The 123,588-nt window shown below is 39.9% G+C and overlaps 2 protein-coding genes and 1 non-coding gene across 4 annotated transcripts in view; 2 read left to right on the top strand and 1 right to left on the bottom strand.

Moving 5' to 3' along the window:
* Positions 1-3,112: 3,112 nt before the first annotated feature.
* cad (carbamoyl-phosphate synthetase 2, aspartate transcarbamylase, and dihydroorotase) lies at positions 3,113-85,910 on the bottom strand. 2 transcript variants are annotated; one of them, XM_052024727.1, is made up of 44 exons: positions 85,545-85,910; positions 77,242-77,381; positions 76,511-76,640; positions 74,335-74,477; positions 72,836-72,977; positions 71,907-72,078; positions 68,620-68,805; positions 65,012-65,124; positions 62,079-62,233; positions 61,621-61,752; positions 60,756-60,989; positions 60,223-60,444; positions 59,919-60,107; positions 58,982-59,106; positions 58,313-58,446; positions 57,197-57,309; positions 52,984-53,228; positions 52,162-52,408; positions 51,446-51,544; positions 49,433-49,657; positions 49,087-49,269; positions 47,898-48,116; positions 45,118-45,285; positions 44,074-44,256; positions 42,718-42,822; positions 41,358-41,603; positions 41,150-41,231; positions 40,784-40,950; positions 40,226-40,390; positions 39,349-39,480; positions 32,061-32,262; positions 31,196-31,386; positions 29,662-29,802; positions 24,411-24,506; positions 22,432-22,585; positions 19,558-19,605; positions 18,653-18,813; positions 17,895-17,969; positions 15,443-15,655; positions 11,388-11,513; positions 9,091-9,246; positions 8,787-8,888; positions 7,366-7,460; positions 3,113-4,855 (listed from the first exon to the last, which is right to left on the bottom strand). In XM_052024727.1, the coding sequence occupies exons 1-44, from the start codon at positions 85,651-85,653 to the stop codon at positions 4,753-4,755; spliced, it is 6,768 nt and encodes a 2,255-aa protein (XP_051880687.1). In that variant the 5' UTR covers positions 85,654-85,910; the 3' UTR covers positions 3,113-4,752. The 2 variants fall into 2 exon arrangements, with proteins under 2 accessions (XP_051880687.1, XP_051880688.1); XM_052024728.1 differs by lacking the exon at positions 19,558-19,605.
* A 21,306-nt stretch (positions 85,911-107,216) lies between these two features.
* trnaa-ugc (transfer RNA alanine (anticodon UGC)) lies at positions 107,217-107,288 on the top strand. Its single transcript has one exon. It is a non-coding gene; the product is annotated as a tRNA-Ala (tRNA).
* A 315-nt stretch (positions 107,289-107,603) lies between these two features.
* Positions 107,604-123,588, top strand: part of ift172 (intraflagellar transport 172) — a 138,614-nt gene continuing 122,629 nt past the window's right edge. The window contains 4 exon segments of the mRNA XM_052024729.1: positions 107,604-107,737; positions 108,532-108,675; positions 121,772-121,864; positions 121,866-121,885. Coding sequence (XP_051880689.1) covers positions 107,699-107,737; positions 108,532-108,675; positions 121,772-121,864; positions 121,866-121,885 — 296 coding nt within the window. The 5' untranslated portion in view covers positions 107,604-107,698.

The following is a 123,588-nucleotide window of genomic DNA, read 5'->3' as shown; positions in this document are numbered from 1 at the left end:
GGCCCGTTCTCAGCTGCTTCGACGAAAGAATAGATGGCTTAGAGTGAAGGTTTCTGACAATTCCTGTAAACTCATGCGTTGAGGTAGATTTCAATTAATTTTAAGGTAATGAGTCAACGGTGCCTTCTGCTGATGGCGATATCCTAGGTACTTGTATCTGTCAGGTGCCTCCAGATACCCAAGTCACAGGAACATCAGAAATGTAAACAGGAATAGGCCATTTGGCCCCTTGCACCAGTTTAATCATTCACTAAACTAGCAGATGGAATTTAATGCCAATAACTTCATTTTGGGAGGACTATTAAAAATAGAACATCTACAATCAATGGTAGGGCATGAGGGAATATTGAGGAACGAGGGAACCTCGGTGTCTGTCCAATAATATCTGAAGGTGGTAGCACAGATGGGAAGAAGGCATAGGGGATACTTGCCTTCCTTAGCAAGGGAATAGAATATGAGAACAGGGAGGTTTTGGTACAATTTTATGAAACATTACTATGGCCACAGCTGGAGTACTGTGTACAGTTTTGGTCACTACATAATAGAAAGATGTTATTAAACTAGGAAGAGTGCAGAAAAGATTCACCAGGATGTTGCCTGAACTTGGGGGCTTGAATTACAAGGGGAGGTTGCATCGACTGGGATTTTATTCCCTGGAAATGTAGGAGATTGAGGGGTGACCTGATAGAGGTATATAAGATCATGAGGGGCATAGACAGGGTGAAAGCACATAGTCTCTTTCCCAGGGAAGCCATAGGTTTAAGATCAGAGGCAAGAGATTTAAAAGGGACATCGGGGCAGCTTCTTCACACAAAGGCTGGTGCGTATTTGGAATGAGCAGCCAAAATAGTGGTTGAGATGGGCACATCTGCAACATTTAAAAGCCATCTGGATAAGTACACGGATAGGAGAGGTTTAGAGGGCTATGGGCCAAATGCAGGCAGATGGGATGAGCTTGCGGGGCAATACAGTCGGCATGGACTGGTTGGGCTGAAGGGCCTGCTTCCATGCCGTACGACTCTATGACATGATTGCACTGCTGAGGGCGCAGTGGAGATTCACCAGGATGATGCCTTTCAATTATGAGGAGAGACAAGAAAGGCTGGGTTTGTTTTACTTAGGAGGCACCTTATGAAGGGCATATTTTCCCCCCATACAGCAAAGGTATCTAAATCTGGAGGGCATAGCTTTAAGGAATAAAAAGTTTAGAGGATCTGAGGAAGATCTTTTGCACCCAAAGGGTGGTTGGAATCTGAAATATATTACTTGAGTGGTGATGGAGGCTGATACTGTCACATTTGAGTATCTAGATGAGCATTTGAATCACCAAGGCATAGAAGGCTACAGACCAAGTGCTGGTAAATGGGATTTGTATAGATTGGTACTTGATGGTCAGTATGACCGTGGTGAACAAAGGACCTGTTTCTGTGCTCTGACTTTGATTATTCTGATCTTTTTCACCTCAGCCCCACTTTCCTGAGCTAACTGCATGCCCCTTGATTCCCCAAACATACAAAAATCTATTGATCTTGGTCATGTATACACTCTATGATCATGATTTGTCTCACCCCCATCCCAGGAATCAATCTGGTGAACTTTCATTGCTTTTCCTCCATTCCAAGTACAGTATATCCTTCCTTAGATAGGGAAGTCAAACCCTTTACACAATATTCCAGGTCTGGTATCATAAGGCCCTTTATTTTAGTGAAGCCTCCTGCAATAAAGATCAACATACTCTTGTCCTTTTAGGTGGTAGAGATCATATTTAGGTTGGGGGAAATTAAATGGGTTGCCTTGTCCTGGTGTTGAGATTCTTGAGTTGTTGGGAGTTGCAGTCATAACAACTAGACTATATTCCTTTGCACTCCTGACTTGTGCTTTGTACATGGAGTGGCCTTGGGATACGAGGTGGGTAGGTTGACACAGGATACACAGCCCGACTTGATCTTGGAGCCAAGATAATTATGCCTTTGGTGCAGCTGAGTTTCTGGTCACTGTGACCCTCCCCAGGCCATTAATGGTGGGGCTCAACAATGGTAGTACTACTGAACATCAAGGGTAGGTGGTCAGTTGTTGTCCTGTTGGAGATGGTCATTGCTTGGCACTCTTATGGCATGAATGTCACTTGCCACTTTATCAGCCCATGTCTGAACATTGCCCCAGTCTTGCTGCATCTGGTTATGGACTAATTCATTTGCTGAGGAGAAATGAAAGGCCTGTAGCCATCAGCAAACATCACTACTACTGAACTTACAAATGGAAGGAAAGTTATTGATTAAGCAGCTTAAGATGGTAGAGCCTAGGCACTATCCAAACTATCTCTTGTAGTCCTAGGCTCAGATGATTGCTTTCTGACAAGCACAACCATCCTCCTTTATGCAAGTACAACTCAAAAATGGAGCACCTCAGTGCCACATTTGATCAAGCATTGCCTTGATATCAAAAGCAGTCACTCTCAGCTCGCTTCTGGAATTCAGCTCTAGCCAATGTTTGGACCAAGACTGATGAAGGTTGAAGCTAAGTGAATCCTGAAAACCCAAAGTGAGCAAAGGCAGTGTGGTTAATGATAGACAAGTGCTATCTGATGAGACAAAGTAGAAAAAACAGATGCTAATTTCTTCCAGGTCCTCATTCTCTCTTTACTCAGCCCCTTGTCTTAAAAGCCAAACTGTGGCTGAAACTGAAAATCCAATGGAATCATTTGGTCAATCTGTTACAGCAGTGGGACCAATTAAGAATTTAAGTCAGTAGCAGAACAAACACACCTTCACTGGAATTGGTTTCTCTTTTCACAGATACTGTTCATCCTGCTGAATGTTTGTAGCATTTTTTTAAAATTACAAAACTGGCTCAACCAGACTCTGGAGTGTGAAGCATCCCCAAAAGCCATACAGTACTTCGTTTCATTTCAAAAAGGTTGAAAACAATCAGTTTATTGAATAATTCTGCACTATCATCCAATAAACTGTAACAAACCAATCTGACTGATACAGATGCAAAACCAGTATTAAATCCAAGACAGGTTCCTCTAGTTTCTTTATAAATTAATTGTTATTGTTCTCCCCTCATCCCCCCCCCCCCCCCCCTTTATTCCTCAGGTTTAAGTCCCAGCTTTCTGAATGTTGGAAAAGTTGTCAACTATTTCTTACTCAGAACAAAGCCTTTAGTTGGAGAAGATTTCTGGAAAACTTAAATCAAATTGAACACCAGATTTAGCATAATAAGAAATTTTATTGAACTGGAGTCTATTCAGTTAGAAAAATAAGCTGTGAACATTCACAGAAAACTTTCTGAAAATAAGTCATGTTCACAACCATTTTCACAGACAGCAAAAACAAATGTCACAGGTTACTTCTACTGAAAAATGTTTTTAAAAAAAGTGGAACAGAATAGCAGTTGTTTTTAAAAAGTAGCTTATTGGGGCAAGTCCTGCAATCAGTAACAATTTGCCAGGTAATGTTTTAGCAGGTTAACATTTTAAATATCCAGATAGTCTTTTCAGATGGAATAGCTTCAAATGCATCACCTTTTTTTCCAATAAATCTTCCACCTGTAGACTTGCAGCAGCCTGATTTACCCGAATCAGATAAATCTTACTCTTGGTCGAACAGCCTCATTATTATAATAAGATGTTGTACCCGAAGGTTATCCAGGGATGCTTTCGGACACAGTCAGCTGCCCAAACTGTCATCTTTCCAGTTAATAGAGAATAGTAGTAATCGGATTTAGAAGTTCCCAGCTTGTTAATAAACAAAAATGGTTGTTATATAGTTGTATGAGAAGGGTTATAAGATTTTATCAGTTTCTTGGGCTACTTTGCAGTACATTAAAACAGTCAAAAACAAATCTGAAGTTTGAAGCTAAAGTTGCAGTGTCACAAGGTAAAGCAACTATGCTTTGTAACTATGCTGTTAACATAGGTATTTTTATGGGTTGTCAATTGAGTATTCTCAAATAGTCAGAAGTTAATGCATCAAAGACAAAAAGGGAGATCTTCATAAAGGAGACTTCTGCTTGGTTTGGACAGATTTAAACTCAGTGGCCTTAAAAGTATAGTGCAACACGATGTGTACATACCATGTACCAATTTCTACTATCTTTACCGGTACAACCAGGTACTTGCCCCCATTAAAATAACAGAAAAAAGGTGATATGAGCACAAGTTTACAGTCTTGTATGTTGTTTACAAACAAATAGCAATTTAAGTATATTATCTTTACTGTCAAACAGTTTCATTTTAATTTTAAACAGCTGCAATTTTAAGGACTTATGTGAACTGTTAAGATCAAATTGCTTTGATAGATGAAGAATGCTCTGAAAACCAAAGACCCAAGTATCCACTATTTTAGAGACTGCAGCACTTGTGCCTCTGCAAGCCACATACCTTTATGTATTTGGAAGAGTCAAGATAGCCCTGGCCCAGTAAAACATAGCAGCAGTAAAAAAAAAAAAAAAAAAAAAAATTTGAAACTGCACAAAACTGTCTTTTGTTCTTAGTGGACAGATGATCAGGGACTGTTTTTCCAAGAAGTCAGATACTAAGTAAAAGCACTAAGCTAATTTAAGGCAGCAAATCCTTGGTATGAAATTTCTTGTACATTTTGACATTTTCAGTTGATAGCCCAGAAGGCCAAATATCACTACTACATTTGACCCATAGTCACCAAGAAAACATCGTTTTATAATCAATATATTTTTGAATCTTCTCTTAAATGCAATCCTTTATCTTCCTATCTCAGTTGGTCTGTCGTTTCAAAATTTGCCAAGAACTGTCGCTAGTAGAGCCATCCTTACGTACATGCCATTTTCAGCCTGGCGGAAGTAAGCTGCCCGTGGGTCAGAATCAACTTCCACACTGAAGAGAGAGAGCAGTATTATTTCAATTCTTCAAACAAATTATAAACAAATATATACACATGTTTGTGTATTGTGTCCTTACAAGAAAAGGACAATCAAAGCTTGAATCCCACTGTTCTCACACGCGGGTCAATCTGACCAAGAGGGAGCAAAGAGGTGCTGCGGAGAAATTCCTTCCACTGCTCTTCAAATGCAATAGTGGTAGTTACCAAGTTATCCACTAGTCCAATCTTTTAACTTTTATGAAAAGAAATGAAAACAATTATAAATGGAATTGTTTTAACTTAAATAGCTGGTGTTTCCAATGTACAATACCATATTCTTGAATTTAACGTAATCAAATGTAATTGATTATTTCTAGATCATTTCTGTTGAAAAAAAACAGACTACCTTGAAATTTGGATGCCAAAATAAAGGATGTTTGCATAAGTTTGGAGGTATAAGGAGGTCAAACAATAATATGCTAAAAGAAAACTGCAGATACTAGAAATCTGAAACAAAGGAAAAACAGTGCTGAAAACACTCAGCAGATCAGACAGAATCTTTGGAAAGAAAAATTAATGTTTCAGGTTGAAGATACTTCAGAACTGGGAAAGAGGAGAGTGAAATAAAGTGTGGGGAGGGATGGATCAGACAAAGGGTTAGTCTGAGGAAAAAGTTGAGCTAACAAGCAAAACTTCAATTTTGTTTCTCCAAGACAGTAAATGCTAAGCAATTTGTTAGCCTGCCTCAGTAATTATTAGATAGAAAACATTTCACATTTCTTGTGCTGGAAAGATTATGAACCTAGTCCATCAGTAGGGTGATCAGTTTGCATAACCATGTATCATCTTCCACTTTTGATGTTGTACATCTCAGAACATTTACTCTCACGTTTCTGCTATTCTGTCAGTTTTGTGGTAGTCAAATCCATTCTCCTCCCAGCTTCATTTGGTCAAGGGCAGGAAAATGGATTTGAATATCGCAAAACTGGTTTAGTTCCAGGTTTAATCCCAGAAACAATTTCAGCCTTGTCAACTACCCAGAACCCAGAAACTTCTGAAATCCATTTTCTTTGCTATTTCTGTCTTCACATTCAATCAGCGATAGGAGCACATGCACTTCAAGGCTTCAGACAATCTTTTAATTTTCTCTGTTGCTTCTCTGCTCCACTTACCCAATGTGCTGAGCCTCTCTACACCCACACTTAATCACGAACCCATGGTTCTAGTTTCTTTCCAATCTCCAGCTTCCTTGATCTAATTTCCATTATAGCTTTGCCCCTCCTTTCCCCCCCTCCTCCATAATCCTCATGTTTGACCTCATTCTGTCTTATTCAAAACAGTCACATTATTCATGTCCTTAAAGCCCTGCCACAACCTTTTTGTGTGACAACCGTATCCAACCTTCTCTCCAAATCACTCAAAATGCATTTCTCAAATCCATGTCCATACTCAATGGGTACATGCCCAATCAAGTTTTTGGCCTTGTCACGGGACAGAAACAACCACAAATCAAATGACATCAGACTACAGTGCATTATCCTTACTCATAGCCCCTGCAGCTATTGGCATTTCACATCACCCTCCTCAAATGCCTTTCATTCACTGTTTCATCCAAACGTGCTCTGACATGGACAGAATAAATCCAGCAATGGTTTCTCTTACTGCCCCACACACAGTAAAATTATGGCAGAATCTATTGTCTGTTCTCAATGTAACTAATAAATATATCGTGGAGCAGGACATAAAGGCTTTTCATTCAGGGACAAAGTCCATCACCCAGTCCACTTGGACTGTTCTTTCACATGCTGTGTTTTGCTTCAGAGCAGTGCAAGATGATATTCACTACTTTGTCACAGTAATCTATTTGTTTGATGATAAATGTATACCTTCTTCCATTTAAATTGAATTTATTCTATTTATTGGGGGGGGGGGGGGGGGGAGGGGATGAGAAAGATTCTTCTCCTTAAAATGCATCATTCTCTCATTGAATGTCTTCCTGCAGTCCTAATACAACATCTAATGTGATGTCAGCTCCCACATATGCACCAAAGGCATGCTTTTTTATAGCCTAATATTTCCACCATCCAATCCTGCTCTTGTTCAAGGACTAAGATGCTGGACAACAAATGTAATTCAAGGGTGGAGAGAAATAATGAAAGAGGTTCTGCCCTATGTTAATAAGCATATGTTGCTTCTGACTCCACATCAGAAGATGATGTGGACAGAAAGTAGTGTGGGGAAGAGTTAGAAAGGATAGATCTTGGGTGACTGTGTAGGATGTCCTACTCCATGATATATGTATCAATTACATTAAGAACAGACAAATAGATTATGCCAGCTCTCAATTATTTTAACATGTAAATATTAACAAGTAAATTCCAATATGATTCAACATTGCCATAAATTATATTATAATTCTAATTTCTAACAACAGATGATGGCCAAAATGGCAGTTAAAACACTTTAGTATAGCCATGCACATGCATACACACACCCAAACAAACTTATTAGGGTAAGGTCTTACCTAACTTCATTCACTCGTGGCAAAGGATGCATAACAACCATCTTCTTCTTGCCTCTGGTCATAATATGAGGAGTGAGAATAAATTGTCCAAAACACTAGAAAAAAGTTAATTCATGAATTACTAAGATTGTTTAGAGGTAAAAGAAATAATCCAAGTACATTTAATTTTACAAAGTCTTGTTTTCTTAAGATTGCTTGGATAGTCATAGCAATTTAGCACTAGAGAAAAAACATTATTGACTCCTGCTGAAAAATGTGATACTGCTTTTTTTTAAAATAAATGCTCAAAAAATTTGATTCCATGTGTTAAAAAATCCCTTAATGAAGTATTAGAAATAAAGGATTCTAAGTTGCAAAATATCAAACATTTAAAATAATCACCAAGCGTCAAGTTAATGAATATCACTTGTTTAGTATCAAAATCAACAGAATCCAAAGAGGTTGAGAGTTCAAGATATATTGAATTTATTTTTAAATCTTAGGTAATGCAAGGGACAGTATTATTGACTTATTAGCTAGGAATGCCAGTTGATGTGGATTAAATAAAAAGTCAAAACTTAACCCATTTATGTGCCTTTACTTAAATGCAGCAAATGAAGACCCTGGGTGAGTAAAAAGAATAAATGCACTTAAGTAAAGTAACAATACAATATCTTCAGTAGTATAAGAGAAATTGGGAAAAAATCTACAGCTGTTTAAGGATCGCCGATTTCCATATTGCAGACAGTTAATCAAATCTTACAAATGGATTTAATTAACCGTCTGCACTGAAGTGCAAAAAAATCCCTTTTTATTTTAAATACCAAATTTTCAAACTGAAACAGTAAATCTTTTAATCTGTTCTCCCATCATTCAGAAATCCCGATGGTTTGGCATCTAGTTCAGTTTGCCCACACTCCTTAAGCTCCTTTTTTGTGCTCCCTTTAAACTCACAGGGGCCCCTTTCCCACTTCTGGGAAAGAAGATTATCACTATTGAAAATATCAAGAATTGCTTTCAGGCCTGGAAGGGCAGGAAAGCTGGGTAAATGGTTCACTGCCCAGTTTATCATCCCTACCCAGACATCCCACAAAATGACTTTGGGATTCCCATGTGTACTCATATAGCGATGATTACTGAAGTTAGTTCCCCAGGAATGAAGTACTGTACCATGTAGCTAAAACCAAAAAAAAAACAGAAGTCAAATCAATAGAATTATAGAACAGGGAGCAAATCAAAATAAAAGCCTTAAATCTATCAAGAAATATTGCTAAGGGAAGGCTATTATCTTCCTAAAAAAGGAATTTCAAATATCTGTAAATCATTTTGTAAATCAAATAGATAAATAAGCCAAAAATGTAAACTTAAGTCTTAGAATTTTAAACAAAGTGGCATTGCTGGAGAAGTGCCTATGATTTCACTTAGTATACATTTTCCATTACCGCTTTATATTCTTCTTCTGAGGCAAATCTTTCTTTCTGAATCCTAGTCATGTATAATACATCTGTGTCTGGTAGGGCCTCTTCCAAACTGTCAAATTCCTCCTATACATACAAATAGAAGTTATGAAAACAAAAGGAAACTGTCGAGCAGTACAAGAATTTAAGAATGCCAGGGAATTTTATTTCTGTAAACTATCAGCATAATAAGTCAATTTGCCCAAACATGTTTACAACACAAATTTGGCAGCTTTTATAATGCTTATAGTAATCATCTTCGAATTAAATACCAATCAATTGTGCTCACCTGCTTAATTCCTCTGGATTCAAGAAAATGAATGATATTTTGGGGCATCCGAAGATTTCTGGGAGTAACATATCGGAGATTAACACGATATAATGTGAGAAGACAGGCTAGGGAATGTACTGTTCGTCCATGTTTCAGGTCTCCAACCATTGTAATCTATAAATATATTACAATGACAATTGGTGAAAAATTAGTTTAACTTTTGGCACAAATCTTTAGAGTGCTTTGACAGATATTCCAAAAGCACAAGATAAATTCTATTGCTCAATCTGTGATCTATCATGATCCAAAGAGAAAATAAATGCAGAATTATAGATAAAACAAACATGCGTGAGATATTGTATGGAACTAGGAGATTCTTGGAGCAGCATGTGTATTATACATTGAAAACAACTCAATGCCAATAACTGTTTGTAACAATGAATCGGGTTGTGAAGAGCCAAAGATGCTTCAAGGTTAAAGAGACAGGCTGAGAGAGACAAGTATATGGCAGATGGAATATAATGTGGGAAAAATGTGAAAGTCATCCACTTTGGTACAAATCAAGAGAAAAACAGTATTTTGTTTGGTATTCAGAGGGATCAGGATATCCTTGTACACGAATCACCAGAAGTTATGCAGTTACAGCATGCAATTAGGAAGACAAACGGTACGCTGGCCATTTTGCAAAAGTAATCCAGTGCAATAAGTAAATGCATCCTAAAATAATTATCCACAACCCAAGTGACAATGCAGCTGGAATTCTACATACAGGTCTGATCTCCACACCAAGGAAGGATATAAAAGGCAATGGTTCACCAGATTGATTCCTAGGATAGGAGGGAATTTTTCAAATAAGGAGAAATTAAACAGAACGATCCGAGAGTCAGTGTTTAAACCTTACAGGATTTCATAGGGTAGATGAAAGGACAATGGTTTTCTTGGCTCGTCAAGAACCAGGGATCAGGTGTTCATAAGGAGTTGGCATTCAGGAGAGAGATGAGAAGAAATTTCTTCACTCAAAGGGCATGAATCATTAGAATCCCCTACCCAAAAAGGCTGTGGAGTCTCTGTCAGTGAGCAGTGGCACGACAAGAGATCATCAGTTTTTGGATATTAAGGGAGTTGCACTGAAGTAAAAGATCAGCCACAATCTTTCCATTGGCAGAGCAGGTATGAGGATCTAATTGCTGTAGCCCTGCTTCTATTTATGTTCAAATTTGAGATAATAATGGTAATACACTATATTAAAACCTCTACTTAGTCTTTATAAATTGTATTGAATTTTGATTCAAAGTAATGGCCTTTTTGAATTATTGCATTCAGTGCTGACTGAATTCAAGGTGGCCCAAGTTTGTAAATATAGTGAAATCACTGGTGTTTACTATTATTATACCATAATACCAACAACACCTGAAGGATTTATGTGCAGTGAGGGTTTGACACTAAATTCCCAAATCTGCTCTCAATAATTCTGCTCTAATCTACATGTTCTGCTGTTTGCAACCTTTGCAAATGGAATACAGGGAAATCAGTTGAACTGTCATGAACTTGAAGTCATTTGTAAACATTTTGCTGGAAAACATCAAAAATGTCTTGCATTACTCCACAAGATCTAAATGGGTTTCATGATGTAATGTAATTAATGTTTAGCAGACTCTCTGGCTTCTAAAAACTGTAGTTTTATATATATCGTGCTTTTTATGCAATTCTCCACAATAAATATTTTAAATGAATTTTAAAATGTCTATATTATGTTACAAAGATAATTAAAATTAAGCTTCTTCCTTCCCGGTGTTGCTCCTTATGAGCAGTCTTTAATGAGATTGGCTGCTCAGACAGCTTAATGATAATAATAGCTGATGAGTGCCAGGGATCCCATTTCAACTGATACACACTGCTGCAATCACCATTGAACTGCTTTGCAACATAAAAATAACTGCTTTGAAGGTAGTTTTCACTAAAGTCAGTGGTGAACACAAACTGCAGGGTAACAGCTTAGATGGGTATCAAATCAATAAAAAGACAATATTTTTGTTATCAAAAACATATGGTTGTTGCCTGACCTGTGGAATATTTCCATAGAGTTCAAATCATCTGTAAAACTAGTTAATGCTTAATACAGATTTATCAATATTGATAAAATTTTATTTTCTTGATTAGGGTGGAAATAGTACAAACTGAAGTAGTGCTACCCACAACCCATATGTTAAATGGATCAAAAGGGATAGAAATTAACTTAAATTGCTCAGAGCAGTACATGCAAACCATGCTGGAAAATTATTAAAGACAACCAAATAAAAGAAAATCTATCTTACCGTCATTCCATTGACTGTCCCCAGCTCCTCACGAATAGTGAAAATATCAAGCAGGGCCTGAGTTGGATGCTCACCTACACCATCTCCAGCATTAATGATAGGCTTTCGGCAATTTTTAGCAGCAAGCTGAAAAAAAAGTAATTGGATGCTAGTTCTCCTGTATTGGACTCAACTTGAAGCTAAAAGCATGTACAATCACAATCACAAAAAACAGAAAATGGATGTTACGTTAAATCAACACATTCTATATACAATCCAGGCCAGCCTACTACAACCAAGAATTTTGTTTAAAGTTTCTTCAAATGAAAATTAAAGAAACCTCATTCAAACCTTTACATTTGAAAATTTCTTAATTTGCAGAGAAGTCCAGAACGCAATTTTTTTTTGCAGAATAGAAATTAAAATCTTAAACAACCCCTTCTGTTTTCCTCATTTAACAATCACAATCGTAAGAAGTTTTCACTTAAACTACTGGCAATTAGCTACTAACATAGCTTTTCAATGGTTCAGATCCCATTATATAAATACAGTGGCATAAACTTAGTTGTTCAAAATTTAATATCTTTCTAAGTTTTCTGCTTTCTACTAGGATGTCTATGATATTGCAAGAGATGCTGTAGAATATTGATAAATTGGTTTATTATTGTCACATGTACTGAGGTACAGTGAAAAACTGTTTCACAATGCCATCCATACAGATTATTTCATCACATCAGTACATTAAGGTAGTACAAGGAAAAGATAATAACAGAATGCAGAATATAGTGTTACAGTTACAAAGAAAATGCAGTGCAGACATACAATAAGGTGCAAGGCCATGACGAGGTAGGCTGTGAAGTCAACAGTCCATGTTATTGTACAAGAGGTCCATTCAATTGTTTCGTAACAGCAGGATAGAAGCTGTCCTTGAACCTGGTGGTACGTGCTTTCAGGCTTTTGTATCTTCTGCTCATTTGGGGAGGGGGGGGGGGGGGCGAGAAGAGAAAATGTTTGGAGTGGGAGGGGTCTTTCATTACGATGGCTGCTTTACCCAGACAGCGAGAAGTGTAGCCAGAGTCCATGGAGGGGAGGCTGGTTTCAGTAACGTGCTGAGCTGTGTCCATAACTCTGCAGTTTCTTGCAGTCTTGGGTAGAGCAGTTGCCATATCAAGCCATGATGCACCCAGATAGGATGCATTCTATGGTGCATCTATAAAAATAAGCGAGGGTCAATGGGGACATGCCAAATTTCTTCAGCCTCCTGAGGAAGTATGAACACTGGTGCACTTTCTTGGCCATGGCATCTGCGTAGTTGGACCAGGAGAGGCTATTGATGACGTTTACACCTAGGAGTTTGAAGCTCTCAGCCAATTCCACCTCAGCACCATTGATGTAAACAGAAATGTGTGCACCGGCCCTCTTCCTGAAGTCAATGACCAGCTCTTTTGTTATGCTGACATTGAGGGAAAGGTTGTTGTCATGACACCATGCCACTAGGCTCTTGATCACCTTCCTGTACTCTACCTCATCATTATTTGAGATTCGGCCCACTATGGTGGTGTCATCTGCAGATGGAGTTAGAGCAGAATCTGGCCACACATTCATTAGTGTATAGGGAATAAAGTAGGGGGCTGAGGAAAATTAACCTGTGATGCAACAACAATACCAGTTTACATTGTTCTCTTTCAAGACTCAGTTGAGTGACCAACTGGGAAAGAACATTCTCTTATGCTAAAAGCCTGATAGTTTACCTTAAAAGTTTATAAGTGTGCAGCAATCTACAAAAATAAAATCAGGTTTGGAAATTTTCCTCAATGCACGGAAAGCAGGATTTCCAAATTAAGGCATTGTTCTGCTGTGCATACAAACAAGTAGGCAACTACACTGAAAGGTAATGACAGCAAAAAAGTAAAAAGCCTAACATTTAAAAATTTAATACCCTGTTTGCAAGCAAAGTATATTGCTTTAAGACAGAAAAAATGAGAAGAGTGGTCCAGCTTTGGTTGTCAAGTTAAAACTGGTTTTAGATCAAAGGAAACAAAAAGCTTTCAAAAAGAGCAACACTGGGAAAAATTCAGTCATGAAAGACCAAGACGTTGGTCTAGAAAACTAAAATATGAGAGCAGGTCAAAGGGAGACACAAAACTGTAAAAGCTTTGCCGATTCCTCAGCCAATGAAAGTGCATAATGTTAGCAGCATTCCAGTTACCAGTGTAGAAGGACTGGGTGGGGTGAACATTGATTCTGTAAGGGCAATCATATTTGACAAAACTATTGGGATTTCTTGAGGGTAATAAGCAAGGGTAAACTGGATGTGGTGTATTTCGGAAGACAACGCACAAGATTATTAAACAAAATCAGGGCACAGGTTACTGGCGCATAATGTACTGGTGTTTGATGATAATTAAGAATTGGTTAATTGGTCATTATCGAGGTGGGAGACTGACCATGGAGTGCTGCAGGGATCTCACTGGTCACAATCTACATCAATGATTTGGATGAACAAATCAAGTGAGATATACAAGTTTGCCTATGGTACAAGTCTCAGTAACGCAAAAAGGCGCATTTCACTGTACGTTTCAATGTATATGTGACTAATAAATAAATATCTTACCTGCTGAATGTGAAAAGTGGCTCCTTATGAACTTCAACACCCAAGGAGCTTTGCACTTTGACACATAGCTAACCAACCTACATCAACTCAGATCTAACAACACCCCCCCCTTTGGCAGGGGAAACCGCACCAACTTTGTCAGACAGCGGTAGTACAAAAAGAAACAGGGAAGACTGTAATAGCAGTATACGCAGAGGAGACAATGGTGGAGGGGAAATCCACTCAGACCAGTCATATAGCAAATGCCTCACCTACTCTAGACTAGCAGAGTACTCACATCAACCCCACCAGCAATGAACAACATTGATACTGGAGTCTGTAGATACTAATTTGTAAAAATAAATTGGTACTTAGTAGAACTTGCGATTAGCAACTGGTTGGAATGCTCATGGCTAACCTCTGCAGTCTCCATAAGAGTAGAAAATGTAGGTATTTATTACTGGGCCAGACTTTGTTCAATGTGTTGCTCTTGTGCTACTACCATGAACTCCACCCCTCAACCCCCTACCCCAAACCCAATGGCTGTTCTGACGTTTCACAGTTCCCTCAGGTGAGATGTCCTGGCCTTGCTGCCACAGCCATCTAAATGTAGCAGTCTATGAACCTTAAGGTGTGCTTTCAAAAGGATTTTTGAACTGTTTTTAATTGTCACTGATGATCAGAGACATTTTTAAACAATTGAAAGATTTAAATAATTTTTAAAATTAAAATATGAAAACTGTAACAAGATGTAAACAATACAATTGTCTTAACGTTCTCAATTATTTTTATAAGTTCAGAGTAAAATTAAGAAAAAAAGGATACCCTTTCAATCCAGGCTGGTGAACCTATTCAAGCAAATGGGATCTCAATACCAAGTACCAGCCATGAGTGGCATAAAGCTAACAAGCCAAGTATGAAGTTTATCCAAGCCCTTAGCTCATCATGAGCTTGTCCCCAGACATTGCACCAGCATTTGACCCTTAGTGCCTTTCTGGCTTCTGTTTGGCAATATGCAGGTACAGAAGTCAGTATCATGCTGTCCAGAGTACTGTAGCTAATCAACAATTCACTATATGATGCAGCCCATATGAAATTACAAATACAATTACATCCATTATTAAATTCACAATTAGCTGCAAGTATTTTTCTAATGACATCACAGCTCTAAGTTGTAAGTAGGTTCAAAATGGCTACAATGGACAAACTTATCTTTGTTACAATATTTATTGCTGCCAAATGCAAATGCAATAAACATACATTTCCAAAACAATTTTGTATTAAAGCATTTGAAGCATCAAAAGTGATAAAGATGCATCAGTTCTAGGGTTCACTGTGTTGTATGCTAAAAACAAAGCAATTGTATGAACGGTTAACAAAAGGACAACTTGAGTATTTTAAATGCCACCAATTCTCTGATAGTGAAACCCAGAAAATTAAACCATGGAGTAATATTCTGTACCCAGATGACTCAAATACATACCTCAACTGCACCTGGCTCAGGATGGCGAAGAACCACTACATCCACATAACAACTCATTGTCTGTACAGTGTCTAAGAGAGACTCCCCTTTCTGCACAGATGAAGTCGCTTCAGAAAAATGAATCACAGAACCACCAAGCCGTTGCATAGCAGCTGCAAATGAGCTACTGGTTCTTGTGCTGACCTCATAAAACATGGAAGCCATAACTTTACCCTGTTGGGAGAAAAAGGGTAGACAATCACCGACTCCAGAAGACATACCAGTATCCTGCAGTATCGTCATCACACTAAAATACAGTCTGGGTGAAATGCATGAACAGAACCAAGATACAAGTCTTAATTTCCTTTCCTCACAAATTTCTGAATTTGAGGTGCCCCACCCACTTTTGTCAACATATTTACATTAACTGCAGGTTCATTTTCTCCACCCACTGTGATCTTATTTATTGAGAGGTCTGGAAATGGCTGGCAAGCATAACCCTGGGAATTACAGACCAGTGAGTCTTACTTCAGTAGTGGGCAAATTACTGGAGAAGATTCTTAGAGACAGGATTTATGGTCATTTAGAGAAGCATAGGCTGATTAGGGACAGTCAACATGGCTTTGTGAGGGGCAGGTCGTGCCTCATGAGCCTGACTGAATTCTTTGAGAATGTGACAAAGCACATCAATGAAGGTAGAGCAGTGGATGTGGTGTACGTGGATTTTAGTAACGCATTTGATAAAGTTCCTCATGGAAGGCTTGTACAGAAAGTCAGGAGGCATGGCATCCAGGGAAACTTGGCTGTGTGAATCCAGAATTGGCTCACCCACAGAAGACAGAGGGTGGTGGTAGATGGAGCATATTCTGCCTGGAGGTCAGTAACCAGTGATGTTCCACAGGGATCTGTTCTGGGATCCCTGCTTTTTGTGATTTTTATAAATGACTTCAATGAGGATGTGGAAGGGTGGGTTAGTAAGTTTACTGATGATACAAAGGTTGGTGGTGTTGTGGATAGTGTACAAGGTTGCTGCAGATTACAACAGATGCAGAATGCAGAGCTGGGCTGAGAAGTGGCAGATGGAGTACAACCTGGAGAAGTGTGATGTGATACACTTAAGGAGATCAAATTCGAAGGCAGAATACAAGGTTAATGGCAGGACTCTTAGCAGTGTGGAGGAACAGATGGATCTTGCAGTCCACGTCCATAGATCCCTCAAGGTTGCCGCGCAGGTCGATAGGGTTGTTTAGAAGGCATATGGAGTGTTGGCCTTCATTAGTCAGGGTATTGAATTCAAGAACCACAAGGTGATGTTGCAACTCTATAGAACTCTGGTTAGACCACACTTGGAGTATTGTGTTCAGTTCTGGTCGCCTCATTATAGAAAGGATGTGGAAGCTTTAGAGAGGGCGCAGAGGAGATTTACCAGGATGTTGCCTGGATTGGAGAGCATGTCTTATGAGGATAGGTTGAGCGAGCTAGGGCTTTTCTCTTTGGAGAGGAGAAGGATGAGAGGTGACTTGATAGAGGTGTACAAGATGGTAAGAGGCATAGATCGAGTGGACAGTCAGATAATTTTTCCCCAGTGCGACAAAGGCTAACATGAGGGGACATAATTTTAAGGTGATTGGAGGAAGGTATAAGGGGAATGTCAGGGTATGTTTTTTTTTTATACACAGAGAGTGGCGGGTGCGTGGAACGCACTGCCGGCAGAGGCTGTGGGAGCAGACACATTAGGGACATTTAAGAGACTCTTAGACACATGAATGATAGAAAAATAGGGGGCTATGTGGGAGGGAAGGGTTAGATAGATCTTAGAGCAGGATAAAATGTCGGCACAACATTGTGGGCTGAAGGACCTGTACTGTGCTGCAATGTTCTATGAAACATATGAGAGCTTCTTAGGATCGGTGGGATGAGGAAGTTTTCCTTGGTAGGGGAACCTCGAATGAGGGGGCAGAGTCTCAGGCTAAGGGCTCAACCACTGAAGACCAAGATGAGATGTAATTTTGTGTATGTCATAAGTTTTCTATGAAAGTCATCAAGCCATTAAGAATACATGAGGCTGGGATAGAAAGATTTCTAGAATATAGGGAAATCAAGGACTATGATCTGACTGGAGGGGGGTCACATGGCCTGTTCCTGACACTCCGTGAGTTCTTAAATACTGGGCTATTTAGAACAGATGTTTGCACTTCAGTTCTGCATAGACCAGAAATAAAGATGTGTAGTGGTTTGTTTAATAAATTAACCAATGTTAAATTACAAGTCATCCAATGCAAATGTGACATTTTTGGGGAGTTAAATTCTCCCCAAAAAACATATCTTTTCCTTCAGGTTATTTTCTGGACACTTGAGATACATCAATACTTTGAGCAATATCACAATTAGTGAAGTTGGATGACTTAAGCACATCAACTGAAAACACCCAGCTTCTAGGATAATTATAACTCAAATAAAGTATTAGACAAACCTTTAGAATATCCAAGCTACGATCTTTCTGTACCGTTAAACGCAGGTTATGAGCAACATTGAACAAATGCGACAACTACAAAAAAAAAATCAGGAATTCAATGTCTCTAAGTAAATCCAGACATATACATACAAAAAAATTTAACAGTGGCACTTTTATCAGGACTCCTATTGCAACTTCCCATACAGTTGAAACATTACAGCAATCAAGTACCTTTACATGTCTTTATAATGAGATCAAAATGTAGCTTCTTCTTACTGGCCTCAGAGATAACAATTTTAGCCTCTTTTGGAGATTTCCAGCTCACTTAGTAACTTCAAAGTCATGATATTCTGTCTATATTCCAGTGCTCAGTCTTTGAATACAGAGTCTCAGTGTTAAATCCAGTATCATTTTTCGTCTGCATTCTTGAAATTTCCCCTTGGAAAACTTATTGTGATTTCTTTTTTATTTAAGTATTTGACAAAGTTTTCCAAATTACCTACAAATTGACAGTATATAGAATTTTCCTACTCATGAGAGAGATCAATGTCCCAGTTTTTTTTTAAGAAAATCAGATCCAAACCAGAATTTGTTCAAGTACTGTGATATTACACATGACAGCCATATCAGTCAGCTATCAAGGCTTTCATCCCATTTTAAACTGGTGCATATCACCATCCATTTCACGACACAACCAAGATTAGCACCAGAATAGAAACTGCACATCATCAAAACTACAAATTAAAGCAAATAGAACTCAAAAAGATAATGATCACCTGGTCTTTCGTAAACTGTCTAACTGACAGAACGTGCTGTCCAACAAAAGAATGTAAAAGAGGAGAATATGGATGAGGGACAGCTTGTGCTGCAAGATTCTGTGGTGATAGAAGCCTCGAGACTGGAGGAGGATAAACATAACCATCCTGGCTCATGGTATCTTTTGACAAAAGGAAAACAAATAAATGTTCAGAATTATTTGAAATGAAAGGCTCTTTCCTGTTATGCAAATATTCAGCATGTCATGCAAAATTTTCATAGTTTCATGAATTTTATTTTGAACTTATCCACAGAAAACTGATTAAGCTTCACCATTTTAAAATGCAAGCTGTTCACTAAACCATGAAAGGCCTAAATTTCAATTGAAAAATGACATGTTCGTTCAAACCAATCAGCAAATTTGTACTGTTAGGTTCATAATCAACTGCTCAACAGCCCCCTAACTATATATTCAAAGCCTTATGCTATTATGAATGCCACTGTACGATCCACCACTTGAATTGCACTGTAATGACATGCCTCTACATTAAATCTCATTTTGCAAACTAAAGCAAAAAAAAAGCAGCCCAAATCCTTAATCAGTATTAATAAATCAAGATGATACAAATTTAGTAACATTAAATACACAGAACTATCTAAATCCTAGTAAGCATGTTTCTATAAGGTTTCAATAATATGCAGTGCGGTAACATGCAAACATTTATGAGCATCAAAACTGGCACACAAACAGTGGATTCAATACTACTCCACAAAATGCTTGCAAATCTGCAATATCAGGAAAGCAGCAAAGCGTTCTTTTCAGAGCAAAAAAGATGGGATTATCTGTAGCCAGAATAATCAATTTTTAAGCAATTGTGAACATTGCAGAGTACTGAAATTTTACACCTGAAGCTGCAATTCACACCTTGTTCGATGAATTTCTTGACTGTTTTTTCCTTGTATTCTCCTTCAGCTGTTTAAATCAGAGCAAGCAGAATCAGCAAGACGTCAATAATTGAATCAAGAAATCCTGATTAGAAAATAAGCATGCTTTGCAATTTACAAAAACATTTCTTCATTTGACAATCAGAGGAACCTGCAGATCACTACAAGCATCTACGTGATCCATGATTGATATTAGATGTGTTTTTCTTAAATAATCAATACTTTCTTGATGAAAGGCATTATATGAGACTATTAATATGACAAAGCTTAAAGAGATTCACAGCTAAGTGATTTTACCAAAAGCACTGAAAACAAAGGTGTTAAATGTTGTTAGTGTGCATATTGCAATCAAGCCATAAGTTTTCATCCTAAAGTAATACAAAACTCAGCTTGTTCATTTCAGACTCCTTCCAATTAACCCATTCAAAAAGAGTTAATGTTACTGATTTCCACAGATTTGTGTTTGAAGTACAGTGCCTTCAAATCTGTTCCCTGCCCTTCACGATGGCAAACAAAACCTTGTTAAATTACAAGTTACATAAAATAAAACTGTTTTACTGTGGCAAAATTTCATTAAGTGATTGCTCACCAACCAGGAGAGAGACCTTAACTCTCATTGCAGACTGAACAATGAATATTCCAAGCTGAAAACTGAGAGCAATGGTTTAAGTTTTGGTTGAACAGTGACGTCTCTGTTCTATTAATTGGATTTCACACTAATTCATTATTGTGGAAAATGGAAACAACTGAGAACATTAGATTTTGTTTAAATTCTACTACCCACAAGTTCTGATAACTTTAACAAAAAGTAGTTTAAACAGTGCTGAACAGTATTCTGAGAGCATAATGTTTGTGGATACTGCTACAGTACTAACGACAATACTTGTACAATTAAGTTAGAAAAAATTGAATTATCTATCATATCCAAATTTTCTGGGTGCTTAGACAAAGTACCAAAGTAGTCAATGCCAGAATATAATAACGTAACAATATAACTGATGACTTGATCTGTAAATAAAAGTTCAGATAAATCAAAATGACTCAATCTTACCCTTAACAGAAGTCAGCATATGATAATGCCCAAAGCTGCTAGGACTTGAAAGATTTTATCTGGTGCTAACACTGACGCAACCAATTTACAAAACGCCCGCTTAGATTTTGCAGTGATAATGACAATGAAAGTCTGTATTCACTACGATTATACCATGAAGCCAACAACAACTGCTGATCTGCAGTTATACGACTGATTCCCTGTAAAACAGTATTTTCCAACACTCCCCAATGTCAGAAATCTGGTGAGAACATCAGGCATTTGTAAATTCTCACTGTAAAGAAAATCACCTCAAAACTTTTAGCCAAGCATAGGCTTGCTGCTGACCAGTACACCACACAAATTTTCTTGGTGCTGATAAGAAGAGCCTATCATGCTGACTTCAAACTCTGGGGACTCCAGCACTATGACAGGGTGCAGACCGGGAATGGGAAAATGATGGTGGTGCTGGCTGAAAGGGGGGGTGGTAAAGATATGTCTGGAAATGATGTAAATAGAAGGACACAAATGAAATCTGCAATATCAGGAGAGCAATGGTAGAAATGTAGAGTGGGCATTCATGCTGGGAAATCTCAGGAAGATGTGAGCACCGCTGCTCTAGGTCCAGCTGACGAGCTTGTTAAAACATAAGACACCAACTAATACTAAGTTCAGGATTTCTATGTTGACCATTTTTGCAGAAGTCCCAGGCTTAGTTGAATTTATCTGGGGCATTAATACTCTGCCATGAGGTATAAGCATGCTTTAAAAAGGTGCCTATTAAGCCATTCCAATCTCTTGGAGTAGACAATTATTTTTCCTATGCATTGCCACTCCATACTTAAAATAGTGAAAATATATTTTTATGATATTTTACCTCCCATCTTAATTTCATGTCAACAGTTCAATTACATTTTTGTAATATCTTAATTTACAAATTGCTTCCTGATTTGCTGAATGCAAGGATACTTTAATGTAATTGATAATAGGCTAGCTAAGTAACATCACTATTGCTGGATTCCAAACATCTCATTGAAAAATTGCATTTCACTACCTGATGTCAGTAAAGAGATAATCTATGACACATTTGGTTATTCATTTATACCAGGCTAACCACATGATTCAAAACATAGGTGGATGCACACAAACCAGGAAAAACAACTTTTGACTCAAAAATCTTCTGGTAAATATTGAAGTGATCTATTATAATATAACTTAATTTTATTTCTATCACAGAACAAAAATAAAATGACTACTAGTGCATAGCTCATCAAAAGCAGCGTCACAGGTAGACAGGGTGGTGAAAAAGGCATTTAGCACGCTGACCTTCATCAGTCAGGGCACTGAGTATAGGAGCTGAGATATTATGTTGCAGTTGTATAAATCATTGTGAGGCCATACTTGGAGTACTGTGTACAGTTTTGGTCACCCTGTTACAGAAAACTTTTAAGGCGAAGGGGGAGATTTAAATGGAACTTGAAGGGTAACTTTTTCCACAGAGGGTGGTGAATATATGGAATGAGCTGCCAGAGGAACTGGTTGAGGAAGGTACAATAGTATCATTAAAGAAGCACTTGGCTAGGGCCATGGAGGGGCAGGGGTCAGAGGGATATGGGCCAACGCAGGAAATTTAGACTAGCTAGGTGGGCATCATGGTCGGCATGGACTTGTTGGGCCGAAGCGTCTGTATCCAAGCTGTATTGTTCTATGACTCTAAAAATCTCTGGGTCATCTAATGATCTTACAGGTTAATCCATCTGCAAATTATACTACACAAGACCACATTAAATCACAAATGAAGGAAGAAATTAAAAAACAAACTACCATTTAGCAGTCCAGGGTCAGAAGAGCGATGGATTCTTGGAGGTAGATGGAATCTGGCATCCACAGCAGGGCCACTACTTGCCAATCTGCGAGGGCTTGCTGGCCTGGTTCGGATCGTTTCAGTCTGAGTAGAATGTTTTGAATGCTCTGGAGTCTTAAAAGAAAATTAATTTGAGCAGATACATCACAGGTAATAAACTAGTTGTTTTGTGCGATAAGGTAAATGAAAAATCTTAAATGCCAATTATGGAAACCTTTGGGAAACTATTTGTATGCCTGCTACATAAAAACTACAAAATGTCACATTTAAGACTTCAGTGTAATATTGAGGGGATGCTGCTTTGACATAATTTACTTCCAAAGGAGATATTTAAAAAGTTTCAAATTACTAAATTATGACACAAGAGATTATCATTCATACCATTGGACTATGCCCACACCCAGCAGAACAACTCCATTAGTCCCATTCTTTTTGCCCTGTAGTCCTGCAACTTATTCCTTTTCTCATGCCCATCAACTCCCCATCGATTCTTTTGCCACCTGCCTACACAAGGGGTAATTAAGAGCAGCCAATTCACCTACAAGCACATCTTTAGGATACAGAAGGAAACCAGTGCACCAGTGGAAATGGTAAGAACATGCAAACTCCTCAGAGGCTTGTGCTTGAAAAACTTCCCAATCCTGTATAGCATCTTTAACACAAGGAAGTTCTGGTATTCTATCACACCAAAGTCTGCTCCAAATTTCAAATCGAGAGATTGCCTCTTCTTTCCTTCTCTAGCACAGAATGCCTCTTTAGCCTCAAGTGATGCAATCTCAATTTACCTAGCTCACAGCCATTCATCTGACTGCATTAACCTCATGTGGCACCTCCATGACGACAAAAATCAAAAGTTTTGACAACGTCAAAGCCATCTTTAACTAGTTCCTACATCCCTACTCCAATCCATTTCCACTTCCTTTGTTGCCTCAAGGAAGAAAATCAAAACCCAACCTATTCACATTTGGCAGATGCTATTTTGAATACATTGTCCTGCTTATGGATAGAATTTAAATCCTCTAAATAACAAAGAATCTAATACTGTACAGAATCAGTGCTACAAAATTATTGCAAAGGTAATTAGAGTACTTGCATGAATAGAGAAAATAATTCAATGTAAAATATCCCTTGTACAAGACCTAGACATTGTGTTCATTGGTGGACATGTCACACTTCAGTTGATTTGAAGCTTCCGGAAAGATTAAAAGGAAGATCACTTTAGTTCCCTCTTGGTTCAAAGCCCTTAATTATAACAATAGACTGAGAAAACTAGATCTACTAATTCTCAAAACTCATTATCCTGATAGTTATATCCGTGCTTAAGATGATGAAGCAGGCAGACTGCATTTGTGGATAGACTGCAAAGACTAGAAAAATTTAAAAACACGAACGTGAACTGTGCAAGGACAAGGTCCGCTGTCACCAAGTTTCCCTTACTGGCCTATATAAAGAGTATTGAGTTACTGCAGCTGTTGAAGCAGCACATCACTTCCTCACTAGGTACTAACAATGGCAAGCACCTTAATAGTTACCCTCAAGTATTCTTTGACTTCCCACAGTCATTGGAAAGGTATTTCCCAGATCTTGCTGCCCCGCACACTCAAACAATAGAATATTTTTAATTCTGGATAATCTCAGGCAGATTGGGAGGCATAATGTTCATCACCACTGACTTTGACTCAAGGGAACTATTTGTTTTTTCCTCAATGTGTTCTCATGACTAATCAGCTGACATACCACCAAGAAATTAATTCAAAGCACTAGGGTAACTTAACACTTCCATCTTATGGTTTTAATTCTGATCATTAATTGTATTGACTGATACCTGTTAGCTGAAAAAGGCCTAACACAAGAGATCAGAAGAGGCTGCATTGTTGGATTAAAAACACTGCATTTTTAAAAAAAATCAGAGTAGTCTGTGGCAGAATGGAAGCCTTACCTTTACTGAAGTAGGTGGTGGTGGTGGCGGTGGTGGCAATGAGACGCCCAAAGGCCAGGTCCTCACATCTTGTCCATAGCCTGGGGGAACCAGCACCTGTAATCACAATTTACAACTGAGCACATTTCCATGTTGTGGATCTTTTGTTTCATAGCTACGTAAAGCTAACCACAAAAATTAAGGCAGAACAGTGATAGTGTCTCCAAACAAGTATTTGAAGGGAAAACATAGAAACATTACAGCAATCAGGAATATTTCTTCATTTATGTTTTTAATGCTATTTAATTTTGATTCAATGCAAGTGGAGGGAAAGCTTCAAAGCATCCTTGTACTTGTGAAATATCTTGCATATGCCATCTTCTGCAGATTACACTAATGTCCAGGACTGGGGAACTTTAGGAAGAGAAAGCAATTATGTAGGGTAGCAAAATAGGCAACAATAATCAGAGTCAATCAGAAAAGAACAGTTTGAATATACCACCACTTCAGAGAAGGGGACAGAGTAATTTCAACACAATAGGGGCATAAATGGCACACAAAAAAAAAGTACAATCTAACAGCCACTACAGAAGCATGGTTGTAAGATGACCAAGGCTAGGAAATAAATATTCCAGGATACGTAACTTTTAAAAGTGAAATAGAAAAGGAGGTGAATACCTCTGGTATTTCAAATATGGATGAAGGCAGTAGATAGAAAGGATCTTGGTTCAAAAAAATCAAATAGTATTATCAGATTTGGGTGAAGCTTGGAAACAGCATGGGGTGGAAAACATTAATGGGAGTTGTACACAGGGCCACAAGGAATTTTGGTAAAATGGAACACTGTATATTCAGGAAATAAGAGGCGCATTAAAGAAGGGTAATATAATAAACATGGGGCACTATAGTGTGAAGGATGAATTCATGGAGTGCATACAATATTGTTTTTACAGATCATTTGGTTGAGATGTTAATGAAGGAACAGACTATTTGATTTCTCGTACTGTGTAACAAGGGTAAATTGATGACCTGGTAGGTATGGAACCTTTAGGGAACAGTGATCATTAGATGAAATTTTTCTATAAAAACATGATTTATTTCAATCTGAACCAGGTCTTAAATCAGAATGAAACAAACCACAAGGGCATGAGGTTTCAGCTGGCTATATTAGACTGGGAAATTACACTGAAAAGGTAATGATAACAACAAAGTAAAAAGCCTAACATTTAAAAATTTAACACCCTGTTTGCAAGCAAAATATATTTGCTTTAAGGCAAAAATAAAAGAGAAAGTGGTCCAGCTTTCACTATCAAGTTAAAACTGGTTTTAGATCGAAGGAAAAAAGCTTTCAAAAAGAGCAATACTGAAGATTGGGAAAAATTCAGTCATGAAGGACCAAGACGTTGATCTAGAAAAGTAAAATATGAGAGCAGGTCAAAGGGAGACACAAAACTGTAAAAGCTTTGCCGATTCCTCAGCCAGTGAAAGTGCGTAATGTTAGCGGCATTCCAGTTACCAGTGTAGAAGGACTGGGTGGGGTCAACATTGACTATGTAAGGGCAATCATGTTTGACAAAACTATTGGGATTTCTTTAGGTTACTAAGCAAGGGTAAACTGGATGTGGTGTATTTCAGAAGATAACACACAAGATTATTAAACAAAATCAGAGCACAGGGTATTGGGGAGTAATATACTGGTGTGTTTGAGGATAGTTCGGGATTGGTTAATTGGTCATTATCGAGGTGGGAGACGGTGACCATAGAGTGCCGTAGGGATCTCACTGGTCACAATCTACATCAATGATTTAGGTGAATAGATCAAGTGCAATATACAAGTTTGCCTCTGGTACAAGTCTGGGTAACAATATGGGCTGCAAGGAGCAAAGAGGCTTCGAGGGAGTATATACAGGGTAAGTGAACGGGAAAGGAAATGGCAGATGGAATACCAATAAAGAAAAAAAATGAGAAGTCACGCACTTTGGCCAAAATATAATGGCAATGCATTATTAAAAGGTGTGAGTTTGAAAGGTTTGGTGTTCCGAGGGACCTGGTGTCGTCGTACACAAATCACTGAAGATTAATATGCAGGTTCAGCAACTGATTAGAAAGGCAAATGGTAGGCAGGCCTCTTCCCCCCACCTTCCCCCCCCCCCCCCAAGAGGATTTGAGTACAAGAGTAGAGGCATCATTTTCCAATTATACAGAATGGCAACTAGAGTGTTGTGTACAGGTCTGGCCTCTCTAAAAGAAGGGTCAACTACAATATGGAGTATAATCAAGATCCAAATTCCTGAAAAGGGTGTTTGAAGAAATTTAGCAGATTGAGCCAACACTTTCAAGTTTAGAAGAATGAGATCTGATCTCATTTAAACATGCAAAATTGTTAGAGACTTGACAGGGTAAATGCAGAGATGTTTCCTCCTAGTGGGTTGTCTGGAACAATGACTCTCAGTCTCAAAGAGTCAGCTATTCAGGACAGAGATGAAAAGAAAAAATTTCTTCACCAGATGGTCGTGAATCTTCGGAATTATCTACCTAACACAGCTGGTCCAAATGAATTGTAAGCTTGTTTATTCCAGCAGTACAATGATCCAGTTTTGAATCTTTTTCGACAAGCCATCAAATCATTCATGACTAACTTGTATATTAGTGAAGAGTTTGACTGATTTTTCATCCTAAGTTTAGCAATGTGAGGCTCTTGATAAAATGCAGCAATTCTTCACTAAATCTAATGAAGGCATTTCTAAATGATGCAAATGTAGACACTCATGGCTTGAGCAAAGCTTGGCTTTGGGGAATTTCTGGGCGGAGAAAAGACAGATGGAATTCAATCTCGATAAGTGATACATTTTTTAAAAAAATTATTTAGACAGCATAGTAACAGGCCCTTCCAGTTCAACGAGTCTGCGCCGCCCATTTAAACCCATGTTAAGCTACCCGTACGTCTTTGGAATGTGGGAGGGAACCAGAGCACTCAGAGGAACCCCAATCGCTGGCACTGTAATAGCGTCACACAAACTGCTACACTACTGTGCCACCACATTTTTGTAGGGCTATCAGGATAGGACATACACCATAAACATTGGGGCCCAAGAGAATAGAGGAACAGAGGGATTCGGTGTACAAGTCCATGGATCCCTACAGGTGATTAGACTAGTAGACAAGGCAGCGAAGATATACAGGATGCTGGCCATCATCTGCTGGGGTGTAGAACATAAGAGCATGGGGATCATGGTACAACTTTATAAAATATTGAATATGCCACAGCTGGATGTATTGGGTGTAGCTCCGGTCACCACACTGTAGGAAGGACATAATTGCACTGGAGAGGGTGCAGAGGAAATTCACCAGGATGTTGCTTGGAAAGGAATGTTTCAATAGTGAGGGGAGATTGGATAGATTGGAGGAAGCCAAGGGACACCCAATGGAGGTATACAAAATTATGAGGGGGACATAACAGGGTGGATTGTGAGAAACCTGACTCCCCCCTAAAGGAGATACCTAAAACCAGAAGGCAATAGTTTACATTGAACTGTAAGAAAGTTAGAGGGCAAGAGGATCTAAAGCAGTCTCCCCACCTCCAGTGAAGGGTAGTTGCAATCTGGAACACACTGCCTGACAAGGTAGTGAAGAGAAAGGAAGGTACTCTCACAACAGTTAAAAGTATCTTGACGAGCATTTGAATCAACAAATCATGGAAGGCTATGGACCAAGTGCTGGCAAATGGGATTAATATGGATGGATACATGATGGTTGGCATGGACTGAGTGGGTTGAAGAGCCCATTTCTGTGCTGTATGATTTCTGGTTCCTCAATCAAATCAGGTTAAATTCTTCTCATAGCAATTCATCTGCCAAAAATGGCTGATTGAACTAGCACAAAAACTGGCTGCTAGGATGAGATATTGCACAGTGACCAGTGTTATTGAAAAAGCATCCCAGCATCAATCACATCTCTGGAGCTGTATTGAGGAAGAGCGTAGATTGATGACAGGAAAATGCAATGGAATGGGCAAAATGATATTTCTAAAACAAATAATTCAACCACAGCAGAAGTCAAATGATGACAATCAAGGTTAGTGGATTCCATGTATTTATGCATTTCAACCAGCTGACGTTCAGTGAGCTCATATTTGAAGCAGGCCAATCAGTGGAATATGCACCTCAGTGACAAGAAAAATGGCATTTCATTGTTTGCTGTAACACTGGATCTGAATAGTTTGACAGAGTTTGTGAAAGAAGCCAAGCAGCTGTTGTGTACATTTCCTATCAGTTATAAATGAAGTGAATACCATCTAAGTATTTATCTTATGATTTACTTTTGATACATATTTCAGTTTTGCTCAAGGTCAATATGTGTGATAATGAGGTATCAAGATCACTGTCATAGAAAAAGCAATGTACTAGCACTGACAAAGACCCAACTATAATTTTACATCTCAAAAGGTTGGAAAAGACAGCAATTGCTCTTCATGTCTGCACTCAATTCAAAGCAGCATGAAAGAAGACATGAAATCCTATTTACAAAAACATGAAAACATTTGAACTGGAATCCATAAATCAAAGCATGTACAAACAGAAGCAGTATGAGGAAGTTCAGTAGTACATCAATCTTGTCATAGATCAACTGAAAGCTTCCAAAAATAAAAGCCTGGAAATGAACAAAATGAGATACATTGCCAATTTAAATGAATTTTCAATCTCTTGTACTGAAGAGAAATAAAAGACCAAACTTATTCTAGCAGCATTTTCACAGAAAACATAATTCTGCACATCAAAATAAAGCTGACCACAAAGACAAATTCTTGCAGCAACACACAAGGTCCTCCCTAAATTGCAAGATGAAACTTAAAAACAAATTGTAACCTGGTTGCAAACGAGAAAAGGTATTTACTAAAAAGTAAAATTTACATTATTAAATGTTAGCAAGTGAAAACATATTAGGGAGAATGGGAAGAGGACAAACACCAATTTTTTAAAATCTTTCTATTAAATTGCTCTAATAACTTTTCTCCCCTTGTTGCAGTGAAATTCACTGCTTCAATTCAGAAACCTGAATTGTTTAGTTTGCAGAGTCTGCTGAAAGAACCAAGTTTGAGATTTGGGGATTGGATAGGTACATGGAAATCCCTTGGAGTAGCCCAGATGGTAGCCAGAGACAATCCAGCCCGCCATGGTAGAGGCCTGATATTATGGAATTTGCTTTTTCAACAATCCTGCAATTTAGGTAGGACCTTAATAAAATTGTAAACACTGCAGAGTCCAGACATTACCTGTCCATCAATGTAGGCCACTTCACCTCTCAATACAACTCGCCTGACTCTTCCCTTCACTTTCTTTCCTTCAAATGGTGTCCATTTGGACTTTGTGAACTGCATGTGTACTGGAATAACCCATTCTTGCTCCAAATCAACCTAGAAGTACCCGAAACATTGACTCAGTTTTGTTTCAATATGACATTAGAACTCCAACATATGGTTAGAAACACATTTTGGATAGGAAGAAAATCACATGCAATAAAATATTGCTCTTTAGTGAACAGTTCTTAGCAATATTAGATCTGCTATTCAGTAAGTAATTTTTTTTTTAAACAGCTGACTACAGCGTTAAGAATTCTTACTCGCTTGGTTTTCCCTCTTAACAATCTGCAATCTTTCCAATGTTATCCACATTCTCTTGCAGAAACATTATGCTCCACTTTCCCAGACACACTGCCCACCTGCACATGACTTCTGCCTCTCTCCCTTTAATTACCTGCTGAAGCTCTGGCATGCTCTCATCCTAACCAGTGTCTGGACAGCACAGTGACACAGCTGGTGGTGCTGCTGCCTCAATCCCAGTTTCAATCCTGACCTCCAGTGCCATCTATGGGGACTTTGTATGGTCTCCCTGTGATTGCACAGGTCTCCTCCGGGTATTCTGGCTTCTCCCACATCCCATTAACATGCTGGTTATTGGGTTAATTGGTTATTGCAAATTACCACTGGTGTAGGTGGGTGAACGAATCAGGGGAGTCGACGAGCATCTCAGAGAGAATAGGTTGGTGGGAGTTACGCAATGGGACAGATGGGAATGCTCTGGAAAGCAAAACAGATATGAAAATATGGAGTCTGCACTGTGCTTGGAGCCAGAATTTCAGTGGGGGTTTCCCACTTATCCATCATAACCTTGGTTTGAAAAAAGAGTAAACTGTTTCCATGACAGCCTTCAGCGGGATAGTCCATCTACATGTTTTTCCTGACAGTGACAGGAAGGTGAAGGCGAGATGGTGCTATGTGGAACTGGGAAGCTTATTGAAAACACTGTGTTGATCTCAACCCTGCTTTGTGATATCTGAGCTACTCAGGCTGCTTTGCTTTATGTCTGTTTTTAAATCTCCAGCCCCTCCACTGAAATCAACTGTTCACACATTCTCAGCATCCAACTGTTTCTATGTATACTGTTGTTCCTATGCCTTCTATTTATGCCATGGTATTAACATTATTCCACTTAACCAATAGTCACTGACCAGTACATGGGGGCTGGTGTGGGCATATCAAGCTGTGTTAGAATGCATGTGTTTCAGGGGAAGTGCATCAATTAATTTATTTGACAAGATACAAACCTTTCTCATAGAGCCATGCAATCAGACATTTCACTTCAAATATGCTTTGAAGATCAGATAAATAGGACACTTTCTAAAATTAAGATCTTTCCAATATTCATAAAGAAAGATAAAAGATTGAGTGGCTTGAATGAACATGTCATAAATACAAAAAAATGTTTATTCTCCAATATTCAGACAAAAATTTCTCAAAACTCCTCTACCTCCACGTAAGTGTTTTCCTGAACTGGCAACGAAAAGATCTTCCGGGGATTTTCATACAGCCTTTTAATTAGACCATCAATGGTGAGTCTTCCCTCACTGACGGCTGTGAGGAGTAGCGGCAGCATGGTCTCTAAACCAGGGTAACCTGGTGGTGGTGTATCACTAATCTTCTCTTCAACAGAATGTGGAGCTGAAGAACAGAAGATGAAACCATTGGTGTACATTTACCCAAAACACAATTACTCTGCCCTGTACTGCCACAGGATCTAGATCAAAACTTTGTTTATAAAGATCATGCCTATGGCAACCCTCCACTCAAAAGTCTGTACAGCAAATTTATTTAATCAAATACATATGATCACAGCACCACAGTCAATTAATTAAAGAACTATACACAAAAGAATACTAAGTTTAACAACATAAAATAATTTTAAGCTTTTGCTGTAATTAAATAACCAATTGTTAGTGAGGATGTTTTAGTCCTTTAACATAAAAACAAAAGTAAATTACTAATGCAATTTTGTTATGCTCTGGGGAAAAGCAGCTTCATGCAAAAAACAGATCTGGCAGCAAAAACACTTTTCATCTCATTTACTACATACTGCCATTTGCGTGGTTACTTGCTTTAAGCTTGAACCCATTCTGCACAGCTACACCCACAGGAATCTCCCGAGACTGGAAACTGCAAAGATTACAGCAAATAAAACTGTCGGTCGCAGTTTAGAAAGATGTATCACATCACATCACTAAGATGTATAAAGATTTAAGATTTTTCTGAAGGAATTCCTTACTGCTTCTCCCCATGACCCAAAATTTAAAAGTAACTTAAAAAAAAATCAAGAGTTTGCTGATTCAATTACTTACCATGATCAGTCGCAAAACAGTCAATGACATCCATATTTTCCCACAGAGCTTTGACGTCCTCTTTAGTACCAAGCATTGGTCTAACTTGGCCTTTGCCATGACCTATACTTTCAAGGTCTTCTTCACTCAAGAAAAGATGGTGAGGAGCCACTTCACAGGTTACCTGTACACCTTTCTGTTTCGCAGCTCGAATAATCTGGATCTGATGGACATAACAAATAAAATGTCACTAACTATATCCAATAAAAGCATTCCCGTCGCTTCAGTCATTTTCAGATTTGAATTTAATCCAAGTCTTTTTGTCGTGAATAAAAACAAATTCAATGAAAAAACCGTGTTTAACATTAAATCCCAGGGTTCATCTTTTCACGAGTTATGTGTTATCCCACAGCAGAATAGCTAAATGAATGGATTAAGGACTGAATGGCCGACTGCTGTACTCACGCTCTCAATCCTAAAAATCAGCAGTGCATTGTCAAATATCCAATAAGAGCATTTTTTAAATACTATGTTACAGAATTCTGTATGATAGTTTTATTGAATTTAGTCTCAGTCAGGGAGAGATTACGCCATGGCAAGAATTTGATTTGGTTTTAACTGCACAATTTCCCATACACAAAATAGTTCTTAAATTAGCAGTGTGAAGTAGTTAAGCTTTTGCTGTAATTAAATACCTGATTAGTGAGCATGTTTTAGTCCTTTAACAGGAAAGCAAAAGTAAATTATGAATGCAAAACCAGGAGAAGATCTAGAAATTTGTAAGGTCCTATTGAAAGCAAATGAAGTTTCCTTTATCTTTAACATTACTTTAAAAGCATGGTGGTAGCACTTGGCACCACCCACAAACATTTCCAGGCCACAGAGCACAATAATTACCACGAGGAAATTTCCGCAATTATGACTAAGGTGGTTTCAACTTTTTTTTAAATGAGCACAATGAGGTACTAGTGGACGCATTAAGTTTGCAACTGTTGAAAAAAAAGTATTTTACCATTACCAAGAACACCAATAAAAAGTATACATGGTCAGTACAGTTTATTTTCAAAGTTATTTTAAGTGATTCAATAACACGGGTCACTGACACCTTCAGTTTGCAATCAGGATGCATTCCCAACAAGAGAGCTAATGTAATCAGTGCTTAAAGGGGTCACTGTAGCACTTAATATATACATATTTGTGATGTGTTACCCATAGCACTGCTGTACTAGGAACCTAATGTGAACCCTGCCCTCCCACTGCTGTTAAATCTCAGTGCCGCGTGGCTTAGTGTGGCTGAGCTACTGAGGAAACCACCATCGAACTTATTGCCTTAAAGACATGGCAGGGCTGGGGACAGCTGTGCACCCAAACAGAGAGGAGACTACAGCTGTCATCAAATCCAACAGCAGGTGACAAGAGAAACATTTATGTCACAAATTTACAAAATTCTGGTTAGGCCACACAAAAGGTATTGTGCACAGTTCTGGTCACCACACTGTAGGAAGGATGTGATTATGCTGGAGAGAGTACAGAGGAGATTCGCAGGATGTTGCCTGGATTAGAGGACTTTAGTTATGGGGAGAGATTGAATAGGCTGGGCTTGTTTTCCCTGGAGTGAAGGAGGCCAAGGAGTGAGGGGGTTTTTACATAGCATAGTACAGGCCCTTTGGCCCATGTTGTGCTGACCGATATAAACCTACCCCACCATCAATCTAACCCTTCCCTCCTACACAGCCCATAACCCTCCATTGTTCTTACATCCACTTAAAGTCGCTCTTAAATGTCCCACGATGGCACGGTAGCATAGTGGTTAGTGCGATGCTGTTACAGCACCAGCAATCGGGGTTCAATTCCCGCTGCTGTCTATAAGGAGTTTGTACATTCTCCCAGTGTCTGTGTGGGTTTCCTCCGGGTGCTCCGGTTTCCTCCCACATTCTAGAGACGTAAGTTAACATGGGTTTAAATGGGCGGCGCAGACTCAATGGGCCGTAAGGGCCTGTTACCGTGCTGTAAGTAAAGCTTTTAAAAGTTTTTTTCTGTGGTAGGGGTATCAAAAACAAAAGGGCATGGATTTAGGGTGAAAGGAAGGAGATTTGAAGGGGTTTTTACATAGCATAGTACAGGCCCTTTGGCCCATGTTGTGCTGACCGATATAAACCTACCCCACCATCAATCTAACCCTTCCCTCCTACACAGCCCATAACCCTCCATTGTTCTTACATCCACTTAAAGTCTCTCTTAAATGTCCCTATTGTATCAGCCTCTACTACCACCCCCGTCAGTGCGTTCTAAGCACCCACCGCTCTGTAATAAAAAAAACTTTTTCCTCCTCTGACCTTAAACTGATCTCCTCTGGTATTGGCCATTGCCGCCCAGTGGAGAAGAGTGGACAGCCGGAACCTATCTATGCCCCTCAATCTTGTACATCTCTATCAAATCACCTCTCACCCTGCATCACACCAAAGAGAACACCCCTACCACGCTCAACCTTTCCTCATGAGACATGTTCTCTAATCCAGACAGCATCCTGGGAAATCCGCTTTGCGCCCTCTCTAAAGCTTCCACATCCTTCCTTTAATGAGACAACCAGAACTGAACACAATACTCCAAGTGTGGTCTAACCAGAGTTTTATAGACCTGCAACAGTCAGTACCTGATAGCTCTTGAACTCAACCTCCCCCCCCCCCCACCCGACTAATGAAGGCCAGCACAACATAAGCCTTCTTAACCACCCCATCAACTTGTGCAGCAACTTTGAGAGATCTATGGATTTGGACCCCAAGTTCCTCCACACTACTAAGAATCCTGCCACCAACCTTGTACTCAGCCTTCAAGTTCAATCTTCCAAAGTATATCGCTTCACACTTTTCTGGATTGAACATCTGCCACTTCTCCACCCAACTCTGCATCCTGTATACACATCCTGTTGTAGACTACGGCAACCTTCTACACTATCCACAACACCTCCAATCTTTGTGTCATCAGCAAACTTATTAACCCATCCCTCCACTTCCACAACAAATCCCTGCAGAACACCACTAGTCATCGACCTCCAGGCAGAATACTCTCCATCTACTACCACCTTCTGCCTTCTGTGGGCAAGCTAATTCAGAATCCACGCAGCCAAGTCTCCATAGGTCCCATGCCTCATGACTTTCTAGATGAGCCTACCATGGGGAACCTTGTCAAAACACCTCCATATACACCACATCCATCACTCTAACTTCATCAATTTGTTTTCTCACCTCCTCAAAAAACTCAGTTAGGCTTGTATGGCATGACCTGCCCCTCACAAAGCCATGCTGACCATCCCTAATAAGACTATGCTTCTCCAAATGCTCGTAAATCCTGTCCCTAAGAATCCTCTTCAACAGCTTGCCCACCACTGACTTACGACTCATTGGTCTATGATTCCCAGGATTATCCCTATTACCTTTCTTGAACAAGGGAACAACATTTGCCATTCTCCAATCTTCCAGCACCATTCCCATGGCCAGGGAGAACACAAATATCATTGTCAACGCCCCAGCAATCTCTTCTCTCACTTCCCGTACTAACCTGGGGTACATCCTGTCCAGCCCCAGGGACTTATCTATTCTAATGTTTTTCAGAAGCTCCAACACTACCTCATTCTCAACCTCATCATTAGCCTGCTCTACACTGACCTCACATTCATCAAAGTCCCTCTCCCTAGTCAATACTGAAGTATCAAGGCCCTCCCCTACCTCCAGGCACGTTTCCCCCTTTATCACCGAGCAATCTTACCCTCACTCTAGTCATCCTCCTGTTCTTTGCGTACATGTAGAATGCCTTGGGGCTTTCCTTAACTCTACTCACCAAGGCCTTCTCATGTCCCCTTCTAGTTCTCCCAAGTCCCTTCTTAAGCTCCTTCCTAGCTACCTTATTATTCTCAAGAGCCCTGACTGATTTTTGCTGACTAAAAATTTCACTTCTCTTGTCAACCATGGTTCCTTTACCTTACGATCCTTTCCCTATCTCAGTGGGACAAACCTATCCAGAACCCCATGCAAGTGGTCTGCAAACAGCCTCCACGTTTCTGCTGTGCATTTCCCTGAGAACATCTGTTCCCAATTTACACTCCCAACTTCCTGCCTAATACTAGTGTAATTAGCCCTCCCCCAATTAAAAACTTTCCCATATCGTCTGCTCCTAGCCTTGTCCATAGCTATGCTAAAGATCTGGGAATTGTGATCACTGTCTCCGAAATGCTTGCCCACCGAGAGTTCTCTCTCCTGGCCAGGTTCATTGCCGAGTACTAGATCCAGTATGGCCTCTTCTCTAGTCGGCCTGTCCATATACGGTGTCGAGAATCCTTCCTGGACACACCTAACAAAGTCTGCCCCATCTAAACCCTTTGCACTAAGGAGGTGCCAATCAATATTAGGGAAGATGGAAGTCACCCATGACAACAACCCTGTTATTTTTGCAACTTTCCAAAATCTGCCTACTTATCTGCTCCTCGGTGTCCAGGTGGCTACCGGGGGAGCTATAGAATACTTCCAATAGAGTAATTGCTCCCTTCCTGTTTCTGACTTCCACCTACACTGATTCAGTAGACGATCCCTCCACGATGTCCTCCTTTTCTGCAGCTGTGATACTATCCTGGATTAACAATACCACTACCCACCCCACCTCTTTTACCTCCCTTCCTATCCCTTCTGAAACATCTAAAACACGGAACATCAAGCAGCCGCTCCTGCCCTTGCGACAGTTAAGTCTGTAATGGAATCTGTGGGGTAATTTTTTTTAAACCAGATGACTGATATCTGGAATACACTGCTAGAGTAGGTGATGGAATCAGATGCAATTACTATGTTTAAGAGGTATTCAGAAAGACACTTAAATATGCAATGCATAGAGGGATACAGTCCTAATGTGGGTAAATGATCAAAAAGGTCAGCACGGATGTGGAGGGCCAAAGGGCCCATTTCTATAGTGTACGGCTCTATGAATCTAATGCATAAAAAAAATTATACCGTTCATTGTTATACATACCACCTGATTTTACTGGCCAATGAAAGATTTTCCATGCAACAATGTAAGGCGTTCTACACGTATGTGAAGAATAAGAGGATGACTAGAGTGAGGGTCGGACTGATCAGGGATAAAAGAGGTAGGGGAGGTCCTTAATGAATATTTTGCTTCAGTATTCACCACAGAGAGAGACCTTGATGTTTGAGAGGATGGCGTACGACAGGTTGCTAATGCTAGGGCACGTCGATGTGAGGAAAGAGGATGTGCTGGGACTACTGAAAAACATCAGGATAGATAAGTCACTGGGGCCGGACAGGATATATCCAAAGTTATTACGAGAAGTGAGGGAAGAGATTGCTGTGCCTTTGGCGACGATCTTTGCATCCTCACTGGTCACAGAAGCAGTGCCAGATGATTGGAGGGTGGCAAATTTTGTTCCTTTGTTTAAGAAAGGGAGTAGGTATAACCCTGGGAATTACAGACCAGTGAGTCTTACTTCAGTGGTGGGCAAATTACTGGAGAAGATTCTTAGAGACAGGATTTATGGGCATTTGGAGAAGCATAGGCTGATTAGGGACAGTCAGCATGGCACTGAGGGGCAGGTTGTGCCTCACAAGCTGACTGAATTCTTTGAGGATGTGACAAAGCACATTGATGAAGGTAGAGCAGTGGATGTAGTGTACATGGATTTTAGTAAGGCATTTGATAAGGTTCCTCATGGAAGGCTCATTCAGAAAGTCAGGAGGCACGGGATCCAGGGAAACTTGGCTGTGTGGATTCAGAACTGGCTCACCCATAGAAGACAGAGGGTGGTGGTAGATGGAGCGTATTCTGCCTGGAGGTCGGTGACCAGTGGTGTTCCGCAGGGATCTGTTCTGGGACCCCTGCTCTGTGATTTTTATAAATGACTTGGATGAGGATGTGGAAGGGCGGGTTAGTAAGATTGCTGATGATACAAAGGTTGGTGGTGTTGTAGATAGTGTAGAAGGTTGCTGTAGATAGAATGCAGACCTGGGCTAAGTGGCAGATGAAGTTCAGCCCAGAAAAATGTGAAGTGATAAACTTTGGGAGATCAAATCTGACGGCAGAATACAAGGTTAATGGTAGGACTCTCGGCAGTGTGGAGAAACAGATGGATCTTGCGGTCCATGTCCAGCAGGGTATTGAGTTCAAGAGCCGTGAGGTGATGTTACAGCTCTATAGAACTCTGGTTAGACCACACTTGTGGAGTATTGTGTTCAGTTCTGGTTGTCTCATTAAAGGAAGGATGTGGAAGCTTTAGAGAGGGTGCAGAGGATATTTACCAGGATGTTGCCTGGATTGGAGAGCATGTCTGATGAGGATAGGTTGAGCGAGCTAGGGCTTTTCTTTTTGGAGAGGAGGAGGATGAGAGATGACTCGATAGAGGTGTACAAGATGATAAGAGGCATAGATTGAGTGAACAGTCAGAGACTTTTCCCCAGTGCAACAATGGCTAACACAAGGGGACATAATTTTTAAGGTGATTGGAGGAAGGTATAAGGGGGATGTCAGGGGTAAGTTTTTTTTAAACAGAGTGGTGGGTGCGTGGAACGTACCGGTGGCAGAGGCAGATACATTAGGGACTTAGGGACTTTTAAGAGGCTCTTAGATAGACACATGAATGATAGAGAAATAGGGAGCTATGTGGGAGGGAAGGGTCAGATAGATCTTAGAGCAGGATAAGATATCGGCACAACACTGTGGGCCAAAGGGCCTGTACTGTGCTGTAGAGTTCTATGTTCTATGTAAATGAGCTTCTGTGGAAACTTGAATCATAAAGTCACCTTGAAAAAAAAGCTAATCTGCACCCAGTTTGTTGACTACACCAATGTAGCGATTACACCCGTGTATGCCAAAGCTTTGGGCTTCCATGGCTCCTATCCAAAGCCCTTTTGGTAAGAGGTGGCCATAACTTGGTCTTTGTAAAATCTATACCTATTTTGTACCATGCTACTGCCAAAACCACAAAATTCAAGTATTTACAGCTCACACAAATGACAAGTTGATATTTATTTCAGTTTCTTATTTCCCCAAAAGAAAACTCCAATGGATCCTGTCCCCATTTTGCAAATAGTGAGATTTGGCTTTGATATAAATGATCAGTTACATTTTATTTCAAACTATAAAATTTAATACGATTCACTTGTTAAATCATCTGCTGCCGCAAAACAACAAATTTCATGACGTACAAGTAAGTGATAATAAACGATTCTGATTTTAAAAAAAAATCTTAAAAACGCATGGCTTATTTGATTAATATATGACAGAAGTGCAGTTAGGCAAGTTTACTTACCTCCTCCTTTCTAGCTACATGGCATATGTGAACAGGACGCTGATGTAACTGTGCAACCATTAAAATGGCCGCTACAGTCTGCCTTTCTGCATGCACAACTATAGGCAGATGTTTTGGCCACTTCTCAAAATGCTGAAAATGACAAGTAATTATATTTAAAATCAAATCAGGCAACAAAAATACATGTAAGTAGAGATATTTGCTATTTTCCAAAATATGGGCATAGTGAGAGATTTCATTTAAAACATACTTTAATTATACCCCAAACCCCTGATCCAAACAGAGGATCAGTGTGCTTCTCTATTAGCTCCGGTGAAATGGAATGAAAACAAACAATGTTGGTCTTATTTTAGAGTGTTTCATAAACTTTTAGAGCTGTCTGAAACATTTCATCCCACAAGAGATTTTTTGTAAAATGGAAAAACAAATTTGATAGATTGGAGCAAATATATATCATCTTAAAAGCAATGGATGCTTGGGTAAGATGGGGAAGGAAGGCAGTCTGTAGACAATTGGAAGTTTCATGATATGACCAAAAGTTTGTGGCAGGGCATTGAACAGAGAATCCATTATCAACTTCAAAATTCCAGGACTAATAGTGAATAATTAGCTCCCAAATAGTGAATAAAGTTACTGCACTGTACCATTTAAACAACAAAGCACCCTCCCCCAATTACTCTGGAATATCAGTCAATGAGGTCCTGAGCCATGCAGGAAAGTTTACAAAACAAATCAGTGAGTCTTCCAAAAAATTCATGCTTAATCTGAATATGGGAACTACTCCTTTACATTATTGAGCTCTACTTAAACCATAAAAAGGCGGCATGAAGAACAGAATCGAGTTCTTGCAAAACTGGAAAAATAAAATCTACTATACCTCCATCCATAAGGATACATTATCCATTTTGAGTGTTGAAAAAGTGTTATTTAAGTACATCTTCAAACCAGCAGCTGAATTGCTAATCAATGGTAGAACATCAGCATTGTCTGAAGATGCTCCCAGAAACAATGCAAAATCACACCGTGCACTCGTAGTTGCTAACTGGAGGGAACACATTTTGTCAATTAAAACAAGTTAGCCATGACCAACAACATTTACTTCAACAAAAAGAAATCCAATCTTTAACCAGTTTAACATGGGTCCACCCATCCTAAGACTAAATGCATATATTGTATCTTAATTTTGCCAAAAAGGATGGAAGATTTAGTAATTCTTCTGGTACCATATGGAACCAATATCCTCAATCAATTGCACAATTTGCCTGTGGTATGCACAAAGAAAAATTTAACTGATAATTTGATGACATCACAAAAAACACCATAAGCAAAATATGTCAGTTTTTAACATCCACAGTGTTTGCCCTAAGATGTGACTGGATCTCAAAAAAGATGCTCAATAGACATGAACCTGCACTAAAAAAAAAGTATTAATTACCTTCTGTACAAGGGCAAATGAGGTCTGGTCTGTGACTGGTGGGTTTGTGTTGGGCATAGCACACACCATAGTAATACCTCCTGCCAAAGCTGCAGCAGTGCCAGAAGCAAAATCCTCTTTGTGTGTTCCACCTGGTTCCCGGAGGTGTACATGGACATCAATCAAACCTTAAAATGCAAAGCACATCAACAACAAAGTTTTATTTTTAAAATCTTACAGCATGCACAATATGTTTTTACTCTTTTCCAAACTACATTGTTTCTCAAACATGAATTACTAACCAAAATTACTAATTCTTCAGACACAATGCCCAGTGTTCTAATCCTAATTAAAAAGTGTAAAAAGCAAAGTAATAATTGCCATTACCTGGTAAGCGAATTAGTTTGTGAGACGTCATGGAATCTATGAGAGTCTTCACTGGAGGAGAAGTACCAACCAGTCGTAAAGCCTAGAGAGAGAAAGAGATACCGTTTGAAGTAGTTATACAGCATGCACTTCCCTTTTGATCTATGAAGCTGAAAGATAAATTAAAAGTATTCCACTTTCACAAGCCAAACACTATCAAACAACTTGCCTCAACAAACAGTTTAGTGCACTTGATGTCAGTAATTAATGGAACTGAACAATCTATAGCTAATCGCCTGGTACGATAGCCCTTGGTAACAAATGAAGAAAGACGTCTTCCTCCCGAGTTCCTCATGGAGAGGTTTATAACCAAGTCAAAGTGATTTTCTTCCAAGTAGTCCACAATACTTCTTTGCCTCTCTTTCAAAGGACAACCATTATCACTATCTTCAAATGGCCAATCCACTGCCTTAATCTGCAAAGAAATCCAAGGACAAAAGTCAATTACTCATGCAAAACCTTCATGCATTGATGATTTGATAAAGGTATTTGAGGAGAATTTTAACATTAGGACCAGAATTCAGGAAGACTTTCTTCCACCAGCTGCAAGTTATATTTCTGAAATTTGACTGATAGGTCCAAAACAAATTAGTGGTGGAGATTCCTCTGAGGCACAAAATTGTGCATAATTACCACTTGCCTTTAAGGTATCTCTTCCTGGGTGATGATAAAAGCACATTACTGGGGACATTCACGCTGCATTTTACCTGGGAATGCTATTTAACAAGATCAAAAAAAACAGGAGTTTACTGGCAACTTAACATGTAAAATTCATTAAAAAAAAATTAGTATACAGGAAGTCCCGAACTTCTGAACGCCTGTACTTATGAACCGACCTCCGTAAAGCCTATTATTTAAAAAAAACCGAGTTACACACAATGGTTCGTACTAATGAATGGGCGGACTACTTTAAGGCATAAGGCATCCAAAAATGATCATTATTATTATCACTGCATTATTATATTTATGATGTTTTAGGTACAATATATACTAAGACAAACATTTGACTAATTGACGCTTGATGTGAACTGTACATAACTGTTCCAACTTGCATACAAATTCGTATTACGAACAGACTCAAAAATGGAACTTGTTCGTAATCTGGGGACTTCCTGTATTTGTATAAAAATTATTGTCCTAGTACAGCTTCAACTCATTTAAAATTAAAATCAATGTCTTAAGCAACCTTGAAACAGAGGTACATAGGTCAACAGAGAAAGTGACAAGTTATGCCAGACTTTTCCATGCTGTCAGCTTTAATTGAGACAACAGCATGAAGTGGAAGGGACCTGTTACACTAATCAGGGCAAAGTTTTACTAACATTACCAGCTATTCATAAGTTTCCCCCAAAGAAGTTATTATATACCAAGTTCTTGATTTTTCTAGTGAATTTTATTTGAGGAATTAATTTATCTCATTTCAAATATTATGCCAAATGCCCCATTCTTAACCACAGATACAATAATGTAAAAATAGCACACGTTTTCTTTCTCGGTCTCAGACACATATACATACACACAATACTTACCTTAATGCCATGCTCAGTATAAAAATCTGCTGTGCCCAGACTTGCATACAGACTATACCCAAGTTGCTCCAAAGACTGGACTGTGGATAGCAGCTCACTCTTATTCTAGAATTTGAAAACAAAAACCTCTCAAATCTTCAAATTACAGCTTCTGTAAATTGCAGCTCAATTTACAAGTCAAGCTCAATACAAACAGTTGGAATAATTAAATTTACAACTGAAAACCATTAGAAAGGCTCGTTATCAAAAAAGCTTAAATTAAAATGAAAAATAAAGAAAGGGACAAGAAGCATTTATTATAGATAAATAAAGCTATTCCTCAAAAAAAAATTGTGCAAATACCAAGAAACTTTCACATCATCCGGATGCCAAAGTGGTTCCCAGGAAATAGTGTTGAAGTGTGATCATATAGGAACCTGCAGTGTAAGTTTATGTCGCACAAATAGATACTGGATAATTAACTATTTTCATGACACAAGAGACTCCTGATGCTGGAATCTGGAGCAAAACTAAGCTGATCTGGGGAGGTAAGGGGCTGGTCGATGCTTTGGGTCAAGATCCTGCATCAGTACTATTATGGTGATCCTGGTTGAGGAACTGATATCTGCCAGGATACTTCTCCTGCTTTCCTTTACCAGGTATATCCACCTCAAAAGGAATACAATGCTGTTTCAGTACACTAAATATTGTAGCACTGCAACCTTTTGATATGTCAGCCTAGAGCAGGTGATCAAAGCAGGGCAAGAACCCACAACTGTCCAACTCAGTGTGGAGTACCACCACTTGCCCTAGGCTGAATCTTTTCTTAATGTCAAAGTTATCTTATTTCTGCTTTCTATATGTTCTCGTTATCGAAAGTGCATGAGAAACCAATTTACAGAAACAACTAGCATATGCGATCTTTTTTGCCATGGTAACAGTAAAACTCCTTTAATCCAGCACATTCAGGAGTCTGGTGATGTTGGACTAGTAGATTTTCCAGTCTCTCAGATGTTATTCTATTACCACTCCAAAACACTTTTAATTCACTTTTTTAATCTATATATATATATGAAAGAAAGGAATAATTTTTCTTTTACACAGTGGAATAATAAGTTTTCCAATGAACCTGGTAAGTTTAAAAGGAGTGTGGGAACCAGGATTTCAGCAAGTGGACAGGCATCACCAGATGCTGAATCCTTGGGATTTCAGAATGGCTAGATAGCGGATTATCAGAATTTTATCGTGCTGCACACCTCCACCAAAGAAATGCTTATCATTTTCAAAATCAAGGAACATCAGTGCAATTTTAACATCTACAGTGCAAGTACAAGTTATTATATCTTGGCAAAAATACTTCTTCTAAGCTGTATTTACTTTGTAGCTGCCGATTGAAAGTAGTATATTGTTTTTTGGTATTTTAAAGCCAGTGCTCAACATGGCCTTGAGATAAGCCTCATAACGATTTTCTCCAAAGCAGGCCACTTCTCCGGTACTTGTCATTTCCACACCCAATACCACATCTGCTCCAGCAAGTCGAGAAAATGAAAACTGAGGCACCTACAAATGAGATCATACACACAAAATGAGACTTCACCACAGCAAGTTTAACAGTTCATCAAAAAAAAGACTCAAGAACACAACCACCCAAATTTTCAAAAGCTATCATCATATCTTAATAAATGGCCTGTTTCGATTTTATTCACTGGATATTCATTTAATGAAAGCTGGATATACACAGTGCATTAGGCAGTAGTGACCGTATTACCTTTCATTATATGTGATACCAACCCAAGATTTCAGGCTGCTTGTTGCTGCCAGATTTACTGACTACGCCTAGCACTGCTTTTATTTCAGGATTTCTCAGAAGTAAAACATTTTCCCTATAATTAGTTCAAATATCTAGCTAAGTTTTCCATTGGCATCATTACAACAAAAAGTTCTTGATTACAAACTAACAATCTTGGTTTCAAAGGCTAAACCATAACAATGTGTCCCATAATTTCTTTTGATGAACTTAGGAAAGATCCACTTTTTTTTTTACATCCAGCAACATTTCAAGCTCAGGTTGCCAATGAACCAGTGTTTCAGCTCATAATTTAATAATTATTACTAAAACTGAATTGTACTTCATAATTTACACAAGTTGTTATAGTGGCAAAGACATTTTTGTTATTCCCTTTAAAAGACTGCTAAAAATAGTTTACTTTTGTTTGTTAAGTATAGTGCAGCAAAAGAAGTGTTTCCAATGTAAATTCACAATCTAAACAAGGCTACTCTTCCTTAAATCAAATGTCAGTTAGTTTACATCCAACTAGCATTTTAGCATTTTAAAGGGAATAGCAAAACTGCACTGAAAGGCAATCAGCACAGAAGAAATATTACTATTCTCCAATTCAATTATCACTAACATCAGTTTACCTTTACTCCTACAATTCCTGAACCACTCATTAGTCCTACAGGCTCAACTTCTTCACCCATTATGACTTGTGTAGCCAGGGCTATCATATCCACTCCAAGTGTCTTTGACACAAACGGAAAGGAACGCGAAACTCTCACATTACATTCTATCACCTTGAGCTGATCATCCTGTAGATGGGAAAATAAAATAGGAGACATACTTAGTGAATGGCCATAAGTATGTAATCAGAATTCTGAGCTACAGTGCCAAAGCAGAGTCTAAACAAACAAATTGAAGCTGTATAATATTCTGGATAAATCTTCCATATTCTTTTAAATTCTAGTCATGAAAAGTACTTGGAAGGCAGCACAAAAGGAGGAATGTATGACTGATCCCTTGTTTCAGTGGACTAAGTTAAACGAGAGAATTTGGACAAATGATTGAGTAATATCTGTACTACAATCCTGCCAAAGTAGTTCGAAAGTTCTTCACACCATCATTTTATTTTAAGAAAAAGCACACGCATTCCCTAATGCTACAGTCATGGAGTGGTAACACCACACAAGTTCATTCGGTTCATCATGACCCTACAAGCACTCTTCCAGAGCAGTTCTCTTGTTCCACCCACGGCTCTCTCTGCAAGTTCTTCTCCACCACATTTTTATCCAAGCTCCCCACGAAGGCCACATCAAATGCATTAACCTCATCAACTCACAAGAGAGGTTTACCAGGATGCTGCCTGGATTAGAGGTTGGACAAACATGGGTCGTTATCTCTGGAGTGGCAGAGGCTGAGGCGAGATCTGATTGAGGTTTAAAAGATTATGAGAGGCATAGAGTAGACAGCCGGTATCTTTTTCTCAGGGTTGAAACGTCTAATACTAGAGGGCATGCATTTACGGTGACGGGGGTAAGTTCAAAGGAGATGTATAGGGCAAGTTTTTTTTTGAGAGAGAGAGTAGTGGGTGCCTGGAATGCACTGCCATGGGTGGTGGTGGAGGCAAATATGATAGAGGTGTTCAAGAGCTGAATGTGCAGAGAATGAAGTGATATGGACATTGTGTAGACAGAAGGGATTAGTTTAGTTAGGCATTTAATTACTAGTTTAATTAGTTTGGCACAACATCATGGGCTGAAGGGTCTGTTCTTGTGCTGTACTGTTCTACGTTCTAACTCTACTTATAACTTTTATATAATTATTCATGAGGTTATCAAGAATAAAAATTAATTCCAAAGCAACATTTCAAATTAAAGCACCAACATTAAACTATACAATACAGGTTTATGTTACTGGACTGATACTAAAAAACAAAAATTATGGACTTCAAGGCATGATTAACCTTGAAACTACTCAAGGCTCGATGCTGTGACAGGTGAAAGAGACTACATAGCTCTGGGAAAGGCTGACCTTACTGAGCTACTCCAAAGTCACCTCCCAAACGGCAACCTTTATTGATGAGGAGCAAACGTTACGCAGACACACAGAAGCACTGTCATCGACAGGCTCCATTCCAGTCTGATACATTGCTGTTTTACAATGGTGTGCAGTGTTCTATCATTGTTACTAGGTCTAAACGCTGGTATTCCATACCGAACAGCATGGTAGGAATACCTTCATCAAAAGGTCTGCAATGGTTCAAGAGGGCAGCTCTCCATCACCTTCTCAAAGGCAATTAGAGATGGGCAATAAATGCTGGCTTTGGAATCTACATCCAGATCCCCAAAAATAAATAATTTTTTTGAATAAATTTCTTCACCACCATTTTGTGATTTATTTTTGTAATCTCTTATGATGTTGTGCAAGCTTGTCTATTAGTCTGACTCACAAACTTCCACGGTATTGCTTTTCTGAAAGCGATTTCTCAATTCTTATAAGCCTTTTCTATAACAAAGCTATTTTCTGGTCTCGAATCCAAATGATAGCCACTACAGTATTGACCCCATCAATGGGCAAGCTGACATAGCAAATTCAGCAAGATCAGGAAAGGGGGTGATGGGGGAAGGAGAGAGGAGAGAAACAGAAACAAAAAAAAGATCAGACTTGGAATCTTGCTGAACCTCATGGTTTAGTTGCAAACCACACCATGCACTTAAACAGCAATGTGTCAGGAGAGCCCAGAATCCATGTTGTATTCCATCTAATGCAAAGAATACTTAAAAGTTAATCACTCACATCTTGTATTTGACTATTGATGCAATATTTTCACATTACAAAACTAAAGGTATTTATAAATATAATTATGTATTTCAGAAAATCATTTAAGTGATGGGGTGGTGCGCTAACCAGAAGTCCTTTTGCTTGACGCTAGCCTAATCTGCCTGCAGAAGGTCTTAAAGCAAATTGGTTTTGCACTGACTTGATGGAGTTTTTGTGGATACTCCAAGGGGTGTCAAATTGGCTGGTGTGAGAAATGTAAGAAAAAAATTGAACTGATGCAGCAGAGACCATTTTTGCAAAATTGGGATTGAAACACATACATGAAGCATGCGTCTCCAATATCAGAAGGTCTTATGTCGATTTGAGTGCTTAAAGTGAACAATATATCCCAAAACTACAAGTTTCCATGTAAAATGTTGAACATAAATAACCAAGAATTTCAGCACTGATGTCTTTCACTTTGACAAAAATCACAAAATGCAGCAGTATAGACTTATTCTTTCTTGTTTTTCTTAAGTTCAATACCTACAGAGGAGTCAATTAAATCCAATTACATCTAGAATAAAAAGATTAAGGAGGATACTTGGCCTAACTCATTTAATTCAAACAATTCAATTAATAATTATTTAAATGAGGATCTGACCTTTGCAATGAGCTGAAGATTGAAAGGTCCAGTGGCTTGCAGCTCCTGCCCAATTGCACAGACAATGGTTTTGATTCTTTCTGTTGTTTTCTGGTTTAGGTCCTGTGGTGGAGTTACCAGTGTAGCATCTCCAGAGTGGACCCCTGCGTTTTCTACATGCTCCGAAATAGCTACTGCTATCACTACTCCATCACAGGCCACTGCATCCACATCAATCTCCTGCATAAGACAAAAATGTGCATCTTTATTACAAAAGTACCTGTATAAGTTATCCAAACTCCATTTGAAACGGTAACAATTTTACTGTGCTATGCCAGTTCACCACTGCTAAGTACACAGAGTTTCACCAGATTACAATGAAACTGAGACGCAAGAGACTGTAGATGCCGCAGCAAAAAAAAGACTGCTGGAAGAACTCAAAAAGTCAAGAAGTATCTGACCATCACTCCCCCCCCTCCCCCCCAGTCTATCGCAGTCCCTCCTTTTCACTTTTATGTACTAGCTACCTTCCTTCTACACTCAATCCTGATGCAGGGTTTTGACTCAAAATGTTGAACATCCTTTTGTTGTTGCTCGACCTGCTGAGTTCCTCCAATAATTTATCTTTTAAGCATTGAAATTAAACTTAAGTAATAATAAAGAAAAACTGCAGTAATCACGTGGAGCTTCATTATGCCAGCTTTTATCCAACAAATCAAATCAATTCCTTTGATTCACCCTACTCACATAGCTTAAAGCTCATATTTCGCATTAGCCTTCGGCTTTTAAAATACATTTCCAAAATGCAGGCTTCCAAGTCAGAAATCAGATCCATACTATCAAAAACTAAATGATGAACTCAACCAGTTGACTCATGCAGATGAAAATATATTTTCAAAACAGACTTCAGGGATCATTAGCTAACGTGAGCACTGATATTCTTCTATTGGAAATCGCAACTTTAAAAAAATATTTCTCCATAGTGTATTTTTGTTGATTTTATAAGAAGATATCATTGCATATGCAAGATCTCTTGATAGAGAATGAATATAATGTAAAACACACAAGATTTCTGATAGACAGAAACTAGGGACGAATTCTGCTTCAAGTACAATGAATGAAAACAATAAATCAGGATAAGTCACAAAGTACCAGCAATGCATTTGAGGTGCAAGGTAATTCAGAATCAGGAAAAAGAAGTCTTTTTAACCTTGGCTTCCTGAATGAATTTGGAAATGACAACAGGGTGTTCCTTCGAAACAGCAACTGCACTGCTGAGGAACTTCTCCAGGTCACTGTCAGAATAAGCGACATTCATAGCAACCCCGCTCAGCACATAAGACGGGCGGATGAGACATGGATATCCAACTTTTGTGCAAAACTCCTTGGAGGACTACAGAAAGAGAAGAGACATTTTAAGTTTTGCAATTCAATTTTATAGGTTAGAAGACAAGAAAACAACCTACAACCCTTCAAATACTGATCTCAATATTCAAGCGAATTAACTGGCACTTTGCATGGTTTAACTGCTTGCAATCACCAGATTGCGCACACACCTCTGTATCTGACAGTTCCTTCCACCGTGGCTGGCTAATACCAATTGTATCCAGCATTCGGGAGAACTTGAAGCGATTTTCAGCTGTATCAATGGATTCTGGTGATGTGCCCAGGATTCGGCATTGCTGACGGTGAAGGTCCATTGCAATATTGTTTGGCAATTGCCCACCCATTGACAAGATTATACCCTCTGGATTTTCCAGTTCATAAATATCCATCACTACCTGAAAAAAATATTAATACAAATATTTTAGCAAAGCTGACACTTCCTAAATATTGCCTCCCCACCACCCCTTGTAGTAATTGGACAGCCCCTTGCCAAACACTTCTGTCAAAATCCTTTGTATGAACGACTGGATTAAGAAATTGATAACATGATACCGAGCACAAAGCAATCAACTTGAGCATTCTGAGACAAGGCAGGCTGTTAACTGTCATGGTTAAGTCATGAAAAAAAACTGGGTATCTCCTAAACAAGTGTTGGAAAAAATCAGAATTTAAAACAACCTGGGAAAGGTACCTGGGTCCCAATATAAAAACATTATAAAGTATCTACTTTGTTTCAGTTGTGGACAGACAAGCAACTGCACGAGCAGAATCACTCCTTGATGTTATATGGCACCATTCCATTTAGAACCATAATTCTGGGATGACAATATTCTCTTACCCTGAAGGAAACTCAATATGAAATGTGACTTTACGAAAACTACAAAACGCTTTGCCTGTAAACATGAGGGCTCAATATCTAAAGCTCCAACAGATAAAAGAAAATCATTTTATTTCATAACATAGGTCAATCATATGATCAGTGATTAGTAGCTTGGATTTTCCATTTCCAGCCCAGTACACAAAATCCATGTCCTGCAGCCCCACATCTAACAAGATGATATCACCCAAGTTAACAAAGGCAAGGGCCTGAAATATAGATCTTTGTTCTGCATGGTAGTGTAGCGGTTAGCGTAACGCTTTACAGCACCAGCGACCCGGGTTCAATTCCGGCCACCGTCTGTAAGGAGTTTGTACATTCTCCCAGTGTCTGTGTGGGTTTCCTCTAGGTGCTCCAGTTTCCTCCCATATTCCAAAGGTGTATGAGTTAGGAAGTTGTGGACATGCTATGTTGGCGCCGGAAACGTGGCAACACTTGCAGGCTGCCCCCAGAACACTATGCAAAAAGATGTATTTCACTGTGTGTTTTGATATACATGTGACTAATAAAGATATCTTATTTCAGTGCAACATCACACCCAAGTTTGTGAGACTGCAGAACATTTATAAAGGGGCACTCAAGAAGTGATGTACAGGTCCTCCCCAGCTAACAAATGCCTGACTTATGTACAGCCTGTACATGTGAATGAGTGTTTGGGAGACCAGCGGTACGGATATACCAGCTGCTGCAGGGCTGCAGCCATCTTCTGCTGGTGGGAACTCCGTTCACGGCTGCACTTCTGACCCGTGGACTGTTCGAGTTGTAAACAGTTCACAGAAATGGAACTCTGCCGTATCCTGGGGAAGACTTGTACGTATAATTACACAGAATCATGTTCCTCCATTCCAGCTCATATCAGATGCAACTTATCATGGCTGGAGTAAGTTTTGCACTTTTTGTATAGCAAATACAATGGGAAGAACATGGTGGAAGGAACAATTTCTATCACGGAAACTGCTCCACATCACTTATAATAAAGAGACTGGAAAGTTTACAGCATGAAGTTTGAAAAATGCCTTTCTAAAAACAAAATCAGGAATAATTCCAGGTTTTAGAAGAATTTATGTGCAGCCATTTTATACACATTACAAAAAGTGCTATGACAAAATAAAACATCTCACAAACCCAAATATAAACTATTAAAATCAACTGAATAGTCTCAAAAAGATACAATTTTTAGCCATTAATTTTTTACTTGAATAATTTTTTTCCCAAATACTAAATGCATCAATACAATTATTATATCTGTAACAAAAGGAAGACAACCAGAATCAGAGGGCATAGACTACTTTGAAAAGTAACTTACTTCAAAAGATATTTCATCGAAGTAAAGCCGATCACACATGTCATAATCTGTACTGACCGTTTCTGGGTTATAATTCACCATTATTGTCTTGTAACCCATCTGTATGGAATGAAGCATAGTTTAAAGGCATTTCAGTTTTCAAGAATGCTGAGCTCCAATGAAATACATCTGCTGTTAAATCAAATACTGAAACTTTGAGTTGGTAGGGAAAAGCACGAATATTGGTACTACATTCAACTCCAAATATCAATCTTTGCTTTCATAGTTGTTGATTGTGCAAAAACTAAATTTTAGAAATTAAAAATTACCTACTAATTCATTACTTATAAAGGAGTACATTAACAGCTAGAACTTCTCATGTTAACTGGATTTTCATTCTTCAACATTATTCTGATCATCTGGGAATGTGAACTGATGACAGGAAAGATGATCAGTCAGCTAACCTGCAAACTGAAAATCCCCTTGTCCTTGCCTGCTGTTCTTATGAGGGAGAGTGGTGGAAGCAGAAAGTGCTCACCTCCAGCCATCAACCCACCTCTCAAGAGCAGTATCATTTACCCTTCAGCTTTACAGTGAAGCAACTCCTAAAATGTGGTATTGAGTACAGCATTTATCACACATTATCTGAAACATGATAAACTGAAGCTACATTTCCTTTTTAGTTCCTTGAAAACCTGACGTGCCTGTTTGCCAATAAAGCAATTTTGAAGGCTAACCTTGCGCAACTGCTTGATACATCCAACAGCACACCAATCGAACTCGACGCTGCTTCCTATTCTGTATACCCCAGAACCGATCACCATCACATGAGGTTTGGTAAAGTCGAGGTCATGTTCTTCACCATTATACGTCAAATAGAGATAGTTGGTTTGAGCGGGCCATTCTGCTGCTACTGTATCGATCTGTTTCACCACCGGAAGGATTTGCCATTCCTGTCTCAATCGTCTTACTGCCAGCTCAGTACTAAGAAGAGACAATCAAAGCAATTTATTGGCAACTACAACAAGGACACAGATCTTGAACAGGTCATTACTTAAGGGGAAAGAAGAAACAAAAAGAATTTTTGATCTCCCCAACCTCCCAGCAAAAGACGGCGACTAAGGTAATATACCAATATGGATATTGAATTCTGATTTTCCTTTCAAACTAGTGACCTTATTAGACAATGTTTGGTCAAAGTAATGCCAGTCTATATTATCAGTAATTAAAATTTAAGCCAAAGGCAACCTGCGATCTTCAAGTCTTGCAATACAGACCAAGCTAGTAAACAGCAGATTCAAAAACCAAAAAAAGTCATAATTCAAACCATGCAAAGACAGCCTGCCTCAATTTTTCCCATAGCACCACTGGAAAAATTCACAACATTTCATACAACACAATTTCCTTAGAAGTCTGTGCGATCAAAAACAAAAGGTCGAGTTGACCATCCCACTACTAAAATTGATGAGTGGTAAAGACCATATTTGAAGGATCACAACTTTAATCAAGGGTTTTATAATCCACATTATAAACTCAATGCAAATTGTTCGGTTACCCACCTCTGAATGGCCATTGCAATCTGCTTGTCAGAGAAACCAAGACATTTAGCTTTCAGAAGAACATGACGAGGCATTTCATCCTTGGTGTACAACTCGAGCTTCTTTGAGTATTCCACAATGTTCTTCATTTTATGAAGAAACCACTTGTCAATTTTGGTCAATTCATAGAGACGGTCAATTTTATAACCTGCCTTCAAGGCTGCAGCTAGGACAAAAATTCTCTTATCTGTTGGGGTTTCAAGATCCTAGGAGCAAAATCAATAAATAATCAAGCAATTAATCTGAAATTAAGACAATGTACAAGAAAAATATTTTGAATGTTTGACCACTTAAAGGAATAAGTACATATCAAAGTAAAACCTTAATATTTTCCTTGGTTTGTTGCTTAAGGTTTCTAATTGGTAATGTAAATGGCGACCTAACACGCAAAATAGGTGGGAATTTGTGCTTAAGATTCCTATTACACTGCAGAATCCTGAATGCATCAATCATCACAATAATGGCTGAAGAAGATGGTAGGTTTACCACCCCCCCCCCCCACCAAAAGCAATAGCAATATTATATACAAGACGACAAGAAATATGAGCAGTAGGCCATGCTACCCTCCATTTCCCCTCACACAGAGTCTGCTCTACCACTTAGTAAGGTCAGGGCTGATCTGATCTTGGTCTCCCACTTTCCTGCATACTCTCCATCATTCCCCAATAATCCAAATACATCTTGAATGTATACAATAAATCAGCTTCCATTGCACTCCAAAGATACTCAAACTTTTGGAAAAAAAATACATTGTTAAATGGGTGATCCTTCTTTCTGAAACTATGTCCTAATTCTAGATTCCCCAGCATCAAGCCTCCCCAGAATATTACACATTTTTTATAAGATCACTTCTTCTAAACTCCAATAAATAGGTCCAACTTTTCATCACAAGATGAGCCCTGCATCCTAGCAATCAACCGAAAGCACTTCCACAGAACTACTTCTAAGTATATGCCCACCTTAAAGGTCGAAAAAGAAAGCTGTTCACAAGGAATGGTCTCACTAACACCCTGAATAGCTATTGCATGACTTGCTTACTTTTATATTGCATCCACTTTGCAATAAAGGCCAACATTCCAGTTGCTTTCCTAATTACTTTCAAGCTCATGTAAAAGGACCCCTCATCCCCTATATGTCAGCAGACTGTCGCTCCTACTTAAACAATATTACCATTTTCTTTTCTTCCTTTCAAGTGGATATCTCACATTTTTTGACGCAATATTCTGTCAAATTTTTGCTCACTTATTTTACCACCGCAATATCTTTTCATAAATTGTATGTACTTCTCAAAACTCCTTTTCCCACCAATCTTTGTAACTTCAGCAAGTCTGACTACACAGGCCCTTCCCAGCTTATGAATGCCTGACTTACGTCCAGCTTGCACATATGAACAAGTGTTTGGGAGACCAGAGGGATGGATTTGCCTGCCGCTGCAGCACTGGAAGCATCTTCTGCCAGGTGGGAACTCCATTTGTGGCCACATTTGTGACTTGCAAAATGTTTGGGTTATAAACAGCTCCCATCATACCTGGGCAGGGGGCGCCTGTACTACATCAGTTTCTTGGTTGTTAACACAGATTGTAAATAGTTGCGGCCACAGCACAAATTCCAGCGGCATCCCATTAGGTACATGCTTGCAAACTTCAAAATAACCCATTTATCCTATTTTCTATTAGTTAGCCAACCCCCTTATTCATGGTAACATATCTCCCAATGCCATGAGCTCCTAACTTGCGCAGTAACTTTAAATATGGCACCTTAGCAAGTGCCTCTGGAAATCCAAATAACTTAAATCTTCTGTTTTAGCATTATCCATTCTCAATACATTACCAGAATGTTAATAAGTTTGTCAAACATTATTTTCTTACCATAACACAATCAAGAAATAGTCAGTCTGGGTTTTTGTTTTAAGCTATCCTCATCTTTAAAAATGAATTCCAACACCTTCCTATTGACAGAGACTGCCTGGCCAATTAGTTCTTCACTTTGCCTTGTTCTTTTCTTGAATAGGGACAGTTTATCTGTGATTTTCCAAACCACTGAGACCTTTCCAGATTTGAAAGAATTTTGGAAGATCGGAAGCAATGCATCAGTTACCTCCGTAAGCCACTTATTTTAAGACTGCAGGTAGCAAGCTAATTTAGACTGCAAACTTGTCAGCCTTCAGTCTCATTGGTTTTCCTGACGTAGTTTTCCTTGTGTTGTTCTTTACTCTGAGGTTAGTTAATAATTTCAGGAGCTTCTGGGGGAGAGTAAATATAATATAGAAATTTACATTTAGATTGAGTGATCAGTGGATTCTCACAGAAGCAGTGCTGGGATCTCAGCTGTTTGCAGTTTATATTAATAATCAAGATGAAAGGACTGAGGACATTTCAAAAAAATGGCAGGAAAGGAAGTTGTGTAGGGCATAAGAGTTTGCAGAGAAATATAGATAAACAATTGGGCAAACATTTGGAAAGTTGAGCATAATGGGAAATAATGTGAGATGATCCATTTAGGTAGGAAGGAGAGAAAAACAGAATATCGTTTACATGGAGAGAGCACATAGGGAGCTGGATATCCTCAAATGAAATACAGGAAGGTAGCACACGCACACAATGGTCATTAGGGATGCAACTGGAATGTTTGGTCTTCAATGGCCCAGTACCACAACAGTGAGAATGGATCAGATTGAGCACCAGTATGTGCACCATTTCTATAGAAAATCTTTCCATTTACCACTAAGTCCAATAGCAGATGGAACCAAGTTGAGGGAATGGATACAAAATGCTAGTCTGTTGGCAACATCATTCATTTGAAGAGGGTCATTTCAAAAGGATAAGTTCAGGTTAATTTTTGTTTTATTGCATTTTAATTAATTTACAGTGCACTGAAGATGTGCAAAATGTCCTTGACTGCAACACTACAAAGTGAATAAGCTGCCAATGACCATTTTAAGTTCCTCCCTCTGATTTTCCAAAATTTCTGGGGTATATTTAGTCTTTTATTAACCATGAAGGTAAATACAAAGTATGTGTTTGGAACCTCAGCCACTTTGTTTCTTCCCCTTTTTAATTCCCAAATCCACATTTGCCTTCTATGCCTTCATAAGTTTTTTAATAGACTAAGTTTCAGACACTAGTGTCAGGCTCAAGTTTCTTGCTCAACCTAGAAATAAAATATTATATTATGATTTCTGTTCCTCAGAGGACCCTTCAAGATCATCAGTTAATTCCATCTCATTACATGAAATCAGATCCAAAAATGCCCATTCAGTTCCATTATGTATTGTTCAAACAAATCAACTCACATAAACTGAGAGTTCAAGCTCAAGGCTACCTTTGGCAATTATTTTTGTCCAATTTACAGTAAACCCTCAACTATGTGGAGGCCTGTGTAAAAAGCAAAAGGTGACTGCAATTACTGAAGCTTCTTTCTTAGAATACTTCGATGCAGCAAACTATAAATACACGAGCTAGATTTACTGAGGTGCTTATCATGATTTTTGAAAAAAAAACACCTCTATTGGTATGGATTGCAATGCCTACTGTGATAATGCAATAATAGTAAACTCCTGTAAATAGTGATGTTTAGTCTTAGTTCTCACTAAAGTTCAAGCTTGCCACTTTTTGTCATTACAAATATCAACTCTTTTGCCCCATCCAAAAATCTGCACCAGTATTCATTTTGATTTACAACTTCAACATCAGTAATACAGAGCAAAATCTCAACTAAGTTTCTTTCAGAACACCAAATAATAAATAGAAGCTGTCAGAAGGTTATGAATAAAATCTTTGTGATAACTTAAATAAGCTGAGTACAGGCCATCCCAAGGTAACAAATGGGCTCCATCTTTACAGACTACCTTAAATTGATTTTGTCCGTAAGTCAGAAAATGCACACACACAAAAATAAAAATCACTTGATATGGTAACCATACTTCCACAGTATTGTAATGAATGGCATTGAAAGCACACAAGAGTGATAAGAACAATTACTAAAAGTGGAGAAAGAGAGGAAATTAGTTCTGCCATGATCGTACATATGCATATAAATTTTGAATTTAATATCATGGGAACTCGTTCATATGTATGGGGTGTCCGTAAAACGGGCATTCATAACCAGGGGACAGCCTGTAACTATCAGGACTTATTTTCTGGAGGAGGCTGAGATGAAATAGCTTCTGACATACTTCATCAGAAGCCAGCTTCAATGTATGATCAAACCCAACACAGTTTTCGTCCACCATTCTCAGTGCTTTCTGGAAAGCTTCTTCAAAATTACGACCAATGGCCATCACCTCACCTGTTTTGAAACAAGATTATACAGATGGGATTCTCAGTTTAGACAGTTCTGATTGAATATTTATTTTCACTGTTTCCTGTTCTTATTATCCTTTTGTTGAAGGCGGCAGCTCAGTGCTGCAGCTGATGCTTCACAGTTCCAGCAACCTGAGTTCAACCTTGACCTCCGCTGCTATTGTCTGTCATTTGCATGTTCTCCCTGTGACTGTTGTGGGTTTTTCTGGGTGAACCGGTTTCCTCCCACACCCAAACATTGTGCTGATAGGTTAATTGATTACTTCAAGGTTGATTCTAGTACAGTTGACAGGAGAATCATGTAGGAGTTAGTGGAAATGAGAGAGGGTAGGTTACAGGGAAATAACTGTGGGAAGGGGATTGATGGCATTCCTCTGTGAGTTGGCATAGTCATAATGGGCCAAATGGCTTCCTCCACTATCGTAAGGAAATATGAATTGTCGATTCCTTAATACCATAAATGGAAAAGTCCTTAATAGAAACATTCCAGCAAATATACTCAAGTATCTACGCATACCTTTTTCTTAAAAAAAAAACCGTTACACATTTTCAGCCCAACTAGCCACCTTGCAACTAGAGAAGCAAGAGTTCACCTTGCTCTAAAGGTTAGTAGCCCTTGTTAGCTGCTGTCAGGTTATGGGATGTTTCCGCTTCAGTTCTTTCACCAAAGAGAGATTCTCTTAATCTAAGCTGTGCTGAGTAAAAGAAATCAAATTGTAGCTGAATTCTCACTTTCTGGCTTTCGATCATAAAGGTTCTATCACTCTGCAGCACCCTATACCTAGAATCCTAACATAAATGGCTAATGGAAATGGCAGCTTTTATGCAGTTCAAGACCGGGAACTTAAGGAATAGTTTAGCAGTTTTTGTTTTAGCTACATTCTGCTGTCAATATAACAGCGGGTTAAAAACTAAAATGATTTTCAGCCTACATGAGCGCCAAATACCCTATTATATGACAAATGCAATTAGCTCAAAACTATACTCACCAACACTTTTCATGGAACTTCCAATTTTTGTGCTTACACGCAAGAACTTGCTGAGATCCCAACGGGGTACCTTCACCACACAATAATCCAGACTAGGCTCAAAGTTTGCAGTTGTGGAATTTGTCACAGAATTTCTGCACCAAGTATACAAAAAGATGGAGTTCAGCAAATTTACTTCAACCATCTTCTTCCGAATTTAACTTGATTCTACAAATTTATTTCCTGTGCCACAAATTTATCTCCACATTAATAAAGGAAGAGGAAAGAAGGGTTACCAAGTTCTATGGAACAACTCATGGAGAACGTTGAGGCACCATGACAATATTTGTTTTTGCATTAGAATTTTTAGTCATTTTGATGCATTTTTCACTCATCATCCTGATACTGAGATTAACTTTAAATAATAAAGTATCTTGAAACCTCTCTCCCAATACACTTATTGCAAATGCTCTTTTTTTCAGTCCAGAAGGGCATCTTATCAGGTTCAGAGTGAGAAACAGAGTTCAAAGTCTGATGAAAACTTTACCTCAAGTACTCACATCAAGATAGACAGAACCATTTTGTTAACATTTAACAAAGTTGAGGGTACTATTTAACAATGTTAATAGCAATTTAAACTCAAAATATTCCTGCTGATATACAAATTTTTGCTGTTAAAGAAGGATTTACCTTAGGACAGGCAAAGGAATACCAAGACCAAGTTTGGCTGCAACATAAGCTAATGGATAACCAGTTGCCTTACTGGCCAAAGCAGAACTTCTAGAAAGGCGTGCATTCACCTCAACGATAAAATACTGGAAGACAAAAGAGGATGCAGTGGTAAATGTTGGAGTACAACTTCAAAGGAATGCATCTAAAATTGACAATGAAAGACAAGTCCAATATACTTATAAATTTACTTATATGCATAATCTCAAAATACTATCTGCAGAATATTTAGAAAGAACTGAAATTTAGGAGTAAGTGCCTAATTATTCTAATTTTACAGATAATTTTACAGTTGGAAGACCATTTTGCCCAAATAACAAAATAATGAACTAAAACACCATATCCTGTTATCTTCATGATCTTTTATTTACGAGAAAAGAAACTCCTTTATAGTTAACATGGAAAGGAACATAAAAGACCAGCTCTGCTAGTTAACCTTGGATGAATTCAAAATAGCTACTTGTAACAAAATAATCCCATGTTACTGTTAATTTGAGAGGAAAGGATGCTACAATTAATTCTGTAAATATCAAATCTAGTAACAGCTCTTTCTGCAGGTTTACATTATCTCCAGTGCTTGACATAGGGTACAGACAGTGAATATATATTTTGTTTTAAATCATGACCCAAATGTAGAGCTGCTGGCACCTTAAGGCAGTGCAATTTGTGCTTAAGCCATTAAAATTTACAGAAAAATATTTTTAATTGGTGACTTTTGATCAAGGAATGGAGATAACATTTTATAAATTTAGTAACAGCAACATGGAAAGATTTACAGCATTTTGAGGACCTTAAATGCCCCTTTCTGGTATTATAAGATCAAATGCCAGACAAAATTCATTATTTTGTTTCATTTCAATACATGATTAATGAATGCACAAGGATCAAGCCCAAGTACCTGTTCAGATTCAGGACTCAGCGCATACTGAATATTACACTCTCCGACAATGCCCAAGTGCCGTATCACTTTTATTGCAGCTGTCCTCAGCATGTTATATTCCTTATCATTTAGAGTCTGACTGGGTGCAACAACAATCGATTCCCCTGTGTGAATTCCCAGTGGATCCACATTTTCCATGTTGCAGACCTGCAGGTGTACAAAATGCATAACTTGAGTAAATTCCATACTAAAAGAGCTCCAAGATAAAAATAACTGGTTTAACCGAATGAAGGGACCAGAGTGATTAGTTTTTCAGACTTACTGTGATACAATTATCATAAGCATCTCTGACAACTTCATATTCTATCTCCTTCCAGCCTTTCAGAGACTTGTCAATCAGAATCTGAGATGTGTGTGCAAATGCCTGCGTCACTAAGGTCACTAACTCCTCTTTGTTCTGAGCAAATCCTGAGCCCAGTCCACCCAAAGCAAAGGCAGCCCGCACCAAGACAGGATAACCCAAGCGTTCTGCTGCAGCTTGAGCCTAATAAAGAGAGAAGTTAAACTATGTAATATAATCCAATAATATACAGAAATGTACAACAAGCTATCAGGCAAATTATAGCACAATGTCACTTTCATTTATAATAACCCCCAGTTTAAGGCAACTAGTGAAGAGTTTAAGCAATATCAAAATGTTTTAAAATTCATAATCTGGCTACATCAAAAAACTGCCTCTGCTGAGGAATTTACACAGAAAAAGTTACTAAAGCACTCTTCCAGGTATATGCACATTCACTGTAACAAACTCATCACAATAACTAAAACAAAGCTATTAATAACTCAGAATTTTACCTGGTCTAATGAGAAAGCAGCTTCACTGGGTACAACATGTTCATTAATTTCTGCCATCTTCTCAACAAAGATTTTCCTATCTTCTGTCATCTCAATAGAAGCAACTGGAGTCCCCAAAACTCTGACATTGTATTTTTCCAAAACACCTCTTTTTTGAAGTTCTACTCCACAGTTTAATGCCGTCTGTCCACCAAATGTTAGGAGGATTCCATCTGGTCGCTCATTCATTATGACCTGTTTATGAAATGTAAAAACATCTTAAGTACCACATAACTGATATTGAATATAACAAAGGACTCAAGACAATGACATGAACATTAAACACAGGATTGGAAGTCACTATCAAAATGAAGAAATCAGCAGCAGGGAGCAAAGCTAAAAAGTTATTTGATTTGATTTACTTTGTATGATTTCATTGTTTTGAGAAAAGAGGGGGCGAGTGAGAAAAGTGTGTTTTAATTTTAAAATGAATAATTTTTAATTTTGTTTTGATGTAAATTTTTGACAGGTCCCAAGCCATTGTAATTGCCTGTGAATGTCAAAACCACTCATAATTATTCAACTTAAATAGCATGTTTGACAGACAGTAACTGTGGAATATTTTGCCTTGGACCATACTAAAAGAAACAGGGATGCAGACAACTGGTAAATTCAGGGTAATGGAAGATTTGCCCATTGCAGATTCCATCCGATGTCTGTTTCACACAGCACGTACCCCAACTAATACCTATGTCCGTACTCCCCTTGTCACCTTTATATTCTGTGTATCCGTGATACTCATATAACAAGTGATAATCCCAGGCATAAACTGTCCAGCATAAACAGGTGCTAAATATCAGTATGTTAGTTTTGAAAGAAGCTATACCTGTGTGACGTATTCCGGGGTAATTGGTAGAAAATAAACTTTGTCTGCAAGCCCTTTAGACGTCTGTACCGTTGCAATATTTGGATTAATAAGGATAGACTGAACATTCTCTTCTTTCAGAGCTTTAATTGCCTGAAATAAAATCAGAACTTGAATATGAAAAAGAAATAGATTGGGAAATCAAAACAACTGCTGTGAGACAAAACAATATTTAATCAAATCTTAAACTAAAGAGACAAATACTGTATTTAAGCCAAACACAACAATAATTTATTGCAGCAAGGCTAACTTCCTTGATATCCCTTATGAATCCTTGTAACCAGCCAAAGAATATGTAAAGGCATTGTTTTCTGCAGACATTTACCGTAGATGCCCTAACACATTTTAGTTAAGTGCAATCCTGTTTCAAATTAAACCATTACAAAAATTGTCTCCAAGTCCATTTTTCTTCAACTCACCTGAGAACCTGAGTAATCAAATTCACCTGCTTGACCAATGGACAGCCCACCTGATCCAAGGATAAGGACCTTATGAGGTTGCAGCCTTCCAGATGGAGCTATACTTCGTTCAGTCCCATTTTTGAATGTATAATGGCAAATTACACGTTCTTTAACTGAAAGAAAAAGAGCGAAGTTTAATCTACACAATCGACACATTCATTTTGAGCATTAGTTACAAGATGGAATTAAACGTAGCATCTGGGATACAAAACTAGCTTTGGGACGAAAATTAATGTAGTGGTACACAGTTGTTTCGATATCTGCAGGAAAAGTAAACGGTGATGTTCCCAGGGTACTTGGGCTACTACGTAAAATTATACGTCAAAGTAAAATAGTGTAATCACATAGCTAAGCTTACTCCAATGACAATCCATAAGGAAGTGAAATCCCTGCTTCACAAAGCATTTCCCCGTGGTACCAGCAAGAACAAAATGATTTACACTATGATCAACTTCAGAGAGAGAAAAACCTGCTTTTCCCTTATTAATGCTACTTCAAAATCAAAGTTTAGATTAAATTGTGGCAAAATCAAAGCTTTCAATTACCCTGAAATTATCTCATCTTTTAGAGGGATTGATCTGGATTGAGGCCTAATCTCTCTCTTCAGACCCACAGGGAAAAGGCCTATGCTTGATGAAATTTGTCACAGACAAAGTCATACATTTTGGTTGGAAGAATTGGAAATATAAACAAAACTGTAGTTTTAAAAGGGAGTAGAGGAACAGAGAGCTGGGGTGCAAATATACCAATCTTTGAAGGTGGTAAGGCAAGTTCAGAGTATACAAGCTGTGAAAATCAGTCTCCTTCCAAGTCACACACCATCATGACTTGAAAATATTTCACTGTCCATTCATCATCACTGAAATATCTCCAAGTCATGGTGTGTGACTTGGAGGGAAAGCTAACAACCCTAGCTAATGACCTTCATCAGAACTACAGCATTCCTGGAGAAGGTGAAAAGGAGATTTATTAGAACTCCAACAGCAACAAGGATCCTGGTGAGTACAAGCACCAGCTGTGACTCAACAGGTAGCACTCTCAGAGTCAGAATGTTTTGTTTCAAGTTTCAATCCAAATACTTGAGCATTAAAATTCAGGCCATCAATGTTGCAGCATGGAAGCACTGCACTGGTACCACCTTTCAAATTAGATGCAAACTAGAGGCTTTGTCTGCCCACAGAGGGACTTTGAAAAAAAAGTCCCATGGCATTTCAAAGCGCAGAGTAGTTATTCCTTGGCCAATATTTAAATCATTCTTTAAAATGTTGAAGGTGATCCTGTCATTACAAATTTCTTTTTCTTGAAAGGTTACTGTATACAAATTGTCTGCCTTTTTTCCCCTCAATCAGAACAAAAACTACAATTCAAAAGTAACTCCCTTGCTGTAAAGTACTTTAGTATACCCCAATGTTGTAACAAGGCACTATAAGAATTCAAGGTTTTTTTGTCTGCTTAAAAAAAAATCTCAAGGAGACATTTCATTGGGGTTCAAGATCATGAAGGATTTTGAAGGAAAAACTATTTCCAGTGGAAGGCTCAGTAACTAGAGGAGAGATATAGTTGACTGGCAGAAGAACCCAAGGTGACATTAGAGTCATTGAGCTATACAGCACGGAAACAGGCCCTTGGTGCCCAACCTCAACTTTGCCCTCTCACTTTAAACCTACACCCTCTAGTTCTGGACTCCCCTACCCTGGAGAAAAGACAATGGCTATTCACCTTCTCTTCGTCCCTCACGACTTTTATAAACCGCTACAAGGTCACCTCTCAGCTTTTTATGGACCAGGGAAAGATGAAGCCTATCCAGCCTCTCCTTATAACTCAAGCCCTCCAGTCCCGATAACACCTCATAAATCTTTTTTGCACTCTTTTCAGTTTAATGACATCCTTCCTATAGCAGGGTGACCAGAATTGTATGCCATATTTCAAATATGGCATCACCAACATCTCGCACATTGAAGTCTGAGGTTACTAATCCTACACAACAAATCACAATTTCTAGAGATCCCAGTGTATTTGAAAAATAAAAATTGTAAGTACTACTTATATTTTTTTTAAAAAACAGACTACAGAAACTTTTCTTGATGGCTATGTTTAATCTTACTTTAAAACAAAAATATCAATCTGCCAGGACCCAATAATTTTAATGATGCAGAAAAGCATATTTAGAATGCTCAATAATAAATATGTAAAGCATAAAGCACCATTTTTAAAAATAACTTAAGCACACAGAAGTGCAAAATCTGAAAACACAGCAGCAAGATGAAATAAGACGCATTGCCTTAATGTAACAGCATGTAACAACTGGACACAGTCCTTGCTTGATGTGACTAGGAATCAAAACACACAGAAGTTTACATCCTGAATACATCCTTCTTGTTAAAAAAAGAATTCTGTTCTCAGAGCAAGATAATAAAAAGTTCAAAAAAGCAAAACCCAATTTGAACAAGTTCTAAAATGTAAACTCTTTACAACTAATCTCCCATAAAGAACAAGTTTAAATACCCAAGCTGCCAAATGCATGATGATTAAGAATAAGATTTAACAGTAGAAAAAAATGCCATATGAACCAGATGAACAAATGTAAAGGATTTAATGATTCACATGATTATGAAAGTCTTCACATAACACACTTTCCTCTGGCATTCTGCAACTCCTCAAAATGCAAAAGAAAAAGCCATAAATGGTGCAGTCCATGAAGGCTCTAGCTATTTGTGTATCTTGGGTTTTCAGCCAGGAACAGGCTGGCAATATTTGGGGAAATACACAAGAAACCACCACATTTTTTGGTCACTTTATTTAGTGCTTACCAAAATTTTGATTTTGAATTCACTGCAATCTGTTAAGTGCCATTACAACAGGTCCTCAGCTGCCTGAATCAAAGTACTTACCAGTTAGATCTAAATTAATGCCCATCTTTGTGTCATGCACACACTCCAAGAAGATGTCAAACAGATCCACCAGGTCTGTTGGTCCTGCCATGTGCTCTGGATGAAACTGGATGCTGAAAACAAGAAAAAAACACTTAAATTATTGACAAATGATAAGACATATTGGTTTCTTTGCCTAATGCATACCTGGCCACATAATAAAAAATAAATCAGCATATTAAATGATTTGCAAGATACTGATGAGATGACACTTTTAAAGAAAAGTGAAATAATTGAGAAACTTGGGAAGAAATCAACTTTTCCCAAAAAGGAAGATAGTTAAGAGTGCAGATTAGCATCAGCAGAGTCGATAGATTATTAAGTATGGTGAATGAGCAAAACTGTGCTTTGGACCAGGTAGCATGTTTGAGCAAAGAATGTGTTATCATGATATGAATGAACCAGTTCAACTCCCAACCCTGACTATGTTGCTCCATTAAACTGCCCCAGATGATTCTAGATCTCTCAGGCAAAGGTATATTCCAAACTCAAACTTACAACAAACTGAGTAGTAACAACTACTTCTTCTTTGATCAAGTTTGATCTCTTCCACTCGAGTTATGTGCGTTCTGAAATAGCTAATAAGCCCAATGTGGGAACCACAGACAGTTCTACTGATGGAGCAGAAAGCATTGGTAGTTTGATCTGCTTCTACAGAGCTCTGTATGCTCCCAATGCATGGACTTGGGATTCTCAACGCCATCCCAATGCTCCTCCACTTTGGGTCATTATAAACCAGATTCCCAGGAGTTAGTGGGGATACTGTATTTCTTCAAGAGAGACTCTGAGCACATCCTTAAATATTTTCCTCTGTGCCAAGTAATCTCTTCCTGTGTACAGCTCAGAATCAGGCATCAAGTATCCCAATGGGTCCAAAGGAATGAAAACAAAAATCGAGCCTCAATACTCAGGAAGTTGGTTTGGGAGAGGACACTGATGCTGGCACTGGAGAGTGTTGGTGGTATTTTTCCAGTGCCCTGAGATGCCTGTTGAACATCTCAAAAAGAATATAAAGCACATTTAATGCAGTAGTCAATTTCATCATCGATATCTGCCTTCACTAAGAGGTGGCTCCAGAGTAGAGAAATGGTCCTGTTTTCTGGTGTGTTACTGCAAGTTTTTACTATTGGAAGGCAGTATGGTACAGTGGGACCAGGTTGATAGAGGACCCTTTTTTTGCAGCTGGTGAGTCCAAGGACCATCCTTTTGTATGCTTCCGTGTACAAGTCAATGACACCTTGGAGCTTAGTCTCCGAGCAGGGATAAACACCAGTGGTTGAGCTGCTGCATGCAAACAACACTTAAGTTTGGATATCCTTGGTTCTGAAGTGTGGTTGCTGGAGGTTCAAAAGTTTCCCATTAGTTTGGAAGATTAGCTCCACTCCAACAGGAAGTTGAAAGCGAGGTGCGACATCGTGGTGAGAAAGATTGAGAAAAGTGCCATGACATTAATGCAGTCTTGTTTGATGTCAGTCTTCACCAAGATAGGTGATGCTGTAAACCCATTAGTTAGCATTGTGACTTACATGCCAAGACAAGTTTCTGTGGGCAACCAAATTTGACATTATTTCAAGGTTTAGCGAGGTTGAAAGAAGCCGTATTTGGTGGCTGATGCTGCTCCCTGCAATTTTCTTGGGCGTCGTCACGCCAGGAAGATCATGATCACTGTCCCTGTAAATGGGCAGAATCCATACTGATTCAGGGAACAACTCTTCAGCTCAAGCAAGAATTGTTTCAGAATGCCACTGACGATGACTATAGCTGCAGCAAACAGCAGTAAGTCCCCTCTGTGGTTACCACAGACAGATGCCTCCTTTCTTATAGGTGATCACAACTACAACATCTCCAAGGTCCCCTGGAATATCCTCCTCTTCCGAGATGTAGGCAATGAGATTACAGATTCCTGAAGCTCTTCACCGATGAGTTTTAGGATTTCAACAGCGATATCATCTGTTCCAAATTCCTTGTTATCTGTCACATGAGATCTAGCCTTCTCAACTTCTTGTCAGTCAGGAGTGGCGACAAGACTAGCTGGAAAAACCAGCTATGATGGAGCCAAGGCACTCACAGAGGAAAGATTTGTAGAGAAAGAGCTCTGAAGTATTTCTTCCAACAGAAGTTGACAACCTATCACTGATGAGTTCACCCCCATTTCAGCAACAATACAATAGTATAAGTCCACATCTCACACAGTGAATGACAAGGCCCTGGGGAGTGCTGGAGAACAGAGAGACCAAGGGTACAAGTACATAGTTCCTGAAAGTTGCGACACAGTTAGACGCGGAGGGGGCGGGGGCATATGGCATCATTGCCTTCATCGGTTGGGGTATTATTGAGTATAAGAGTTGGGATGTCACGTTACAGCTGTACAAGACATTGACAAGACCACACCAGGAATATTGAGTGCTGTTCTGGTCGCCATGCTATAGGAAGGATGTAATTAAGCTTGAGGGGGCGCAAAAGAGATTCATAAGGTTGTTGCTGGGACTGGACGGTTTGAGTTATAAAGAAAGACTGGGACTGTTTTCCCTAGAGCGAAGGTGACCACGGGGTGACCTAATGGAGCTTTACAAGATCATGAGGGGCACAGACAAGGTGGATGGTCACAGTCCTTTTTTCCAGGGGAAGAGAGTCTAAAACTAGAGGGCATGGGTTTAAGGTGAGAGGGGAAAGGCTTAAAGGGGACTGGGGTGGGGGGTAAATTTTTCCAGAGGTTGGTAGGTATATGAAACAAGCTACCAGAGGAAGTGGTAAAGGTGGAGACAATTACAACGTTTAAAAGACATTTGGACAGATTCAAAGGGTTAAAGGGTAACAGCCAACTGGGACTAGCTCAGGAAGGCACATTGGTCGATATGGGCGATTTGGGCCAAAGGGCCCATTTCCATGCTTATAACTATGAATCTAACAGAGAACCGAAAAGCCAAGTGTTCAACAGATCATCAGAAAACACATAAAGGGTTAATATTTCAGGTCAATGAACTTCCATCAGAATCAGTTATACATGCCGAATATTTACTATCCATTTTTAAATTATTTAATCAGCACAGCTGTGTGATCTTAAAAGGTGTTCAAGGATTTTTTTAAATTTTGTACTGCAAAAGAAAAACACTTTATTTAAAATCTACTAAAAATACCCAACCTTGTCGGTCATGATTCCTATATCAGGCAAAGGAGTCCAATATAACTTCCCACTTTAAAGAAAGAGATCTTTAACAAGTTAATCAATTTAAATTCAAATAAATCAAGTTATTTTCATAGAATTTAGAACCACTGCAATGATTTGAGAATTTCAAACCCATCTACACCACAAAGACCACTTTCTTCTACTTCCCTAACATGGCCCCAGCCCATCTATAGCTCAAATTCTTAACCATTCCTTTAGTTGATGACATCTCATCAGAACTCCCCACACACCCCCACTATATTTAATTATTGGATGATTAATTGAAAGTATCTCACTCTGAAATATCTTGAGACAATTTACTACATTAGAAGCACAATGTGAATGGCACCCTGTCATTGCTGAAAAATAATGGTTAGTTAGTGTTGCTTTTCAAAGTACCCACCTGAAAATTGGTTTAGTATTATGAATTATTCCTTCATTAGATTGGTCATTAGCATTGGTGAACAGAACAGACCAATCCCCTGGAAGATTATTTGGGTCAACAGCAAAACCATGATTCTGGGATGTAATGAAGCAACGTTGTGTATCTTCATGAATACAAGGCTGGTTATGCCCACGATTTCCATACCTATCAAAAAGAAAAGGCAAACCAAATACATTCCTTCCAGAAAAAGTACAGCAAGTATACGGTAGTAATAGTCCAGCAAAATCTGCACAGCCATTGTTAAATTTCTTCATGTTATAATCCAATATTTTTTAATCATTGTTGGATGGGCATATTTTTGGTTTTGAATGGAGGAAACAAACCTTATCTGCAGGTTATTACTCGATGAGAATGACACAATTTACCAGCAATTAAAATGAAGAATTTCAGCAACAGATTTCAAAACACCAATTCCTTTTTTAAAAAAAAGGTGGCACTAAGTTGAATCCTTTGGAGGACTTTGCTGGATTGTTTCAAATGAAAAAAATATAATTTATTCCCCAGAGTGCAAGGAAGGAAGATCGCACCCACAATTCACATCATCTTGGCTTTAATTCGGAAGCCAACAGTAAATGCAAGTGCCTTCAGAAATGCAGAGTCCAAGTCACACAGCATGCAAACAAATCTCTCAGCCCATCACAATGGAGCCTATCACCAAGCACACAACTACATTAATCCCACTTTCCCTCTCATTTTACCATAAACAATTTCCCCCCCTCCCCACCCAACTGATTCTCCTGCACCCACCTATATTTGGTGAAATCTACAGCAGCCAATTAACCCAAGAACCAGCACATCTTTGGCAAAAGTGGAAGAAAATTAGAACACACAGAGAGAAATCCATACAGTTACAGGGTGTACGTGCAAACACCAGAAATAGCACCCAGGACTGAACCCAGGTAACAAGCTGTGAGGCAGCAGTGCTGACTGCTGAGTTACTGTGCTGGTGAGGACTTAGTTTTGCAAAATTGTTTAACTGCACAGGTAGGGTGAGGAAGTTTCAGTATTCATTTACCTATGTGCATGTGTAATCAAAACAATGCTAAAGACACATCACCTTTTCACAAATGTCAAATTCCCAAAACACCAATTCTGTGGGAAAGCTGCAAGAATGATAAACTGTTTTTTCAGATTATGTAATTATTCCTATAAATACCAGGCAAATTACAGTGAAACAGCACAGTGTGCCAAATCTTTTTTTGGCATGATGCTAGTCAATACAAATTTACACTGAAATCAAAATAAGTGTCTGTGGAAGTCATCAACACAATAATCTACAACTAAAACCTGATTTCAAGATTAAAGGAAAGAATATTTATTTCCAAAAAAAAATCCAGATAGCTGGAAGTTCCTACTATCCACAAACACAATTAGAGAAATAAAATAGCACAAGTCAAGGCTGCACTAGTACTACTCTCAACTGGGAGTTAATTAGGACAATTATTTGCCCGTTCCAATAGCTTGGAACTATTGACAGTTCCCAGCAAAATGCAGGCTTATATTTATCATCACTATGAGCCTTTGAGACAATGGAATACATTTTCTTAAAAGGCACTGTTCACTGATTGAATTAATTTAAAAAAACTGAAGCATGTAACTGTTTTGTAGCCTAATCTTAATGGAGTGGGAAAGACTCATCTCAAAAGGGACAGAGAACCACATTTCTCATTGTATATCACTCAAAACCAATAAGTACTCCATCAATTTTCGTGCAATTTTTAATTCAAGTGGTTTACATTGAAAGTTGTATCTTCAATCAATTGGTTAATATATAGATTATTCGTATGGAGACAAAATTATATTAACAAAATATATAATCTGTGACAAATATTCAACATGTCAGACAATAACCATTTAGATTGCAGATAAATTAATGTTTTGGGGAGATTTGGAGTTATAACACTTTCATATGGAAACAAAAACCTGCTACTTAGCTGCTGTAATACACTTGGGACTTACAGCACATGCAGCATCTTTCTTTTTCTTACTGAATGAAGTCATGCTTACTTTTAAGATCTATAAGCATGCATAATGCATACAAATTCAAGTCTAATGAAACAAGCTACTTAGAACACTTTCTTTTGCTGCTTTCAACACCTCTTTCCTCACTTTGTACCAATTCTTACTGGAATACACATCCACCAATGTTGGCAGCCCTCAGGTACTTTGCACAATGTGCTTATTCTGATTAGAAAGAATGACGACTCAAAGTCTAAACTCAATGAGTGAGTTTAGACTTCAAGTCACCATTCTTTCTAATCAGAATAAGAAAAACAGTAAATGTTGGAAATACTCAGGAGGTCAGAAAGCAGCCACAAAGTGCAACAGAATTATGATTTCAAGTAAACAGCCACTCATTAGGACTGGAAAAGTTTTCTTATTGACTGAAGTTTTAAACAAGTATTAAAATAAGGAAAGGACAAAAATGCAAGGGCAACAAAATCAAGTGACAAAAGGGATAATAATCAAACAAGCAGGAAGCATAGATGTGGTATAAAAAAAACTTTCAAGTATCATTACCTGAAACTGAACTCTAATGTTGAATTTGGACAGGTGAATATTGCCTAATCAAGAGGAGATAATCTTTCTCAAACCAACCAGTGGTTCAATGGAAGAGTACAAAAGGCCAAGGACAGCAGTTCAATACAGCTGCAGAAAGAATTGAAAACTCTGGAAACTGAAAGTTTGGTAATTTGGAACAGGGATACAAAAGGAACAAAGATGCTCTACTGATCAGTAACTCAGCCTGCATTTGGTCTCCTCAATGCAGAAAATCACATTGTGAATGGTGAATACAGCATGCTAAAGTGAAAACAATAAATCAGTGGTGTACCTGGAAGGAGTATTTGGGGCTCTGGACATTGGAAAGGGAAGTAATAAAAGCAAAAGGCATTGCTTCTTCTACACCTGAAGCATGTCACTGGAGAAAGGGATTGCACTTGGCTGTGGGATATTCCACATCCTTTATAACCTTGTACTTGCTGCTGGTTAAGAATGGGATCTTTGCCCCACAATCTCTGCCCAGTACAGCAAAGTTGAGAAGCAACAGCTGGCCAAAGGAAATCAACCAATTCAATGTAGATTAGGAATCAAAGCTGGACCCCTTTGATTAGAGGACTGATGCAGACAATACCTTTGTTAGCAAGGTCATTGAGGAAGGTACAATTCAAATTCTAATAAAAGGTACACCACCACAAACTACCAAAAAAATGATCCTATACAAGTCTGGTTTGCAGCCTACTCACTTCATTTTGTAAGTCTTGGCTCCGACTGCCAAAGAAAGGATCTGATGTCCCATACAAATTCCAAATAATGGCTTTGGCTTTTCTTCAGAAATTATCTTTTTCACATTGTTAATTGTTTCTTGACAATACTCAGGATCTCCTGGTCCATTGCTGATAAATAACCCATCAAACTCTAAAATGGAAAAATAATTTCCAACAATTATCCATCACTTTCCAAAACAGGAATAGACATTGTAATTATTTTAATTATACAGTCAGTGGAGGTTGTCCCAATTTTTGCCTTTATACAGCAATCATTATCATGGTGTGGAACTTTACTTTGAACTTTCATGCAATTGTGAACAAAATGAGTACATACGGTCTTAACAGAAAAGGAATCTCATTCATTAACACTTAAATTCAGCTTCAAACTCTGCAAAGTTTCCAGCTGATAAGAAAATTTTCCTCAAGGACAGCTTCTATCCCACTGTTATAAGACTACTGACTGGTTCCCTAGCATGATAAGGTGGACTCTTGACCTCAATCTATCTTGTTACAACCTTGCACCTTATTGTCTACCTACACTGCACTTTCTCTGTAACTGTAACACTTTATTCTGCATTCTGTTATTGTTCTACCTTGTGCTACCTCAATGCACTGTTGTAATGAATTGATCTGTATGAACAGTATGCAATACAAGTTTTTCACTGTACCTCGGTACGTGTGACAATAATAAATGAATTTACCAATTTAAAAGGAGTCAAAAATCCCAACATATCACAAAAATGTTTACAACTAGAAAAAGCACCAAAAAATATTTCAAATTGATGATTAGATTTTCTGTGCATGAATGCTTAAAAAGTGCTTACAAAATTGCAACAAGATTAGAATATCATTTCCTGTTGCAACCAAACTTTAAAAGGCATAAATAGTTCTATGCTTCTCCTCACCTTCACTTTTAAAAGGATAATCCCATGGTACTACAGTTACAGAAGCTCCTCTCTTACACAAGCATCTGATCTGGTTATACTTCATTCCACAGTCCACTGCCATAATTTTCACACTTCCAGAGGGATTGTATACTTTGGGCTCCTGGTAGTGACATAAAGAAAAGTAAATTTATAAATCCCCATTGTTAGACACAATATGTTAGCTCACTCATAATATTTCTCTTACTTGCATTACTTTAACAAAACCATGAAAATATTTCATTCTTAGATGAAGTACCTGGGTAAAATTTCATTTCATACGTGCACATAAATAAATTAATGGATTAGCAGCAGAAATTTGTAAGTATTAGTGAATGAGAGATACATGTGGGACGGTTAAAAAATAAAAGCAAAACTTTTATTTTGTGCACATCCTTTGTGTTTTAAGATTTTTTTTCAAATGGAGACAGCCTCATTACTTGTATACTGATCAAAATACAGGGCAAAAATTCAAAGTTGTATATATACTCCAAGCGCCAGGTCTCCCAAAAGCTACTTAATCTATCTCCATTTCTCCTCCCACCGCCATCCACAAGCTCCTGAAGGTCATCAGTCTTTAACTATTGGTGCACATGCAGGTCTCACAAGTTTAAGAGTGTAGCGACACTTATGGTTGTGTGAATACTAGCGAATACCACACCATAGGAAACCATGCCAGCTCTGTACAACGATCTAGTCAGCCCCATTCTCCTGCTCTATCCTCATGGCCCTGCACATTCATTACTCTGTGTCTGTCCAACTCCCTTTCAAAATCATTGCTCATCTCCATTTTGACAATATTCATAGGTCACTACCACCCACAATGTAAAATGTACTTCATGAAAGCTAACTTAACACCCCACTGCTCTGACAAATCAGCTACCCTTGCCCATCCTAGTTTGTATGGCAGTACACGTCACAGTTCGCCAAATCACACTGGAACGTAGAGAGTCAGCTGACAACTGACCTGGTACAAATTATTTTTTTGAGAAGAAAATAGTGAAGATTTATTCAAGTAGCAGATCAAAAAACATAAGAACTGCAAGTGAATTTATGCAATAATATATAATGTTGGATGAACTCAGCAGGTTAGGCAGCATCTGTGGAGGGAGGAATAGAAATAATATTTTAGGTTGATGACCTTGCATCAGAATTAATGAAGGAGCACTTGTGGTGCAAACTGCAAAGAATTTTGTCCACAATAAGGCGCATGATAATAAACTCAAAAACAATTAAATGAGATTTGTTTCCCCATTTGATTACATTTGTAAAATGGGGTAATGTAATCAAATGCTCACCTTTAAGGTAATATACAAATATAAAATGTCATTGCTATAAAGTCTTGCCCAGTTCAGGCAATTAAAATTAAATTGAAAGGAAATATTCACTTAGCAGCAATGGAGAGAACTGGGACTAGCATAGCAAGGAGATAAAAATAATGTACATGCCTAGAAAGACCTATTTACACTTCTGACATTTACCTTGATGGAAACCTCCTTCACTAGATTTCGTCTGTTTGGATCATCATAAGGAAGAGTATTTGGATCTATCCCATTTATCACAATCTTCCCTAACATAGTGCCTTTTTCCCGAATCTTCTTTGTTAGGCGTCTAGTATCTACTCCTGCAAGTTCAACAAAGTAATATTGTTAGTTTAGGTAGTATCTTACAAGCCAATGTGTGGGTACATCCCCACTTACTGCAATGTCACAGAATTAACATTAGTGCTGGCCTTTTTTAAATGAGACTCTACACAGGTTTGCTGCAAGTCTGGGACCAACTGACTGTCAGATGGCACTACATCTGTCACTGCTCCTTCACTCATCTCCACATGTAATCCAATGGCAGAACAAGTCTTGCAGCAATTTTCTCATATTACACTGGTGAATCCACTACCCTGATCCGCACCAGTCAGTCCTTTTACTTAGATGTGGATTCTAAGCTTTGAGAATGAGGAAGTTGTTTTAATTATTTGACTTTGGTTTCATGTTTTTGTTAATTTGTACATGCTTTGTCTTTAATTAAATTGATTTTTTATGGGAAATTTTAAAACTATAAAAATTAAATTCAATTTAAATAAATGTCTAAGTTTATATAAAAAAATACAAAAGCCTCACAGGCTTTGACGCAAGGCAAAATTCCACTTGCAGCTTTGTCCTGTGAAAGGTTGTCAGTGTGGGACCTCAGCACATCACCATTAGCCACACCTCACCATCTGATTCCCACAAGAGCAAGATCAGTCTTCCACATTGTGTGGGAAGACCATGCACCAAAATGCAGGCTCATGTATCAATAATCCTTTTCCAACTATAGGTCCATGATCAGCATAAACATTTTGACATGCAAGTCAATAGCTGCCTGACCAGACAAAAAACAAAAATGGTCTTGCTATTACACAAGTCAATAGATCACAGCAAATTGACTGCAGCTACAAAGTCATTACAGGATGAGCCATTAACATTGCAGAACAGTTTAGCTATAATATGCTCCACCTGAATTTTTTGTTTTGCAAATTGAGAAATCTATTTTAAGTGCCATGAGATTCAAAGTGCAGAAGATCACAAAGGCGAAAGAAGAAATGGGGCGAGTCAAAGACTGAATAAGATAACAGGGGACATCACAGCAGCATTAAACAAATAAATTCTTGTGCACCTTATCCACTCATAACTAAACCAGGAAAACAATTCCAGTTGATATGATTCGTGACCGCATTAGAAACTGGCAAACTCTAGGATATGGGTAATTTGCATTTTACTAGCATGATATTCATTTAGAATGCCATGGAATCTGAATTTCACCACCATAATACAATACAAATTTTATCTAATTTTAATTGTACAAGAAGGAAAACTAGCTAATTGAGGTTAACTGAATTCACAGAGATTTTAATTCAAGAGAACAGATCATCTTCCAGCCTGGTTTTAATTCGTAAACAGTAGGCAATTCTGGCAGATAACCTGAGCTGCAGCTACAATTGATTTCAGTAACACAACTTCTCAGCACAGAGAAAGGAAACAAGATACAAGAAACTTTGCAAACAACGTCACATCAGTAATAGATCTGATGACAATGGCTTCTGATTTGGTCCCAGAAACCTTATTTGGATGCAGGGGAAGTAGGGAAAAAAAGTGTTCCAGTCACCGATACATGGGTGGCTGTGATGATTTGTGGACCTACCCCTGTAAAGTTGTCTCGTCAATCAAGTAATGGGACATTATGTCATTGGTAGTGCTCTTCTGTAATGCTGCCTCATCAGCCTCAACCTGTTCCCTCTACTTTATACTATGTTCTCAGTATTTAAATCAGCCCAAGTCAGCTCTTCAAACCATGTCACCTTAAAGCTCTCCCCAATTCTCCCCATACCAAGACATTCTTATGCTAACAACCTCTACCCTCAGTAATGCATTCTGGTTCTCCACCAGAGCAGTTTTTCCCCACTTAGTCCCACACCCTGTGAATCAGTTTTCTCCTCACAAGCCGTTTCATTCCTGCCAGTTCCTCCATGCACAGAAACAACTCACCATCCAATTCCTATCCTCCCTCTATCCCACAACATCCATTCCACTTCCAAGACTTCCACCGTTCCTTCTTCTCTTCCACCACAGTTTAATCCATCCTGCAATACAGAAATGGACAGCATAGAGATATAATACTTACCCTCCAATGCAGGAATTCCTTGGTCTTTCAACCACTGGCCCAATGAGCGAACTGAACTCCAGTGACTTGGGTTCTGTGAATGTTCACCAATCACCAGTGCTGCAGCATGAATTTTGGAAGATTCAAACCACTACAAAAATAAAATGCCAATTAAATCCAGAATACTATTCAAATTACGGGGACTCAAGTTAGCCACTTGGATGGAGGACTAAAACATTGACAAAAGGATGCAACAATCAAATTTAAAGTACAAAACCATTTCTGCAATATGCTGCCATGCTTTTCAATATGATTAGGTAAAAGAACACATCAATCTCATGAATGAGAATTAAAAAGGGACCGTCCTCCTGTCATCTTTCCCTTCAAACCAACAATGCACATATTTTACCACCAATGAAGAGGTCTAAGAAGTGTATTCATTTTCTAGAGACAACAAAAAACCTGCCAAATGAAATGATTAATGTGCCATGATCTACAAGGAAAATTGCTATACTTTTGCTGGATGAGATAGATAATTTTTCAAAAGATCTTCTCTGCGCTAGGCATAATTTCATGGTCAGATGAAATGCAGACAATTTATTACCAAACCCATACCATTTCTAACCGTGTGAAATAGAAAGAGATTATCTATATCCAAGGACACTTCAAATTGATTGGGACAGCTATAGATCAGTAATTACAAACTCATTTTAAGCATCAGTACACAGAATAGTTTATTCTATGTCATGTACCTTACTGAGCCCATGTTCATCATCTTCATCCTTTGGTATGCCATAGTTCCCAATTAACGGATAGGTAAGGACAAGTATTTGGGAATAATATGATGGATCAGTCAAGGCCTCAGGGTAACCCACCATTCCAGTCTGAAAAACTAACAACAAAATACACCAATGTAAATGGTTGGAAGTAATGAGTCAAATATTCTTATTCTGTTACAGGCATATTTAGATTTTATTCAAAATTGCACCAGTCTACAGCTCTACAAATGACAAATAATGTTTGCAGGAAAACTTCCTGCAACAGCCTTTTAAAGACACAAGACTGCAAGTGCTGGAAATCATTTCCCATGTAAGAAAGCACATGGATAGTCTGAGCTTAATAAAAAATTCTGACAAAATAATAACAATGAGAAACTTGCATTTCCCTTCAATAACACATTGCTAATATGTAATAATACTGCAGCTCTCATAGGTGCCATATCAAAGTACTTTATCTTCTTGGTCCAGAATGTTTAGAACTTCACTTTTTAAATGGAAAGCAGATCAAATATTTCAAAATTGCTAGAAGTGACAAAATCATCATTTGCCAGTAATCTTGGAAATAGCTGCTCAAGAAAAGTTTAGAGAGCTCTTGAACAGATTTCAGTTCCATTCTGGTACTTTGTATAGATGACTAGTGGCATCAAGCTACAAGGTAGGCAACGGATCGATTGTACAGCCAAATAGCTTGAAGAACAATGAAGTTTTAGAAAAAAGCAAGGAATATTAAGATAAGATCTCTTTATTAGTCACATGTACATCGAAACACACAGTGAAATACATCTTTTGCGTAGAGCGTTCTGGGGGCAGCCCGCAAGTGTCACCACACTTCCGGCACCAACATAGCATGCCCACAACTTCCTAACCTGTACGTCTTTGGAATGTGGGAGGAAACCGGAGCACCTGGAGGAAACCCACGCAGTCATGGGGAGAACGTACAAGATCCTTACAGACAGTTCATTGTACACAAATCAAAATTTAAAAAAATGGGACATGCAAGAAACACATATCAAAACTAAAGCTTAAAAGCAGAAATAATATTTATTTAGAAATATCCAAAATTCAAAAAAATCTTCTGAGGGAATAAGACTTCATGCATAAAATTAGTTGTCTAGATTCGAGGAGACTGTTTAGCAACAATAACTATGCACCATTAAAAACAAAATTACACTGAAATAAACAAGACTTTACATTGCCAAAACAGAAAGTAGCAGTGGTGGGGTGTTTCTCTGACTGGGGATCTATGACCAATGGTGTTATGCAAGGATCAGTGCTGGGACCTCTTGTTATATAAACGATTTGAATTAAAATGCAAGTGATCTGATTAACAAGTTTGCAGACAACATAAAAATTGATGGAGTTGTGGATAGTAAGGAAGGTTGTCAAAGGATATGGCAGGATGTAGATCAGTTAGAAATTTGGGCAGAGAAATGGTAAATGGAGTTTAATCAGGACAAGTGTGAGGTGTTCCATTTTGGGAGATCAAATGCAAAAGGAAAGTATATAGAAGATGGCATTGCCCTTAGGAGTATTGATGTACAGAAGGATCTTGGTATATAGGTCCATAGCTCCCTGGAAGTAGCAACATGAATAGATAGAATGTTAAAGAAGGTGTATGGAATGCTTGCTTTCATTGGTCATGGCACTGGCATGCAAGTTATGTTGCAGCTAATATAAAACTTTAGATAGGCCACATTTGGAGCATTGTGTGTAGTTCTGGTTACCACACTACAGAAAGGAATGCAGAGACTTTGGAGAGGATGCAGAAGAGGTTCACAAGGATATTGCCTGGAAGATGAATTAGACATGAGGAGAGGTTGGACAAACTTGGATATTTTTTTCTAGAATGGCAGAGGCTGAACGCCGAGCTGATAGAAGTTCATAATGTTATGAGAGGCTTAGATAGGATAGATAGTCAAGAGTCTTTATCTCAGAGTGGAAATGTCAAATACTACAGGACATAGATTTAAAGTTGGAGGGGGAAGGAAGCTTAAAGAAGATTTGCAAGGCAAATTTATGTTTTACACAAAGAGTGGCAGGTGCCTAGAACATGCTGCCGGGGTGGTGGTAGCAGATAGCAATATTTGAGGCATTTCAACAGACACATGAGCAGGCAGAGAATAGAGGGATGCAGTCTAATTGTAGGTAGATGGGACTGCTTAGATTGGCATCATAGTCTGCACAGACATGGTGGGCCAAAGGGCCTGTTCCCATGCTGCGCTATGTTCTATATTCGTTTGCATTATATTTCGTGTTTGCAAGAGCAGTGTACAAAAAGCAGAAATTACTGATTCATTGTAATTTCAAATGATCAACACTAAAGCCTCAGGAAAAGAAATGCATGAGTGATAGCAACTTCCAGATTGATTAACTGTGCAATCTGAAGTTGCTGTCAGTCTTGCTATTAATACAATTACAAAATGCCCTGGCAATTTTCAAGCCACTTAAATGCTGTTGTTAAAATCATTTTCAGCACACCCAAGAGCATCTCTTTTTCAGTCTTTGGACCATTAAGTTTAAAGCTGCAGAGTGTATACAAATAAAGAAGTTAGGAGAGAACCTGTCAGACAAATTTGATTGAATTTTGCAAAAGTAGTAACAAAATGTGTCGATGAGGGCAGTGCACATGGACATCAGCATGGCTTTTGAGAAGGTCCCACATTGAGACAGTGGTCCAAAACATTAAAGCCCATGAGATCCAAGGTAAATTGGCAAAATTGCCTTGGCGATAGGAGGTAGAAGGTGATGGTGGAGGGCTGTTTTTGTTATTGGAAGCCTTTTACCAGTGGTGTACAACTGGATCGATACTGGCCCCCTTATCCTATCATATCCATTAATAATCTAGATATGAGTGTAGGAAGTACGATTAGTAAGTTTGCAAATGACACTAAAATTGGTGGTGTTAATAGTGAGCAGGATAGTCCAATGTTACAGGAAAATATTGATCAGTTGGTAAAATGGACTGAGCAATGGCAAAGAGTATTTAATCCCGTTGTGCCAGACAATGAATTTTGGGAGGACAAATAAAAGTAGAACATACAGTGAATGATAAGGCCCCAGGGGAACAGAAGGACCTTGGTGTACAAGTCCAAGGATCCCTGAAGATGGCAGCAGACGTACAGAAGGTGGTGAAGATCATGCCTGCACTAGCCTTCATTAGTCAGGAAATAGAATACAAGAACAGGTGATAACAGTACAACTTTATAAAACATTAGTTAGGCCAAAGCTGGAGTACTGTGTGCAGATCTGGAAGGATGGGATTGCACTGGAAAGGGTACAGAGGAGATTCACCAGGATGCTGCCTGGGATGGAGGGTTACACCTACAAGGAGACACTGGATTGGCTAGGTTTGTTTTCCTCGGAGTGGATGAGGGCAACAGTGTACGATATAGGTATATAAAATTATGAGGGGCATAGATGGGGTAGAGAGTAGGAAATTTTTCCCCATAACAGAGATATCAAAAAAAGAGGAGATAGATTGAAGGTAAAGGAGAAGAGGTTTAGAAGAGATCCAAGGAAGAACTTTTAGAAGGGTTCAGAGGAAGAAGTTTTCCCACCAGAGTGATTACAATCTGCAGGACACTGGCTGAATGGGTGGTGAAAGCAGGTGCACTCACAACATTATGAGCATTCGAATTACCAAATCAGACACAACTCCTTACTAAACACTGGTAAATGGGATGTGTGTAGATGGGTACCTGATGGTTGGTATTTTCATCTGAAATTGCTTGAGAGTTTCAGCATTCTCCCAGCCTCTGTGGCTGCAGTTACAGTATTGGGAGAATTTTTTGGTGCAATCAAAAGGATGCCCATTTGCAGAGATGAGGGAAGGGGTGGGGAGAACAAAGGGAATGTCAGTGATAGGGTGAAGACAAACAGTACACTAATGACTCAGTATCCGCTACCCTATCAGGCTGTACGACCTAAGTCATTACTCTATTATCCATTCCATTTCTTTCAGTCAGAACTCCACACTACTGTTTTCAGCATTCTCCCATTTGGTAGATATATTTACATTGCCCACCAACTTTAATGTCTGCTCTACTCTTGAAAAACTGAACAGATAACAACACTGTTCTTTACCGTGCTATGCAAAGTCCAATTTTGGGGGGGGGGGGGGGGGGGGGGGGCGAGCATTATCAAACAACAACCTCTGTATTTCACTCTATGTAGAAAAATCAAAATGTTTCTCCATCATTTGATGTGATAAATGGTGCAGAATCTATCCTTTTAACTTTGGTACTTTGCTGCTCTGGCACACTTTATAGTGCAGAATTATTTCACCTCCTCCTTTGCGATGTTCTTTACAACTGTGGATGATTATCTTCTGTGAATTCCGACTAATGAGATCAATGTGGGATACCTCTGCCACAGGTTATGCAGGACATGCTTGACAAGGCAGTCGGGTGCATAGTTTGGGAGGGGATGAGCTCATTTGGCAGTTTGGTCTGGATTTCTACATGATTCTGACAATCACAAAAGTCACAATGCCATCCCAAATACTCCATTTTGATTGGTCACCAGATAGGGATTCTGTTGAGGCTGTGGGAATGTCATTTTCTTTCCAAGGCTTTGGGAATATCCTTGAATTGTTTCCTCTGTCTACCTGGTAATTTCTTGCAGAAATAGAATTTAGAATAGGTGTGTGTATTTCAAAAGTATGATGTCAGGGAATATAGTCTGCCCACCATATTCCAGATATCTTCCAGCTACAAATCCTGCAAAATCTCTATCTACGCAATAGGTGAAGAAATGCTATTACGGTGCCAGTGACCTGGGTTCAATTCCAGCCACTGTCTGTAAGGAGGTTGTACATTCTCCCTGTGTGTCTGTGTGGGTTTCCTTTGGGTGCTCCAGTTTCCTTCCACATTCCAAAAACATGCAGGTTAGGAGCTGTGGGCATGCTATGTTGGCGCCAGAAGAGTGGCGACACTTGCGAGCTGCCCCCAGCACATTTTCAGTAACGCAATAAGACGCATTTCATTGTGTTTCAATGAACATGTGACTAATAAATAAATATCCGATCTTACTGCTTTTCACTGGCTCTGAAGCAGTTCAGTACAAAGTTTGGAGGGGAAAACAGAAAACAGTAAAGCAAGGTGCTTAGCCACTGTTTCCTCCTTCAAACTGGTCAGAACATTCACTTGCTCACAAATAGACCAGCCAGAGCACTGGTCTACTCATCTGGAAAAATGACTCACCCTGACAATACTGACAAAACCAGTACCCCCACCTCCCAAAACGTTGACACTGAATTTTTAAAAAAACTAATTTTTTGCGATCTGGGAGTCACTGGCAATTATGTTTATCCTTAATTGCCCTGGAGCAGATTGTGGCAAGCTGCTGCCTTGAACCACTCAGTCCTTCGTGAATGCTGTTTGGTAGTTCCAGGATTTAGACTGAGTAATGAAGGACCAGTAATTTATTTCCAAACCAGTATGAGAGCTGAAACCCTAAGATTCAAAAGTAAAGTGGGAATTCCTGTCACCAATCCACATATGAAGTTAAGACTACCCTGGTGCACATCTAGGCCCTACTAGAATGAAGGACAAGGCTGGTAGGAGTAGGGAACCCTGGATGACGAGGGATATTGAGGCCCTGGCCAGGAAAAAGGAGGCGGCATGGGTCAGGAACAGGCAACTGGATCAAGTGAATCCCTGGACGAGTATAGGGGATGCAGAAGTGTACTCAAGAAGGAAATCAGAAGGGCAAAAAGGGGTCATGGGATAACTTTGGCAGAGAAGATTAAGGAACATCTGAAGAGATTTTAAGTATATTAAGAGAAGAAGAGTAACTACAGAGAGAATAGGGCCCTTCAAAGTCCAAAGAGGACACCTTTGTGTAGATCCGCAGGAGATGGGCAAGGTCCTTAATGAATATTTCTCCTCTGTTTCTACCGAGGAGAAAGACCTGAAGACTTCAGAACTATGAAAAGTAAATGGGGAGGGCTTAGGGATAGTCTGCATTCCAGTGGAAGTGGTGCTGGATGTCTTAAAAGGTATGAAGGCAGACAAATCTCCAGGGCCTGACCAGGTATATCCAAGAATGGGAGGCCGGAGAAGAAATTGCGGGAGCCCTGGCTGAGATAATTGCATCATCGTTAGACATGGGTGAGGTGCCGATAGACTGGAGGGTAGCAAATGTTGTGCCTTTATTTAAGAACAGTGGCACAGAAAAACCTGAGAACTATCGGCCAGCAAGTCTAACATCTGCGGTAGGTAAGTTACTGGAGAGGATTCTGAGGGATAAGATTTATGTATATCTAGAAAGACAGGGGTTAACTAGGGGTAGTCAGCATGGCTGTGTGCATGGGAGATCACATTACGAACTTGATTGAGTTTTTTTTGATGAGGTGACTAAGAAAGTTGATGAGGGCAGGGCGGTAAATGTCGTTTATATGGACTTCAGTAAGGCCTTTGATAAGGTTCCACATGGTAGACTGCTCTGAAAGGCTAGAGTGCAGGGGATCCAGAGACAACCAGCTCATTGGATACACAATTGGCTTGATGGTAGAAAGCAGAAGGTGATGGTGGAAGGTTGTTTCTCAGACTGGAGGCCTGTGACTAGTGGTGTGCCTCAGGGGTCAGTGCCGGACCCATTGTTGTTTGTCATATATATCAACTATTTGGATAAGAATGTACAAAGCATGGTTAGTCAGTCTGCAGATGACACTAAAATAGGTGGTATAGCAGACAATGATCAAAAATTACAGGGGGATCTTGATCAGCTGGGTAAGTGCGCAAGGAATGGCAAATGGAGTTTAATTCGGATAAGTGTGAGGTGTTGCATTTGGAAAGACAATTCCAGGTAGGACTTTCAGAGTGAACGGCAGGGTCCTGGGGAGTGTTGTAGAACAGGGGGACCTTGGAGTACAAGTCTCACTGAAAGTGGAGTCACAGGTAGACAGGGCGGTAAAGGCAGCTCATGGCACACTGGCCTTCATAAGTCAGAGCATTGAGTATAAAAATTGGGCGGTCACGTGCAGTTGTGCAGGACACTGGTGAGGCCACACTTGGAGTATTGTGTTCAGTTTTGGTCACCCTGCTATAGGAAAGATGTCATTAAACTGGAAAGAGTGCAGAAAACATTTAAAAGGATGCTACTAGAACTTGAGGGACGGAGTTAAAGGGAGAGTGTGGACAGTTTAGGACAGAGCGTAGGAGACTGAGAGATAATCTTATAAAGGTGTATAAGATCATGAGGGGCATAGATAGGGTGAATACACTCAGGTCTTCTCCTCCCCCCCCCAGAGCTGGGGTATCAAGAACTGGAAGGCATAGGTTTAAGGTGTGAGGCAAAAAATTTAAGAGGAACTTGAGGGGCAATTTTTAAAAAAAACAATGTGGAATCAGCTGCCAGAGGAAGTGGTTGAGGCAGGTACAATAACTTTTAAAAGACAGTTGGCCAGGTACATGGATTGGAAAGGTTTAGAAGGTTATGGGCCAAATGCTGGCAAATGGGACTAGCTTAGATGGGGCACCTCGGTCAGCATGGACTGGTTGGGCCGAAGGGCCTGGTTTCGTGCTGTACGACTATCCCGCAATTCCACACAGACTGTAAACTTGCCAAGAATCATCAGATCACCAGATTTTTTTCTCTCTCTTGTAAATTGGACCTCAAAACTAAGGTTTGTCTGCTAGAAGTAAATTAGGTTTGGATATCTCTGTTCTTTCAGCAGTTATGTTCAGACAAGCGTTAGAATCCCCTACAAAAACACTTCAGTTTTCAACTGAAAACAATGTAATTATTTTCCATTTTTGCACAGAAAGGTCAAAGTTCAAAGGAGAATCAAACCAACTAGAAAGCTACAATCCAATAATCTGCCCCCTGAAGCCCCGGTTGAAATTACTTTTACGTGTTAGTGCCTTGTTTCATTAGACTTGTGGGGGTTAAAGAAAAATGCTGATGCATCACTTCGATGATGCACAAATCTTAAATCAGAAGTGAAAACATGAAGTGTACACAGAAGTAACTAATAAAAACGTCTTATCGCTTCACACGTGGCCTTTCCCAAAACAGCAGCAATACATTTCAAAAAGATGCACACCCATCCTTACACATAATTGCAGCCTCAAAACATTTTAATTGACTGACGCTATAGAACAAATCACAGCTAAAACTCTTTTAAAGCTAAACTATGGCCTGAAATCCCATGCGCACCGAGATATCATTGAAACCTTAACGCTTAACCTGGTCTGGTGCAGGGCGATTCAACTCCTCCACGTTGCTGGAGTGGGCGCTCGTGGATGAGAAGCCCCAGCTCTGACTAAACTTACCCACTTCGCCAGAGACGCCGGCATTTGCGCCGAAAAGCCTGCCTTCAAAAGAAGAGCCGTCATCCAAATAAAGCCGGGCCATTTCCTCAACAGCAATCTCGGCTGGCATCTGCAGCCTGGCAGCGTGCAACTTTCTTCCTGCCCCTGTTCCTGCCGCCCGCGCCGGCCCGGGCCCACCACGTGAGTCCCAAATGCAACACAAGCTTCCACCTCAGACAAAGGATAGCTCGGAAGCTGCCGTCAATCAAACCCGCCGATCGCCAACTACTCTCTACTTCAGTGCAACCAACTCCAGCACCCTCCAAAAATCTGACGTCCAAACAGCACTCCTCCCCATCTACGTTAACCGAGAGCAAAGCACCACAGAAAACCTCTGTCCCCTATCGCTCAGCGAAGGAAATGACGTACCCGTCATTACTTCAATAGGTGAATCTGCATGAGGGGCATGATCGCAGGGATGAGGGTTGAACAGAATGTAGGGTTATTTAGTTAAAAGGTTTTGGGCATCGTGCTCATTGAAGGAGGAATTTAATATTTCTGACGTTTTAATTTGTTCGAGAAAGCTTAGGCGAAGTGTAACAGTATTGAGCGATATAATTATTCTTCCTTGCCTCAGTCAAGGGATCAGAAGAAGGATCTACAAGGAGGTTTGTCAGGGAGTGAGAAACTTGATATTTATATTGAGACATATTTTCCTCCTTGTATAAAATTGCAAAGAAATACTCTAAACAATTTAACATAAGGAAAAGGAGCAGGCCTTCTGATCCCTTGAGCCTACTCCTCCATTCAACAAGGTCATGGCCGACCTTCTTCCTCAACACCATTTTCCTGCCCTATAACTTGGTTCCTCCAAATCAATGACTGAGTCGCCACAGCCTCTACAGGGGAGAGAATTCCAAAGGCTCAAACGCCATCTATAAATTCGCCTATGACACCAATGTTGTAGGTAGAATCTCAGACGGCGATGAGGTGGCATACAGGAGTGAGATAAATAGGTTGGTTGAGAGATGACCCTACAACAACCCCGCACTCAATGTCAGCAGGACCAAGGAATTGATTGTGGACTTCAGGAAGGGAAGTCAGGAGAACACACACCAGTTCTCATTGAGGGATCAGCAGTGGAAAGAGTGAGCAGCTTCAAGTTCCTGGGCATCAACATCTCAGAGGATCTATCCTGGGCCCAATACACTGATGCATTCACAAAGGAGGCACGCCAACGGCTCCACTTCGTTAAAAGTTTGAGGAGGTTTGCTATGTAACCAAAGACTTTGCAAATTTCTATAGATGTACAGTGGAGAGCATTCTGACTGTTTGCATCCCAGCCTGGTATGGAGGCTCTAACGCACAGGATCGCAAGAGGCTGCAGAGGGTTGTAGACTCAGCCAGCTCCATCATGGGCACAACCCTCCCCGTCATCGAGGACATTTTCAAGATGCTGTGCCTCAAGACGGCAGCATCCATCACTAAGGACTCTCACCATCTGGGACATGCCCTCTTCTCATTACTACCATCAGGGAGGAGGTACAGGAGCCTGAAGACCCACACTCAATAATTTAGAAACAGCTTCTTCCCCTTGCCATCAGATTTCTGAATGGTCTGTGAACACTACCTCATTATTCTTTTTTTACACTTTATTTATTTTGTAATTTATTGTAATCTTATGTCTTTGCACTGTACTGCTGTCACAAAACAACAAATTCCTCAACATTATAAATCGATGATAATAAACCTGATTCTCATTTTGAATTTAAAAAACCCTCCTCATTTCAACACTAAATGGCCTCCCCCTCATTTTGAGACTGTAACCTCCTCAGCCAAGGGAAACATCCTTCCTGTAGTTACCCTGTCAAGCGCTCTCCAAATTTTTTCACCCAGAGGGTGATAGGGGTCAGGAACCCACTGCCTGAAAGGGTGGTGGAGACAGAAATTCTCGTCACTTTTAAAATGTACTTTGATGGGTGTTTACGAGCTATAACCTGCAACGCTGTAGATCAAGTGCTGGAACGCATAACCCTTTTCCAACTGGACATGATAGGCCAAATACCCTTCTTATGATTCTATCAGCTGGAAATATTTAAGAAATTTTTAAAACTTTTAAGACCACAATTTCAAAGAAAGTAGCATTGTGATGTCAAAAACTGGCTTAACCCAAACTGGTGTAACTTGGTGCACACTTCTGGGTGCACCTTATTATTTGGTGAGATTTCTGTTTTACCTAGTACTTTTCAGATGTTAATAGTAGTCCAAAATTCATTTCCAGTGTAATTCTCAAACTCACTGTTCGTATTTACTTACTGAATTGACAAATTTTATTCATCTTACTTCCCCTGAAACTCTGCTATCACACAAACTGCATTCTTTATTCTCTGAAATATGTCATCTCCCATAACCTGAAACACAGCCACATATGAGTACCTTGACTACTTTTCCCATTGAGGTCAATTTTTTTTTACATTATTCATTTTTAATGTTCCAGGTGGCACTGGTAAGGCCAGCATTTATTGCCTGTAGAAGTAGTGGTGAGCCCCCTTCTTGAACTGTTGCAATCATTCCATTGAAAATGCTCCCATTGAAATGTCGGTTAGGGAGTTCCAGGATTAAGAATTTAGTGACAATGAGGGGTTGGTGACAAGATGATACTGGAAGAACTCAACAGGCCAGGCAGCATCCATGGAGAAAAGCAGGCGGTCAACGTTTTGGGTCAGGACCCTTCTTCAGGATGGATCATATTCCCAGATCACATGGTTTGTGACTTGGAAAGGATCTCGAAGGTAGTGGTGTTCCCTCAGGCTGCTGCCCTTGTCTTTCTTCCTGGTGTAGATCATGGATTTGGGAAGTGCTGTCAGTGTAGCCTGGAAGAGTAAATGCAGTAGTTTTTCTGGATGATACACACTGCAGACGCTGTGCACCAATGGTGGATAAAGTGAATGTTTAGATAGTGGATGGGATCCCAACCACATGGGCTCTTTGCCCTGGATGCTGTTGAGTTTCCTGAAAGTTTTGACTTAAGTTCTGACAGTTCTGACAAAGGATGTTTGACCTGAAACATTAATTCTGTTTCTCTTCCCGTAGATGCAGCCTGCTGAGTATTTCCAGCATTTTCTGTTTTTATTCTCGAGAGATTAACATTCGAGGGAGCAACATTCATCCAGTCAAGTGTACGGTAATCCATCAGGCCACTGACTTGTGCCACTGGAAGGATAAGCAATGTCCTCTCCCAAACCAGCATCCCCAGCATTGTGGCTCTTGTTACACTCAGTCAGCTCTATTGGGCACACTACATGTTTTCCATGCCTGAAACCAGACTCCCATAAGAGACACTCTGTTAGAGGAAGTGATTAATGGGCAAACAGAAGAAAGAATTCAACAATGTGCTCAAAGCCACCTTAAAAAAATGCAACATCCCTACTGACTCTGAGGAATCCCTATCTCATGTCTGTTCAAATCAGAGAAGGAACATTTGGATGATATTGCATTGGCCCTGCATAAACAGTGGAAGGAATGAATAACCTCACCTGGTGCTCACCTGCCCATTCGATCAACCATCTGTGGAAGAATTAGCAGTTTCCACGTTGGCTTATCAGCTGTGTATGTCACCATGTTCCAGATGGCAGTGTAGAAATAAAGAGTGTGCTGGAGTTCAGATGTGGGAGATCAGGAAGACTCCTACAGGATGTAAGAGATCAGGGAGACTGCTAGTGTCCCTGATGACTACACCTGTAGGAAGTGTGCCCAGCTGCAGCTCCTGGCTGACCGCATTAAGGAACTGGAGCTGGAGTTCGACATACTCAGGATCGTCTGGGATGCTGAGAGCATCATAGACAAGAGCTTTAGTGAGGTGGTCACACCTAAGGAGCAGGCTGCAGATAGTTGGGTGACCACTAGGAGAGGTAAGGGGAAGAGACAGACAGTGCAGGGTCCCCCTGTGGCCGTTCCCCTCAGCAACAAGTATACCCCTTTGGGTACTGATACTGCTGGGGGGGAGGTTGGGAATCAATCTTTCTGGGCACAGCAGCAGTAGCCAGGTTGGTGGCACTGAGACCGGCTCTGAGGCTCAGCGGGTAAGGAGAAGTCAGGCAGGGTGGTAGTGATAGGAGACTTAATAATTAGGGGGACAGACAGGAGATTCTGTGGCCATAAAAGAGATGCCAGGATGGTATGTTGCCTCCCAGGTTCCAGGGTCAGGGATGTCTCAGAGCGGCTGGAGAACATTCTTAAGGGGGACTGTGAACAGCCAACGATTGTGGTGTATGTTGGTACCAATGACATAGGTAGAAAGAGGGATGAGGTCCTGTGCAGTGAATATAGGGAATTAGGAGAGAACCTAAAAAGAAGGATCTCGAGGGTGGTAATCTCTGGATTTCTTCCAGTGCCACATGCTAGTCAGGGTAGAAGCAGAAAGGTAGTTCAGATGAATTTGAGGCTGGGGAGCTGGTGCAGGAGGCAGGGATTCAAGTTCTTGGATCATTGAGATCTCTTCTAGGGTAGGGGTGACCTGTACAAGAGAGATGGGTTGCACCTGAACTGGAAGGGGACCAATATCAGGGCTGCGAGACTTACTAGTGCTACTTGGGAGGGTTTTAACTGAAGTGGCAGGGAGTTGGGGCCCTGAGCGGCTGATGAGAAATGTCGGGGGATATCAAATGAGATCAAATTTAGTCATCAGGATAGACAGGAGCACAGTAAAAGGAAAGGAAAGACCATTGGTTTAAACTGCATTTATTTCAATGCAGGAGGCTTGACAGACAAGGTGGATGAACTTATGGTGTGGATTGGCTCTGGGAACAGGGATATCATAGCCATAACAGAAACATGACTGAGGGAAGGGCAGGACTGGCAGCTCAACATTCCAGGATACAGCTGCTACAAGAGTGACAGAGGTGCAGGCGAGAGAGGAGGGGGAGTTGCCTTTTTGATGAAAGAAGACATAACATCAGTCCTTAGAGAGGATATTTTTGGGGGAATCATCCAGTGAGGCCATATGGGTAGAACTTAGAAACAAGAAGCGGATGGTCACTCTGCTGGGATTGTATTAAAGGCCCCCCAATAGTCAGCGGAAATTGGAGGAGCAGATATGTGGTGAGATTGCAGCTAGTTGTAAACATAATAGGGTAGTATTAGTGGGAGATTTTATCTTGCCTAATATTGACTGGGCCAACCATGGTGTGAAAGGCTTGAACGGAGTGGAATTTGTGAAATGTATCCAAGAAAGCTCCCTTGATAAATATATAGAAGGAATTACTAGAAAGGATGCAACACTGGACCTCCTCCTCCTGGGGAATGAGGTAGGACAAGTGGCAGAAGTGTCTGTCAGTGAGAACTTTGTGTCCAGTGACCATAATTCTATTAGTTTTAAAATAGTTATGGAGAAGGATATGACTGGTTCACAGGTTAAGGTCCTGAACTGGGGCAGAGCAAATTTTGGAACCATAAGGTGGAATCTTGCAGAGGTCGATTGGGTGAGATTGTTTGCAGGGAAAGGAGCATCTGCCAAGTGGGAGGCCTTTAAAAGTGTGATGTCAAGAGTTCAGGGCCTGCATGTGAAGGGCAGGTTGAGGGAACCCTGGCTGATGAATGATATTGAGGCTCTAGTTAAGAAAAAGAGGGAGGCATACACTGCACGTAAGCAATTGGGAACCAGTGAATCTCTTGATGCCTACAAGAAGTGTAGGAGTGTGCTTAAGAGAGAAGTTAAGAGGGCAAAAAGAGGATATGAGAAGGATCTGGCAGGCAAGGTGAGGCAAAATCCCAAGAGATTCTGTAGGTATATTAAAGATAAAAGAGTGGCTATGGAGAGAATAGGTCCCCTTAAAGATCAGCATGGCCAATTGTGTGTGGAACCAAAGGAAATGGGTGAGACTTTTAATGAATATTTAGAACATAGAACATTATAGCACAGTACAGGCCCTTTGGCCCATGATGTTGTGCCAACATTTTATCCTGGGATATCATAGCCATAGCAGAAACATGACTGAGGGAAGGGCAGGGCTGGCAGCTCAGTGTTCCAGGATACAGAAGCTACAAGAGTGACAGAGGTGCAGGTAAGAGAGGAGGGAGAGTCTTCATTTTTTACTGTGGAGAAAACAATGGAAGTTAAGGAAATGGGGAAATGAGTGTGTTGTCTTGGACCACATATGAATTGGCAGGAAGGAGGTATTGGAGGCCTTGAAGTGCATTAAGATGGATAAATCCCCAGGGCCTGACCTGATGCATTCTCGGACCTTGTGGGAAACTAGAGAAGAAATTGCGGAGGACCTTGCAGGGACGTTTGTTTCATCTCTGGCCACAGGTGAGGTTCAGGAGGACTGGAGAGTGGCTAATGTGGTACTATTGTTTAAAAAGGGTAGCAAAAACAAGCCAGGAAACTACAGGCCAGTGAGTCTGACATCCGTGGTGGGTAAATTGCTGTAAGGGATTCTGAGTGACAGGATCTACCAATGTTTGACGAGACAGGGTCTGATTTGGGACAGTCAGCACAGCTTTGTGCGTGGGAAGTGGTGTCTGACAAATCTCTTGGAGTTCTTTGAGGAGGTAACCAAGAGGGTAGGTGCGGGTAAGGCAGTGGATGTTGTCTATGTGGACTTTGACAAGGTCCCTCATAGCAGGCTAGTCTGGAAGGTGAGATCGCATGGGATCCAGGGGGAGGAAGTGGATTGGATTCATAATTGGCTCAGTGGTAGGAAGCAAAGGGTGATGGTCGAGGTTTGTCCTCAGACTGGAGGCCTGTGTTTAGTGATGTGTCACAGGGGTCGGTGTTGGGACCTTTGTTGTTTGTAATTTATAGAAATGATTTGGATATGAATGTACAGAGCATGGTTAGTAAGTTTGTGGATGATACTAAAATAGTTGGTGTTGTAGATAGAGTAGGAGATGATGAAAAATTACAGGGTGATTTTGATCAGCTAGGTATGTGGGCTGAGGATTGGCAAATGGCTTTCAATCCAGATAAATGTGAGGTATTACATTTTGGGAGATCAAACCAGGGTAGGACCTATACAGTGAATGGTAGGGCCCTGGGGAGCATTATGGAACGGACCGACCTAGGAGTGCAAATGCATAGTTCGCTGAAAGCAGCGTCACAGGTAGATAGGGTGATGAAGAAAGCATTTGGCACACTGGCCTTCGTCAGTCAGGGCATTGAGTATAGAAGTTGGGAAATTATGATGCAGTTATATAGGATGTTGGTGAGGCCACACTTGGAGGATTGTGCACAGTTTTGGTCACCCTATTATGGGAAAGATGTTATTAAACTCAAAAGAATTCAGAAAAGATTTACCAAGATGTTGCCTGGACTTGGGGACCTGAGTTACAAGGAGAGGTTGCATAGACTAGGACTTTATTCCCTGGAGTGTAGGAGATTGAGGAGTGACCACATAGAGGTACATAAGATAATGAGGGGCATTGACTGGGTGAAAGCACATAGTCTTTTTCCCAGGGAGGGGGTGCTAAAAACAAGAGGGCATAGGTTTAAGATCAGAGGCAAGAGATTTAAAAGGGACAGCGGGGCAGCTTCTTCACGCAAAGGGTGGTGCGTATTTGGAATGAGACGCCAGAAATAGTGATTGAGGCAGGCACATTAGCAACATATAAAAGCCGTCTCGATAAGTTCATGGATAGGAGGGGTTTAGGAGGCTATGGGCCAAATGCAGGCAGATGGGACTAGCTCGCTGAGCAATACAGTCGGCATGGATGAGTTGGGCCAAAGGGCCTATTTCCATGCTCTATGACTCTATGTGGGCATGTCCACCCTCTGGGTCCACCCTGGACTCACTGTTGAGCTCAGTGGCGTTTGGTAACTCACTGAGCCGAGAGCTGGATATAATGCTTGCCATCTGGTTACTCATCTTCTGGACCCAACCATTGTGTGGATGTAACTATACAGCTCTTGTAAGTACCATCCCCTCACCATGACTTTATTATTGTACCTTTCTTCTTTCAGATAGCCAAAACATCTCAGCTGGTCAACCCTAATGTGTTCAGCAACAAATGAATGAAGAAGGCTCTCTGTCAGAACATATGAGAGTCACAGCCATTTACTCAGGCTCAGAAATGTGGCTTACTATTGAGGATACTTCAGATGTGATATCTGTACATGACAAATCACCTGGCACAATTACTTTACAGCTGGATAATGAGTAAGAGTAGCTGACTTGACATTTTCCTGGAGGGTAAGGTCAAATACAAGTTCTGCTGCAGAGGATCCAGACAAAAACTTAATTAGGACAAGTTATAGCTGAAGTTCAATGGGCATGCTTGGGGTATTGTCAAGTCTGCCCAAATGAAGCTCATAGTGGAGTTCAGCTCTTACCTCATACAAGACTTTGAACCTGAATCCCATCCTTTACAGCACAGAAATGCTGTAAGCTCCATTCAAATCTCAAAAGACTCAACCATTATGCAGTCAGTGTCTCAGCTTCCACTGAAGTACTGTCAGCAGTGGAATACTTCAATGGAAGCTCTGACTTCTAGCATGAAAGCTTCATATTTTGTTATGCGGGTTTAGGTCGCTGCTAGGGTCAGGAACCAGAGTTCAAAGAGGCTTGAGGGTGTAAGGACATTCCAGCAATCTCATTTCCAATATATAAGCAGCATTGCTGAAGTGCATTTCCAGCAGATTGGTATTGAATTCGTACAGCATGAATCTGGTGACCTTTTAGGGTGACAGCATTTGTAATCCTACTGACTGCTATTCCTCCTGTGACCTTACTGTTGTCTGTCAGCCAGGTGATGTAATGAGAGCATGCAGTCTGAAGCTGAGCCATTCAGGCCCGGAGCTGTTCAAAGATGTTCTTCAGGGCCATCAGCAGCCCCCTCTATTTGCAAGAAAATAACCTCCCATCGGTTTGGTTGTACATGAGGGTGATCAGACAAAAAATATACATTTCGGAATTTTAGTCTGATTGGGTTTCGTGTGGATGTTTTGCAACTGAATGAATCATCATGAACAGAGCGAAAGTGACATGGAACTTATAATTTTTTTTCACGTGGGAGGGGGCACTGCTGGTAGGTCAGTACTTCATGCTGGGTTCTAATAGCCCTTGATAGGCTGATGGTGAGCTATTTTCTAGAACCACTCTGGTCTTGGTGGTGAAGATACTCCCATAGTTCTGTTAGGTGGGGAGTTTCAAGATTTTGACTCAGTGAGAAGGGAGAAGCATGGATACTTTTGTAAATCATAGTTCTCTGTCACTTGGTTGTGGGGTTTCTGGGTGCTCTTGAGGAAGTCTTGGTGAGCTGCTGCCTTGCATTTCATAGATGGTACATACTACATTTACAATTCCACAGTGATAGAAAGAGGGAATTATCAAAATGTTGGACGGTGTGCCAGTCAAGCAAGCCGTGTAGTTCTGAATGATGTATTTCCAGGTAGTGTCAGAATGCACTCGTCTAAGCAAGTAGAAGGTATGCTAACACATTCCTGTCATGTGCATTGTCAGTAGTGGAAAATATTTGAACAACAGAAGTTAGGTCTCTTGCCACAATATTTCAAGCCATTGGTTTGCCTTGTGGGAACAGTAATTATGTCTCTCTCTCTCTCCCTCTCCCTCTCCCTCTCCCTCTCCCTCTCCCTCCCTCTCTCTCTCATTAGCGAGAACTACAGACTGAAACACTTGTGGCATGGATGATATATGCCATTTAAAAGCCTAAGCCTGAATGTTGTCCAGTTCTTGTTTATTGCCACCACAGACAGACTCATTATATAGCTCATTCTCTCACTGGAGACAAAGAAGATTATTTAGTCCTTAGGGCACACTGAAAGGGCCTCTCATCATCATCATTCCATCCCTTGGTCTTCCTCCTCTTTGACTTTTACTCCTTTTTTCTTTCTGCTTTATTCTGTTCCTGGCCCTGCTATGCAGTTGTGGGCTCGAACAATGCATGTCATATATCCTAATGACATAGAAAGAGACTATTCTGCAAATGAAGTCTATCACATCTACTTTCAATTCCATTCCCTAACTTACATCCTATCACCTATTATTTCACACATGCCCATTTATACCCTCCCAAATCTCCCAGCCACCTATACTAGGGGTAATTTGCAGTAGTCAATTAACTTACCAACCAGCATGACTTTGGATGTGGGAGATAACTGGAGCACCCAGGGGAAACCTACACAGTCAAGGGAAAATGTGCAAACTCCACACAGCATCAGCATCAAACATGTATCACTGGAGCTGATGCTACCTGCATCACCACTTCAGCAAACGCAGCAAACCAAAGTGAAGAAGAGATCCTCTTTAAAGTGTTTTGGAGTGCTCTTCTAGATGAAACCAACAGGTAGATTGTTATTTCAGAACTCCTGTGATGCTTTCCCACCGTATTTCTAGTGTCTGTATAGCTCCCATTGTAAGAATGCTCTGCTTTTGTCTTTGGAACCTTTGTATGTGGGTATGCAGGATTCAATCTTCAACTGCCACCCACCAAAGACCCACCTATTGGGATCTGAGATGGAGGCAGGCAACTCCCTACCACAGCATAGAGGAATCATGAGTGCTGTGACTTGAGTTTTCTGGATATGGATGCATGTAATTTGGGGAGTGAAATCTCTTGATATTCTGGGAAAGATCTGGGTTGTTTTGTGTAGCCCATAATGCAATATTGGTGCAGTTTATCTCCCCTATACAAATGGTAGGTTGTTAACTCTGCAAACAACCTGTCCCATGCCGTCTGCTTCTTGAGGGGAAGTCAGTAAATTCTACTCTACTTGAAAAGAGAGCCTTTGTCACGTCTCTGAAGTGCTGCAATCTGGAAGCATTATAGGTGTCTTCAGGTTTTACCTGGAAAAAAATTAAGACCCACTGTGGACTTGGCCCAGCTGTAAGATTGCAGCTCTGCTTATAGCATAACCATCTCCTTAGAAACCCTGCGAAACCCTTCCTCAAAAAACATTTTTCCTAGAAAAGGTACTCACAAGACTCTCAGAAGACTCTGGCAGAAAAGTTTTAGGGCTGCTTCCTCCTCATGGGCCAAAGTACCCTTTGTTGAGCTTGGAGAATAAGAATCACTAACAAACTTGCAAGTCATTAAAGATTCATTTAAACATCTCAGTTTTCATGGGTTCGTTCTGCTCTTGAAAGTCAAATTTCCTGTGGAGTTGTGGAAGTAACTACTGGTACTCACCTTCATTTCCATTTTGAAAGCGAATATATTGACAGAATGGCTTGCAAATTGCCGAGCTGATCACTTGACTGCTTGGCTCATCAGCAAAAGTGATATCTTGCCATGCCACTGGGAGCAAGAATCTCTCAGCCTTAAAGCAAGCCATCATCACAGGGCTTCTGGGTGAGTGAGACCCCTGCAAAACCAGGATCTCAGGGAGTCAAGGTAGGCTGATAGTGGGGATGAAGTGAATTTTGTGATTATTGTTTGCCAAAAATATCAGCCAGCAAGCTAAAGGTATTTGGGGCAAACAATTACATAAAGACAAAAGCTGGCCCTAATATTTTAATATATTTTTTAAAATTTTCCGGTTTCTTTCTTACTTCCAGATGATCAATATAGAAACGTCAGCGTCAAATCTCAGCTATGTCGTTTTTTTGCATGGGGGGTGGAGGTGGGTATGAAGCCGCTCCCTACTCAAGAAGACACAGCTGACAAATGTCACCAAGGATTTTCATATGAATAACCTTTTAAAGAAGTAAAGCCATAAACATGCACAAAGGCAGTACAAACAATCTGCTGGAGGAACTCAATGGGTCGAGTGGGATCTGTGAGGGGAAAGGAATTGTGGACATTTCAGGTCGAAACCCTGCATCTGGAGTGCCTCCAGCATTGCTTGTTGTTCCAGATTCCAGCATCTGCAGTCTCTTGTGTCTCCAACATGCACACAGTTCTGTCTTTGGATGTAAGCATTCAATCCAAGCAGGACTCTCATCAAACATGACACTACATTGACTCTCAAGAGGTGAGTCTGGGCAGCTAACAGGATCATCATGCCTGTCAGCTGCCAAGGATCGCCTGGTGTGGCCCCACCTCAGTACATTGTGAGAGGTATAGTTCCACACCATCAGCTTAACACACAGACAATGTCACTGTGGCGTTACATTTCCCAGAATACCAAGGAGCCATCTTCCTCCCCCATGTCAATTTAACACTTTGTGGAAAGAACTTGTGATAGTGATTGAATCACTATCATATAATGAATTTTAAGAATAAATTAAAATATTGCAGCATTTTAGTAATACTGTTACTTTAAAATATATTGACTGTAAAATAGGGCCACATAATACCATATTTCACCAGTGCCAATTTGGTTTCAAATGCATATTTTGAGTACACATCCTTTGCATGACTAATGTTTCTCAGCAAATTAGGTGGCACGGCAACTAATGTGTCTCTCACACGCATGTTAGAAGTGGACTTGTACAATGTTTATTAAATACCCAAATTGCGCCTTGATGATCCAGATCCCTCTGGATCTCAGAGCTCTGTAATTTCTCACCATTTGGATAATATGCTTTGTCTTTTTTCCTCCAAAAATAGACAATTCTGCATTTTCCCCATCATACTTCATTTTCCAGAGCTTTGCCCGCTCATGGCCTATCTATATCTCTTTGTCCAGTGCTGTCTGGGTGAAGTTTGCACATTCCCTTTGTGACCTTATGGGTTTCCTCTGGATGCTCCAGTTTCCTCCCACATCACAGAGACATTGGTTGATTAATAGGCCACTGTAAATTGGCCCTCATGTGTGTGAGTGATAGAATCTTGGGGGAGTTGATGGGAAAATGGGGAGAACAAAATGGGACTAGTATAGGATTCGTGTAAATGGGTGCTTGATGGTCGGTGTGAAACTGGTGGGCTAAAGAGTCTGTTTCCATGCTGTATAACTCTGTGATTCCATAACATCTTTAATTATAGCTTCTCACATTGTCCCTATGACAGATGTTAAACTCCCTGCTCTGCCTCCATCCCTGTTTGAATAAAGATGTTACAAATGCTATTTTCCAATCTGATGGATCTTTCTCCCATTCTCAAGATTGTCCATCTAGCCACTTCTTTTAAGACCCCAGGATGAAGTCCATCAGGACCCAAAGACTTGTTAGTCTGCATCTCCAACAATTGACTTGTTCTTCATTATTTCCACTGTACATGAAAATATTCAGCCATTCAAATATCTCTGAAACTATCTGACTTGATCTTAAATATGCATAAACTTGTTATTGTATCAAATAATATAGTTTGATTTGGCATATAGTTTTAATGCGTTGGTTGTTTCTAAACTTGACATGTTCAACATGTGACACCCAGGGTATAATTATGTAAAATAGCTTCTCAGAAATAAGAGAAACTTTGCAGACATGTATCAATTATGGCTTTCTTTTGAACAGCATATGATTAGAAATTTACAAATAAAAAGCAACAATAAAAGTACTCTTTGGACAGATATGAGGTAATTGTTCTGATAAGAAACCAAACAATGTGTGGCAATATTTGCTTTGTGCAAGTTTGCTGCCTAGCCAAAATTGCTGGCAGTGAAATAACTTAGTTTTATAAAACCAAAGAACCTTCCAACCAAAAGGAGCAGAGAGAAAGATAAAATTTATCTTGACAGATAAGCTTTCCCAAAGATTAGAATTCTAGTCAAAAGTTGTGGTAACTATACATAAAACAAAAAAAAAGTTACACTTAGCAAAGAAGGCATCAAAGGCCTCAGGATGGAGGATATTGTCATTTCAACATATTCACTGTACAACATTGCATATTGCAAGGCTGGAATTGGTTCAGGTTTCTTTTTAATGTATTCTTTTCAGAGCTGCAATGCCAACATTTATTGCCCATTCCTTTATGCCCCTTGAGATAATCAAGGTGAGCCACCTATAACAGAATGGTTTACTGGGCCATTGTGGAGGGCATTCAGCCATGTGGGGTAGGTCTGGAGTCACAAATATTCAGACTGAGTAAAGTTGGTAGATTTCGTCCCCTGGAGTTTATTAGCAAACCAGGTGGCTTTTTATCATAAAATGATGATTTTCATGGTCATCATTAATAACACTATTTATTGTTGCAAATTCCAGATTATTAACTGAATTTAAATTCCATGGCTGTTAGGGTGGAATATAAACTCAGATCAATTGATTGTTAGTTTAGCATTCTAGATCGTAAATCTGGTAATTTAACTGCTGTGATGCCACTGTATTCCATAGTTTGTGTCTTCACCAGTGGAGGATGCTGATACTGCCAACATGCCAAATTCCTCTTGGTTGCAAGTATCCACTGATGTTTGCATTTAAATTGCATGAATGTTGACAGAACCATGTGCATGAATTATTAACGTGCAGGTGTACAAATATAAAAAAACATAAATACTCCGTTATTGATGACTGATAGTATTCTTGAACTTACTGTATGTTACAACAACCTTTGAGCTCCTTTGACTTGGTAATTGAGAGAGCAGGAACCGGAAGATGGGGTTGAGTTATCAAAAACAAGGATCTGGAATTCTGGGGCAACACACAAAATGCTGGAGGAACTCAGAGGGTCAGGCAGCATCTGCGGAGGGAAATAGACAGTCGATGTTTTGGGTCAAGACCCTTCATCAGGACTGGAAAGAATGAGGGGAGATAGCCAATATAAAAAGGTGGGAGAAGGGGTGGAACAAGAGCTGGCAGGTGACAGGTGAATCCAGGTGAGGGGGGTTGATAGGCAGGTGAGGGGGGGGAGAATGGGAATGATGTAAGAAGCTGGGAGGTGATAGGTGGAAGTGACAAAGGGCTGAAGAAGATGGAATCTGATAGGAGAGGACAGTGGACCATGAAATAAAGGGAAGGAGGTGGGGAGGGGAACCAGTGGGAGGAATGTGTGGGTGATGGGCAGATGGAGTGGGTGGGGGGAGGGGAAAAAAGATGGGGCCAGTGGGATAAGGGGAAAAAAAGAGAGAGGAGAGTGGTTACTGGAAGTTAGAGAAATTGATGTTCATGATGTTAGGTTGAAGGCTAGGAAGGCAGAATTCCTGGAATTTTGGCCATTTAAGCTAAAGAGTATGCAGCCTAATATGGTTAACTGGAATTGTGGTTCCAGTTATAGTATAGTCAAATGTCTACCTCTTATACTTGAGGAACCAAGTTGCAGATTTTGCTGATAGTGGTAGTTTTGTTGGAGACATGGGCATTTACACGTGGAGGTGAGGGAATGATTAAACTCATCAACACTTGTAAAATTTTGTAGAACTATGCAATAATCAGCTGATTGAGACCATTGACTAGCTTGTTCAAAGAATCTTCTCAGCTGCACTTGTCTATAATTCTGACAGTTCCAGAGATACAAATCTCTTTAGTGAAGATATTAGAAGTTTGAGGTTGCAGTTATAAAGGTTACTTTTTTATAACCAATTAGTTGAAGCAGTGGGATGAAGTAATGATAAGACTGTGGATATTAAGGAAAAAGGAAGTGTAGATATGCTGATTAAATCTCTGGATGCAGAAAGGCCAAGAGAGATGGTAAAGGGTATCTAAGAATAATATGAATTTTATAAAGGATAATGTTGAACTAGGAGAGGTCTAGGATCAGAGAGATTAAAACGAAGATTGAAGATGAGAAAGCATTTCACATAGTGCCAAAGCAAAAATCTGCAAGAAGTTTGTGAAGTTGGCAAAACATATTCAGATTTTAAAATATTTTTATTCATTCTAAGTATATGGGAATAGGTTGCAAAGCCAATGTTTATTGCCCATTGCTAATTGCCCTTGTTGGTAGATGTCTGTAGATATTGGGCAGCAAGCTGTTCCTTCTGCAACAGAAGGCTTCAGCACTGCAATAGAACATTGTAACAATTGGCTTTATTGTATCCAGTTTGGTTGATATGTGAAGTGAAATGACTTGTCTGGAGATTAGCAAATGTGAAGATGGGGTCTTCAGCAGGAGGAGGTAAAAGGGTGAAATTCTTAACAAAACAAAATTTGAGCTGAATGGAATGGGCCAGTGTTTGTTGGTGCTGGAGGTGCATGTGGATGAGGGAATATATCGATCTAAAGCATAACGGAGAAGGCTTTGTTTGGAGAGTTGACCTGTCAGGATCTGTATCTCAGTCATTAACACTTGCATTCACATTATCTTTCTATAGGGCAAAGACCCTATTCAGGATTAAGTGCACAATTTAGTAAGGATACTGATTTTCATTCAGATTGCAGGGAATGCACAAGTTGTGGTAGGCAGTGCATATAAATGAAAGGAATTTGGTGACAAACAGAATAGATAAGGTACTGAATGAAAATACAGCATGGAGTAGTTATTCCTCTTCAGAAGACAATAACGCTGATCCCAGCTGGTGATAGTTAAGAGCAAAGCCATGGGTTTGTTCATGAAGATTCCAACTTGGGACTGTGGCAGCATGGAAGGCAGGACATAGATTAATGATGAAAGTGCTTACAAATCAGGAAGGACTTGATGCTGGAGAAAGGAGCGATTAAAGTTGTCATTCCTGGGTTACGGATATAAGATGTATGGGCCGAAGAGATGAAAATTGGGAGAATGGTCTCAATTATGAAGTGGCAGCCAAAAGCCAAATAATCACAAAGGGAAGTCTGAGATGATACAAACCAGGCTCTTTTGACCCAGTCTATCTTGTTCATTAATACAATGTAAGAATAAGCCTGCCTGATAGAATCAGAGGGCACCATAGAAAATTGACAAACCTGATATGATGTCAAGCAAGTTGAGCTAATTGAAAGGAGCTTTATTCCATTCCTAGCTACCTGTTATTTCAGTTCTACCTGATGCAAAGGCTTAAGCAAAAGTTATGAGCCATCAAACTAAAAATATAAGTTACCAGAGGTTTCCTGTGTAACATATGCTAGATAGGTAATCATATCAGTGATAAACAATAAACAAACTCATTGAATTGTTCTCCAAAGATCTTGACTCTTTTAAAATTGTCATAATACAAGGATAAAGTCCAAAGCAAATGGATTAAATAAAACACATAGAGATGTTTGTGTTTCCAATTATTCCATGTCCATGTGGAATGCCAACTCTGTACTGTGCGCTCATTTCTACAACTGTAGTTGGTACTACATTGCTCATTCATCAAATGAAGGTGACAAGCATGATTTAAAGCTATCCTGGATTTCTTAAAGCAAGCCTGCACAACTTAAAGGGCAAATGTACTTAGACTGCAGCATGTGCTGGCTGGCATTCTATAATTGAAACTGACTTGGTACTTGGAAAACTGAAGAATGGTGCAAAGTAGGAGAAAGAAGATTCTATGGTTTTCAGACAGTGCTCTGGAGACCTTGGTGGAGGAGGTTGCAAAGGTGAGATATGTCCTTTATCTACATTTGCTTCAGAAGGCAACTGAAAGAAATATTTGTACCCTACAATGTTAAGAGTCCGGTCCTAAGAACCTGGAAGCAATGCCTTGAGAGGTTCAATAATCTTACATGAGTGGTCAAGATCAGTCAAATCACCTTCAAATCTAACCGACTGCAGCCCAGCTATTCTTTATTCAACACATTGTATCCCACGGGCAGGATCTGCACCCAGTAAGACACCAGTCTTGAGAGATTTTTAATTAGGCCAGGAGAAAAGGACAGCCCTGGTGCCAGCTGACTAGTGTTGATTGAGAGATCAATATTGTCACAGACTCTGCGAATAATCCCTTGTCCTTCTTCAAATTTGTCCCACGGGACCTTTTACATCCAGCCAGAAGGGAAAAATGGAACCTCAGTTTAATATTTCATAAAAACTAACTAAATAATGGGTGCCAGCATTTTGTCCTCAGATCAGCAGTTGGTTCACAGGTTGACGAGCCTCTGTGACCTGTTGAAAGTGGTCTCAGAGTACAGAGTTAATTGCTATATTCTTTGGCAACTAATCCTTTGTTCCCTTCATATAGCTTAGTATTGTTCAGTATAGTGTACAGTCAAATTATATCATGTATATTACAGTATATCATGGGCCAGGGAGTTCAAGGAGTCAGTGAGGATGTTGAACTTCTTCTAGAGGCTTTGAGCACATCTTTGTATCTTCTTGCCAGTCTGCCTAAAAATCTCTTCCTATGATAGAGTGTGTATTCGGGAGTCTGTTTTGGAAGTCTGGTGTAAGGCATGCAAACATTAAAGCCTGCCCATACTGATTGTAACTGAGGCTTCAATACTTGGGATGTTGGTCTGGGAGAGTCCTGCCAGTGAATATGGAGGCTTTCTGTGGAGACACAGTTGGTGGTATTCCTTGAGGTGCCTGTACTAGGTAGTCCAGGTCTCAGAATTATACAGGAAGACTGCCTGTTGGACCATGAATTTTGTACCAGGTCTGAGGTCATAATCTTCAAATACCCTTTTCCTCAATTAATTAAAGGCCGTGTTGGTGAACTTTGGTATTGGTATTGGTTTATTATTGTCACTTGTACCGTGGTACAGTGAAAAGCTTGTCTTACAAACCGATCATACAGGTCAATTCATTACACAGTGCAGTTACATTGAGTTAGTACAAAGTGCATTGACGTAGTACAGGTAAAAACAGTAACAGTACAGAGTAAAGTGTCACAGTTACGGAGGAAGTGCAGTGCAATAAGGTGCAAGTCACAACAAGGTAGATCGTGAGGTCATAGTCTATCTCATTGTATAAAGGAACCATTCATTAGTCTTATCACAGTGGGGTAGAAGCTGTCCTTAAGTTTGGTGGCACATGCCCTCAGGCACCTGTATCTTTTACCAGATGGAACAGGAGAGAAGAGAGAATGTCCCGAGTGGGTGGAGTCTTTGATTATGCTGGTTGCTTCACCAAGACAACGAGAGGTAAAGACAGAGTCCAAGGAGGGGAGGCTGGTATCCGTGATGTGCTGGGCTGTGTCCACAACTCTCTGCAGTTTCTTGCGGTCCTGGGCAGAGCAGTTGCTGTATGAAGCTGTGATACATCAGATAGGATGCTTTCTATGGTGCATCTGCAAAAGTTGGTGAGAATCAAAGGGGAACCGAAGATGGTGGTGAATTTCATCATTGATATTTGCTGATGCCAAGAAGTGGCTGTCGAGTTAAGGTAAGGTTACTCAAACCACAGTTGTCAAGCTGCAGTATGTAGATGATGTTTGTGTTTGCTCATGCTCAGAGGCTGAGCTCCAAGCCATCATGGACACTTTCACTGAAGCATACAGGTGAATGTGCCTTACACTCAACATCTGCAATATAAAGATCCTCTACCAACTTGCCCCTGCTGCACTACACTGTCATCTGACAATAAAGGTTCACAGCAAATCAGACACAGGGAAGTAACTGAGAATATTAAATTTAACAATTTTAAGGTAACATAATGTCAGAAAGTTAAATGTTGAGAATTGTAATAAGGAAATTATAAGACTATAAACATATAAGAACTTGAGGCAAAAGTAGGCTATTCAGTCCCTTGTGCCTGCACTGCCATTTAATAAGAATATGATTGATCTTTTACCTCAGTGCCACTTTCCTGCTGTAACTGATGTTCCTTGATTCCCTTAATATCTAAATATCCATCAATCTCCTTCTTGAATATACTTTAGTGCTTGGCCTCCATTAGCTTCTGGGTAAAACATTCCAAAGATTCACTACTCTCTGGATTAAGAATATTGTTACGGACTCAGTAAAAGTCCCTTTAAGATAGAGAGTGTGTGTGTATGTGTGTGTGGGGCGTGCTTACGTCAATAGAAGATAAAGGACGTAATGACGTGGTTGAAGAAGTTAGAAGAAGAAGAAGGAGAGAGAGAGAGAAGGGAGAGAGACACCAGCCTGCTTGTTTTCTCTATCGATGGATGAGAAACAATAACTGTGTTTGCCATAGAAATCCATGTATGGAAGTTGGAAGTACTCCGGTGGAGTTCACTTTGTTGCTGACCTGTAGAAGGAAACAGGTATTTGTGTGTGGACGATCACGGTTCGGATGCTTTCGGGGTGAGGAAGTCACTACCGAGTAAACACTGAAGTGTCGTTTGGGTTCCATCGTGGAACATTTGGATTTCGTATGTACTCTCTCTATGTTTTTCTACATCTACATCTTATCTTCAGACAACGGTGGTTGTTGAAGAAGCCCTTGCTCATATTTCACCTTATGGCTTGCGGAACTGAACTTTAAGAACCATTCCGGAACTGGGAGTTTTGGACCTTGTCACACACACACACGAAGAGTTTAGTTTTGGGGTTAACGTTCGAGGTTTAACATTCTTGAATTCTAACATACTAACATTTTTACTTTTATTTTACGTATTATCATAAGTAGTGATTAATAAAATAGTTTTTAACACTAAATCATGCTCAGTGTGTTTCTTTTGTTGCTGGTTCGTGACAAAATTTTTTCTTATCTCTTTCCTGAATGGCTGATCCCTGATTTTGAGACAGTAACCACAGGTTATAGACACGCCAGCCAAGGGGAAACAATAACTATGTGTTTAACCTGTCAAGCCCCATAAGAACTTGGTACATTTCAAAGAGAATACTTTTGATTTTTTTAAATATATTCAACATAATGTAGACCCAAAAAATATATTGCTGGAGGAACTCTGCACCAGATGAAGGGTCTCAACACAAAATGTTGACTGTCCATTTCCCTCCACAGATGCTGCCTGATCTACTGAGTTCCTCCAGCAGTTTAATTTTTGCTCCACATTCCAGCATCTGCAGTCTCATTTGTCTCCAGAATATGAGCATGGTTTGCTTGGCCTCTCATTATACAACAAGCCTGCCATCCCAGGATCAATCTGGTGAAGCTCTCCATTGAAAGTATATCTTTCCTTTAAGTGGGAAGACCAGAGCTGTACACAATATTCTAGATTTGATCTCACCATGTCCTTTTGTAATTGGAGCAAGATGTCTCTACTCTTGTAATCAAAGTCTTTTGAAATGAAGGCCAATATACACTAGCCTCCTAAGTTGCTTGCTGTTGCTACATGATAACTTTCAGTGATGTGTACCAGGATACCCAGGTCTCATACTTCTCACCTGATGCCCTCATCCAAATCATTGCTATAGAGTGTGAATACCAATGGCCTCCAGCACTGATCCCTGCAAAACCGCACTTGTCATAAATTTAATACCGATGTATTTGATACCGATGAACACGATCTGAACCATCGTAGTCGCAACAATAATCATTCATCAAGTCTCAGCAATAGCTGGATTTTACAATTACAGGATTATTACAATAAATTCAATTTCCCAAGGTTGCACGGCTAAATTTAAGCTAGCATTTCATTAATAGATTTCCAAACCAGTTTTCTGTCATATAAATATTAACTATATAAACTGCTATGGTGCAAGATCATTGTGTCTTCTAGTGGACTTGTATATTATCTTGGTGGATCCTGAAGAAAAATCATTTTCAGTGTTTTTTTTAGTGGCTTGTGTTCCCACCCGATATAATTGTTCCCATTGAACTTCTGCTCTGCATTCAGAAATTTAAGATGAAATTTAGTTTAAGTATTTCATATTCTGTTGGAACATTGGGAATGGGAAATGTAAGCTGAATTGTACGATTTTAAGCAGGATTCAGGAACAAAGAAATATCCGAGCGCACGAGCACTAAATTTCGAAAGTGGCGCGACGACTTGAGACGGTGAGGACGGGGAGATTACACAAGTATGTGGGATCCTCGGATTCACGAAGTGAGGCAGAACAACATGTTGGCGGTCCTTCAAAACAAACCCGAACTCGGACCGAACAAAAAACGCCCGCATATGGGAGAGACATCAGCGGCAGGCTGCTCAGCGGTGGGGATGTAGCTCAGTGGTAGAGCGCATGCTTTGCATGTATGAGGCCCCGGGTTCAATCCCCGGCATCTCCACATTTTACGTCCATTCTCAAAAATTATTTCTTCCCCACAAACAAGTATTTTACTGAACCCAAGCCATATTACGACGGAAAAGAATTGGAAACGTCAACAAATTCGGACGCCTTTCCCCCTCTCCAAAACATATTAAATTCCCGGTTATTGGTTTAATTTACACCCTTTCGACGAACCAGAGGAAACAAATGAAGCCCGTTCCTGCCGTGATTTCGACACAGCGTCGCTATAAACACGTCATCATTTGTTCGAGACGGGAAATAGGCGGGAACTTGTAACCAGGGTAACCGAGAGCAAATGGGATGGAGGCTGGTATCTAAGGGCAACAGGGAAAGAATGGGATGGCAGCTTGTAACTAGGGCAACGGTGGTGGCTTCTGCGACAAGAGGGAAGCAAAGTGAGATTGCAGAATGCAGCTGAAGCACTTGAAAACCCTGTTGACGCCGCAGGTACAATTGGGGCGTGGGTGCACCGGGGCACCCAGTTCGGGATCAGGCGCCGGGAGGGGTAGGCCGCTTGGAGAGATCTGGGCCTACGCATTAGTTGAGGCTGGCCTTTCGTCCCTGCTCCCGACTATAGCTGTAACCTAGGTTTGATTAAAGGGCAGGTTTGACTATTTCTGTAGCCCTTTGGACCGTCGCAAAGAGTTTTACAGCTACTGAACTGGTGCAGCCACTGCTGTAATGTAGTCACATCTGTATCCGACTCGATCTTTGTAAGTCTGTAACCCTTGGTTCAGTTCTGGAAAGTGATGTGCTGCAGTTCCCACCGTTGTTGTAATGTTTATCATCTTCATATAAAAGCGCCAATCTAATAATTCTATTCATACCATAATATCCCACTTCTATTCTCACACCCAACTGCCCCCTCCTTATTTATTCCAGATCTCAAGTCACAGGACCCCATCAGCTTTGCTGTTGATGCGAGACCAACCATCTTCACTCCCCTTAGTTCCGCTTACTGCTCACCAGACATCAAGAAATATATCGCATTTATAAGTGTAAAAACATATTTAAGAGCAAGCCATGGAGCTTGACATTTAAAAGCAGAGTATGAAGGGCTTGTTCTCATATTCTGAAAATGATCAGAAGATGTAGTGGGTGATGGAGATGGCAGATAACTTTGATTTTATTTAACAGATAGTTTTTCAGAATTTAGCACTGTATCAATTGGGAAATGGGATGAATTTTTCTTCTATGTTATATGCATTTAAAGTAAATTTAGGCTTTTTCTTTCCATCAAGGATGGTGCTGCAAAAGTTACATGTATGTCATGGGCACCCAATAACACCAAATTTGCAGTCTGCACGGTAGACAGAGTTGTTCTTCTCTACGATGAAAATGGAGAAAGAAGAGATAAATTCTCCACTAAACCCGCTGATTCTAAGGTAATAGAAAATTATAGTGTCACGAACCAGCAACAAAAGAAACACACTGAGCATGATTTAGTGTTAAAAACTATTTTATTAATCACTACTTATGATAATACGTAAAATAAAAGTAAAAATGTTAGTATGTTAGAATTCAAAAATGTTAAACCTCGAACGTTAACCCCAAAACTAAACTCTTCGTGTGTGTGTGTGTGACAAAGTCCAAAACTCCCAGTTCCGGAATGGTTCTTAAAGTTCAGTTCCGCAAGCCATAAGGTGAAACATGAGCAAGGGCTTCTTCAACAACCACCGTTGTCTGAAGATAAGATGTAGATGTAGAAAAACATAGAGAGAGTACATACGAAATCCAAATGTTCCACGATGGAACCCAAACGACACTTCAGTGTTTACTCAGTAGTGACTTCCTCACCCCGAAAGCATCCGAACCGTGGTCGTCCACACACAAATACCTGTTTCCTTCTATAGGTCAGCAACAAAGTGAACTCCACCGGATTACTTCCAACTTCCATACATGGATTTCCGTGGCAGACACAGTTATTGTTTCTCATCCATCGTTAGAGAAAACAAGCAGGCTGGTGTCTCTCTCCCTTCTCTCTCTCTCTCCTTCTTCTTCTAACTTCTTCAACCACGTCATTACGTCCTTTATCTTCTATTGACGTAAGCACGCCCCACACACACATACACACACACTCTCTATCTTAAAGGGACTTTCACTGAGTCCGTAACACCTCCCACCTAAAAAAAAATTTTCCCAAGAAAATTTTAACCGCGCATACAGTTAGTAATGTTAATAATTATCATGCTACACAACTACAGACTATCAGATTAGTACAGATACATGTTTCCCATTTAACATCGAGAAAGACAATCAGCAATCACATTATCTTTGCCTTTAATGTGAGTTATCATGAGATCAAACTCTTGCAAAATTAAACTCCAGTTTAACAGCCTTCTGTTCTTGTTTTTGACTCGGCTCAGAAACACCAATGGGTTATGATCTGTATACACAGTCAATGGTTTCTGAGCGGTGCAAACATATACACTGAAATGTTGCAAGGCTAAAACAAGCGACAGTAATTCTTTCTCTATGGTGGAATAATTCTTTTGATGCTCATTAAATTTCTTTGAAAAGTAAGCTACAGGATGGTCAATATCATCAAGGTCACCCTTCTGCAACAACACAGCTCCTGCAGCTTCATCACTGGCATCTACTGCTAATGAAAATGGCTTTTCAAAGTCAGGTGTTTTGAGCACAGGATGGTAGCATAAAATGGCTTTCAGCTTCTCAAATGCTTCTTGACAAGAATCTGTCCAAACAAACTTTACTCCCTTCTTCAGAAGATTAGTTAGGGGAAGAGCAATATCAGCAAAATTTTTACAAAATTTTCGATAATATCCAACCATTCCCAAAAATCTTCTAACAGTCCTCGTACCTGTGGGAATAGGGAACTCGGATATTGCTTGAACTTTTGCCTGAACAGGAGCTTGCTTGCCTTGACCTACAACATAACCAAGATACGTCACAGTGGCATGGCCAAATTCACTTTTAGCCAAGTTAACTGTAAGGTTAGCCTTGGAAAGTCTTTCAAACAACCTTTCTAACGCAGAGATGTGATCTTCCCAAGTATCATTCCCAGTCACTAAGTCGTCAATGTAGGCATCTGTATGTTTTAACCCATGAATCACTGAATTAATCATTCTTTGAAATGTTGCCGGAGCATTTTTCATTCCAAATGGCAAAACATTGTATTCATACAATCCAGAAGAGGTTACAAAGGCTGAAATCTCCCGTCCTCTATCTGTTAATGGAACACACCAGTACCCTTTTAATAGGTCAATCTTTGTAAGAAATTTTGCCTTTCCCACTCTATCTATGCAATCATCCACCCTAGGAATAGGGTAAGCATCTGACTTTGTTACAGCATTCACTTTCCTGTAATCTGTGCAAAATCTAACAGTTCCATCAGGTTTAGGTACAATAACACAGGGCGAACTCCAATTTGAAGTAGAATGTCTAATAATATCATTTTCCAACATGTATTTTATTTCCTGATCAACAAGTTTATTTTTTTCCACATTCATTCGATATGGGTGTTGTTTGATTGGTTTTGCATCCCCAACATCAACATCATGGGTAATTATCGATGTTCTGTTTGGAACATCTGGGAACAGATTTTTAAATTTTAAAATTAATTCTCTCATCTGTTGTTTTTGTGAAACTTGTAAATGGTCCAACTTCGTTTCAAGGTTCTCCATGATATTTTGGTTTTTTAGTTTCGATGGAACAATATTTGGTCTAAATTGGCCTTCCTCAACATCAACATCAGGCATTCTAGAAACAACCTTTACACCATCCACCAAGGCCACAACTGAATCCCTCTCATAATAAGGTTTTAGCATGTTTACATGACAGAGTTGTGTTTTCTTGCGTCTATCTGGTGTTTTGATTCTATATGTTAGATCAGTCACTCGAGATTCAATAACATAGGGTCCAGAAAAGCGAGATTGCAAGGGATTATTTTGGCTAGGGAAAAATACCAACACCTTTTGCCCCACTGCGAATGTCCTAGGCCGAGCACGTCTATCAAAATATGTCTTCATTCTTATCTGGCTTGTTTTCAAATTCTCTCTCGCTAGCTAACAGACTCTCTCCAACCGAGTTTTAAATTTTTGGACATGTCCAACAGACTCAAGTGAACTTCCTCATTAACCCATTGCTCTCTCAACAACTCCAAAGGTCCTCTCACCCTATGTCCAAATACAAGCTCAAACGGACTAAATCCTATTGACTCCTGGATTGATTCTCTAACGGCAAACAAAAGTAAATGGATACCTTCGTCCCAATCCTTGGTGTTTTCAAAGCAATAAGTCTTCAGCATATTTTTGAGAGTAGAATGAAATCTCTCCAGAGCTCCTTGAGATTCTGGGTGATATGCAGATGATACAATCTGCTTTGCTCCCAGCTCATAGACTATTTGTTGAAAAATTTTTGACATAAAATTACTACCTTGATCAGATTGGATTTCTTTTGGCAAACCAAACAAGGTAAAAAAAATTTTACAAGAGCCTTTGACACTGTCTTGGCCTTAATATTTCTAAGGGGTATTGCCTCTGGAAATCTAGAAGTGGCACACATGATGGTTAACAAATACTGATTTCCAGTCTTAGACTTTGGTAATGGGCCAACACAGTCCACAATCACCTTCGAAAAGGGTTCACCAAAAGCAGGAATTGGCTTCAAAGGAGCCACAGGGGGTTTTTGATTTGGTTTACCTACCATCTGACATGTGTGGCAGGTTCGACAAAACATCACCACATCTTTTCTCAAACCAGGCCAATAGAATTGTTTCAAGATCTTCCCTACAGTTTTATTCACCCCAAAATGACCACCCAAAGGCATACTGTGGGCCAGGTTTAAAATCTCATCCCTATAAACTTTTGGAACAACAACCTGATGAATAACTTCCCATTCCTCAGTAACAGGAACATGAGGAGGTCTCCATTTCCTCATTAACACTCCATTTTTGACATAATATCCACTTGGCACTTTTTCAATCTCCTCACATGAGAGTGCTTTTTCTTTCAATTCTGTCAATTCAGGGTCCTTTGTCTGTTCCACCATAAAATCCCTCCTCGACAAAGACAAATCTTTAAATTCAGACTCACTATAAGGATGTTGATCCTCCAATGAAGACAGAAAAGTCTCAGATAAGGCATCATAATTTTCTTCCTGTTTAGGACTGTCACAAGGAACCACATCAGACTGCACCGGACTGTCTGTCTTGGCTAATTCTTTAGCTCTAGCTCGAGTCACCGCACATGATGGGTAAACATCTGAATCATCCTCAGACTCATCAATCCTTGGTTTGGTTGTTAACCGTACCACAGGAACAATTTCTCCATCTGCAAGGTCATTTCCCAATAACAAAGAAACTCCTTCCACTGGCAAACTAGGTCTTATCCCTATCTCGACTGGTCCTTCTACGAACTTTGACTTTAAAATCACCCTGTGAAAAGGGACAGACATGGTCTCACCTGTAACGCCTCGTACTAGATTTACTTCACCAGTGTCACTTTCTTCACCAAAATTTAAAACACTGTCCAGCAAGAGAGATTGACTAGCCCCAGTATCTCTAAGAATTTTCACTGGCACCTGGGGTGACTCATCATTCAGTGAAACAAAACCCTCTGATACATAAGAACGGAATTCTTTTCTCACCTCCTCCAACTTTTCCGCTTTTCCCTCTTGCAAGGACTGGTCTTTAACAGCATCTCCTAAACCTTTTTGATTTTTAATTGCCTGAAAGCAAGCATTGGGCACAGCTTCCTTCTTTTTCTTCAAAAGGGCACAATTAGATATCACATGGCCAGGTTTCCTACAGTAATAACAAGTACGCTCAACAGGTTTCTCCAGCCCTGGCTTCTTTTCATCTTTTCCTTTTTGATTACCTCCCAATTTAATCTCCGGTTTACCTGGATTGTCTTTGTAGCTCTTTTGAAAGGTTTTAGGTTGTCCCCATTTGGATTTATGGGTTAAAGCATAATCATCGGCCAACCTAGCAGTTTCTTGTAAAGTTTCCACTGCCTTTTCATTTAAATATGTTGTTAATTCACAAGATCACAAGACAAGGGAGCAGAAGCAGGCCATTCGGCCCATCGAGTCTGCTCCAAGGAAAAGGGAAAAAGAAATGGGGTGGGGAAAAAAAAACCAACTATTCTAATCCCATTTTCCAGCCTTATCCCCATATCCCTTGATACCCTGACTATTTAGATATCTGTCTATCTCCTCCTTGAACACCCCCACTGATCTGGCCTCCACTGCTGTGCGTGGCAAGGAGTTCCACAATTTCACCACCCTCTGGGTAAAGAAATTTCTCCTCATCTCTGTCTTGAAACTGTACCCTCTAATTCTAAGATTGTGCCCTCTGGTCCTGGACTCGCCCACCAAGGGAAACAGCCTAGCCACATCTACTCTATCCTTACCTGTCAACATTTTGAATGTCGCTACGAGGTCCCCTCTCATCCTTCTGTACTCCAGTGAGTACAGTCCAAGAGCCGACAAACGCTCATCATACTTAAGCCCTTTCGTTCCCGGAATCATTCTCGTAAATCTCCTCTGAACCCTCTCCAACGTCAGCACATCCTTCCTAAGATGTGGGGCCCAAAACTGCGCACAGTATTCCAAATGAGGCCTCACTAGTGCCCCGTAGAGCCTCATCAACACTTCCTTACTTTTATACACTATACCTCTCGAGATGAATGCCAACATAGCATTCGCTTTCTTAACCACCGATCCAACCTGGTGGTTAACTTTTAAGGTATCCTGTACGAGTACCCCCAAGTCCCTTTGTACTACCGTACTATCAATCTTCTCTCCTTCTAGATAATAATCTACCCGCTTATTTCTGCTTCCAAAGTGTACAACTGCACATTTCTCAACATTGAATCTCATCTGCCATTTCCTTGCCCATTCTCCTAAACTGTCTAGGTCCCTCTGCATCCTTTCTATTTCCTCTATGCTCCCTACTCCTCCACTTATCTTGGTGTCATCCGCAAACTTAGCCACACAACCATTTATTCCATCATCCAAATCATTGATGTACAAGGTAAAAAGGAGCGGCCCCAACACCGACCCCTGCGGCACACCACTAGTAACCGGTAACCAACCAGAACGAGATCCTTTTATTTCCACCCTTTGCTTCCTGCCAACCAGCCAATGCTCCACCCATTTTGCTACCCTACCCATAATTCCATGACCTCTCATCTTATTAATCAGTCTCTTGTGAGGCACCTTATCGAAGGCCTTTTGAAAGTCTAAATACACAACGTCTACTGCCTCTCCCTTATCCACCCTACCTGTGATTTCTTCAAAAAACTCCAATAGGTTGGTCAGACAGGACCTCCCCTTCACAAAACCATGTTGACTAGGTCCAATTTTGCCTTGCGCCTCTAGGTATTCAGTAACCTCCTCCTTGAGGATAGATTCCAATAATTTTCCCACCACTGACGTCAGACTAATAGGTCTGTAATTGCCTTTGTGCTGCCTCCCACCTTTCTTATACAACGGAACTACATTCGCTACCCTCCAGTCCTCCGGAACCATGCCAGAATCTATCGATTCCTGAAAAATAATCGCCAATGCCTCCGCTATCTCTACAGCCACCTCCTTCAGAACCCGGGGATGCACCTCATCTGGTCCGGGAGACTTATCAGTCTTAAGCCCCTTTAGTTTTCCTAGCACCTTCTCCCTATTAATCTCAACTGAACTCAGTTCCAATTCGTGAGACTCCTGACTAACGGGCACATTGCTTATGTCCTCCACGGTGAAGACCGATGCAAAATATTCATTCAATTCCCTTGCCATCTCACTATCGTCCATTATAATACCTCCTGCACCGTTATCAATTGGTCCTATGTCAACCCGTGTCTCTCTTTTATTCCTTATGTATTTAAAAAAACTCTTAGAATCCTTCCGAATGTTGTCCGCCAGCTTCCTTTCGTAACTCATCTTTGCTTTCCTAATGACCTTCTTAGTTTCTCTCTGCAGATTTTTAAAAACTTTCCAATCTTCTGTTTTCCCACTAATTTTTGCTACTTTGTACGCCGCCCCTTTTGCTTTTATTTTATCCTTCACCTCCCTCGTTATCCACATCTGTGCCTTTTTTCCATTCAAAACCTTCTTTTTTCTTGGAATATATCTGTCCTGCATTGTCCTTATTTCCTGTAGAAATTTCTTCCATTTCTCCTCTGCCGTCCCTCCAGCTAACTTACTCCTCCAATCAATTTGGGCCAACTCTTCTCTCATACCTTTGTAATTTCCCTTATTCCACTGAAATATCGATACACCAGTTATCAGCTTCTCCTTCTCAAACTTGAAACTAAACTCAATCATATTGTGATCACTTGTTCCCAGTGGTTCCATTACCTTTAGTTCCCTAATCACCTCGGGTTCACTACACAGCACCCAATCCAAAACAGCCGATCCCCTGGTGGGCTCCTCAATAAGTTGCTCCAGAAAAACATCCCTTAGACATTCCACAAACTCACTCTCCTGAGTACTACCGCCTTGCTGGATTTCCCAGTCCACCTTCATGTTAAAATCCCCCATAATTATCTTCACATTGTCACTCTGGCACGCTTTTTCTATCTCAATCTGCAACTTATGGTCCACTTCCTGACTGCTGTTCGGGGGCCTATATATGACTGCTACTATTGTCCTTTTACCCTTGCTATTTCTTAGCTCCACCCATAAGGATTCCACCTCCTCTGACCCAATGTCCTTCCTTACTATTGATTTTATATCGCTACTAACCATCATGGCCACACCTCCCCCTCTGCCTACCCGCCTATCCTTCCTATACACTGTATACCCCTTGATATTCAGTTCCCAATCACATCCATCATGAAGCCATGACTCAGTGATTGCAACGATGTCATATTTATTAACCTGTAGTTGTGCCACTAGGTCATCTACTTTATTCCTGATGCTACGTGCATTTAAATATAGTACGTTTAGACTGGTATCTGCTATTGATTTTATTGTACTTCTATTGTTCAGCAGATTATCCTGACTTTCTACCTGTCCATCCTTCTTACTATCTTCGCTACCTACTATCTTAGACATGTTCGTGTAGACCTCATCCCCTATCCTAACATCCTGATTTGTTGTACTTCTATTATTCAGTAAATTATCCTGACTTATCACCTGCCTGTCATTCTTGCCATCCTCAATGGATTCGTTTCTATACACCTCCTCCCTCACCTTAGCATCTTGTAACCTAGCATCCTGGTTACCATCCCCCTGCCAGATCAGTTTAAACCCTCCCCTACAACTAAATTAAACATTCCCGCCAGGATATTGGACCCTTTGGAGTTTAGGTGCAACCCATCCTTAGCAAATAGGTCTTGCCTCCCCCAAAAAAGGTCCCAGGTATCCAAGAATCTGAAGCCCTGCCCCTTGCACCATTCACTCAGCCACGCATTTAACTGCCAGAGCTTTCTATTCTTCCTGTCATTGACACGCGGCATGGGTAGTAGTCCTGAGATTACTACCCTTGAGGTCCTACTTTTCAACCTTCTCCCTAATGCCTTGTATTCCTCCGTCAGGACCTCTTCTCTTTTTCTACCTACATCATTGGTACCTACATGTACCAAGATTTCTGGCTGCTCACCCTCCCCTCTCAGAATATTCTCGACACGGTCTGTGATATCCCGTACCCTGGCACCAGGGAGGCAACACACCATCCGAGACTCATTATCGCTATCGCAGAATCTGCTATCCGTACCCCTTACTATCGAATCCCCAATAACCACTGCATGTCTCTTCCTCTGCTGGACCACAGTACCAGACACGGTGCCAAGGTCCTGGCTGCTGAGGTCTTCCTCTATGAAGTCATCCTCTCCAACCGAATCTAAAATGAGATATCGGTTTTTGAGGGGGACCGCCACTGAGGTGCTGTCTACATATTCTTTATAACTCCTGTCTATCTCCTGCTCGCTCTCCCTAACCAACCGAAGGTCATCTAGCTGCTGCTCCAGACTCTCAATCCGTTCCTTGAGGAGCCGCATCTCGGTGCACTTTGCGCAGATGTAGTTATCAGGGAGTCTGGTCGTCTCCCAGGGGCCCCACATCTGACACTCCAAACACAACACTAATCCCAGATGCATACTGCTGAATATCACTGAGCTCAACAACTAAACTAAACTAATAACTTACCCCCTCTCTATAATCTCGCCTCTTTCCCGCTCTCGCCGAAGCCCGTTGAGCCAAAGCCGAACCCACTCTGCTCCCTCTCACTCCGCTGCCCGCTCCGACGCTGCCCGCTAGATATGCTCGTCTGCTTTTTAAATCGCCCGCGCGCTTCCGGGTGATGTCACGCGCCTGCGCAGTCACTCGCCGCTGTCCCGAACGCTAGAAAGAGAAGAAAAACCTCGCTCGTTATTTTACGGCACTCTCCGCTCTCTCGTCGCTGGAAAGAAAACTGAAGGCGAACCTCCGACTTTTAAATCGCCCGCGCGCTTCCAGGTGACGTCACGCGCCTGCGCAGTCACTCGCCGCTGTCCCGAACGCTAGAAAGAGAAAAAAAAAAACCTCGCTCGTTATTTTCCGGCACTCTCCGCTCTCTCGTCGCTGGAAAGAAAACTGAAGGTGAACCTCCCTTCAGCTGGAACACATCTTTTAAAGTCTTCCACTAGTATCAATTCTGTCAATTTATCATAATCCCCATCTACATTTTTAACCAGGCACCATCGTTCAAAACATATTCTCTTTCCATTGGCAAATTCCATATAAGTCTGATCTGCAGATTTCCTCAAGTCTCTGAATTTTTGTCTATAAGCCTCAGGGACCAATTCATAGGCCTTCAAAATAGCTTGTTTTACCTTGGTATAATCAACTGCATCCTCAGCAGACAAAGCAGAATAAGCTTTTTGAGCTTTACCTTTAATCACACTCTGTACCATAAGAGCCCATCCTTTCCTTGGCCAGTTTGAACTCACAGCAACCTTTTCAAAATGTTGGAAATACTGATCAACCTGATCTTCTTCAAAAGGAGGGACTAATCGAACCTCCCTGCTGGCTGAAAAACCATCTTCAGAATCAGATTCCAAACTCCTACGCTTCATTTGTAACTCATGCTGCCTCTGTTTCTCCTTCTCCTCACTATCCAGCTCCATCCTCTTCAATTCCATCTGCTTCATTGCTAGATCAGCCTCTATCTTCATCTGAGTTAGCTTTTGTTCAGTCTCTAATTTCTTTTGTTCGGCCTCTAATCTCTTTTCCTCTCGTTCGGCCTCTAATCTCTTTTGCTCTCGTTCAGTTTCTAATCTCTTTTGTTCTCGTTCAGCCTCTATCTTTAACTGGGTTTGTTCTCGTTCAGCCTCTATCTTTGCCAGCTGCACCTGTGCCTCAGAAATTGCTATTTCACTGCCAGGAAACTGTTTTAACACTTCCTTCTCAAACACCTTCTTTTCCACATAATGGCCAGCTATCAGTCTCTGAATATCTGCCTTTCTCATAGACTGCTTTACTTCTGTAAGGTTTAGCCTTGTAGCAATCTTTATCAAATCATCCTTTTTCGCCACCTCCAATCCCTTTTGGGTTGGTGACTCCAAAAGTGCCTTAATATCCATTGCTGCTGGTTTCCACACACACAAGCCAATTAAAAAGAATTTATCAGACCTCCCTCAAAAATCTTTGGATTGAACCCCGAACAAATCTTGTCAATCTGGGGAACGATCCCAGACGACACTCGTTAATCTTTGGATTGGATCCCGGACGAATCTCGTTAACCTTGGGAACGATCCCGGATGAGCCCCCAATTTTGTCACGAACCAGCAACAAAAGAAACACACTGAGCATGATTTAGTGTTAAAAACTATTTTATTAATCACTACTTATGATAATACGTAAAATAAAAGTAAAAATGTTAGTATGTTAGAATTCAAAAATGTTAAACCTCGAACGTTAACCCCAAAACTAAACTCTTCGTGTGTGTGTGTGACAAAGTCCAAAACTCCCAGTTCCGGAATGGTTCTTAAAGTTCAGTTCTGCAAGCCATAAGGTGAAACATGAGCAAGGGCTTCTTCAACAACCACCGTTGTCTGAAGATAAGATGTAGATGTAGAAAAACATAGAGAGAGTACATACGAAATCCAAATGTTCCACGATGGAACCCAAACGACACTTCAGTGTTTACTCGGTAGTGACTTCCTCACCCCGAAAGCATCCGAACCGTGGTCGTCCACACACAAATACCTGTTTCCTTCTACAGGTCAGCAACAAAGTGAACTCCACCGGATTACTTCCGACTTCCATACATGGATTTCCATGGCAAACACAGTTATTGTTTCTCATCCATCGATAGAGAAAACAAGCAGGCTGGTGTCTCTCTCCCTTCTCTCTCTCTCTCCTTCTTCTTCTGACTTCTTCAACAACGTCATTACGTCCTTTATCTTCTATTGACGTAAGCACGCCCCACACACACATACACACACACTCTCTATCTTAAAGGGACTTTCACTGAGTCCGTAACAATAGTTTTAATAATAAATTGTAATAGTAATAATGTACATAGCTATCATTTATTTATAGGGAAGTTCCATTATCAGATTATTGTACAGTCGAGTGCACTGTAGCCAACTTTGGGTGGTTAGCCAGTTGTAAGGAGGGCATAAAGAGCATGCAGAGGGATATAGATGGTGAAATATTGGGCAAGAAGCAGGCAGATGAAGTATAATGTGATGTTATTCATTTTGGAAGAAAGAATGAAAAAGCAGGTTATTAGTTAAATGGAATAGGATTACAAAATATTGTAGAGGGTGGGGGAAAATTCCCAGTACATGAAGCACAAAAAGTTAGCATGGAGGCACAAGTAAGCAGGAAGATTAATGGAATGTTGGCTTTCATCAAAAGAAGTATGGAATATGAAAGTAGAAACATTTTGAAGCAAATTTACAGGGTGCTGTGAGTCCATATTTGGAGTATTGTGCACAGATTTAATCTGTATTTTTAAGGATTGAAATACTTGGCATTGGAGGCAGTGCAGGGAAGGTTGACTTCTGGGATGAAGTGGCTGATGTTAGAAGAAAGGTTAAGCAGGTTGGGCTTGTACTCACTGGACTTTAAAATAATGAAATATGACCTTATTGAAACACATGAGATTCTGAGGGGGATTGACAAGGTGGATTCTAAGAGGATATTTCACCTACTGGGGTTAACTGGAGCTCGAGTGAATAGTTTCACAATAAGGGATTGCCTATTACAGATAGAGATAAAGAAGAGTTTTTTTTCTCTTGGGGGTCTTGTATCTATGGAATTCTCTTCCTCAGAGAGATGTAGGGATAGTCATCGAATAAATTCATGATGGAGATTGACAGACACCTGAGCTACAAGCAAATCAAGGGGTATAGCGAAAGTGCAGGAAGGTGATAAAGAGAGACAACATTGAATCAGCTATGTTCATATTGAATAGCATACCAGTCTTGAGGAGTTGATTATCCTACTCCTGCTCCTATTGCTTTTGTTCTTATCTTCTAATTGGTAATTTTACGTCTGCAATTAAACATTAACAATAATCTCAAGAGTCTTTAAGATCTTTGATGCATGTGCAGTCAGCTGAATAATGGCTGCTAAAAATGGACCAGATTCTCTCACTATTGGCTACTTGGATTGAAAATGTAGAGCAAGGAAACTTTCTTGCACAGACTGAGTAAAATAGAGGGCTATGGGTAAGCCTAGTAATTTCTAGGGTAGGGACATGGTCGGCACAGCTTTGTGGGCCGAAGGGCCTGAATTGTGCTGTAATCGTTCTATGTTCTATGACTTATGTTATTTATAATATCTTTTGATTAATTTTGAATCCTGAGGTTTTATAATGAACAGAAGGGGTCATTTACCCACTATCAGAGGAGAAATGCTTCCCTTCCCTGCTCCTAATTTCCGTAAATCCCTGCAAATTACTCTCTTCTACCCTCCCCTGTGATTGCCATAATATTACACTGGGGGTAATTTACATTAACAAACTAGAGCTCCTTGGGATTATGGGAGTAAACCAAAGCATCTGAAGGAAACTCTCCTAGTCGCTGACAGAAAGTGCAAGCCCTGCAAAGACAGTACATGAGGTCAGGATCAAATCTGGGTCCCTGTATCTGTGTATCAGGAGCAGCAAATGTAGTGCTACCAAATCACTCCGAGCTATTGATAAATGTGAGGTGATTTTTGTATAGATCACAAAGAATCATTTTGTCTATCAGTTTTGTTTAGCAAAATATATTTCTTTGCATTTACTATATCAGGAATGAAGCTCTGAATTATTAAAAGTTGTGTCTGCCTTTGTGCACTGGTAATAGTAACTAATTAGTTTGTTTTCTCCAACCTTCTGCTTACTGCTAGAGTTACGATCACAAATCTAGTGTAAGTCCTCTGAACTTGTAACTTCAAGAATATGTGTTCAATCACTCAAAATATTATTAATAGACATAGTTTCCAGCACTTTAGTTACTTGCGAAACAGATTAGCTTGGAGTGTTAATTGTGTTCTTTTTACATATTTTATTTTAATTTAAAAAAAGTATATATAAATTTTTTTTTTCAGTATGGCAAGGAAAAGCTACGTGGTCAAAGGGATGGCCTTTTCACAGATTCCACCAAAATAGCCATTGGGCAGACAGACTGTATCATTTATGTTTTATAAAATTGGAGAAGAATGGTAAGTGGAATTTGTTGAATTATCATTAGATTGGCATCATGGTCAGCACAGACACAATGGTCTGAAGGGCCTGTTCCTGTACTGTTCTGTTTAATGTTCTATGTTTGCATGCAGACCTAGATAACCATTTATATTCATGAGTTGCAATTAGGCCATAAGACATAAGAGCAGAGTTAGGCCATTCTGTCCTTCTAGTCTGCTCCGCCATTCGATCATGGCTGATTTATTTTTTTTCTTCTCAGCCTCATCTCCTGCCGCCTTCCCGTAACCTTTGATGCCCTTACTAATCAAGAACCTATCAACCTCTGCTTTAAATATACCCAATGACTTGGCCTCCACAGCTGCCTGTGGCAATGAATTCCATAAATTCACCACCCTCTGGCTAAAGAAATTCCTCCTCATTTCTATTCTGAGGCTGTGCCCTCTGGTCCTAGACCTCTCCCGCACCGGCTCTTGGGCAAAAAGTCAAGAGCAATCTATTCCCCTTATAATCAAAGCATTCAAAATTCCATATTTAGTTTTGAAAGGCCGAAAGGAGATATCTAAGAAATATTCCAAAAGGGGAGAGAGGAGATGTGGGCAGGTACCTACAGAAAGACGTAATTTTTCCTGATGAATCAATGTTGACCAAATATTGATCAAAATCCTACCCAGTGTGTTATGAAAGACCATGGAATCTTATAAAGCATCAGGCTCTGATTTGAAAAAAGTTGTGAGAGAAGTCCTTTTCCTTCAATTGCAAGAGACAATTGCAAAGGGTTTGTGTCAATCAGTTATCATGTGTGATTCTTATGTACTATATTGGGGGGGGGGAGGGGGGGAAACATTCGGCAACTTGCAAAGAAACTGCCATCAGGTCTGATCAACCATTACAGTCGAAGAATGAGGGCAATTGTTTTGTTTGATTTCTGGGGGTGATTAGTTTGCAGAATCAAAACTACAGTGAAGTTATAGTTACCTACCTGGCCCTCACCAGGTAGGTAACTATACTGGTCACCTTTCTGGTGCGGTCATGTTCAGGTCAAACACATAGGTAGCAGAGAGGGCCACCTACAAAGTATAGAGATTTAGGCAGACAATTCCAGAGCATAGGACCTGGGCAGTTGATGTTAATCGCAGAGTGATTCAATTGGTAGAAAATTGGAAGAGGTCTTGAAGGGTTGTATGCTGATTACAGAGATGGGGAAGGTAAAGCCATGAATGATTTGATGAGAATTTTAAAATTGTGGAACAAGGCAAGTGAGTGGTATTTTGCTTACATAATTATCATTCTTTTTTTCTGACTCCAGATGTTTGATCAAGAATTGTATTTGGTTACACAAAAAAAATTCAAAATGCTGAAATCTGAAATAGGAACAGAAAGTCTTAGAAGTAACCAGCAGGTCAGATGACACCTGTGGAGAGAAAAACCATTAACATTTCAGGATAATACTTTTCATCTCAACTGGAAAAGATAACATTTTTTTTTAAGATGCCTGAGGCTGGGATGGCAGGGAAGAACAAAAGGGAAGGCTTATGGTAGAATGATATGCATGAGAGCCTAACTGAAGAAAAGGGCAACTATTATAACATTTTACTTAATGCTCAACAAATTAATTCTGATACAATTTTTCCTATGTTGTCTTTGCAAATAAAGCGTTGGACATCTTTATTATTAAAACAAGTTTAAGGTACTTTAAAGCAGAGGCTGAACTAAGCTTTAT

The sequence above is a fragment of the Pristis pectinata genome, chromosome 10 (assembly GCF_009764475.1).
Source record: "Pristis pectinata isolate sPriPec2 chromosome 10, sPriPec2.1.pri, whole genome shotgun sequence".
Lineage (NCBI taxonomy): Eukaryota > Metazoa > Chordata > Chondrichthyes > Rhinopristiformes > Pristidae > Pristis > Pristis pectinata.
This window is presented reverse-complemented; position numbering and strand designations above follow the sequence as displayed.

What these genes read in the sequence shown, in the direction of transcription:
- cad (XM_052024727.1), bottom strand. Translation starts at nt 85,653, where the DNA reads ATGCCAGCCGAGATTGCTGTTGAGGAAATGGCCCGGCTTTATTTGGAT. An exon ending in CTTATGATAATTGTATCACA is followed by an intron (nt 60,108 to 60,222) that starts GTAAGTCTGAAA and finishes GTACACCTGCAG; the next exon opens with GTCTGCAACATGGAAAATGT. An exon ending in CCACGAGTGAATGAAGTTAG is followed by an intron (nt 4,856 to 7,365) that starts GTAAGACCTTAC and finishes CTCTCTCTTCAG; the next exon opens with TGTGGAAGTTGATTCTGACC.